The 139,133-nt window shown below is 37.9% G+C and overlaps 16 protein-coding genes, 4 long non-coding RNA genes and 1 other non-coding gene across 30 annotated transcripts in view; 11 read left to right on the top strand and 10 right to left on the bottom strand.

Annotated features, from left to right (window-relative positions):
* The window catches only part of LOC117638466, a 438-nt gene extending 93 nt beyond the window's left edge, over positions 1-345 (top strand). Inside the window, exon 1 of the mRNA XM_034373589.1 lies at positions 1-345. This exon is cut by the window's left edge and continues 93 nt beyond it. Coding sequence (XP_034229480.1) covers positions 1-345 — 345 coding nt within the window.
* A 7,730-nt stretch (positions 346-8,075) lies between these two features.
* On the top strand, positions 8,076-21,084 carry LOC117638043. The gene is made up of 3 exons (XR_004587258.1): positions 8,076-8,200; positions 9,313-9,315; positions 21,075-21,084. It is a non-coding gene; the product is annotated as an uncharacterized LOC117638043 (long non-coding RNA).
* Positions 9,614-10,639, top strand: LOC117638044. Its single transcript, XR_004587259.1, has 2 exons — positions 9,614-10,265; positions 10,385-10,639. It is a non-coding gene; the product is annotated as an uncharacterized LOC117638044 (long non-coding RNA).
* Positions 15,099-16,568, bottom strand: LOC117638042 (non-symbiotic hemoglobin). The gene is made up of 4 exons (XM_034373126.1): positions 16,300-16,568; positions 16,097-16,211; positions 15,543-15,659; positions 15,099-15,437 (listed from the first exon to the last, which is right to left on the bottom strand). The coding sequence occupies exons 1-4, from the start codon at positions 16,401-16,403 to the stop codon at positions 15,300-15,302; spliced, it is 474 nt and encodes a 157-aa protein (XP_034229017.1). The 5' UTR covers positions 16,404-16,568; the 3' UTR covers positions 15,099-15,299.
* LOC117638039 lies at positions 18,222-21,325 on the top strand. Of its 2 annotated transcripts, none has more exons than XM_034373123.1 (2): positions 18,222-18,526; positions 20,178-21,325. In XM_034373123.1, exons 1-2 carry the CDS (start codon positions 18,501-18,503, stop codon positions 20,908-20,910), a joined length of 759 nt encoding a protein of 252 aa, XP_034229014.1. In that variant the 5' UTR covers positions 18,222-18,500; the 3' UTR covers positions 20,911-21,325. The 2 variants fall into 2 exon arrangements, with proteins under 2 accessions (XP_034229014.1, XP_034229015.1); XM_034373124.1 differs by lacking the exon at positions 18,222-18,526 and adding an exon at positions 18,979-19,744.
* A 663-nt stretch (positions 21,326-21,988) lies between these two features.
* On the bottom strand, positions 21,989-23,314 carry LOC117638040 (60S ribosomal protein L10-like). Its single transcript, XM_034373125.1, has 3 exons — positions 22,654-23,314; positions 22,364-22,445; positions 21,989-22,257 (listed from the first exon to the last, which is right to left on the bottom strand). Exons 1-3 carry the CDS (start codon positions 23,163-23,165, stop codon positions 22,186-22,188), a joined length of 666 nt encoding a protein of 221 aa, XP_034229016.1. The 5' UTR covers positions 23,166-23,314; the 3' UTR covers positions 21,989-22,185.
* A 605-nt stretch (positions 23,315-23,919) lies between these two features.
* Positions 23,920-26,822, bottom strand: LOC117638038 (plastid division protein PDV2). Its single transcript, XM_034373122.1, has 2 exons — positions 26,344-26,822; positions 23,920-24,696 (listed from the first exon to the last, which is right to left on the bottom strand). Exons 1-2 carry the CDS (start codon positions 26,578-26,580, stop codon positions 24,052-24,054), a joined length of 882 nt encoding a protein of 293 aa, XP_034229013.1. The 5' UTR covers positions 26,581-26,822; the 3' UTR covers positions 23,920-24,051.
* Positions 26,823-27,624: 802 nt separating this feature from the next.
* LOC117637249 (probable U3 small nucleolar RNA-associated protein 11) lies at positions 27,625-31,401 on the top strand. 2 transcript variants are annotated; one of them, XM_034372092.1, is made up of 11 exons: positions 27,641-27,742; positions 27,888-28,112; positions 28,248-28,333; positions 28,436-28,526; positions 28,652-28,743; positions 28,826-28,919; positions 29,009-29,088; positions 29,349-29,429; positions 30,489-30,588; positions 30,676-30,772; positions 30,994-31,401. In XM_034372092.1, the coding sequence occupies exons 3-10, from the start codon at positions 28,278-28,280 to the stop codon at positions 30,766-30,768; spliced, it is 687 nt and encodes a 228-aa protein (XP_034227983.1). In that variant the 5' UTR covers positions 27,641-27,742; positions 27,888-28,112; positions 28,248-28,277; the 3' UTR covers positions 30,769-30,772; positions 30,994-31,401. The 2 variants fall into 2 exon arrangements, with proteins under 2 accessions (XP_034227982.1, XP_034227983.1); XM_034372091.1 differs by lacking the exon at positions 27,888-28,112 and having other exon boundaries at positions 27,625-27,742.
* Positions 31,402-46,254: 14,853 nt separating this feature from the next.
* On the bottom strand, positions 46,255-51,716 carry LOC117637451. 5 transcript variants are annotated; one of them, XM_034372338.1, is made up of 12 exons: positions 51,648-51,716; positions 50,962-51,029; positions 50,499-50,571; positions 50,207-50,296; positions 49,975-50,091; positions 49,251-49,637; positions 48,705-49,108; positions 48,102-48,201; positions 47,924-47,983; positions 47,757-47,843; positions 47,463-47,591; positions 46,255-46,972 (listed from the first exon to the last, which is right to left on the bottom strand). In XM_034372338.1, the coding sequence occupies exons 2-12, from the start codon at positions 51,009-51,011 to the stop codon at positions 46,670-46,672; spliced, it is 1,800 nt and encodes a 599-aa protein (XP_034228229.1). In that variant the 5' UTR covers positions 51,012-51,029; positions 51,648-51,716; the 3' UTR covers positions 46,255-46,669. The 5 variants fall into 5 exon arrangements, with proteins under 5 accessions (XP_034228229.1, XP_034228226.1, XP_034228228.1 ...); XM_034372335.1 differs by lacking the exon at positions 51,648-51,716 and adding an exon at positions 51,260-51,549 and having other exon boundaries at positions 50,962-51,136; XM_034372337.1 differs by lacking the exon at positions 51,648-51,716 and adding an exon at positions 51,260-51,549 and having other exon boundaries at positions 50,207-50,293; positions 50,962-51,136.
* Positions 51,717-58,085: 6,369 nt separating this feature from the next.
* Positions 58,086-60,297, bottom strand: LOC117637382 (DNA-directed RNA polymerases II, IV and V subunit 11). The gene is made up of 6 exons (XM_034372261.1): positions 60,171-60,297; positions 59,463-59,630; positions 59,291-59,380; positions 59,093-59,171; positions 58,850-58,945; positions 58,086-58,319 (listed from the first exon to the last, which is right to left on the bottom strand). The coding sequence occupies exons 2-6, from the start codon at positions 59,513-59,515 to the stop codon at positions 58,287-58,289; spliced, it is 351 nt and encodes a 116-aa protein (XP_034228152.1). The 5' UTR covers positions 59,516-59,630; positions 60,171-60,297; the 3' UTR covers positions 58,086-58,286.
* Positions 60,298-61,515: 1,218 nt separating this feature from the next.
* Positions 61,516-67,195, bottom strand: LOC117636847 (probable E3 ubiquitin-protein ligase ARI2). Of its 3 annotated transcripts, none has more exons than XM_034371550.1 (8): positions 66,627-67,167; positions 66,055-66,087; positions 65,665-65,944; positions 64,977-65,457; positions 64,193-64,741; positions 63,909-64,075; positions 62,652-62,844; positions 61,516-61,875 (listed from the first exon to the last, which is right to left on the bottom strand). In XM_034371550.1, the coding sequence occupies exons 1-7, from the start codon at positions 66,744-66,746 to the stop codon at positions 62,693-62,695; spliced, it is 1,782 nt and encodes a 593-aa protein (XP_034227441.1). In that variant the 5' UTR covers positions 66,747-67,167; the 3' UTR covers positions 61,516-61,875; positions 62,652-62,692. The 3 variants fall into 3 exon arrangements, with proteins under 3 accessions (XP_034227441.1, XP_034227442.1, XP_034227440.1); XM_034371551.1 differs by lacking the exon at positions 61,516-61,875 and adding an exon at positions 61,888-62,164; XM_034371549.1 differs by lacking the exon at positions 61,516-61,875 and having other exon boundaries at positions 62,361-62,844; positions 66,627-67,195.
* A 1,102-nt stretch (positions 67,196-68,297) lies between these two features.
* On the top strand, positions 68,298-68,371 carry TRNAN-GUU. The gene has a single exon. It is a non-coding gene; the product is annotated as a tRNA-Asn (tRNA).
* A 561-nt stretch (positions 68,372-68,932) lies between these two features.
* Positions 68,933-71,996, bottom strand: LOC117637748 (EEF1A lysine methyltransferase 4). Its single transcript, XM_034372738.1, has 7 exons — positions 71,843-71,996; positions 71,668-71,764; positions 70,607-70,745; positions 69,775-69,857; positions 69,490-69,624; positions 69,312-69,416; positions 68,933-69,209 (listed from the first exon to the last, which is right to left on the bottom strand). Exons 1-7 carry the CDS (start codon positions 71,926-71,928, stop codon positions 69,078-69,080), a joined length of 777 nt encoding a protein of 258 aa, XP_034228629.1. The 5' UTR covers positions 71,929-71,996; the 3' UTR covers positions 68,933-69,077.
* A 591-nt stretch (positions 71,997-72,587) lies between these two features.
* On the bottom strand, positions 72,588-79,527 carry LOC117612096 (protein TIC 62, chloroplastic). Of its 2 annotated transcripts, none has more exons than XM_034340830.1 (15): positions 79,205-79,527; positions 78,171-78,288; positions 78,002-78,074; positions 77,878-77,917; positions 77,526-77,702; positions 76,831-76,912; positions 76,611-76,683; positions 76,406-76,516; positions 75,276-75,428; positions 74,538-74,770; positions 74,053-74,247; positions 73,778-73,975; positions 73,100-73,324; positions 72,877-72,960; positions 72,588-72,788 (listed from the first exon to the last, which is right to left on the bottom strand). In XM_034340830.1, the coding sequence occupies exons 1-14, from the start codon at positions 79,374-79,376 to the stop codon at positions 72,906-72,908; spliced, it is 1,905 nt and encodes a 634-aa protein (XP_034196721.1). In that variant the 5' UTR covers positions 79,377-79,527; the 3' UTR covers positions 72,588-72,788; positions 72,877-72,905. The 2 variants fall into 2 exon arrangements, with proteins under 2 accessions (XP_034196721.1, XP_034196722.1); XM_034340831.1 differs by having other exon boundaries at positions 74,559-74,770.
* Positions 79,528-82,434: 2,907 nt separating this feature from the next.
* Positions 82,435-90,899, top strand: LOC117612171. The gene is made up of 9 exons (XM_034340926.1): positions 82,435-82,559; positions 82,729-82,872; positions 83,309-83,827; positions 83,936-84,291; positions 84,441-84,989; positions 85,291-86,494; positions 86,813-87,166; positions 87,357-87,594; positions 87,755-90,899. Exons 2-9 carry the CDS (start codon positions 82,786-82,788, stop codon positions 89,725-89,727), a joined length of 5,280 nt encoding a protein of 1,759 aa, XP_034196817.1. The 5' UTR covers positions 82,435-82,559; positions 82,729-82,785; the 3' UTR covers positions 89,728-90,899.
* Positions 90,900-91,200: 301 nt separating this feature from the next.
* LOC117638157 (E3 ubiquitin-protein ligase RNF8-like) lies at positions 91,201-92,359 on the bottom strand. The gene has a single exon (XM_034373274.1). It carries the CDS (start codon positions 92,336-92,338, stop codon positions 91,559-91,561), a length of 780 nt encoding a protein of 259 aa, XP_034229165.1. The 5' UTR covers positions 92,339-92,359; the 3' UTR covers positions 91,201-91,558.
* A 13,281-nt stretch (positions 92,360-105,640) lies between these two features.
* LOC117637419 lies at positions 105,641-106,740 on the top strand. The gene is made up of 3 exons (XR_004587179.1): positions 105,641-106,267; positions 106,353-106,495; positions 106,606-106,740. It is a non-coding gene; the product is annotated as an uncharacterized LOC117637419 (long non-coding RNA).
* Positions 106,741-106,905: 165 nt separating this feature from the next.
* On the top strand, positions 106,906-107,933 carry LOC117637420. The gene is made up of 2 exons (XR_004587180.1): positions 106,906-107,616; positions 107,694-107,933. It is a non-coding gene; the product is annotated as an uncharacterized LOC117637420 (long non-coding RNA).
* A 549-nt stretch (positions 107,934-108,482) lies between these two features.
* LOC117636951 (4-hydroxy-3-methylbut-2-enyl diphosphate reductase, chloroplastic) lies at positions 108,483-111,380 on the top strand. Its single transcript, XM_034371681.1, has 10 exons — positions 108,483-108,883; positions 109,015-109,211; positions 109,315-109,494; positions 109,586-109,717; positions 109,814-109,888; positions 109,989-110,094; positions 110,185-110,279; positions 110,574-110,759; positions 110,890-110,976; positions 111,111-111,380. Exons 1-10 carry the CDS (start codon positions 108,622-108,624, stop codon positions 111,174-111,176), a joined length of 1,386 nt encoding a protein of 461 aa, XP_034227572.1. The 5' UTR covers positions 108,483-108,621; the 3' UTR covers positions 111,177-111,380.
* Positions 111,381-111,656: 276 nt separating this feature from the next.
* LOC117636950 (cytochrome c biogenesis protein CCS1, chloroplastic) lies at positions 111,657-115,815 on the bottom strand. The gene is made up of 8 exons (XM_034371680.1): positions 115,313-115,815; positions 114,712-114,931; positions 114,509-114,620; positions 113,757-114,029; positions 113,221-113,486; positions 112,758-112,914; positions 112,581-112,664; positions 111,657-112,239 (listed from the first exon to the last, which is right to left on the bottom strand). The coding sequence occupies exons 1-8, from the start codon at positions 115,752-115,754 to the stop codon at positions 112,084-112,086; spliced, it is 1,710 nt and encodes a 569-aa protein (XP_034227571.1). The 5' UTR covers positions 115,755-115,815; the 3' UTR covers positions 111,657-112,083.
* A 5,320-nt stretch (positions 115,816-121,135) lies between these two features.
* On the top strand, positions 121,136-123,353 carry LOC117637737 (putative polyol transporter 2). Its single transcript, XM_034372724.1, has 3 exons — positions 121,136-121,316; positions 121,519-121,865; positions 122,229-123,353. Exons 1-3 carry the CDS (start codon positions 121,160-121,162, stop codon positions 123,309-123,311), a joined length of 1,587 nt encoding a protein of 528 aa, XP_034228615.1. The 5' UTR covers positions 121,136-121,159; the 3' UTR covers positions 123,312-123,353.
* Positions 123,354-139,133: the final 15,780 nt, after the last annotated feature.

Here is a 139,133-nt window from a genome sequence, read left to right as displayed (position 1 = left end):
CTGCAAGAGCTTAGGCGCCCAGTTGTATCAAGCCACATCCTCTCCCAAAACCCCAACTGCTTCCTCTGCGCCTCAGAGTCCATGTACGTAGGCTCGTGTGCTCCTCAAGTTCCTAAAGATGAAGAGCTCCAGCTGGGTCAAATCTACTTCCTCATGCCACTTTCTCAGTCACAGTCGCCATTGTCTCTCCAAGACTTGTGTTCTCTGGCCATCAAGGCCAGCGCAGCCCTAGCCAACCATTCAAAGGCAGCACATCTTGTTTCATCAAAAAGGTCACCGACTGGCATTGACATGGTTGGCATGAGCTCCAAGGAGGGGCGAGGCAACCAAAGAATTGAGCTCTGATTTTAATTTGCAGCCAATAGAAGTGCATATTGCCACATAGTAGATAGCTAGGCATGTATCTTTGGACTTTTAGCCGTTGTTTTTAGAGAATGATGAGAAAACAAGAGAGTCTATAAAGCCCAAGAATATCACAAGAGATTATTATATTTTGTAACAAAACAAAATGTAGAAAGCGAACTTCTTATTCTTGGCACTTTTCTTGTTCTGTTTATACTTTGACAGTGCTATATGTAGCTCCTTGCTATTACTTAGTTATGAAAGACCCCTTTCTCTAGATAACAACTATATTGTGATATTGCGCATTTGATTTCAATTATGAGTGTCGCATTTCTAGATGAGACTTGTAAAATACAATATGATGTACTATTGTCCAATTAAATAAGCCAACAATCTCAATATTTATGAGTTCACCAAACGCTGGCCAAGACATTTGTCCAATTTAATTGAAATATATCAGTCGTCCAATCCAAGTGACCAACTGTGAATGTCTGGAAGTTGACATTAACTGTTTTTGTTCTTCGTATTTATTGAAAGATATAAAGACCACCCTTTACATACTAGAATATGTAGTAATCCTATTAAGTGAATTACTTTTATGTATTCCCTAAACTAATGTACTTTGCGTCCTTTTTAAAAGTTTACAAAGTATGGGAAAATTTCAGTGCTAATTAAGGTATTACTATTGTCTTCACTCAATTTTTGTTCTGCTCATTCTTTGAACCAAAGAAAATACTTTATACAAAAATGTATGGAGGCCAAACAAGCAAATACTCAATTAAATTCAAGAAAAAATTTGGAGAAAAAAAAAAGCATCTACAATTTTGAGTAATGTGGAGGCCAAGTAACCAAGGGCGGAACTACGTTTGGGTTAGGATGGGCTCCAACCTAGTACTGTGTTTAGAGAACAGGCTTAAGGGGCTTCATTATACAAGCCAAATCTATTAAATAAAAAATCAGCACATCATCTATGTAGAAATGAGCTTACCTCCATGTATTAATCAAGAGTTATTCTATATAGTGAGGGCCTTATATATGGCTCTTAGGTGAAGCCTTGTCTCTTAACCGTTGGATAAAATTAGTTAGCCGTTTAATGAAATTGTTTAGCCTGATTCAACTGTTAAGAGATAGGATCTCACCTAAGGAACATATATAAGGCCCTCACTATAGAATTCTTGAATTAATCAAGCATACTCCCTTCCCAATCATTGGATTGACTTTGGAATCCCTGTTTCGAGAACCATCAAATGGACCGGACTCCAGTCTTTTGACACAATTACTCAAGTAATGCTTCTTTTTTTTTTTTTTTTTTTTTTTTTTGGTTTACCCCTGAAAAAATTCCTGATTCCACCATTACAAGTAACTATATATCTTTCTATGGTAAAGAGAAATTTTTTTTAACATGTATATATCATTTATAATATATGATATTTCAACATATAATATATTACTATTTGTATGACGAAATGTGATTTAGGTAAGGAACGTTCTCCAAAATCAAATAATATGGACGTGACAAGCCGCCCCCACATATGCTTTTTATAAAATGATAGAATATAAATTTTTTGTCTTTGACTTTGAAAAAAAAAAAGCCCTAATATTAATTTTGTGTTGTAAATAATTAGGTGTGGAGCCCACATGTTGGAAGGGGGCCCACACGTTGGAAGAAAACTTTGTCTACAAAAGGATTCCCTCTCATTGTAACAAGGAGATACTGAAACAGATCAATGAATGAGAAAATCAGCTTCCTCCATTTCTCTCTTCTAAATTCTCCAAATTTATAACACGTTATCAGCACGACTTCGCTCTCAAATATACAAGCTGAATTCTCTGATGAAACCCAGATATCTTATCTCTCTCCAGCCTCAGCTCCCATGCTTCTTCCTCTGTTTCTTTCACAAAGAAAAACATAACAGAGAGAGAGAGAGAGTCAACAGAGATGGAGAAAACACTAGTCACAGTACCTCTCAACAACACACTTGACTTGGGTTTTGGCAGAATCGGAGAAGATCAGATCATCAAGTCCTCTGCATAAAGAAACAGAGCACTCCATCATTGCCATGGGTCGGGTTTTCAGGTAGAGCTTGGATAGTCCAATGGCCTGCCCAGGTGGAGCCGTGCAAACGGGACCTGCTGTGCCTGCAAGGAAACCCGATATCATAGACTGCCATGGCAGCAGGACCTTCCCATCTCCTTCATGTTTTTTTTTCACAGAGAGCATGTGATAGTCTCTCTGCCAAAGTCCACCAAACCACTAAACCAGATAGCTCTTTCTTCCTGCGCTCTTCTTGAACCAAGGCCATGAACATCACCATCATCATGATCATAGCCATGGGAGTTCAGGAACAAATTCATGGGTAGCCCCAGATGGGAAGGTGTTGTTGTGCGGAAGCGTCAACCAACTGCGAGTGAAAAATAAATAACAACAGGCAGGAGAAAAATTGAACAAAATAATCAACAAGAACAACACCAAGATTTATACTGGTTCGGCAATTGCCTACATCCAGTTTGGAGACGACGGAGTATTCCACTATAATCAATGAGATATACAATAGTGTTTACCACTCAATTTCCCAAAGACCCAAATACACCCAACCTCACACACTCACAAAGGAAGAGAAAACAATGATACAAAGCAAAGAACAACTAGAGAGAATTTGTTTCTCTCTTTGGCAAAAATGCCTTTCTTGCTATTTTTCTCTTCTACTCCACACTTGGTTTGATCTCTTGGTTGAGATGCTTCAAATGAAACCATCTTCTTCCAATTTATAGCCAAAGATGCAAGAGTGTGAATGCAAACTCAAACTATTCATATGTTGGCTACCAACCATGGATGGCTACCAAACAATCCACCCTTTTTGACAAAGATAGCAAGCCAACATTGACTCACATGGGCAACTAACATTGACACACATGGGCAACTCCAAAATTCTTCTACATTTGAGCCAATTTTCAACAATCTCCACCTTGGCTCAAAACCTCGAAGCAACACTCTCAATGGTCGTCTCCCAATCCCCCATGGGGCAATCAACAAACTTTACAAATGCCAATTAAGTCTAAGCAATGCTTAAACTTGAGCAACGAAACTGGCTTTGTCAACATATCCGCAGGATTCTCAGCGGTCCCAATCTTCTGAAGAAGAATATCTCCCTCTTCAATAATCTCACGAACAAAATGGAACCTCACGTCAATGTGTTTTGTACGTGCATGATGAACTTGATTCTTTGCTAAATAAATAGCACTCTGACTGTCACAATGAACATCCACATGGTCTTGTTGGACCCCCAAGTCATCAAGCAACCCTTGAAGCCAGATGGCTTCCTTTATAGCTTCTGTTACTGCCATGTATTCTGCCTCAGTAGTCGACAAAGCAACTGTAGATTGCAGAATCGACCTCCAACTCACTGGACCTCCAGCAATAGTGAATACAAAACCTGTAGTGGACCTACGCTTGTCCAAATCACCTGCGTAATCAGAATCCACATATCCAACAACACATTGACCAGTAACTTTATCATGCTGAAACAATAAACCAACATCCACAGTACCCAGAATATACCGTAGAATCCATTTCACAGCTTGCCAATGCCCTTTTCCTGGATTATGCATATATCTACTGACAATACTAACAGCTTGTGAAATATCAGGCCTCGTACACACCATAGCATACATCAAACTACCAACAGCACTTGCATATGGAATTTGAGCCATGTAATGACTCTCTTCACCAGTTTTAGGAGACATAGAAGCACTAAGTTTGAAATGAGGGGCAAGAGGTGTACTAACCGGTTTTGAATTTTCATTCATCCCGAAACGCTGTAGTACCTTCTTCAAATACTGCTTTTGACACAGACTAATCTTGCCCTTCGCTCTATCTCTTTCAATTTCCATACCCAGTATCTTCCGAGCTTCTCCTAAGTCCTTCATCTCAAATTCATTACTCAGTTGAGTCTTCAACCTTTCAATCTCCACTTTGCTTTTACATGCTATAAGCATATCATCAACATATAAAAGCAGATAGATGAAGGTTCCATCTTGTAGCTTGCGAAAGTATACACAATGGTCATAATGACTTCTTGTGTACTTCTGCCCGATCATAAACCGATCAAATCGCTTATACCATTGTCTTGGAGACTGCTTCAAGCCGTACAATGATTTTTGCAATTTGCAAACCCAATTTTCTTTTCCAGCAACCTTAAAACCTTCTGGCTGAGACATATAAATTTCTTCCTCCAAATCACCATGTAAGAATGCAGTCTTGACATCAAGTTGAGCCAACTCAAGGTCAAACTGTGCAACCAAAGCCAACAAAATACGAATAGAGGAATGTTTTACTACAGGAGAAAATACCTCATTGTAGTCAATGCCTTCCTTCTGAGCATATCCTTTAGCTACTAATCTGGCTTTGAATCTCACATTGTCCTTTCCCAAAGATTCCATCTTCTTGGCATAAACCCATTTGCAACCAATTGCTTTCTTCCCCTTTGGTAACTGAACCAGCTCCCAAGTCTCATTTTTATGAAGAGACTTCATCTCCTCATCCATAGATTTCTTCCACTCCACGTCTCTGAACTTCTGACAGCTTCTTTGTAGGCGGATGGAATATCATCTTCAATAACGGGAAGTGCATATGCCACAATATCAGTAAATCGAACAGGCTTTCGAATCTCCCTTCTCGATCTTCTGATTGCAATAGAATCTTGTTGCTGTGGAGGCTCTTGGGTAGGTGCCTCCTCTTCATCATCCTCGTCCTCTTCATCAGAATCAACTGTAGGACTAGTGTCTGTAGTATCAGACCTTACTGGAACAACTGGAGTTTTCAGTAACTCCACCTGCTTTGAACTACTCATGGTCTTAGTTGCTTCAATTTCACCTTCATGCTTGTTCTGATTTACCATAGCAGCCTCATCAAAAGTCACATCTCTGCTTACAACAATTTTCTTCTCATCTGGACACCAAAGTCGGTATCCCTTCACGCCAGTGCTAAATCCCATAAATAGAGCCTTCTTTGCTCTTGGATCTAACTTGCTTTCCCTGACATGATAGTAAGCAGGACAACCAAATATGTGTAAATACTTGTAATCAGTACAAGGTTTACCAGACCATACCTCCATGGGCGTTTTGCCCTCATTCGCAGCAGCAGGCAACCGATTAATGAGATGGCTTGCATAAGTAATCGCCTCAGCCCAAAACGCCTTGCCTAAACCAGCATTAGACAACATACACCGAACTTTCTCAAGCAAAGTACGGTTCATGCGCTCCGCCACCCCATTCTGTTGCGGTGTCTCCCTAACCGTGAAGTGCCTCACAATACCCTCATCTTGACAAACTTTCAAGAAAGGATCAGACTTATATTCACCACCATTGTCTGATCTGAGAGTCTTGATCTTTCGACCGCTTTGCATTTCAATCATCTTTTTCCACTTCAGGAATATCTTCAAGACTTCATCTTTACGCTTCATGGTGTACACCCATATTCTTCTAGAGAAGTCATCAACAAAGGAGACAAAATAATGGCTACCTCCCCAAGATGCATTCTTGGAAGGTCCCCAAACATCAGTGTGAACATAATCTAGAATGCCTTTAGTGTGGTGAATAGCAGTGCCAAATTTCACTCTAGTTTGCTTACCCAGCACACAGTGTTCACAGAATTCCAATTTGCATGCCTTTGCACCTTTCAATAAGCCTTGCTTCACCAATCCTTGCAACGCTTTTTCACCAGCATGCCCAAGACGCATATGCCATAACCTTGTGGTGTCTGTGCTATCTGCGTCAGCAGCTTCGGTGACAGCTGCTCCACCAATAACTGTACTACCCTGCAAGAAATACAAGTTATTTCGTCTTGTACCTTTCATCACCACCAGTGCCCCATGCACAGCTTTAAGAACTCCACCCTCCATGGTGATCTTGAGACCCTTGGATTCCAAAGCGCCCAATGAGATGAGATTCTTCTTCATATCCGGAACATACCGAACATCACTCAATTCTCTGACTGTTCCATCATGCATCTTCAAACAGATTTTGCCTATCCCTTGTGTTTTGCAGGCATTATTGTTGCCCATCAAAACAACTCCACCATCCAGCTCCTCGAAGCTAGAAAACCATTCCCGAATAGGACACATATGATAGGTGCAACCTGAATCCAAAATCCACTCAGTTGAGTGACCATCAGCAGATGAACTAGCCAAAGCAAACTCGAAATCTTCATCTCCAGATTTTGCAACATTTGCTTCAGAACCCACTTTCTCCTTCTCCTTGTTCTTCAATTTGGGGCAGTCTTTCTTCCAATGACCCTTTTGGCGACAAAAGGCACATTCATCTTTAGCAGGAAACTTCCCTCGTGACTTTGAACGAGATTTTCCCCGCTTCCCAGATTTTCTTTCCTCTGTTCGACCCCTTGCAACGAGTGCCTCGGTTTGTGAATTTTGAGTCTTCTGTTCCTTTTTACGACACTCATGATTCACCAATGCCGCAGACACCTCATCCAATTTCACCTCGGATTTTCCATACAACAAAGTAGTTGTCAAATGATCATAATCATCAGGCAATGAATTTAACAAACATAGTGCCTTATCCTCGTCAGGAATTATCACATCAAGGTTTGCTAAATCAGCAAGTATTTTATTATAATCATTGAGGTGTTCATGCATAGAAATACCTGAACGATATTGAAATCGGAAGAGTCGTTTCTTCAAGAAGAGCCGATTTTCTGCGCTCTTGGTCATATACTTCTCCTCCAATTTCATCCATAACTTCTTAGCAGAAGTTTCCTTCATATACGGGTATTTCAACTCCTTATCAAGGAACGATCGAATAGTGGCACAAGCATGGAGATTAATTCGAGTCCATTGCTTGTCATCAATATCTTCTGGTTTATCCTCCAGAACCATATCCAACTCTTGTTGATACAACACATCCATAACTTCACATTGCCACATACCAAAATTATTAGAGCCATTAAATTTATCAACCTCTAACCTTGTACTGGCAATTGGATGTCTATTGGATGTAGGTGCCGACGAAGACGATGTCGATTCCTTCTCCTTCAAAATTTCAACTTTTTCTCCAGCCATCAAATCTGCCCGGCACTATTCACTGCTACTGTAGCACAGCACTATTCACGGGAGCACTGTAGCACCGACACTATTCACGTGCACTATTCACCCGTCACTGTAGCACCGACAGATTTTTCACTCCCACGAAACCCCAGTCGAAAAACTGGAGCTCTGATACCACTTGTTGTGCGGAAGCGTCAACCAACTGCGAGTGAAAAATAAATAACAACAGGCAGGAGAAAAATTGAACAAAATAATCAACAAGAACAACACCAAGATTTATACTGGTTCGGCAATTGCCTACATCCAGTTTGGAGACGATGGAGTATTCCACTATAATCAATGGAGATATACAATAGTGTTTACCACTCAATTTCCCAAAGACCCAAATACACCCAACCTCACACACTCACAAAGGAAGAGAAAACAATGATACAAAGCAAAGAACAACTAGAGAGAATTTGTTTCTCTCTTTGGCAAAATGCCTTTCTTGCTATTTTTCTCTTCTACTCCACACTTGGTTTGATCCTTGGTTGGATGCTTCAAATGAAACCATCTTCTTCCAATTTATAGCCAAAGATGCAAGAGTGTGAATGCAAACTCAAACTATTCATATGTTGGCTACCAACCATGGATGGCTACCAAACAATCCACCCATTTTGACAAAGACTGGCTTGTCTTGTGCAGCAGAGCTACTACGACGATTCCAGCACGCACCCAAAGCCGATGGATCTCTTAGCTTTTTGGTTCTTGGAGATTGGGGAAGAAGAGGAGCCTTCAATCAATCTCAAGTTGCTCTTCAGGTTCATGTTCATTAATCATGGAGCAGACAAACGCTTTCACGAGCACTATGCTTCCGCGACTTCTTCCGCGAGTTCTACAAAGAAACGAAGAAGCTGTGGTACCTTGCTGGCCCAGGCAATACCCAGAAGGCCAACTCCATCGCAAGGCCCGCTCTGGACCTTGTTGCCTATGACAGTGGATACGGTGATGTAGAGGAAGAGCAGGGTGGCTATGAACTCGGCTATGAGGGGTCTGTAGAAGGACCACCGCTTGAGCTCATTGCTGTCGATGAGAGGAGCTGGTGGTGGGTCCACATAGTTTGGTGGTGACCGAATTGATTGGGAAACCAAGCGCATCCTATATAAACCCTCTCCATCTCCACAGACAGTTGCTTTATTCAACCCATTCTCCATTTTCTCGTATCAATTTCTTACACTCGAGATACAATATAACTTCCATGGCCAGTGAGAGTTTGAAAGTGGTGGGCGAGACATATTGCAAGGCATGGCTGCAACAAGCTTTCGAACCCGAAAACGAGTCGTTGCCGTGCACCAAGTTCTCGATGGATGTCAAGGCCACGGTTCGGCGGTTCCTGCTGCAGCAGCCTATTGATTTCAATGAAGAATATGTCGTTTTTGGAAGCCGATAATTGGAGCATGGGGGTCAGAAGCGGGATAACCTTCGGTCTGAACCGGCCCTGGCTCGGCGGTTCAGACGACAGCATGATCCCGAGCGACTGAGGGGTGGAGACTTTGACATCCTTGATGCCCTTGCGGACCAGAGCGTTGTGGAAGGTCCTCATGGCGGGGACGAGGCTGTTTTTAAATTAATTATATCTCTTAGTGCTTCTTCTTTCTCTGTTGCTTCCTTCTCTACAAAAAAAAAAAAAAAAAAAAAAGGATGCAAAGAGATCACCGCGATACCTGCACGGATCAAAATGGTTCCAAGGGCGAATACTCGTCGTCCTCATCCTCAGTGCTGTATGGCAAGGCCAAAAATTTGGGAACAAGACCAAGATGGCTGCGGCGGCAGTGGCGGCTGCGGCGGCATGGATGAGTTGCTTGCCGTTTTGGGTTACAAAGTTCGGGCCTCAGACATGGCCGAGGTGGCGGAGAAGCTCGAACAACTGGAGATGGTCATGGGCTCTGCTCAGGAAGATGGGATATCTCAGCTTTCTGATACAGTCCACTACAACCTCAACATCTTTAAGTGGAGATCTTCGGAACATGGCTCTCCATTTGTTCTCTGGAGGTTTTCTTTCACTACTCATCCCACTGATACTTGCTTTTAGCATGCAGAACTCGCCCTTGCTTCATTTAGCTTCCTCTGCCAGGTTATACACTCTTGCCACTTGAGAGTCTGTTTCAAAAGAAATGCACACGCTAAGTTCCAAAATGTCCATTCTTGCCGCAACTGGATCACAATTTGGTTTGCTGAGCTAGAGGGAGAGAGCATGTAGGCAACATGGCTCGACTTTCGTGGCTGCTGCGAGTCTAACTTCCAAAAAGCAGCTCTTCTCAACCTCAGTTGACAGAGAAACGAGGCATGGCTGGAACGTTTCGCAGATGCTTGCTCTGTTGTACAACAGCAATGGTCACGTTAATTGCTATGGTGGATTTTGAGTGCCCCTCCTCCAAACCCAACTACCAGGACTGGGATTCTAAAGCTGAGAAGCTGTGTCTGTGGGGGAAAGGAAAACACCAGGCTGATTGATAGATGTGGATGGGTGGACCAACCAACTAAACAAGTGGCTTAGTAAGTGGAGCAGAAGACAAAATTCCCCTAGTGCACAACAGACTGGCACGCATGCATTTATCCAAAGAGCTAAGGGCCCAAGGTGGGGAAAGGTTTGTTTGCTTTGCTTGTCTCATTATTCCCACTAATGAGCATGAATACAGTACGTAATGGCTGATACTTGATTGCTTTGCTTCTCTTATGGCAAAATATCTTGATTGCTTGGAAAAAGGTTTGTTTGCTTTGCTTGTCTCATTATTCCCACTAATGAGCATGAATACAATACGTAATGGCTGATACTTGATTGCTTTGCTTCTCTTATGGCAAAATATCTTGATTGCTTGGAAAAAGGTTTGTTTGCTTTGCTTGTCTCATTATTCCCACTAATGAGCATGAATACAGTACGTAATGGCTGATACTTGATTGCTTTGCTTCTCTTATGGCAAAATATCTTGATTGCTTGGAAAAAGGTTTGTTTGCTTTACTTGTCTCATATGTGGAATATTATCTGGGGGACTATTTGTCTATTGGCTATGATCTTTCCACGATCAACATTTGGTAAAAGGGTGGCTCAAAATGGTCAAAGAAGTGTATGTGCATGTAAGCTGACGATTGGTTGGAATGGTTTGTGCTTTGCTAATGATTATCATTTTCTGTAAAGAAATTCTTAGCCATTGAAAGACTCATTTTGGTTATGATGATGACCAAATTTGATGCATGATTAATTTGTGCTGTATGATGATATTAATATGAGAGCTGGCAGTCTCTCAGGTACTGTATTTATAAACATGTGATCAGACTTAAGAGTCCTTGATCACTGACATGTGAATAAGGACCTGGGGTTCCTTAATGATGTAACAGTACCGTATTGGTGCACAGTGCCGTAAACATGGATGATAATTGTACTGGCAGATGTACTGTGCACATGAATAGTACCAGACATATGAATAGTGACGTATGCATAAACATTTTGGGTAAACCGTCACTATATACAAAAAGGGAACCTGTAGTTCCTTAAACTCATGGATGAGCAAAGTAAATGAGATGCCAGAAGTTCCTCAAAATATGGACATGTAAGGACTTGAGGTCCTGAAATATGTACATAAAATTGTAAAAATGTCCATACCATGAGAATATGTGATTTTGGCCCGAAGTTCAAAATATAACAGTGTTGAGAACCTGAAGTTCCAACAATTAAATGGACATCCCTTGAGGTATTATTGCAAATTGTGGTATGCCACATATTTCTTTGGCATAAGAATATGATAAATTTAATAAAGTTCGATTTTGTTATAATCGACACCTCAAGGAAGAAATATATTTTGTGAATCCGGTTGTTAAGAATACACCGTGAAATGGATAATATCAGTATAAACTTCAAATGATGTATTGAGACTTCCCACATATTTTATTATATCTGGGCCGGAAGCCCATGGATCCAAATATATGAGTGATCCTAAACTTGAAGTTGTGGGTATATAGTAGTTAATGCTCTTCACTACTATATTGCGATATTATCATGGCTTTTACTCAGTTTATACTTCATGTCCATTTGAAAGGGGCAAATAAATTCTGAGTTTGTGTTTAGCCCAGGCCAAAACTATACGTGGCCTCTGATAATGTCTGTCAGCACTTTCGGAGTTTTCAAGTATTATTTTCGTCAAAGCCGATCTTGCTTTATGGATTTCACGGGACTACTTTTACAAAAGTATCCCGAGAATCTCGCTATTTTTTGATTAATTTGAAATCAACCGGTTCTATCTATTCATTGTATTTGTGTATAAATGTGTTACTAACAAAATTTCCTTTGCAGAAGACATCCAGTTTACTCCATACCTAATGATGCGATATCTACATGTTTTTCTTATCAGTAAGCAATACTTGCGTTATTTTATGCTTATATACTTATTTGATATTTTATCTTGAAAGGTAACCAAATGGGGAGATAAGTCCATTCCAAAAGAATGGCTTGTATGTATCCATGAATTATTAATGCAAATTTTACAGATTGCAAGTTGGATACATTGATAATACACTGCACATATTAAAGTCCCATAAATTATAACATGGGTATAGCAGTGATCAATATGATGCACGCCTATTGCGTAGCAAAGTATGTGGATTGAAGTCCCGAAAGGACAATCCTTTAACATGTCCATATTAATATTGTGCACGCCTAATGCGTAGCAAATTGTATGGGTTAAAATCCCAGAAATTAATTGACATGTATGTATTAATCTGTGGCATGCCTGCAGCATGACAGATAAATGGGTTCTAAATGTTCCAACTCCCTAAATGGAGATTATCCACGCCCTAATATAAAATAACGCTCCATTGGAGGTTATAATCCACATTCTCACATAATCAAAGCCCCCTGCAGTGGCTTGGGTACCCAAAAGCAAAGAAATGCTTATAATTGATGTATGCGCATGCACATGAGAATGGTGGGATCATGAATTGATGAATGATAAATTTTAATTTTGGAGTAGCTACTCAAATCATCAATGGGCTGTGTTGATTGGAACCACGTTCAATTATAAAATGTCGACAATATCATTGGCCAAATGGACTGAGGCAATTCCATTATAGATGAGAATGAACGTGAAAGAACAAACCCACAGTACGAACCCCAAAAGATGTTAATATTAAAAGTTATACTTGGGTGTTCGGAATAAAAGGGAATATACCTAATTTGTATGACACAATGTTTCTGGCAGAAACAAGGAATGTTGGATTTTCTCCATATTTATAGATTCCATTGTGCCCCCCCTTTATTGCACATTTACGGAGACCAACATGTTGTCTTTAAGGGTTATTAAATGCACAGAGTATATCACCTGAAGTGATTCCCTAAAGATGTATAAATAGCTGGGTTAAAGCTATATAATGTGTCATAAAGTTTAATCCCTTTAAACAAAATCCTTGAAAGGATTGAAATTGCATGAAGCAAGTCCCTGAATGAGATGTGCCCCTCTGTACTCAATGTTAATAAATTGCCTCAGTGAGTATATTGATTATAATGTGATTGCAACACATTAAAACTTCTCAAGAGTTCCAGAAATATTTGTCTCGACTGAAAGATCGAGCATTATGCCAACGAGATTATAGCTTATACTAAGAAAGTATTGAAGCATTTTTTTTATCCGTTGGGCACTTTAAGGATTTTCCGGGAGTATATTAGACCGGACATCGTATTTGAGCTCAACTCCATCACCATCATTTTTGGGATGATGTGAGATATGCGGACTCTGGAAATCTATATGGTCGTTTACTGGAACAAAGTTAGTCATGAAGTTTTAAGGGGGAGATATTCATCAGGGGGAGCATGGTATTAATAAAGACTTTCATACGCTGTACTCTTTTTCCTTCATCAGGTTTTTATCCCACTGGGTTTTTCCTGATAAGGTTTTAACGAGGCAGTGTCGCTCAAGATTAACTCACAGAAGCAGTGTCCACTATGACATTCAGACAGATGATCAACAGTATGGCTTCAAGATATTCTATCAAGCATCAGGGGGAGCGTGCCATCAATAAAGACCTTTCCACACTGTACTCTTTTTCCTTCGTCCAGGTTTTTATCCCACTGGGTTTTTCCTGGTAAGGTTTTAACGAGGCAGTGTTGCACGCATGTCAATATACACAGAATTTATGTTACGCATGGTTATGTACTCTTTTTCCCTTCGACCAGTTTTTGTCCCACTGGGTTTTACTGGCAAGGTTTTTAACGAGATATATTCCATACCATTTGTGGTCTCCAAGGGGGAGTGTTGTAAATAATTAGGTGTGGAGCCCACATGTTGGAAGGGGGCCCACACGTTGGAAGAAAACTTTGTCTACAAAAGGATTCCCTCTCATTGTAACAAGGAGATACTGAAACAGATCAATGAATGAGAAAATCAGCTTCCTCCATTTCTCTCTTCTAAATTCTCCAAATTTATAACATTTTGATGTTATATATCATTTCAGATATGTTCTTTCTGATTAAATATAAGTTTATTTCTTCTGTAGGTGACACTGAATGAAGTGGCATACAATTGCATGTGCTCCATTATTGACTTTGATTTGATATCATACAAGCAGTGAGCATGTTATACTTTTGTAAAACATGTGCCAGTTCAAAATATTTTCATTCTTTTAGTTTTCATTCAAAATGTTTTGATTCTTTTGATTTTTTATTTTGATTTTTTCACTTTCCTCTAGAATTGCCGTCAGCAAACACACAAACAAAGCAGAAATGGGTAAGTTCCAGTCCTGTACTAATTTCTAAAACCAGGGTATGCCAACGTCAAATTAAAACCAGCACCTTAGAGCACAAGGAACTTGACAATTTGGTATGGTTTTTGTTTATACTATATCTAATCAAGCAATCTAGAGGCTATGTCAAAATTTTCACATTGAAATATTACAAAAAGTGAAGACTCCCCCTCACTTATAAAAAGAAATCATTCGCTACTTAGAAGGGGTTCTTACTCTCTCTCTCTCTCTCTCTCTCTCTCTCTCTCTCTCTCTCTCTCTCATTCTCTTTATCTTTGGGTCCTACCCCTTGTACAATGTAAACACATATTATTATTGTGAGAATATACTTCTCTGTAAACGTAGCCCATTTATTAAGGTGAATGTGAATGAAGGTCCTAGCCTTCACACACCTCGCATCTCTAAGTTGGACTCAATATTAACCGTTCATTTTTGCGCATCAAGAATTTTGATCCAAATTGAGTTTACAATTTGTATAGATGTGGAGCATATGTGATAAGATCACTGATGATGCTTTAGTCATCCATATCCTCAATGGCGTGGCCCCAAGTTTAAAGAACTTGTTCTAAAGTCACTAACCTATTGGATGCAGTCAAAATTTGCTTTAGGATGTTGTCAAAATTTGATAAGTAACTAACCCATTGAGATGGTTAAATTGAATTTTGCTAGTGTTGGGCAAGCGGCAAAGTTCATTCTTAGATTTACAAAGATTTTGGTCCAACCTTCCGCAGTCAAATTAGTGGGTTGAGAAAGCCTGGATTCAAATTATCTCGAGCCCAATCTAGCTCAAGTTAGCCCATCACAGATAAACTTAAAAAAATGCTTGGGTCATAGTCATAATCCGAATATTGTTGGGTTCATCCAGAAATAAAAAAAAATTATATTGGTCTGATATTAATTACAAATAATTTTTTATAGGGGATAAAAATATGAGCTTACAACCCAGTGAATCTTATTTAAAAAATCAAACTCACAAAAGTTCATTTAAAAGAAAAGGTTAAGAAAATAACAAACACTCAAACAAAATTAACAAAGGCACATTCCCTGATGCAAACCTTCTGTACATTATTTCCATCATGTAAAATTTCCAAATGAAGCAAGAGCTGAGATTGTATTGAAGAAGTGTTTAATTCAAGGGGAGGGCTTCATTTCTGCTTTTATAGCAGCAACCAACTGATCATAAGCTTCTCCCCATGCATTTTTCATCTCTGGTGACCACATTTCTGGCACTGCTTCTTTTATGGTTTCTAACAATGCGAACTTAGTGACCTGAAAATTGTTCAACGAGACGTTAGCCCAATTAGTTACTTACTAGTAATTTATTTGCATTTTCATAACAATTTTTTTCCAAACGAAAAAATAATATATGTATACCTCATAATGTTCATCGACCACTCCAGATTTGAAGTGTACTCCACCTAATCTTTTCAAGGTTGATTCTCTCACTGTGACTTTGCCTGATTTCCGGAGTTGAACGGCTGATTCACAAGTCTGCCACACAAATTGAAGAATATATTATTGAAAGTTGTCATTAGTGTAGGACTAATTTGGGACTGCTCTTAGAAGTGCTTCTACTATAAAAATATTTTTACTAAATATTGAATTTCTTTTTTAAAAAACACTTGAAAAATGATTCCTTAATAAGCACTTAAAAATAATTTAGGTTAAGAAAGCACTTTTATGAATCATAAATATTTTGAAGTTTTTCTACCAAACAAACACTATCAAAAGCACTTGTCATAAAAGCGTTTTTAGACTTTCTACAAGCTGAAGCAATACTAAACATACCCTTGCATTAGCTAGATTGTCATGAAAATTCATGGTTAACTACCTACCAACCGTTGGATCAAAATCTAATGATTGGCAACATATCATTCTACTTTATTGGGAATATTTGAATGAGGTGGACATGGGTGGCTTATACTTACCATAACAAAGACAGAAATAGCATGGGGCTTGAGCTTTGGGTTCTTCTCCAGAGGAATATCAGAGTCCTTCAAGAAAGAGAACAGCTTCTGAGCTGATGGTGCAATTTCAAATATCCTGCAATTGTTTCACACATATAGGATTTAACAACATTTAAAATGTAATTGGAAATAAAAAATAAAAAAATCCTGCAAGACTGACTTACTTCAGGAAGAATTTAAGACCCAATTCAGCAGAATTCTTCTTCATCACACCCCATGACTTGGCCACCAATGTTTCCTGCTCTTCTGTGAAAACTTTCCCTTCCATGTTATGAATTTTTTTTCACACAAACTCACTTAACTTGAAAATGGTATTGAGGCTGTTGAGTTCAGATCAATATTCTTCGAAAGAGATTATATATATAGTAAACCCAGTGAAGATTAGATTTAACCCTTCAGGGCACTGGAGAGCCATTCTTTGATCTTTCAAATTTTCTTTTGTTTTGCACAAAATTTGATAAGCAACTTAGCACCACACATGTCCCAAAACTAGGGGCTGTTTGAGGCCAAATTGGGGAACATGGTATTGGGATTTGAGGTTTTTGGCTGAAGTGACGCAAGCCATAACATCATATTTTTGCAAGAGCGGCCAAAGTTAAACATAAGATCGCTGATTTGTAGACAAATATTCTTACTCTTGAGCTATAAATTCATTGGCTTTGCCCAATACCTTTCAGGAGCCGAAGAAATTTGTCACCAATGACAAATAATATCATATTTTTAGACTTTACAAACATTGTATAAGGTAGTCTTATTGGCTTTTGCTTTGGCATAAGTGGGGTGGGTTTGAGGCATTATTTTTACACAAAAAGACAAGAATATAATATTGTAGCCCTTCAAATTATGGTAGAGCCAAAAACTTTCGATTAGCAAATACAACTTGGCCTCCTAGGTGAAGGTGCAATCCAGTGATCCACCGTAAAAAATGATCACCAGTTTCATGGGTCCATCTAGGGGAGGCCACAATTGTCCTAGCTTTGCAGGATGTCCATTTTCTGATAATTATTTGAGCTAGTTCTGCAGCAGGATGTCCATTTTAGGATATCTTGAAGAGGGGCGGAGGAAGAAAATTTGTTCAAGGGGCCAAAACTTTAGTAGAACCAAGAATTATGTACACCATTGTTGAAAGGTTTGCTTTGAAAGCCAACATTGGGACAATGGGGCACATGAACTTCCATCAGCCTTTTTGATAATGTAAAATGGAATATTCGAACTTAAGATATCTTTCAATTCCAACATTGAAAAGAGAAGTACCACTAAATTAGTAGCTAGTTGGTGGTCGTACATATACTAAGAACATCATCCATCAAAAATTTATAGTTTAATCTTACATATTAAAAAAAAAATTAAATTCCATAGTTTGTGAGATTTAAATCTCTCAACGAGGCTAGGGAAAATTTTGAAATGTAGAAATTACAGTCGTAGGGTGTTCTTATAAATGTGTAGTTGAATTAAAAATATATATAAACACATAAATGTTCAATAATGAAATAGAAAGAGAGAAAGTGTGAGGGATTGATGGAACTTTAGCTTTAGCCGGTCGTGACCAAGAAACCACTGGTTTCGCTTGGTGGGCCGGAAATGCCCGACTTATCAATTTATCAGGTAAACTACTGGGGGTTCATGTAGCCCATGCCGGATTAATCGTATTCTGGGCAGAAACAATGAACCTATTTGAAGTGGCTCATTTCGTATCAGAAAAGCCTATGTATGAACAAGGATTAATTTTACTTCCCAAATTAAAATTTTCAAACTTTTATGGGTTAAATATTTTAAATTTCCCCCCCCCCCCCCCAAAAAAAAAAAAAAAGGTTTGAAAAAACGTGAGCCACATTATGTGGTTTAAAATTAAGAAAATTGTAGTACGGAACGGAAGTGGTCTTCCTGTGCAGATGAGAAATTGAAAAGTCAACAATAGAAGGAGAGGGAATGTTACGGCAGCCCATCTTTTACGTATATATCCTTATGAAGTCTGCTTTCAATTCTCATATTTGTCTTAAGCGTGGGTATTTTAGGGTTAACATTAAATTTCAAGGTCTATATATACCTCAAAACAAACGTGCCTCTCCCGGTCTCTCTTTAAATTCTCCAGCCTCAAAAGTCATGCATATCTCAAAATTTTCCAGTTTAAATCTTCCTTCCTCCCTCCTCTCTTGCATGAGGGAGGGACATAGGAAAGGACTGAAATGATGTGCTGGTTATTGGCCATGTTCATGGCGACATCTTGTGAAGGAAGATATTAACCAAATGGAATATGGTGTAGTGGCATCTTCTGTTCCAAACTTCGGCCGTCAATATTTTCCGACCACGATGAGGATGTCGATGACTTAGTTTGCGCCACCGTTATTTTGCAACGACAACAACAATGAAAATCGTGGTTGGCCCAATAAAGTACCTTCTTTTGCCTTGTTCTCCTACCATGACCACGAATAGTTGCGAACATCAGGATATGCAATTATTTGTCTATTTCTCTTATTATGTGTTTACATAATATAAAAAATAGACATGATTGTATATCAGAGAAGAATATCTAAGAGTTACTCATACAAAAAAGGTGCACTATTTTAGCCTGTTAAAAAAAAATGTTTTAATTTTGTTTTTCTGTTAATTTTATTACTATTGTACTTTCTTTTATTGTTAGCATGCCATCATCCTAATTTAATGGTGTTTTTATGGTTGTTCGTTTTGATTGCTGTAGATAAATTTAAACTTATAAATTAAGAAATGAACTTGCAGCTCAAGAGCTCGAGAATGTTTACTTTGTATACGAGATCTCTATTTAATTATCATTGTCTCAATATCACTAGCAAACATACTTTAAAAGCTACTTGGGCTAGACGGTCTTTTCGGATAGAGAAACGACTGTAAACAAAGTACCCCAACCCAAAACAAAAATAGTGGAGTTTGTAAGCCCAATCCCACTAGCCAAAACTTAGCTAAGCATTCTCTTTGAAATGCCTCTGCCTCCTTCATGCATTTTCTAGGAAGAAAGCCAAGACTTGGCTTGGCTAATTCCTCCTCCTCTTTGAAATGCCTTTGCCTCTGTCATGCATTTTCTAGAAAGAAAGCCAGGACTTGGCTAAGCCCTCCTCCTCTTTGAAATGTCATTGCCTCCGTCATGCATTTTCTAGAAAGAAAGGGCAAGACTTGGCTAAGCTCTCTTTGCCATGCATCTTCTTGGAAGAAAGCCAATAGACTTAGCTAAGCCCTCCTCTTTGAAACTTCTTGGCCTCCAACGTGCATCTAGAAAGAAAGCCAAGACATGGCTAAGCCTCCCCTTTGAAATTTCTTTGCATCCGAGTCTCTGACGTCATGCATTTCTAGAAAACCACGACTTAGCTTAGGACCCTCCTCTTTGAAAATTTCTTTGCCTCCGCCATGCATCTTCTAGGAAGAAGGCCGTACGCGTTTGGAGCTGCGGAATTGTTGACAAGTTCTTTTGAAATTATAAGGGTGCGGTAACTTCTGCGCTAAGTTATCTGTGTCTATAAAAAAAAAACTGTTCATTTTTTAATTTTTTCCATTATGAGTTTTTCCATTATTTAATTTTTTCCATTGCATCTCTCTTTGCTCTTATTCTCTGCACTTACAATATTTCAAGGAGATCAGGTAAAGTTTTTCAAATATGAAATCTGTTTGGGCTCGCGTGGTGCTTATGATTGGATTGAATTGAATAACTTTTAGATTTAAGTTAAGTTAAAGGAGGAAATGGCTGTAGAAGTGAAATATTTTTCATTTTTAGGATTAGAAGGGATATAAGTTATAAGGTGTTAAGATCCTATCTTGTTGTAGGAATTAGATTAGATAAGTTTTCTTCGTAATCTTCTACCTTCAACTTGGACAAAATTTCTTCATTTTTTTTTCCTTCAACATGCCTTAATAAGTTATCCAATCTAGTCCAATATTAGGCATCAAACGAGTCCTTTGTGTTTCTATGCAATACTTAACTTAACTTGAAGTTAACGTTTGTGTTTGTGTTTTTTTTTCCCTTTTTCACATGATGAATTAACTTTTTTTTTTCAATCAAAATATACTTTTACAGACGTAGATCGACAGCAGCCGCCATGACGAAATTCGATGAGATACCGCACCCGAGCCACCCAGAACACAAGCTGGAGCAGAGATGGACAAGGAAGCTGTTCAAGTGCAACGGGTGCAATGAGCCAGGCATAGGTTCACACTACACGTGTCCCCAATCCTCATGCAGCTTTGATCTGCACATGTACTGTGCCATTCCCTTGGGCCTTTTCCACCACCCCTTCCAACGCGGTTGCAGCTTCCAACTCCTCCAAAGCCCACCGGAGAACACTCGCAGCTGCAATGCATGCGGGGAGAAAGGAACGGGGTTCGTGTACCATTGCAAAGGCTGCAAGTCCAACCTCCACCCCTGCTGTGCTAAGCTGCCCATGAAGCTCGAGGCTGGAGATGTCAACCTCTATTTGTATGAAAAAGTGAAAAAACCGTGCCAAGAATGTGGATATAAAGGGAAGGGCTGGAGTTATAGGTCCGTGGACAAGAAATGTTATCTGCATGTGGCATGTGCGAAGAAATTGATAGCAGAAAAATGGCTACATGGCTCGGGACATGGTGATGATTTGCAGACCACAATTCCAAACCTCAACAACATGATTCAAAAGTACCATCAACCTAAAGGGAAGCTGAAGAGGTTCGCTGAGATTGTCCGGTTGGTTTTGCAGACGGTGATATCAACTCTGCTAGGTGATCCAACGGCTTTGATTGCTGGAACTGTCAAGTTGCTATTGACAGATGATTGACTTGGTCAAACCTAGTTGAATGATTTTGTTTTGTTTTATTTATTTGTTTATTTTTGTAAGTGATTTGAAACTTTAGAACTAGGGGATAATTGTGTGTGATTTCGTAAGAAATCTCCTTCCCTTGTAATTCAACTATTAGCTTGTACTAGTGACTTTACAACTAGGGAATAATTGTGTGATATTGTGTAAGAAATCCCTTTTCCTCGTAATTCTACTATTAACTTGTACTAGCGACTTTAAAATTAGGGAATAATTGTGTGTGATTGTGTAAGAAATCCCCTTCCCTGGTAGTTTGATTATTAGCTTGTACTAAAAACTAGGGGATAATTTTTTTTGTAATTTTCTTATTTGTTAGGGGGGTTTGAATATAGACCCAGTTAATAAATAAAATATTGCGACAAATCCTTCTATTACAGTTACTGAATAAAAACCGTTTTCATTTATTACTTCGTTTTTCCGACTATTTGCCCTTGATGATAAATAATGGAAACAAATTAAAAGTGCTTTATTTGATGCATTTGTTAACACCCCCAATGAAGAAGAATGAAAATGCTCCTAAACAAATTAGATAGAAAGCTACAGAAAACAGAGTTCGTAACAGAGTTGAGAAGGTTGAGAATTCAAACATGAAGCAAGCACTGAGACAGACAGTAGAGTTGTTAAAAATGAAAAGGATTGTGTAAGCAGGAGACCTAGAAAAAAGTTGTAAAGGAAATGCTTTTCAGAAGGAGAACATAGCAGGAGACGGGTGCAACCAAGAAACTTGTTTGACATCCAAAAGTTCATGAAGCAAAGGGTTTTCGAAACAAATGGGACCTCAAATTCTGTGCGCAGTGTGCTTATTCCATTTCTTCAGGATTTTAACTCAAACATTTTGAAATAGCATGACATCCAAGGAGGAAATGTTATTTTAAGACAATTCATCACACAGTTCAGTCAAATTGTTCCATTTCAAACTCAAAATACAAGCACCATACATGATAGATTTACAGTTAACACCATTAAAACTATAACATTCCAAACTTTATCCAGCAAATGGTCTATGAAGAAGCATTAGAATTTAATGGAGATAGATATCAGGACCAGAAAAGAACATTAAAAGAGACTCATATAACATAACAAGCCAATTCATGCAAAGCAACAGCATTCTGATAACATTATCGATAACCAAAAACCTTAATAAAAATATCAAACATAAACTCCAACATAAACTCCAACAGAAGTTTGCCCAAAATTTAAAATCTTAATTCCTAATGGAAGTTGGATTACATGAAATCAGTTCACAGCAGCGTCTATGAATGCTCCTCCAGGACGGCGCAACGCCAAAGATCCATGGCATCCCAAAAGCTACAAGAACAACATATGGATCGTTAATTATTGGCATTGGCTCATGAAATCAAGCTTAAGGAACTAATAAAATAAATTAACACTAATTTGTTAGGGATAAACAAACCTTGGCATTGACACCATCAGGAACAATACGATTCTCTGCCTTCAACCTGACATAGTCAGCTCTGCTGAACTTGGTAAAGCCCCTGAAAAGTAACACAGAGACAAAGTTTCAGCATAATAATGATTAATTCTAATTATAGTTATGACAAAAATTAAACAATTAAAAGAGCCCATGATATACCCAAAAAAAAAAAAAAAAAAAAGAAGCAATCAAAATCAAAATTTGGATTTTGGGTTTTGAGTTACAGATTGCAAAATCCAAAACCCATAAACTCAAAAGAAAAAACATACCATTTCCTGCTCTCAATGATCTTTTGACGCCCAGGGAACTTGAACTTGGAGCGGCGCAGAGCCTCATGAGCGTGGTTCTTGTTGCTGTCTTTGCAGCGAACGGAGAGAAGCACCTGACCAATAGCAACCCTAGCACAAGTACCCAGGGGCTTCCCAAAAGCACCTCGCATACCAGTCTGAAGCCTATCGGCTCCGGCGCAAGAAAGCATCTTGTTGATCCTGAGAACATGGAAAGGATGAACCCTAACTCGCAAATGAAACGTGTCCTTTCCGGCGAACTTAGTCATGTACTTGTTGCAGGCAATACGGGCGGCCTCGAGGGCTTCGCTCGAAACGTTTTCTTTCTCCCAAGAAACGAGGTGGATGCAGAAAGGAAACTCATCCACGCCCTTCTTCTTCATGCCCACATCGTAGATTCGGATCTTCGGATCCGGAACACCACGGCAAAAACGCGATTTCGGGTAGGGTTTGTTCTTGATCTGGCGGTAGCACCTGGCTGGTCTTCGTCCCATGGCGATTGGTTTCGGCTGCTCAAACCCTAAATCTCGAAATGAATTGGGTTGAAGAAGATTGGTGTTTGTGGTTAGTATATATAGTATGATTTCTGAAGCCCATCAATATTTTGGGTTGTTTCTTGGGCCCGACACATGTTATCCAGTCCGTAAATTTAACCCGATAATAATGCATGGCTTTGGTTCGGGTCAAACTTTACCATCTTCTGTTTCTCCATGGTGGGCCATACCGTTTATGCACCAAACAAATATTATCACGGGCCTTTAAATTTGTTTTGATTGATTATTTTGTGTAATTATGGAAGAATTTTGAAACCCTCACAATAAAATTAAAGAAAAATATATATTTAAAAAATTTGAGCTACACCCCTCTGCCATGAAGAAAAATATTATGAGAGACTAATAGCAAGCTAATTCATATGAACTTTATGAATATCTTTATTTTATTTTTTATTTTTTAAAATACAAACCATAACTTAAGCTACAAAAGTGAATGATGATTCAAACATACACACTACCAAGGTGCCATTAGTTCGAATTTGAGACCACTGATATACAAGCTAAGGCCATTTTTCATTGGAGCAAGACTCCCATCGACTCGGGTGCCATTCTTTATCTTCAAGCAATGTTTAGCACAAGTTTTCATTAGCATGGGAATCATTATGTAGCAAATTTCCAAAACTAGGGGATTTTTAAGGCTAATGGGGGAACATGGTTTTAGGCTTTTAGCTATTGGCTCAAGCGACGCAAGCTAAAATAAATTTGTCACTTATAATCACTAATCATATCTCAAACCAGACAGCCCTTGGAGCATTAGAGATGCAATTTCCATAACAGCATATCACAACGAAGCAGAGATATACAAAACGATGGAAGGAAGAAACATTTAACCGCAACCATAGTTTACATCTGGTCTTGCAACAGCTGACGAGAAGGGAACTTCGACTCTCTCTTTCACAACGCATCGAGCTTTCCCGTCTTCCACAACAAGGACTCTCCCCGGGGGGCATTCAATTGTCGATCTCTTTTCTTTACTCGGTGGTTGCTGAGAGAGGCCTGATATTTTGAAAGTGGTATTACTTCTCACAAATCTAGGACCAAAACCAGACAAGCTTAACACAGATGCCACGCCAACAATAGTAAGCACGGTCTTGGCCGCTGTGCTTAGGACAAATCCCAACCCTCTTGAGTTTTTGGATCCAGTTTTCACCTCATCTCTGTCTGTCTCGCTCAATTTCTTCTTTTCTTCATTTGTTGGATCACTATTGATTATCCCATTTCGTAGAGACTTGTGTGTAGGTGGCAAATAGCCATTTTCTAGGCAAAAAGTGTGTGGAGACCGGCTTGGATATGGAGGAAGCAAGAGATCGTTGTTGTGCTCTACTGTTTCACCAGCAAAAGCAGAAGCTTCATGTATCACTTCCAAATCATTCCCTTTGTACTCCTTAAGCTTGTTGAGTAGCATCTTTCGGCTGCTTTCCATCTCAGAAAGGGCAACTTCCCTTTCATACCTTTGCTGCTGTTGCAAAGCCTGATCATTAAAAAAACAAAACAAAAAAGGGTTACAAATCTTATAAAGTTATCTTACGTATACATGTTAAATTTGTTCTTGATATATACCCAAATTAAAAATGATAGGTAAACCCCACGTCACTTTTCCAAGACATAAAACCGTTCCATTGTGACTATAACATACTTCTTACAATAAATCAAACACATGGCCACATTTAATGAACTTGTATGCTTTCCATGGAAAGTGCAACCGGTCACTAATTAATTATAATAAATATGCTAACACTTCGAGATCTAGCTAGTGCGTAAAAGAGAATGTTTCAATTTGAAGACATCAAGCATGGGTCAAACGAACAAAAGGGAGTTCATCCAACATCAAGAAAGTATGTATAATGCTCAACACAAGTCTAATGCCTCCCTCCATGGTTAAAATTGAGTACTCTGGAATTTCACGTGTGCAGGAAGCTGACTTGCATATAGTGCATTTGCATGTAGGTTCAATGAATTACAACTCCAGCCTTTCTAGCCAAGTGAAACACTTGTCCTCTTAAAGAGGAGGTCTTGGGTTCATCTCATGGAGGAGAAAGAACTCAGGAAGCGAAGCCAACTCCTATTTGTTGCCTGTGGTCACTATATGATGCAAAAATTTGCTTTCCAATTACTTTAGTAACTAAAAACTCTGTGAAAAGGAACTACTTCAAGCAGATGTGATATCTAAAATTTGTCTCTATTGCCTCTGAAAAGAACTATAAATGTAATATAAAATATTAAATACTTTGTAAACAACATATAATAGAATTTTCACTATGCGGCATTGGCTTGCGGTGACAAGTGTTATCGGGAATAGGAATCAAGATGTTGGAAGATATCAAACCACAGAATAACTAATTTTTGTTGATAGAACAAGTTTTTTCTTTCTTTCTACAAGTGAAAAGAAAAAGAACAGCACGTATGTCTTCCCTTAACATATAGCACTTTTATACGAAAAACTGAAACTTCAGTAGTTCCAACAAACACATCCACCAATCCTCAAATAGGAAGGGGAAGGCTGCACAATCAAAGGAGTTCTGAGAAATAAACATAATTCCAATTTGGGGGTTCCACTCATATATTACCTTTTTTTATATTTAAACATTAATCCGAGGTCTCCCCTTATTCCTCCCCACACAACCACCATCTAAAACAAATCCAAAATCAACACTTCTTCATCTTAAAAGCAGAAAGGGAAGCCTAATATTTCTTGATACTAAATTCTGTACCTTATCAGTCATTCTGATTGTATATGTGGTAATAACGTTGGTTCAACTCTGGATTTTAAAACACCTAGCAACAAATCCCTCCTTTTTATGTATTTTTTTGCTTAAGCAAAAAGAAAGCAGTGCAATTTGGCGTTCATAAAAAGAGGAAGACTAATCAAGAAGCTAAAAAACAATGCCAAAGTAATATAGTCCATGTATAAACCAACACGAAAGAAATTAAACCCGAAGTCAAGCATAAACCAACCCATTTAACACAGCACACTAGCATAAGCACATACACACTCACATACATCAAACTGCAAGTTTCAAACTTTAAGCACCCAATTGCAATAGACAAACTACTTCAGCGAAATTAGGGTTTTTAACAAAACCAACATAAACGAAATAGGGTTTTGGGGAAAACAAACCTGTAAGGAAGAGAGCTGGTTCTCAAGGGATTCAAGGGCATCGCAAATGTTGAAAAGCTTATGCGCCTCATCATCTTCTTCTTCTTCTTCTCTGTCTTCATCTCCTGCTTCACCATCAGCTTGGATTCCATTTTCCCTTTTGGGTGGTGGGTCATTAGCTTTGTGGATGCAGTTGCTGATCTTCAACCTCAGCTCTGTAGCTCTTGCCAAAACCAACCCTATACCTTCTTCTTCCATTTCTCTTCTTTTATTCTTTTCCTTTTCTAAGGAAAAAATAAAATAAAGAGAGAGAGAATGGGAAATTTATTAATAAAAGTAGGTTGTGAATAGTTTTGTTTTGAAGGGTTTTGAAATTGAAATTGAATAGATATTGCATTCAATTGGGGGAGAAGGAAGGTTTATGAGTAGCGCCAAAATAGAACTGCACTACAGCTAATGCTTTTGGGGTTTAAGTGACTCTGGTGGCTCTCTCTCTCTCTCTCTCTCTCTCTCTCTCATGCTAGTAGATAGACTCCTTTTGTTATTATTTGATGCCCTTCACTCTTTTTTATTGTTAGTTTTGCCAAATGCCAAAGCTCCCCACCAAAGAAAACAAAATGGTTTTTTTATTATATTTTTTTTTTATATATATTCCTTTTGTTTACCCAAAATCTAAAAACTACAATTTTTCATATTTAGAAAAAAAAAATTATAAATTAAGAATTAATGTTTATGGCTCAGTTCAGTTCAGGAGGAATCTATGGTTGCAATAGTGCACATGTGACCTGAACTTTATACATTTTGGTTTCATTATTGGTGTAATCTTTCTGGGATGGGGAAGTGCCAAAGACTTGGGAGTATTATGTCCGTATTATATGTCACATCAATTAAATCAATGAGATGTATTTTAATAAAAAAAAAGTTTAATTAACAATTTTTTTTAAGTGTTAATAAATTATAAATGAAAAGAAAATACTAAATAATTTTAATTAATGTGAATGTCTATTTCATCTACTACATAAGATGGTATGAGAATATGATATATAAATATAACAAAAGTAGCATTATTCAACAAATATTACATAACAATGATAACATGAGTATATATATGTAAAATTATAAATATAGTATAGTATTTTTAGGTTTTTTTCTCTGATTTCTTATATTTTTATAGGCCGTATTGACCCCCTCAAATAACCTACTCACTCTAAACTCTTCGTTATGGCTTCTCGAAATGACAAGTTTGAGTTACTGGCTTGAGCCCAAATGAATGTATGAGACAAAAAGAAGTATAAAACACTTAACATGCAACCAAAACGCTGCGTATTGTAATTAGGGAACCTAACATCATCTTCTTCACGAGTTAGCCACCTCTTGTTGGCTGATTGCAACTGGAGATTCGCAGAAGCTGCAAGCGCAAGTAAGTTATTTTCTTCCTTCTTCCTTCTTCCTTCTTCTTCTTTCTTCTCTGCCGCTGAAACCAGTAAAAACCTGGCCTTTGTCGAATCTAGAAGAAGAGGTTGTGTGTTGCGAAATAACCCCCGCTGTATCCTTGACCGTATCAGGATCGTATCGCTTGTGTGTCCATGGCGTATCGAAGACGTATCGGATGGTCAACATAACAGAAAATACACGATACGCCGTTTGCCGTATCCGATACATATCGGAGGCGTATCGTACTCGTGTCTTATCGGAGGAGTATCCGATACGAGCATACCCTTCATGACCGGCGTATCGGTGCAAATATAGGCTATATTTCATTCCATTCCTTTCCTCCATCCAAACGCATTGTAAATATAGAATTTGATGCAGTCTATCTGGAGATGGTTATATATATTTGTTGCACCTGCAATTCCATAGCTTAATAAATGGTGAACGTTTGCACACTGACAAACTAAAACTCCGTCTTTTTGCTACCTTGGCAGTATTGTGGTGATTGCTTCAAATCATTCAGCATGTCGTCCCTAAGGAATGCTATTAGCAGGCGGGCTCACAAGGAACGAGCTCAACCGTGAGCAACCACATTCCCTTTGCTGTTAGACTTTCAGATAATGTTGTTTTGCATCAATCAGATCATGGGAATTATGTAATTTGTTGTTCACATTTTTGTTAGGGAATCGAGGAAAAAATTTGGGCTTCTTGAAAAGCACAAGGACTATGTTGAGCGTGCAAAAGCATATCACAAGAAGGAGGAGACTTTACGGGTAAAATTGTGGTGACTTTGTTGCTTGTCTCCTTGGATTTCATCATTTGTCTATAATCGCGTAATATAACTTCCAATTATGGTACATGTCTTAGGCTATGTCTTATCTGTCTTTTCACTCAACAGAGACTGAAGGAGAAAGCGGCCTTTAGAAACCCAGATGAGTTCTACTTCAAGATGATCAAGACTCGAACTGTTGGTGGAGTCCATAAATTAGAGTAACATAGAACTCTTGTATAATGCTTCTTTATGATTTTTCTTTGGCACTTGCTTCTCAAATGACATAGCTTGTTGCTACAGGAGTCAGGCAAACAAGTACACTCCAGAAGAGCTCTTACTTATGAAGACCCAAGATATTGGATACATACTTCAGAAAGTTCAGAGTGAGAAAAAGGTTATTAATACTAGTACCAAGAAGCTATGGTTTATCAAGTGGTTTTTAGTTTACTCTGTTGGTTATAATTATGCTGTTATCCAACGCAGAAAATTGAAAAGTTGACTGCGACACTCCACTCTCTTGATAATCGGCCTTCAAGTAGACATGTTTACTTTGCTGAAGACAGGTTTGAGCTTCATCTGCTTTTTCTGTCTTTGGAAAATCAAAATTATATCCGATTAAGTGGATTGCTTTTTAATGCTTTAGATTTTCTTATTTTTGTTTTTATTCGTAACCAGACTTAGATATGTTGGAGAGACCATTTTCTGTTTCTTGTTATTTTTAGGGAGGCTTTCAATGACACCCCCTTGAGGTTTGGTCAGACTCCACATGTTTTTGAAAGTTTTTTCAAATATATCTTATCTTGTTTTTTCCTTTTGTTTGTAGGGAGGAGGCTAAAGAAATTCAATCACGTTCAAAAAGTGGAACTATGCCTGCTTCTGAGGACATTCCTGATCATATAAAAAGGTACAAACAAAGTTTTCAGTGTTAGGGGATAGATTGATGAGTTATGTTTATTATTGAAGGTGATCTGTTTATTTTTATCAGTTTAAGAATCTATTATGAATGTCTGTGCATTACAGTATCGTATAAACAAATGCCTTTTGATTTGGTTGATAAAATTTTGGCATATTTTTCTATCAAGGGGTAACTGTGCACTGATTGGTTCGTACTTTTTTTTGAAACGCCATAAGATTACTTTGTGAGACAAATCCATTAATCCCTCAGAATATGAATAGGACTTAGAAACTTCGTCATAATAGAAAGGTTTAAAGCAAAACTATTCTCTTAATATTTAGTTCAACGGATGCAATTTGGCTTTTTATAGTTGTTGTGATTTGTCAGTATGTTAATTGACCTGAAAGAGGATAAGCGAATCTTATTGGTCACAAGTATATTGCTGAAGTTTTCTGTATTTTTAACAAATGGGATGAACTGCCTTTTGCTGTTATGTCAACCACAATCCAATTCCTTTGCATCTCCGACTGCATTACGTGGAAAAGACCTGATTATAGGCTGGAGTCTGGCGTAGAGATTTTGCAAGTTTGATTTTAAAAAGTTAAACTACAAGTTGGTTCGAAGCCCTACTATCAGGTGCTAGTTGGAATTGAGAAATTTGGTAGTGTAATAATCTCTCTCTTAAATTTTTTTTGTTATCATGATATCTTAAGTTTTCTTTTCTTCTATGCCATTTTATCTCCTGAATTCTAGGTAGCTGACTCATGCTTTAAGAAATTCTTGTTATCCTTCAATTTCTTAAATATCATGGTAATCTACCTTTCAATGGTGAAGTGATGCATACTTCTTCCTTCCTGTTTCCATTTTCGTTCTGAATCCTAGGTAGCTCACTCATGCTTTAAGAAATTCTTATTATCCTTAAATTTCTACAATATCATGGTATGCTGCCTTTCAATTGGTGGAGTGATGCACACTTCTTCCTTCCTGTTTCCATTGTTGTACTGAATTCTTGTAGAACGATATTAGTCTTTTGGTTAAGTCTTATATTCTTTTGTCTTCAATGTGCAGGAAAACAACTGCTTCCTACAGAGAGCTAGAAGCAAGGAGGAATAGAGTCAATGAGTTGGAGAAAATCTATACGGATATGGCAATGCAGAAGGAATTACAGGTATTGACATCCAAATTTCTTTTCCGTAGATCTGGTTCTTTTGTTGTGCATGGAAAATATTGAAAAAAAGTCCATCTAAATTAACAGAAAAAGGGTAGAAAACGCAAACTACGGGAAGATGAGATTGTCTGCCCAACATCCAAACCTGTCTTCAAGTGGCGGGCTGAGCGTAAGCGCTGAATAGGTAGGTGTTGATCAATGATTAGCTTCTTTTTGTGTCTAGGTCTGTTTGCTTATTTTTCAGCTTAAAAGTGTGTACTTCTTGGTGCTATGACAATACTAACAAGCAGTCTACAGTCATTTTTGAGATTTTTCTGATTGACATAATCAGTCATAGTAACTGAATTTCAATTCAAAATAATCCATTTCAATATCATTTATTAATTTTTCAAATTGTGAATCCAGTTGGAGTAGGATATTAAACCGATATCATCAGATAAGCACGGCAACTCTATCTACTCTACCAGGCTTTGCTTAAGTGGAGTTTCAGCTCATTCAGCCCTTCAATACGTTCAATTTGGTAGACAAAATTCGGGCTTTCCATAGGTTTTATTTTTATTTTTGTCAAGGATACGGTAGCGTAACTGGAAGACGTAGGACCAAACAATATATTTGGGTCTACATCATAGCACCTTTAGTTGCCATATTCTCCCACAATTCAGTATTTTATTGTATTGAGTACAAGTGATGGGGGGAGGGAAGTTTACTCAAATATTCATTGGGTGTCAAGGGGGTTTTGAACCTCAGTCCACATGAGACAATGAACGACAGCAGCAATTCTTATAATTGGCACAACCTGAGTTTGATAGTGAAGTTTATTGTACTAATGTAATAGATGAAGCAATTATATTTCGTTTCTCAAAACAAATGAACTTAAAGGTGACGTCTGTGGATAAGGAATAAACATCAGATCAGGTATAGTTTTCTTGCACAAATAGATGTTACCGTAAAATGAAAACTTTTTTTTAAGCATGTATTGGGGAAAAAGGATCTGCCTCTTGCTCTTTGAACCTCTCACAATTAGCATAATGTCGTTTTGTTTCCTTCGATTCAGTAGTTTAAAAGCCACAAATTCCACATTTCTCCAACGCATGATGAAGGAGTGAAAGATCAGAAAACAATATACAGCAGAAGAATCATCTGCTGCTCAAATATTGAAGCACTGTCGTTAAGTATTTAAACTCACAAAGAGCACGTGCAAAAAATAAAGGCCCAAAAATAGAAAAAAGGAAGCAAAAGAAGTTCCCACAATCTCTTCTATTAAGAAGCTAGCAGAGAAGATGATTATGTTCACAAACACAGTACCTACAACCTTAACTGTTAACCCACGAACCTACTAGAGGTAACTAAATCTGAATCAAACATATTGACCCCATGAAGATTGGCATTTTCTCTTCGAATTTAAGAGTCATCATCACCGCCTACGTTCTTGGATGAGGTCCCGACCTTCTTTTGGAGCAGAAGGATTGGCATTTTCTCTTCGAATTTAAGAGTCATCATCACCGCCTACGTTCTTGGATGAGGTCCCGACCTTCTTTTGGAGCAGAAGGTTATGAATGTTGGGCATGACACCACCATTAGCAATTGTAACATCACCAAGAAGCTTGCTGAGCTCCTCAACATTATATATATCCAACTCCTTTGTTCATATAATCTCCATGGCAGCTACACTATCCTCAATTCTCTCTCAAAAGCCTCTTCCTTAATTCCAATTTTCTTGTGTTTCTTACTTAAGTGCATGTAGCACCATAGTGTTTGGTTAGCATTCACGCTCTAGAGGATGTGCCACACCCTTTTCCCTAGAGTGGCATTCAATTGAAAGTCAACCAAAGGAAAAAAAAAAAGTTAAACCAAAGAAGGGCTATTCCAGCCCAAACCCAAGCCCATTCTGACAGCACTCAATTTCGCTGTTTCCATTATTCACACAATTTTAGCGTTGACAAGATTATCATTTTAACATTGTGAAATGTATGTGGCATGTCAGTTTGATAGTCACACTCGCCTAGTGGTTGTAAATAAAAATGATATGTAATTACGCATTTTATATAAGGTAGTACAACATGCAAGTGTTTTTTTTAAAAAATGATTCGTTTGTTGTGATGGAGAAATTAAAAAAAAAATTTGTTTGTTGTAATGGCTTCTCCCTCGGTAATGGTTCTATATTGCTACGATGACAAGAAATGTTGGAGGACACCAAAAATTATGTTGAATATAATGGAGGTAAATAACTAGTCATAGGTGGACGATAAGAGCCAAAGCAAATAAACTACAAGAACTTTGTAGACCAACATTGTAGGCCAACTCATCTAATCAATTTGAACCAAATCATTGGTGCAAATGTGAACAAAGTTGTGCAGGATATGCATGTGGCTGCGAAAGCAGATATACATGTGGAGATGAAGCGTTAATACCTAGAATGAGGAAAGTATTTGATTCCAGAACTTGTTATAATGAAAATATGTTTTGGATGCTGAAATTTTTTTGGCCTTAAACTTGCTATGGCTCATAACTCTTCTCCTTTGATTGTGGAGATGGACTCTGCTCTTGTTATGCAGCTCATACAAATAAAGGAATCCATTAATTTGCACCCTTTAGCTGAACTGATCATTGAATAATATAGACATATGATGGATTGCAATGGTTAGTGCAGATTTGTGCATATCTACCATGAGAAGAATAATTTGCAGATTTATTGGCTAATGGAAGCATAAATGGAGATCTGGGTCTTTATCCCTTTTGATGTTACTCCTACTAGGGTGGCATCTTTGTTAGTTGATGATGTATGAGGAGTATTTCGGCCGTATTGTGTTGTCTCATTTCTTGAATATGTAATATTTGATTCCATAGTTTCATTATAAATGAAAACAATATGCATTCTTGGTAGCATATCCGTATCATAATTTTAATTTCTAATGTCTTGAATAGGGTGTACAGTCATTCTGTTATGCAAAGAAGAATATAAAAAATTTGAAAGAGTAAGCAAAGGCTATTAGGGATCAGATGCGACAACTTCTCATTATCCCTTACATGATTGATCTCTTAAAACCCTCTTACCAAACGTACTTATGTATTTGCATTGTACCCTATCCTAAAGTCAAACCCTTTCTCTAAATTTTCATTTTATTGAACTGTATTTCTATTCCTGATTTGTGGGAGCAAATATTTTCGTCTCTAATCATAGTACGTCACGTGGAAAAGAAGAATATCCCTTAACTTAATTAATTGAACCAATTTATTTGGTCAATTAATTAATAGGGATAATATCTTAATTATAGGATATTATCTTTATTTAATAAGATAATATCATTAATTTAGATATTATCCTAATATGGGGATATAATCATCATCAAATTAGAAGATTTGGATCCCAATCAAATCCCTAATGGACTCAATCTCTACAATTTGGGGAATAATAAACTCCTTCCCAATAAGAGTTATATTCTATACGACACCCTAGTCTCCGAGGCTCCTATAAATAGATGGCTTCATTCATCATTCAAGGTACATCTAAACCTACTTTGAAAACCCGAGAAAACTCTATCTCTCTCTCCCTAGCCACCGGAGATGCCACCACCCCTGCCGGCCACTCATCTATCCTTTCTCCATATATTACATAGATGGCTTCGGCCACCCAGTTCTCACCCTAAAGAAATCTCCGTACCCTCTTTTAGCTATTGTTTCACCTAGATTCAATCGAACTAACTTAGGCATCAGAGGGCATTTGGCAAACACCCACAAGATGTGGTCTATTTACTCCGGTATTTTTTACAGGAATCAAGGAAGAGAGAGAAGAAAGATCGAAGGTTGAAGAATCACAAAGTGAATATTCTCCCGCGAGATTATTTGCACACACATTTGGTGTTTTCATTGAGAGTACGAGTTATACTCAACGCGTGTTCAAGGAATCTGTTCCTTTAGTCCACCGAAGCCTTCCAAACAACCATGGTTGGCGCACTAGGAGCAAGACCGCCGAGATGGCTCTTTCTGCGATGGCCCAAAGCTACTATTCCCATAATCCTGTGGTTGACATGGTAGCTTGACCACCTCACGCCTCTATGAACCCGCAGCCAAACCCTGCTGCAACACTACAGCCCCCATGTGGCTGGAACAACTGTGCCACCTACCGGACTCACAGCCGATACCACTACACCAGCCCATGCCGCTGTTGTACTGCCTCACGGCCCCATGACAGGTTCTACCTCACAAGGCCCCATGGTCGACACAACCGTGCTCCTTCACGGATCCACCGTCGTGTCCTTGCCGCCACACACCAAGTGGTAGGGTCTAGCCACCACCATGGCACCGCCACACACAGCTGAACCACCTATCACGGTGGACTCACTGCCATCACCGACTTTGGCCCAATCTTGGAACAACTTCAATCATTCCCTCCATTCCCTCTATGCTCGACGTACGCTCCCTCATACACCTCTAACGAGACCCTGACCCATGTGCAATTGGGCTTCATACAATTCTCTCCTCCCGGTCCATGAAGTCAAGTATACCTCAATCTGAGAGTTGACCAACTACAAGTATACCTCAATCTGAGAGTTGACCAACTAACTCAGAGAATAGACGACCAAAACGACTTGGTGAAGCAACTCCTTAACCAAATAAACTTTTCTCAAAACCTTGGCCTTGGACAACAGGGTGAAGAGAGAATGATGGATGCGTTCGATAGGTCCCAAGTAGGTCTAGCAGGAGTAAGCAGACAAGGAGATAGATAACAACGTGGTCGGCTTGCCGACATGTCACAAGCATATGCAAGTCATACTCAGAGCAAACAAAGTCTCCCATTTTGATTGAGTTCAAGGACCAACACATTGCCTAGGCTAGACAACCAAGAAGGTCGACCCTTGCGAACTAACGAGGAAATCAGCGTCACCGAAATCAAGAAGCTTACCCACGTGACCCACGAGCCATTTGTGCAGAGGATGTCGAGGAGCTTTTGAGCAACCGGCTTCGAGATTTGAAGATCGGAGAAGGTTTCGAAGATGCTTTGCACATGGAGGTGGACCAACCAAACTCCTCACCTTTCACAGTCGAAATCGAGTAGGCTGTTCCCCTAAAGTGATTCTCAATGCCTTCGTTCATACACTTCAAAGGGGATTTCGATCCCGAGAGCCATATGAAACACTTCAAAAGTGTTATGATCCTCTACAAGGCCGACGACGCGTTAATGTGCAAAGTGTTTGGTTCCACACCCTACCATCCAGATCGATTACCAGTTTCAATGAGCTAGCTTACGTTTTCACCAAAGAATACAGTTCTTACCGGACGATTAAGAGGAATCCTGACCATCTGTTCAACCAGCCAAGAAGTTTTTGAACCTCTCTCCACCGAGACAATGAACGATGACAGCAATTCTTATAATTGGCACCTGAGTTTGATAGTGAAGTTGATTGTACTAATGTAATAGATGATGCAATCATGTTTCGTTTTTCACAGTAAATGAAGTTAAAGGTGACGCCTGTGGATAAGGAATAACATAACTAAATTACCTACCAATAAGCAACTTCGGACGAGATCACTTTCATTCCAAAATAAACAACATCAGATCAGGTATAGTTTTCTTACCCAAATAAAGGTTAACCTTAAAGTGAAAACATTTTTTTTAAGCATATATTGGGGGAAAAAGGATCTGCCTCTTGCTCTTTGAACCTCTCACAATTTGCATATGGTCATTTCGTTTCCTTCAATTCAATAGTTTAAAAGCAACAAATTCCCCATTTCTCCAACGCATGATGAAGGAGTGAAGGATCAGAAAGCAATATACAGCAGAAGAATCATCTGATGCTCAAATATTGAAGCACTGTCACTAAGTATTTAAACCCACAAATAACACGTTCAAAAAATAAAGGCGCAAAAATAGAAAAAAGGAAGCAAAAGAGGTTCCCACAATCTCTTCTATTAAGAAGCTAGTTCTCTACCCCCATGAACCTACTATAAGTAACTAAATCTGAATCAAACACATTGACCCCATGATGATTGGCATTTTCTCTTCGAATTTAAGAGTCATCATCACCGCCTACGTTCTTGGATGAGGTCCCGGCCTTCTTTGGGAGCAGAAGTTTATGAATGTTGGGCATGACACCACCATTAGCAATTGCAACATCACCAAGAAGCTTGCTGAGCTCCTCAACATTATATATATCCAACTCCTTTGTTCATATAATCCCCATGGCAGCTACACTACCCTCAATTCTCTCTCAAAAGCCTCTTCCTTAATGCCTATTTTCTTGTGTTTCTTACTTAAATGCATGTAGCACCATAGTGTTCCCTTTGGTTAGCATTTACGCTCTAGAGGATGTGCCACTCCCTTTTCCCTAGAGTGGCCTTCAGTTGAAAGTTAACCAAAGAAGGGCTATTCCAGCCCAAACCCAAGCCCATTCTGACAGCACTCAAATTCGTTGTTTCCATTATTCACGCAATTTTAGTGTTCACAAGCTCATCATTTTTAACATTGTGAAATGTAAATGGCATGTCAGTTTGATAGTCACACTCCTCCGGTGGTTGTAAATAAAAATGATACATAATTACGTACTTTATATAAGGTAGTACAACATGCCAGTAATTTTTTTAAATGATTCGTTTGTTGTGATGGAGAAATTTAAAAAAAAAAAAAAAAAAAAACTTGTTTGTTGTAATGGCTTCTCCCTTGGTAATGGTTCTATTGATGCGATGACAAGAAATGTTGGAGGACACCAAAATTTATGTTGAATATAATGGAGTTACATAACTAGTAATAGGTGGACGATAGGAGGGAAAGCAAAACATATGCAATAACAATTTTGTGATAGTGTAGTTCAGCTACCTGTCACTATGAGAGTTAGCCACGTGTTGTTTAGTGATAGACTAAGTCTGTAATGTTGTTAGAACAATAGTTTGAGAGCTGTTAAGAGTTTGTTAATACAGCTGGAAGTTGGTTAGGTTGATTCAGTACACAAAATCAGAAATCTTTAATATTCTTCTTGCTTGTTTTCTCTCAAATTCATAACTGCTGTCATGGTATCTAGAGCCCGTAGGCTAACCCATAACTCCATCTTCTCCGCTGCTGCTCATCGTCTTCTACCTTCGTCATTTCTCTGGTTCTAATTTCTGAAACCTTAACTCTCACTTTCTGAAATTTTCTCCAATATTTTGAGAATTTCTTCGATTCTTCTCTAATTCTTGCTCCCTTTCCCTTCTCAAAATGGTAACTGCTTCTCAATTAGCTCTTCCTCAATCTCTGATTATTTTTTTTTTCTCATGTTGACACTACTAGAAAAATGCTCTATAGGGACCTTTATTAGAGACCGATATAAAAAGAGTCTCCATAGAATGCTATTAGAGGCTGATAATAGAAACAGTCCCTATAAAATGTTATTGGATATGGATTAACAATTTTCATGACTAATTATTTGAATGAAGTAGAGAATAAAGCACGGAAAAACTGAAAATCGTGCCTAAAACCCTCCATCATTTCCAGTAAGGCACGAACCAACACAAAGACAGTGCCAACTAAAGACTTTATACATATACATTACATTGACTACACCATTCTTTCTTTTTGTACCCATCTTTTGCCATCTAAAATTTTGACAACTATATATCCTCACAGATTTTGGTCTTCAATTTTCTTTTCTTTCTTCAGACAAGCAAGTCATCGCTCTTGCGAGTGTTGAAAACACGGTTACTGTAAAGCTTGATGATTCGAACTACTGTAAAGCTTGACGATTCGAACTATGTTACATGGAATTTTCAAATTGAATTGTTGCTTAATGGTATTTTGGGTTTTGTTGATGGATTGTTGCCATGTCCTCCTCGATTCACTGGTGATGACTCTCTTCAACCTGTGTATGAGGCATATTAGATTTGGAAGATTCATGATCAAGCTCTCATGATCTTAATCACTGTTACTCTGTCTTCTTCTGCTATTCCTTGTGTGATTGGCAGTCAAACTTCTGGTGACATGTGGCTTCATCTCTTTGCATGTATTACACGAACCAGTATCTTTCAGATGAAAACATATCTTCAGAACATTAAGAAAAGGACCTGAAACAATTAATCAGTATTTACAAAAGATTAGAACTTCTCATGATCAACTTTCTATAGCTGGGGTTGATATTACAGATGATGATCCTATCATTCTTGCACTGAAAGGCTTACCATCTGAATGATAATAGTAGAGAATTTAGAGAAGAATGAAGAAGAAAGCAGAGAGCATAAAACTCCGAAGTGTGTATTGATTTTCTTGATTCATGATTACAACGTAACAGTACAGCTTATATATTTAATAAGAGTCTTATAAAGTAAGTAACCAAAGCTTTAACAAACTAACAGACTCTTCTAACAACTCTAACTAGAACATGTGCCATCCATGCTCTTCTAACAATCTCAAAAGCTAATCTGGACAATATGATTATCATTCTCCCTCAAACCCAGTTGAGCTGCTAAGTTGCAAATTTTTGCAATGTCTCAAAAAAATAGGACCATGCAATCCCTTTATGAAGATGTCTGCTACTTGTTCTTCAGTGGGAATATACTGCATAATCAAGTCTTTCTTCTGTACTCTTTCTCTTACAAAATGAAAGTCAATATCTAAATATTTGATCTGAGAATGATATACTGGATTGGAACTTAAAGTAAGGGCTGAAAGATTGTTACAATGTATTGTAGGAGGCTGTGGCAAGAATACCTTCAAATCAAGTAAAACCTGTTGAACCCAAGCTAAATCAGCTGCTGTATTAGCCAATGCCCTGTACTCAGCCTCAGTTGAACTTCTATAAACAGAATTTTGCTTCTTAGATTGCCAGGAAACTGGATTGTTACCAAGAAATACCATAAAACCAGTAGTTGACCTGCGAGTATTCACATCAGAGGCCTATTCTGCATCACTGTAAGCATGAAGATCCCAAGATCCACTTGTAAAAGTCAGACCATAATCCAAAGTACCATGAATATATCTCAAGATGCGCTTAACCAACTGAAAAGGTAAATATGAAGGCTGAGTCGTATACTGACATACGGTATTAACAGAACAACACAAATCAAGTCAAGTAAATGTAAAATACTGCAGTGCTCCAACAATACTTCTATAGATGGTTGGATCAGATAAGGAATCACCCTCAGAAGCCAAAAGCTGACAATGTGGCTTACATGGAGTAGTACAAGGTCGACATGTATCCATACGAACCTTTGCAAGTAAATCTGTAGCATATTTTGTTTGACAGACAAAGATATCTCCATTATCATTATAAGAAATTTGCAATCCTAAGAAGTAGGTTAACCGCCCCATGTCTTTCATTTCAAACACATCACTTAATTTATCAATAATCTCTTGTACTAAACTATCTTTATAACCAGTCAAGATGATATCATCAACATAGAGTAGAAGAATGACACTATTTGAACCAACATGCTTAACAAAGAGACTTGGATCAGAATGAGAAACAATAAAAGCTCGAAGATGACTTGTGAATTTTGCATTCCAAGCCCTGGGTGCTTGCTGTAGCCCATAGAGAGATTTTCTCAATCGACAAACATGGGTTGGATATGCAGAGTCTTCAAAACCTTGAAGTTGTCGCATAAACACTTCTTCTTCAAGGTCACCGTGAAGAAAAGCATTCTAAGAGACCACTTGTTCATTGCTGCAATACTCAAAATTAACTGTTATATGCTTTATAACAAGACTAAAAGTCTCACTAAAATCTACACCAGGAGCTTGACTGAAACCTTGTGCAACCAGGTGAGCCTTATGTCTTGCTACAGACCCATCCGAGTTCTTCTTGACTCTATAAACCCATCGGCTACCAACAATATTTTTATCCACAGGCAGAGGAACTAAATCCCATGTGCATTGTGTGTGCAAAGCCTCAATTTCTTCTCTCATAGCCTTTATCCAAACAGATTACTGAGAAGCAGCCTTATAAGTAGCTGGTTCAGCAGCTTCATAAAGTGGTGGAATAGTAGTAAGATAACAGTGATAATCCTCAAATGGCTTAGTATTGTCAATACCACTCTTAGACCTTGTCTGCACAGGGTGCATATAAGGGCTCATAGATGCTGAAGAAGAGTCATGAGGAGGCAAAATAACCTATAACTGTTGAGCACTAAGAACTTGTAAATTCTATGTAGAGTCTGCACTCGAAGCAACTAAAACTGGATCACCACTAAAAGATGCAGAAGCATGAGAAGGTACAGCAGAGGATTGTGAAGATGCTAGACTAGAATCTATATTAGAAGCCGAGAAAGGTATATGGTTTGAAACTGAAACTACAATTGGTGGAGCCTTGAAAGAAGATGGATCACAGGAAGACAGAATGCTAGATTAAACTGAAGGCTCGGAGTGCTTAAAAGGAAAGACGCTCTCATCATGAGCCACATGTCTGGAAAGAAGGAATTTTTGAGTAGTAGTGTTATAGCATATAACACCTTTATAGCCCTTAGAATATCCCATGAAAACACACTGTACAGTCCTAGGTTGAAGTTTATGTTAATTAAAGGGTCTAAGATATGGATAAACAGTTGTACCAAAGACTCTTAGATGTTGAAGAGGTGGAGGCTTGTCAAACAATTTCTGAAAAGGAGACTGATTCCCAAGAGCAACACTAGGCATGAAATTGATTAAGTAAGAAATATGATACCAGAATTGACCAGGAAGTTTGGCAGTAACTAACAGAGTTAATTTAGTTTCTATAACATGCCTATTCTTTCTCTAAGCTAAACCATTTTGCTGAGGAGTGGAAGGACAAAACAACTGGTGAATTATGCCTTTAGAGTCAAGAAAAGAGGCAAACTGTGAACTATTAAACTCACCACCTCCATTACTTTGAAAATATTAAAGATGGGCACCAAATTGAGTACTAATAAAGGCATAGAACTTAAGAAAGATCTCAAAAACTCCAGATTTATTGAACAGTGGACAAAGCCACATGAAACCAGTACATTCATCAACAAATGAAACATAGAGCGATATACATATGGATTTATTTCTAGAGGGACCCCACACATCACAATGGATCATCTGCAAAGCTATACTAGACTTAATATGCTCACTAGGAAAAGGCAACTTATGCATTTTGCCTTGCAAACAAGAAGAACACAGTTCAGAAACAGAATCAGCAAAATCAAACATAGCAGAGGCTTAAAGTATTATTTTCACAACGCCATTTGTTGGATGACCTAACCTTTGATGCCAAAGAAAGGACTTTATTTGCTGGCCAAGATAGGAAACTGGAGCAGAAGAAAAACAAGAGGCATGATTCAAGACAGAAGAAGCAACTAGATGAATTTGATAAAGGTCTTGATTACGCTTGCCCTGAAAAACAATTTGTTTGGTGAGCTTATCCTCTATGCAAAAACTAGAGGCATCAATGCTGATAAGACAATTGTTATCTTTACACAATTGATGAACCGATAATAGATTGGCTTTAAGTTTGGGAACATGAAACACATATGGCAGAGATAAAGATCTGGTATTGGCACAAGAAATAAAGGTAGTGCCAAGATTAAGAATTTCCAAACCTTCCCTATTGCCAACAATGAAATTCTCAGTCACATCATAAGAAGTGACATTACGCAGGTGAGAGGCATTGCCAACCATATGATGAGAAGCGCATGTGTCAGCAATCCAGACTTGCTCTGGAGAATAAGAAGATTGAGCCATCATAGCAGTTAGCAGTGCTTGCCCTTGAAATGAATAGTTAGAGTGGTGATTACAATCGAAAGCAGCATGCCCTCGTTTGCCACAGATTTGGCACTCAACAACAGGCGAAGAAGCATCCGAAGAGGAAGCATTGCGATAATAACAATTCGCTGTTGTACTGTAGATTTGACATTCTGGCACAACCTTGTATGAACCAGAACCACCATAATTGGAAGAGGGAACACCATGAAAACCAGACTAGCGAAACTGAGATTGCTGATTCTAACCGGCCATTAAACTTTCCATGGCCTGAAGAAAAGCCACAAGAAGAATGCATAGGAGGCAAAGATTGAAAGGGAGTCGGCAATAAGCCTTGACTAGAAGCGACAGAAGAGGGCTGAACACTAGAAGATGAATTTGCAGCATACATACTCGAGTGATGAACAATACAAGCCTTAGCAGTTTGCTCTGCAGCTAGGAGTTGAGCGCGAAAAATCTTTAAGAGTGATTAGAGAATCACGAGTAATCAAAACAATTTTGATTATGGCATATTCTGGTGGTAAACCATTCAACTCAGCAATAACAAAATCATCGTTGGAAATTAGCACATCAGCCACACGCAATTGGTCACGAATGTGTTTAAGACGAAGCAAGAATTGCTCAATGGAATCTCCACCTTTTTAAGCAGTCTGCAGTTCTGTATTCAGATGATTAATTCTTGCTCGAGAAACAGAGGCGTAGTTATCGCAAAGATGAATCCAGGCGTCTCTAGTTGTTTGACTCCCGATGACATACTCAAGCGCTTCATCTGACAAAGATGCAATAAGAAGGATCAATATTGCCTTGTTTGTGCGAATCCAGTCTCTATAGGCAGCAGTGAGTTCAGAAGTAAAACCTTCTTCACTGACAATGGTGAATTTAGGAGGAGAAATAGATGAACCATCGAAGTGGCCGAACAAATCGTGGCCCTAGAGTACCGACCCCAATTGATAACTCCACTTCAAGAAGCTGTCATCGTTAAGCCAAATGGTAAGCAAGCCCAGAAGGCCGTCAATTTTGGGAGAGGAAGCCATGAAAGCAAAACTAGGGTTTCACAGAAAGAAAATTTTGGAGAAAGTTGCAGAGAAATTGAGAGATCGAGATTTGAGATTGACAAAAAAAAGAAGCAGAGGAATAAGGGAGAATAGAATGCAGAAGCGAATAAAACTCAGAATCAAATCTAAGCTCGTGATACCATGATAACAGTAAAGAATTTAGAGAAGAATGAAGAAGAAAACAAAAGAATGAAGAAGCTGAAACTGAAAAAACCCTTATTCTCTAATGTTAAGGATTAGAACAAAGTAGGGCCCAAAGTACGCAACGGAACGTCTATAATACTGACGGAATGGGTAACGTGAGACTGTTTTTAAAATTGTATAAGGTATTTTGAGACGTTTCAAAGCCCAAGTGGTAATCTGAGATAAGTTTGAAAGCACATGGGGCATGTACATAAATAAGCCTATATCTAAAAACATACTTTTAGAGACTAAGCAACCAAAGCTTTAACAAACTAACAGATTCCTCTAACAACTCTAACTAGAACACATGCCATCCATGTGCTCTTCTAACAATCTCAAAAGCTGATCTGGACAATATGGTTATCATTGAATACAACACTATTAAGGCTGTTATTCAAGGCAGAGAAAATGGGATTTTCTTGAGAATTTCGTTCACAACTCAAAGCTGAGGAAGCAACTATCGAAGAATCTGCTATGTTGGCCTTTTCACTCTGCTTCTTACTCTCTGTCATCCTCCCAACCTCATACGTCATATTCCTCTCAACCCATGTTTCCCCTTGCTCATCAGTCTCAAGGGCTTCGAGGAAATAACTACAGGGATAAGAGCAAAGATAAGATGCATCATCATCAATATTCTAATTCTCGATTTCCTGGAAAAGCTGGTACTTACAACAATGCAAGTGGTATTTTTGGCAAACCACAGGCCTTCCACATGAGTTTATTAGAGCAACTCCACCCATTTGCCCTTAGTCATGGCAACGGAGGAGCTAGGGCAGCCACTATTCATATGAATAGTGGTTGCCCTTGCAAATAGTATTTTGTGTTTCCACCCATTGCCATGGCTAAAGGCAATTACTATTCATTTTTTTGTTTTTTCACAACTTTTTTTTACTTAAATAATTAATTTGGATAATATTTTCGAATAAGATTTTTGGGTTCCTACGTGTCAATACTATTCATATCGGATAAAATTTTATTTTATTAGTTTATTGGTTGGTATTTATAGAAAGAAAAAAAAAGCATGAGGATTTGGTGTTAAAAGTGAAGAGTATTGGTTGGTATTTATAGACAGGGGCGGACCCATAATTTTTTTAGCCGAGGTGCAATATTGGCTAAGTATGAAAAATAGTTTTTCGGAATAATCATTTTCTCAAGATAATTTTTGGCGGCTTTTATTCCTTACACATAAAATAAGAAAACTTGATTTTATGGGATTTTAATATGAAGTATATATTGACTTAATGAGCCATCATTTTTAGCCTAAATCGTATTTTGCACTAAAACCAATTTTTCATATTTTGATTTGGTGGGAATTTAATTTTCTAGTATTTTTATTTGAATCCAAATAGGGGGTACCTCCTTATTTACATTGTAAACTTAAGTAAATGGAGTAATATAAAAATAAATGAAAGTAAAATGACAAAGACATTTTATTGCAGAAAAATTGACTGCCGTTGAATTGAAGGAAAAAATCAGATCGGAGAGCCCAGACGCCAACACGTGGAAGCTAGTCGTTGGCGGCTACTGTAGCGCGAGCCTGACGTCAGCGTGACGCCAGTGCTGACGTCACAGCCCGCGGGCTTCACCTCGGGCTGAACTGGCCTTCGGGCTTGCCCGAATTGGTGGGACCCACTCCCCCCCCCGGGGGCTTGGGCTGACCGCCGAACAATTCCCCATCCTTGGGCTTAGCTGCTGGATGGAAAGGCTCTTAGTATCCTCCTAAGGAGGTGTTTCGGTGGGCCGATATTAGCATTTCCATTTAAGGTTAGGGTTAGATAAATCAAACATTGGACTAAATTACCAATCCTGTGTAACAAACAGCCCCCAAGTGTTCCTTTGGTCAGCATTCATGCTGTAAGTGTAAAACCGTGTTTAGTGGGAGCCAAATGGCCGAGGCCATGGCTTTTTTCAACCTCAAATTAGAAAAATGGGTTTCTAATGAGTCGCGTGGCTCTAGTCAGGTCACTTATATGCGGTCATTTCGTCCGGTCACTATTGGATTAATCCAACAGATGAAAAGAAATCCAATCTTACAGTAGAAACAAGTAAAATAAAGTATTTCTAATGAACGCCCGACTAACAAGCTCAAGCTCACAAGAACACTATAATAGTGCACATACCCATCTTGAAAACACATATTAGGGTTTTCTAACGTGCGAAAGGCTGGAGAGAGAAACTTATTTCCTCTACACTGATGGCTGGCCTAGGGATCGCTCAAGACAAATATCTTGATATTGTAGAAGACTAATTACCAAGGTATGTATGTAATTTAAGTCTAATTGAATTTTCGCCTAATGCTACTGTGAAAATCATGACGTTCAAGATCCCAGATCATGTATTGAGTCTTATAGTTTCACCCAATATTAAGTTTATACTGAGATCCTAGGTTTGATTCTCCAGTTTTCAACATCGCTTGTATAAAAAAGTATTAAAAAAAAGTATTACCACACTGGGTCATATTATGTATTTATCAATGATCTCCAAGGGCTTAATATACTTCACAAGTTTGATGCTTCTCACTTGGGAATTGAAACCCTGGGAGTTATGTGTCCTCCTTTAACTTCTAGCCATCTTCCAAGATGTCCAAGTATATCACTTTTATTTGTGTCATTTTCTGTGCATGGTTACTAATGCATATCCAAAACCAAGGAAGCAAATATCCCAAGGGCACACTTGTGGCTGCCTCTCTGAATGCTATTAAGATACTTAAACATTAGAAAATGCAGACGAATAAAGATCACACACATCACACTAACAGCTAGCTGCATGCAAACCTGTCTCTTGCTTCTTTTCTTTTTCTTTTTACATACAAGCCTACTGAAATATGCTGGATAGTACAACACCTAATGACAGCAGACCACCGCCATGACACTCAAACAAGACTGGTGATCAAACAAGCTCAAGCTCACAAGAGCACAAGACATCCTAGTTATGAAACCAGAGCACACCTAATGTTCTTCTCGATTAAAGCCCTTTCATGTCCGGCATTCTTTTGAATAACTCAAGCTCAACCTTGAGCGCATTTGATCATCATTCTGCTCAGAAAGAGCGCATTTCTTGAGGATGCATAGTTGTGATTCATTTTCGTTCTGAACTCTTCATGTTGTCCATGGCGAAACACATCAAAGGAACAAACTAGCCATAAAGTCAACTCATATGCTTTATCAGTGTAAAGAGATCACCAAGCTACTTCTTTGGATAGCAGATAACGGAAAGTAAAGTTGTGAGGAATCCACTCAATTCCTTTCCAGGTTCTTTTGTGTTGAAACGGTTGATTGCTTTTTCTTTGAAAATCAGGCATAAAGTGCTCAATCATCTCCATCAAATCAGCTGAGCACAATCCTGTATCCTTTGCAAATGACTCCACAATCTTTGGAAGAAGGATTTTCTGTTCCTTGTGCACAAGGAAGGTCGATTGGATGTATTCATGTTTTGCAGTTTCCAGCTCCTCAAACACTTTCTTGGATGTGTATACGCGAACCTGAACAGTAACAGTAAATGAGTTAGATCCTGGAGAACTACTTAAAACCTATAACTGACATGTTCTACTAGTTCAAAGAACATGTTACTCAAACTAATAGCAAAACTTTGATATGATTCTGTAATTCATTTAGTCACATGGAAATTTGTATCATGGCTGCAAACCTAATCTTATTCAGTATAAAATTATTTAGAGAAGCTTCAGTGAGTCAGACTTATGGCCAGAGCCCCAGGCTATTAGTGAGCATGATTTGCAAATCATGATCTTCAAAGAAGGTTGCATTTAAAACTTAAGTCAAAATTGTCATTTAATTAATATTCTCATCATGTTGGTACATTTCAGCTTGTTGGGATTTTGATGCGTGAGCAAAATTTTGCCAGAAAAAACAATTATATACTCTGGTTAACCCTCTATAACATTGTTTTGTATCTAGCAGAAGCTTATGCTTTAGTAAAGGGACAACAGATACGGTCAGGGCATAGGTGTGTACCGCAGGATCAGAATGACTTCCTGAACAGAGTGCAAAATGCAAAAGAGGTTCAGGATGCTCAATTGAATATGCTTTCCGTGCATCTCCAACCTTGAATTTTGTTTTCATGGAAAACAACAGCCGCAGCCACTGTAGGGAAATAAAGCTTATTGCTCAGTAAGTATAAATGAGTAGATTCTTCGAAATCATAAATTAGTAGAAAACATGTACTGACAAATTAACTTTTCTAAATGGTGTGTACCAGAAGGTAAATGGGTCCTAATATGAACTAGTTGTTACAGAAAGAGAGATTACTTGTCCAGGACGAGGCAATCTGCATCCGAGAATGGATCTTTGTATCATGTCTACGCTTATGGCGTGACCTCCCACATTATAAGCAGCCTGAAGAATGCAGAAGCTTGTAATGAAAATTGTGCACCATGCTTATTCCAAAAATTGTAAAAAAAAATAATTCTGATTACCTTGAGTAGCAGTGAAACTCTTTTTAGATTATTCTGTGGAACGCCATAGACCAAAAATGCCTGAAGACAACAGATAAGATAAATTGGAAATGCACAAAGACTAAAAGAAAACCGCAAAAGAAAAATAAGAATATCAAGCCATCAGGTTTTGTACTCTTTCTTGGCTGTAGAATCATACATGCATCACGAGTGCATTATGCACATTAATCCAAAAAGCCAACTTCTCCTCATGCTTCATCGTTCTGAGATCAACTTCTTCCAATCGATAGATAAGTGACCTACAATAAGAAAGTTTTAAGTTTTACAAATTTAGAAGAACATATTTATGAGGCCTAAAGTAATTTTCACTATCACAATTCATACATGTTCGAGCGGAAACCCTTCTCCAATTACCTTTAGCAAAAGGTTATCCATGGTGGAGGTCAAACTAAAAGCAATTATTCAAAACCATGCACAAAAATGAATTGCTATTTAATGTAGCATGTACAAGTTCATCACAAATCTCACAACAGAGGCACCAAAGTTGAAATTCCATCTCCCAAAAGCTTTTACTGCACTCCTAGATAATATATATGAACTAAAGATAGACATCTAACCGCAGTGGACTTTGTAATGTCATTCTGTTACTGAGGACAGCATTGGTTACCAGTTCTTTTTCTCGATATGTTGATCTCTCAGTCACCAGATACAGCAGACACGAAAGCAAATTTATAACATATTGACAAATAGCATGATGCAAAATAATTAAGGATTCGGCATCTTTATCTCAGAATTGACATACCTAAATTTCTTTAGTGCATGTTCAATATCTCCTAACTTCTCTGCGTCCCTACGGATCGAATGTACCTTTAGCATTCTGCAATAAGGTCCACTCATTTCATCTGGAACTTCAATGTGGAAAGGCTTATCGAAATGTGAATTGAAAAATGGAACTTTTGCGCGTTTTGAGCTCCACTTTTCACCTTGACTGTGAGAAGATAAGTTATACGTTGATGATGATGATGTGATTGGAGAGCTAGAGTAATCGTGACTGATAACAGGTGGATCTGCAAGTTCACAAAATATGGTTGCAATGCACTTAATCATCTCCTCTGAAATGCAGTTTGGTGTGTCTGGAACTTGATCAGAGAAATAGGTTTCAAGCTGTTCTGTCGGATATACATTTGTAGTTGCACTCTGAGCTTGCTGAAGAGGCAACATATAAACCACACATTAGAGAAACACATAATTTCCAAAGCAACGATAATATTAATAAGAGGAACACTGAAGAGACAAACAAAATGAAATAAATAACTGCTGTTTGTTAGATTTTCTCTTATTCAGTTACCTCTAGCATCGAGAAAGGTAAGGAGTGGTATGAATCTACAGCTTTAGCTCGAGATTTCGTTCGAGGAGAAGTTCTAGTTGAACAAGTTGAACGCTGAGACAGTGATGAGTAGGTACGATGAATGCTGGAATCTAACAGTTTTTGTTGTTCTACTATGTCATTGCATTCCTTTAGTGGTTTGACAATCGAATTCCGAGGTGACATAAGATCATCAGAGTAGGTGACTGTATTGCTATTCTCTGGTGTAACATCTTGTCCAGGAGCCACACTCAATTCAGATGATATTTGTTGATCAAAAGTTTTCCGATACAGGGAAAGAAGATAGCGCTCCAAATACACAACTTCTAGTTCCAACACAGCTATTTCCTTAATGACTTCCTTGGTAGACTGGAGTCAAGAAAAAGGAATATAAGATCTTGGAAAATGGAAAAACAATTAAGCTAATGATGTGTGAAGAAAAGAAGCATTGAACTACACTGAAAGTTCCAAACCAATAGTGTATGAGATCAATTATTTTTAAAATGGCACTCAAATTGTTTCTTTATCTTAATTTCTTGAAGATTTGCCTAGATGTCAGGTTAATGTACCTTTCAGCTTTACATTTCCATATCCTTTAAATAAAAGAAATAGAACTAATATGATAGTGGAATCCCATACAAAGGAGTGAAAACAGAGGAAACACATCTGAACTGATAAATTGCACCTAGAGCACATAACAGACTACCTTTGGTAGAGAGGTTTCAATTGTAGAATCCGGTGATAATGGACGATAACTTAATGCCTTCTGTAAAGCATGCCGTACCAAAAATTGGTCCTCCAGTTGTTTTTGAAGCTGTAGAATCTACAAAAGGAAGAAATTGTAAATCATCGGATGCATAGGTTCGAAGAACATCTGATTTGGATACGCTTAATTAACTAGTCCAGCAATAACTACTTGGATAAGCTGCGATTTGTACCTCCTGATTTAAAGAACTTTGAACATCGGAATCTGTAGATTGCCTCTTCATCATAGCTTCAACATAGCAGTTCAGTCTTCCCATTTCCTTCTACGAAACAAAACAAAGGCTACTTAAATAAAATTGGTCAAACAGTTGGACTGTACTGGACCAGAGCAATGAACAGGAATGCATGTGATTCCCAGAAATAAGAGAGCTTAAAATTGACCTATATATCTGACATTCTGACCTACTGGGCTAGTCTAGTAAAACTTGTCTAGATCATAGCAATTATGCACAGAACAACTCTTACCATTTTAAGACTGTAAGGAGCTTCGAGGATGCTATTCAGTTTATCTTTCTCAAATTTTCTGTTTACTGGTTCACTGTCAGTAAAGGAGAACAAAACTTGTTAAAATCTGAAATGAAGCATATGCCTCATAGAGTTTTCTGTATTGCAAAGGTGGTCAGTTCCTCACTCCTGGCTGGCAAAACCAGTTCAGCTGTTAAGACTAGTTAAATGGGTAATTGATAAAATTATCTAATAACTCATGGAATCTTCTGCCAATGAAAAATCAAATTAGAAGATTTCAGAAATTAAATACACCTGCCCTGTGTAGATCCAGTAAATGCATTAAATTATTTTTTCTGATTCTCAAAAATCTTTTTGTAGTTCAAGCTAAGCATCATTAGGGTTACAGAAGAAGCAAATGGAAAATTGAATGTGGAATTTTGATATATAAAAAAAGGGTATAAAATGAAGATCACAAAGCTACCTGTTGGAACGCTTGTGCTTTGAAATTCCCTCCATGAACTTGAATGGCATCAAACTATTACCCTGCCACTTGATTTCATGCATAATAAGATCAAAACTTGGCTTTGTCCGCTTCCAAAACTCACTGAAACAACATTAATTGCAGAATGAACCACCCTTCAGAAATGGACAAGTGCCTGAACAGAAAAAAACATCCAGCATGAAAGAAACATCCAAAAAACCCATTAAATGCAAACCGCACAAAAATCTGATTGAGGAAATTGAAAGCACACTGAGCTATATAGACTGAGACCACTCACAGAAATTAGCCTTATTTGAAAGCTGAACCAAAAACTAGTTTCAGGGATGACCAAAGATATGTCTCTAGCTATATTTATTTCATATCCCAGAAAATCTCATTTATTGGCTTTTTGCTATGAATTTGAACTATAAATAGTTCTGCAAGGATAAATGTGAAGTATCTGTGGTATTATATATACAACTATAGAAGATAGTGCTCTAAAGGGTCACTAGCTAGTCTCTTGTCTTAGAAAGCTATGTCACCTTTCAAGAGCTTTGGCAATGGTGAGCTTTTTGCATTGCATTAAAAGAAGTAAATCTGTGGCTTTTGATTTAAGATAATATTGATTTCCAAAAAGTTCAACAACTTCACCATTTGAAAAAGAACAAAGGGATAAAGAAATTTACAGTTGCTCTAGAATCTGTATATACATAGAAATGTAAATCAGAAAGTAACGGCTCCTCCTTTTTTGTTTTTTTTTTTCTTGCCACAAGCGATTGTTGAGTGTATTAAAAAATTTAGCATGCGCTTATAAAGAGTTGGATTACTCCCTATTATCAATTAATTTTGGGTGAAATTTTAACTTCCTTTAACGACATCAAAATATTGATGAATCAAATATACAACTACAAAGATAACTATTTTTAACCATTTGACCTTACAAGAGTAGTTCAATTTGACTGTCTAGGAACAGAAAATCTTATGCCGACTGTGAAAAGTTCTCGCTAAACTGAAAGAGAGTTAGAAACTACATGAAAGCGACTGGAGCCAAAATTTGGTGGGATACTGCTGCTCTATGTCAGTTGGAGGCACGTGTACTTGAAAAGATTAACCAATTTCTTTGACTGGACATACTGGTGCCCAGAAATTGCAACCATGTGACCTTGAGGTTTTGTGAAGATTAGATTACAACCAAAAATTGATTAGGCCATCCAAAGTCTCCATAAAACCTGTAACTCCATGCTCCATGTATAGAACTTATATTATAACTCCAGTTAGTTATTGGGCACTTACGTTTGTTCATGATAAAAGTTTGACTCTCGTTCCCGTGATCGATACTCTAGAATTTAGGCCTTCTTTACGCACAATAAAATAAATTCAAGTATACAAGTCTTAAGTCTTGATACAATGACATGAACATTTGTTATAAGCTTAAAGCTGTGCAAAAAGTCTTGAAATGCAGACATCAGACAGGTACAAATAAACATTTGTTAAAGCTGTGCCCCATACAAAACGTGAGCTGTCCAGCCAAATTGAAGAGGTCAGAGAGACTCAAAGTATATATGGTTGGTCCATAAAAGCTAAGCTAAAAGGGGGCAGCAGCATTTAGAAAAACAAAAACCAAAAGCCAGCAACCTCAAAAGGGCTGAAAGGTGAAGGTCAAAGCTAAAACAATTTGTATGATTGACATGAAATGACTTTTCTTGGGCTTTCGATTGTCTAATTCCTTGGAGGAATTACTGTACAACCAATTTGTCCAGTCAAAGGCTTTGCATGCTGCTAAAAGCTTCGTGCCTTTCTTTTCATTTTTTTTGGGAAGGGTGCTGGGGAAAAAATAGAGAAGAAAAATAAAATATGACAAATTAATTAACAATGCCTATTTGATAAATAAAAAAGAGATATTTAGTGATATACCCATTTCTAGCACTAATATTATAAATAAACCCTACACAATTAAATTCCTATAAACAAACCCAAAAAAAAACCCAAAAAATGATAGCTAGCCTTATTGAATTTAATATTGATTATTAAATTACTTTGATGCCCTATTTAGTGCTTTGGGTATTTTTATGAGATTTTGGGGTTGGGCTTGTTTTAAGAAATTGATGGCAGTTTTGTAATTTAAAAGAAGTTAAAAGCTTTTTTGTTATGTTGTAAATGGGCTTTGGGTGTGTTTCTAAAGTCCATTTTATATAGGGTATTTTTATAATTTGGGCCCCCATATTGGGTATAATAGTGAATCTCCCAATAAAAAATTAATTAACAATGCCCAAGTTTTGGCTTTTAATAATTGCCCTGAGCCTAAATTGAAGTTGGGGTGGAATGAAATGCAATGAAAAATATATTGCATTTGGATCTAAATTCAAGGCTATTATCAAAGAAATTTATTAAAGTAAGAGGTGATATATGTTTATTAGCTATTGGAGAAACTTAGATCTACAACCAAGACGTCCAACCAAGAAGATAATAATAACAAAATTTGTATGGGAAAGCGGTCTTTGAGACGTTAATCTCATTTGAGAATTTGGTAAAAGGGGGTTTAGGGGATTGAGCACATTGTCATTGTGTCTCTAGTTCTACATGTTCAAAAAGTGCTCCATCAATTTACATTATTTTATTTTAGTCTCTTTACGTCAAAATTTTTATTGTGGAGAATCGTAGTGGTATTTTTACTATGAATTTTGTCATTCACGTGCATGTAGTTATACATGAATACAGATCAAATCATTTCGAGAGAGAGCACAACCTATTAACTGTATCAAAGTTTCGAAAAACACTTCCTACGAAAACTCCCATCCATTTGTCATATGCAAATTTTATTCATAAGACTCACCTGCGCCATGTAGGTACTTTAATGCTAGAAATAGGACTTAGAATGTAGTCCAACCTTGTAATCTAATTCAAGAAGTTTCTAATATGTGAAGACCTAGAAATTAAACTATACTTTAATCATTGTATTAAGATCCAAACAAATTAGAAGTCTCACAACGATGCTTGGATTTCATATAACAATGAGGAAGCAAATTGTTAAATGAAAAAAAAAACATTTTCAATCTTGAGCAAACCAAATAGCCATTACCAAAGAAACTGACAGACATACTTACATTTCTCTTAAAATTAAAGCTTCGAATTCCGTTTATCACATTGTTTAATTGGAAGCTAAACAAAAATTCTACAAAAACCAAAGTCATATTGAAATTAGTGCAATAAAAAGCTAAAATTTTGAGAGATGCATTTGTCTTATGTATAGTCGTGAACTTGGAATAAAATATTTGTTGCCTTTCTTTAATATTTAGAAGGTCAAACAACAGAAAACTATAGAAAGTTGCTTCAATTTTTAATACTTGATATATAATTTATTTTACATTCAAAAGCAAAAACCATATTGATGCTTGTTTGTTACCAATAATTTTTTGTACAAAACAATAATACTAGTGAAAGCAAACATTTTGTCCTTACAATTTAGCTGTGTAAAACGAGGAAAAATAAACAATAACGACAAAAACTAGTTTTTTTAGTTTAGAGTGTTGTAAGTTTGGGTTTTTGACCGAAATGGTCCCTTAATTATTGCTATGAACTAAAATTTTCATTTCAATAGTCCTCCAACTCTCCATATCAAAACAGTCCTACCATTAAAGTCTGTCAATTGTTCCGTGAAATGAAAGGACAAAATTGTCTTTTTCAGGCAAAACCATCTAAAAAAAGGAAGAAATTAAAAAGAAACTGCACCCAGATATCTCCCCATCCCCATCCCCTCCCCCCACTTTTCTATTCTCTATGATTCCTTCGGTCTCATTTAAAATAAAATAAAAAGTTTTATGGTGGGAATGGGATTTGGTTGTTGGGGTGGGGTCTCTGCAGCCCACCTCTTTGTCCCCTCTTTCTTCGTCTTCTTGGAGTTAGTCGTGGAAGATTAATTCTAGTAATCCTAGCAATCCCAGTAATCTGAAGCTTTGGGGTACCCAGGCCTGGAACAGAGATTTTGTATGAGGCAAGGCCATTTAAAACTCTAAGCCATTTAAAACTCTAATGGATATCAAAATCAATTATGTGGATCCTTGTTGCTTTCTTAGCTACATTCATTACTGTCTCATTTGAAAAGAAATTTGATAGCTTCTTAAATGCACATGTGGCAAGATAAAGATGGTTAGCCTTCTCTCATTTTCAAAATCAAGATTTGCAGCCATGTGGTTTTGCTCCTCGATTTTACGGAACAATCGACATATTTCGATGGCAGGATCGTTTTGATACTAAATGGAGAGTTGGAGAAATATTGAAATGAAAAATTTAGTAGTGGACCAAAATGAAATTCGAGCAATAGTTAAGGGACCATTTCGGTCAATAACCCTATAAGTTTTCTTCCTATGAAAAATGAGCATATGCAGTAAAAATTAAAATAGTGTCATAACATTATCTTTTCAATCAAATATATCTGACCTTAGATATAAAATTAAAGACAAGATATATGTTGAGAGTTGAGACCTATACAAAATTTGGTGTCATCTCTAACACACACAAAGAGACACATGCGAGGTTAGGTTCCCAAAGGGACCAAGGCAAGTTACTCAAGCCAATGAAAGGAGTAAAGGCATCATCCACTTCTGGTTTAGGCTCTTCTTTCCTTCTAATCATGCCTGTTATTTACAGAAAATATATTAATAAACTAAATTAATCTCATTTTAAAATGTTGCGGCTACGTACAAAACAAATCCTAAACACAGAATTTACTATAGTAATGTAATAACAATAATCATTGAGCCGATATACATATTAGTCTTAATACAAAAAACTTCGTTCATTGATAATCATGATACATATAGCAACATGCCACCTGGGTTGTTATAGTACAATTTTGTCTATTTCATTTGCATTCTCCCTTGGAGATGCTAAGAACACTCATAAGTATTCATAAGTCGAACCAAACACATTTGCCTTATAATTGAAACACATAATTTATCGTCGATCGTGTGTATTTCCGAATATTTCTGAGGAAAACTCACACTTCAGATCCCTCACATTTATGCCTCAGTTTGTCTTGAAATGTTTTAATAAAACATTTGTAGACTATAATAGCATTTCCATGATCTTGGACCCTCAGATGTTTGATATCAAATACCATCCCTTGACCATAATTTAGTTGGACTAGCACTGAGTCGGAGTCTGAACTAAAGCAAAGGTAAAGAAGGAGAAGCATATCAAAAAACATTACCTCAAAACAAATATTTTTGTCCCTCTCACATGACACACCCTACTAAAGAGTAAACAAAATCAGGCTTAGGCTTTAGGCCTTAGAGAGGAGCAGAAAGTTTTCCACAGGGATTAAAATTACTTTTCTTTGCCTTTAGGGACATCAAATCGTTCGTATTGTTCTGGTGCATTCATGGTGCTGACTTGGCTTCTCTCTCTCTCTCTCTCTCTCTCTCTCTCTCTCTCTCTCTCTCGGACTGAGCATCATTTGGGTTATAGAAGAAGCAAATAGAAAATTGAATCTTAATTAATTAACTAGCACTAAACTTAATTAAACAAATGATTGATTGATTGATTTAATTAAACTATAAAATTAACAAAAACTCAAGAACCACAAACAAAGAACACGAAAATTAAAGGGGTTAAAAATCAATTTGTAAAAGTAGTAGGATACCGAATCCACCTCTAATAATTAATCAATTTGTAAAAGTAGTAGGCTCTTATTTAATCCAATTGATGTTGTTGATTAGTTTGCCTTTTGCATGAACTACCTGTTGTATTTAGACTAACTCATATATTTATGCAATTTGTCTATGATATTTAGTACAAATATGAACACATAAAAACTCTTTAAGCTTTATGAAAATCTTTAATAGCCATGTAAACTATAGGAATATGGTATTTACCCTAGATGAATACAATTCTTAACCACAAGAAGCAATAATGTATCAATCAAAAGATAGACAAAATAAGAAAACTAGATCATCATATTAGGGTTTCCTCATGCCTTAGAAAAAGTATTTAGTTACACATAGTCATAATAAAAAAATCCCAAGTCATTACAAAAGATAGAACCTCAAGAACAATGGGAATTGTAGCTCTATCTCTTAACTTTCTAGGGACATATCATACATCACTTGGAAAACTTGGGAAAGTCTCCAAATTTTCAATCTTCCACAGCAGCACAATTCTGACGGGGGTTACAACGTAGGCTGTTTTGATTGAAAATTTTGGAACAATTGGTTTCATGAAAAATTCTGAAAAATTCACACAATAATCTTCTGTACATAGTAGATAGTACATATACATGGACAAGGAAATATAAATCAGAAAATAAAACAACACTTCTCTTTTTTGGCCACAAGCGTTGTTGAAAGTATTGTCACATATTTAAAAGTTAAGAGTGACCTAGTGTGAGCTTATAAGAGTTGGTTGACTCCTCTTATTGTCAATTAATTTTGAAGTAAAACCTTCACTTTTTTCAGTTATATCAAAATATTAATAAATCAAATATACGAATATAAAGATAAATATTCTTAACCATTTGACCTCCTAAGATTAATTCAATTTGACTGTTTAGGAACAGAAAATCTTATGCATGCCAACTGTGAAAAGTACTCACTAAAACCAAAAAGAAGAGAGAAAAAAGTTAGAAACTATATGAAAAGGATTGGAGACAAAATTTGGTGGGATATACCACGTGAGTTGAATGCACGTGTTAACTCAATTTGAAAAGATTAACCAATTACTTTGACTGGACATACTGGTGCCTAGAAATTGCACCCGACCTTGAGGTTTTGGGAAAATTAGATTACAACCAAAAGTTCACTAGGACATCCAAAGTCTCCATAACTTCATAGAAGTTATAACTCACGGTAAGAATTTGACTCTCGTCCTCGCGTGATCGATAGTTCATTATCAAGCCTTCTTTATGAACAATAAAATAAATTCAAGTATACAAGTCTTGATACAAAGACAGAACATTTGTTATAAGCTTAAAGTTAAAGCCGTGCAAAAAGTCTTGAAATGCAGACATCAGACACGTACAAATAAACATATATATAGTTATTAGGTTAAAGTTGTGCCCCATACAAAACGTGAGCTGTCCAGCCAAATTGAAGAGGTCAGAGAGAATCAAAGCAGATATGGTTGATCGATAAGAGCGAAACTAAAAGGGGGCAGTAGCACTTAGAAAAACATTTCAGGAGACATCACATCATTAAAATTCACACAAGTACTTTGATTCCATGTTTACAAAAGGCAATAATCGATATCAGTACAAATTTGCATGGCAACAAACAACAATTATCTGACATCTCTTGTCAAAATATGCCTCCTTACAATTCTTTGAATGCCTATTAGTACTCCACTGAATGCTTTGCCACCTCAGCCTGCAAACAGGAATTTAAAGATGTAAGAACGCTCATCATAACATAAGTATTCTAAGTCAAGTCGTAACACATTTGCCTTACAAATTGAAACACATAATTTCTTGTCAATCGTTTGTATTTTCAAAATATTTCAAAAGAAAACCCACACTTCATAACACTCCTCACATTTACACCTCAGTTGGTATTCAAATGTTTTAAAACTTTTGTAGAATATGATAGCATTTCTATGATCTTGTACCCTCAGATGTTTGATATCAAACACCATCCCTCAGACCTATGATGTTTAGAAATACTACTTTGATATTATCATGTTATTTAAACCAAACTATAATTTGAGTTGAATTTTTCACTATTTATTACAAGAGGGTCATCGTAGCGCAACATTAAAAGTATTAAAATGCTTTAAATGAAAGTAAAGGTCATGTTGCAATCTGGAAAGCATTCCCAACACCTTAATTTACTTGGACTAACACTGAGTAAGAGACTTACTAAAGCAAGGGTTAAGAAGAAGAGGCATCAAACAGCATTACCTCAAAACAACTCTTTAAATGGTCAAGTTCCTTGTCAAGATCATTAATAGCCTGGTTATATGCCTGCATTGGCGAAGACTGGCTGGTGGTGTGAATCTACAAAAAGACCAATGTACCACCAAAACACCAGTTAAGGTAAAAACGACAATATCATAAGAGTACTTGTGCTTCTAACTTAAGGGTTTGCTCTTTGCTCTAGGTCATTTGAAAAATAGAATAGAAAATTAAATTTGAAGAACTAACCCTGACAATAATCTTGTACTGAAGGGGGTGAGGAAGCTTGTAACCGGCAAATAGAACATTCTCATCCCTGTGCAACTGCCTGATTGCCACAATATTTCAATCAATTATGGTTTGATTAGGCTTACACAAGCAATCTCGGAATGAAAAAAAGTTAAGACAGAACATAAAACTTGAATTAAAGGAGAATGACATGCATACATGCGGAGGATGTTTCCAATGGTGTGGTCCTCTCTCTCAATTGTAAAGGATGCTGCGTTTATAATCTTTGTGTCCCTCTCATATGACACCCTGCAAAAGAGTAAACAAAATCAGGCTTAGGCTTTATACCTTAGAGAGGAGCAGAAAGTCTTCCCACATGGATTAAAATTACTTTTTGGTGCCTTCAGGGACAACAAATCTTTCGTATCGATCTGGGGCATTCATGGTGCTGGCTTCCTTATCTCTCTCTCACGGACTGAGGAAAATCCTCCTTCTCTTTTGTGGGGCGTAAATCACTGAATACAGTACCCCAGCAATGTATATCCTCTTTCGTGGGGATCTGAAAGTGGACGCCAAACAAGAGTTAGTTGAGATAGTTGTATACGGTATAGACACCACACGAGATTACAGTGTTCTATATAACAAAGTGGGGGAAACATTATAGTCTGATAGTGAAAAAAAAAAATTGTATACAAAGGAAAGGACCAACACAGAAATCAACATACAAAAGACAAAAGCCAGATGCAAAAAGTGATAATCGCCGAGAAGCGAAACTTCTGCATACCCAGACCAAGGGCTTGAATGTATCAAGTATTGCAGATTTGCTTATAACCAGAAAGCCCCAATCAAATTCAGTTAAAAATGGGAAATTTGTTGAAATTACGCAGGAAAACCCACAGCTTGACTCGCAGACATCATAGAGAGAGAGAGAGAGAGAGAGAGAGAGAGAGAGAGAGAGAGAGTTCACTTATAACCAGAAAGCCCCAATCAAATTCAGTTAAAAATCGGAAATTTGTTGAAATTATGCAGGAAAACCCACAGCTTGACTCACAGAAATCAGACAGAGAGGGAGGGAGGGAGAGAGAGAGAGAGCACTTACAGGGACAACGGCGTATACGGACTTGTCCTGTGCTTGCTACGGTGACCACTGACGAAGAAGACGGGAGGGAGAGAGGGAAAGAGGAAGAGAGATATAATAGGTTTGTATATAGGATAAATGTCATTTTTGGCCCATGTTGATTGGCATTTCAATCATTTTTTACCGTAGTTTCAGTTTTGTCAATTTTTATCCTGTAGTTTTGTATTTGTAACAATTGAAGGACAAGTTATTATTTTTGTCAATTTCTTTGACAGTACAAGGGGCAATTTCGTCAACTCAAAATCCTTAAGCATAAAAACTCGTCTGAAACTCCCTTAATTTCATATAGATCACGTCGGCAGTCAATGACGACAGAACTCAGACTTTTGCTCATCGGGCCTTCAAAAAATATCCAACCGATATATAGCCAAACAAAAAATATTTTAAACTTAGAATATCAATCATCAGTACAAATTGAATGATAAGAATAAAATGAAATTAGTTTGTAAAAAATAACTTAGTACTAACATGTAAAATCAATTGAAGTAGCGAGTTTGATTTTTTTGGGTTGCAGACTTTTATGAAATAACGAGTTTGGCGGCTGAATTCTCTACAAAATTACAGAATTAGTGAACTTGGTGGGATCTCTATTCTTTTTTTAAAATATAAGTTTTGGGCTTAAAGTGTATGTATTGAATGGGCAATGTGGGGGCTCCTCCACCTAAGAAGAACCCTAAATTTTTTTAAAAAATATGAGTTTGGCTTGGATTTTACGGCTGCAACTTTTTGTAAGTGTGGGCACTTGCCCACAGTAGTCCTTCATTGGGTCTGCCAATATCGGCAGCTCTGATGAGTTTTGATTAGGATTTTATGGAAAAGTTAAAATGAGAAGTTTAAAGTGAGGAGGCTATTTGAGGAGCTCAATCTCACCATCAACAAATGTAAAGAAATCATGGGACTTAAACATATTAAATATTTTAATAGTGGGATTTTTGTAAATTGTTAAGATCATTTTTCTTTTAGTCTCATTCATAAAACTGGTTTATGACAACAACAACAACAAAAACCTATAGCGTTTGTACAATGTTTCTGAAAAACATAGATAATAATTTTTCGAATACAATCAAGAAAAACAAAAGATTTTGTACACAATCCATAAGCATTCGACCCAACCTCAAATTTGAACCCTTAGTCCAACCTGGACCCCTATATTAGACCCCAAGCCATAAGACATGCACCATAGATCACTCTAATCTATACATACAATTTGATAAGTGGGGATTGTAACTCTAGCGGTTAGGAGCATAAAGTCAAATGCCGAATGCCCTCTCTCTAATTATCATTTGACAAATAAAGAAAAAAAAAAAGTACACTCCAATTTTTAATGTGTCACGTCTTAGTAGTTTTCTAAATTCAAAAAGAATGCGTTGTGTTCCACTTGAGTGTAATCTGAAATGCTACTTGGGTTTGTAGATTTTCTGAGAACTCAAACTCTAGCTTCTTTTCCCCTTTACAATCCATTGATTTTCCTTTCGCTCTTATTTTGGAGCTTCTACACACAATTTTGGTGCCATTTGGGTACACACTAATTCTTGTCCACGTCATGCAGATATAAACGCCTGCGGTTTGTCAAATTTTCTACATATTTAACCTGTGAAGCCCGCATAAAACTCATCCATGCTTGTCTACATTAGTTCTTCAAGTTTCTCGGATTGCCCAATAGCATCTAAAATGGGAATGAGTTTAAAGAAGAATTGAGAATTAAAATCTGAAAACTTACTACACAACATATAAGCAAATCCAATATAAGCTTGAACTACACCCAAGTACTGGTTACACATTGGTAACTGAATCTTGTCCTGCGTTTGCCGGACCTAGTGCTTATCCAAGTTAATCCAAAGTGCAAATTGGGTTTGAGTTGGTTAGTTTGTCCAACACAAATGTCTCACCACTGGCACAAAGGATAGTAGAGCAACTCCAAGAGATTATGCCAAACCCAGCCTACCATAATAGGCCTGAAGTCCAACAACTTGAATTAGCAATTGGTTGCCACTAACTACAAATATGCGTGCGCTTTTAGTTCAGTTACATAATGTAGAATTCATTCCAGAAATAAAACTGATTGAATTGTGATTATTTGGACAGCACAAAAGGCAAACGAAGAAAAACAAGAAACCAACTTCCTAGGAGAGGCACAAAACGATAAAGTCAGCTTATTTCCAGTCTCCAAAATTTTTGAATATATCCCAATATACTATTTAAGAATAGCTCAAGTTTCAGTTGGACAATTTACAAATTTAGCTCCCCCAAAAAGACCCCAATAAACGTTTATCTACAAAGTAAGTATTTTCCAAGAGAGAACTCCAAATTTCTCTTCACATAGAGACCAATGGCAACAAAAAGGATAAGAATGGGGAAGACGCAAAATACTCAGGAGCTAGAAACGTTAAACACTTGGGAGTTTAATAATGACGATACCGTCATAGAAAAATAGAGTCTTACGTTAGAGACTGTACACCTTTTCTGCACGAAGCCTGCAGCTTTCATGAATCAGATTTGTCAATAACCTCTGCTGGCAAGTTCAGATCAAAAAAACCACCTCCAAGAGCCCCCTTCCTAGCACGCTTTCGAGAAGAGCATCCGCTCTCATCTGAACTTCCAGAACCTGAAGGTTGTTCTGGTTCCGTTGATCCTCCTACATTAGAAGCGTATTAGCAAAACCTTATACATGTTAGCCTGAGTTATCTTCTATCTTGCATCCATCATATTCTATACATGAGAGAATATACTAAGAAATTCTTTTTTCAACTTAAAAGTGGAAGAAAAAAGAACTTTGATGGTTTGCAACCCCAAGAAATTTCTTTCAGCAAGTAATTTGCACCCCAAGAAAACATAATATTAACTACATTACATTGCCTTTATTCATTTAAAGAAAAACTCACGGTGACTACTCTGGATCAAGGTTTTATAAGTAAAGAAGTTTTTTTGGGTCATAAAAGTGAAGAAGTTAATCCAAAAGAAAATTACCAAATTTCAATGTCAAGAAGAGGTGATGCAATGTTGGAAGTGCTACCAGAACAAGAACAAAGTCAAGGAGATACATGATGGGATGGATAAAAGACTGGAAAAATGTAATAACCACTGTGAGTGGGTCCTGCGGAGCCCATACGAATTAAAAGATCAAAAAGGTCCAATTATCTTATCTTTCTACTGGATTCCAATCAGATATCAGTTCCACGATAATCTATTCAACCAAAAGAAAAGGTGGAAGAAGCTGACCACAATAGAAGCAAAAAAGCCTTCAATTTTCGATATCAACTGGTCAGATTAAAACATTCCCTAAGCAGCAAAAATACTGAACATAAGCTAACATATAATCACTGTAAATAAGGGGAGACCATTATGTTTAAGCTATGGCTACATATACCAAAGCTTTTATTGGCTAACGGAGATGCATGCTAAACTTGAATTGTAATAACTATAAGCCAGAAGAGGCATATTCAAATATATAATATAAGATTGCTTGAAGACCACAAAAACTATAACAGAATTGAAGTGGGTATGCAATAGTGGGTATGCAATCAGGCTCCGTAGTATACCATCATAGTGACTTATAAAAAGTGAACTGGTTCAACTACTACTCTTAAGAATGCTTATACGTATATGGCCTATTTCTTTCACAATTGACGCCACACTTGAATTCTTTTCTGTTAATTCAGAGGATAAGGGAGGTAGAAGAATTCATGGAATCAACTTTACCACTTGTGCCACAATGCAATTGTAGATCTTTATCAGCATTATTAGCTTTATTGACCCAACAAACAGTAAGTTCTGATGCCTTCTCAATGCCCTTTGACTTGTAAGGAGCTATATTGTGGATACCAAGTTGTAGAGAACCCAATAGATCACTCTCAATGCAGTCATACCTGCATGCAGTTAAAAATAAAAAAATAAAATCATGTTTTGATGAGAATCACATATGTACACAGATACATTTATAACAGCAAGTTCAATTAAGATATTTTTCTGACTGCCATACTCACATTTTCTGACAGAGGGTATCAGTGATTGCTGAGAGATTGATCACTTGCATCCTTATGTCCATAACTTCATTCTCCTTATAATCATCAAAAGGTGCCTCTAAGAACTTGGATAATTTCTCAACATTTTCCTCAAGTTGCTGCTGCTGGTCCTCAAACAAATGCTGTTTTATTTCCCTTTCCTCCTTTGTCATCTCATCCTTAAACAGCTCTTCTCCAAACATGTAAAAAGCAAATGGGTATGAATATGAAAGAACTCTCCTTGACCTGAAAAGTCTGGAGAGTCCATTATTTACCCAGCTGAAATCTCTGAGCCTCGAGTCCTTCTCCTCTGAAACTGCCACCTTCTTTTGTATACTCTCCTTTAAGTTACTTTCAAGCTTAAAGGAATCAGTATGAGCTTTGTAACGGTTATGATAGTGCATATATCGGTAAAGATCCCGCTTTGCACGCTCAGCGTTTTGCTCCTTATCTTCTTTGTACCGACCACAACTATGACCTGCAATACTTGACCATGTATGGTCTCGACCAGTGGCTCCGCCACATAGCCAACTGCACCAAGACGAAAGAAAGTATAAATCAGTTTTGACCCCCAAAAAAGAAACAGTCAATAAATATCAAAACCATAATGCCAGTCTTCGTTTATTTTTTAAGTTTGTCAAGCACAGATGACAAGAACATACATGCATCAAGTTATAAAGAAAGTTAAAAACCAAGAAAAATAACATAATAAAATTGCAACAACAGTAGGGAGGAATGAGAGGAAAAAAGAAAGAAAGAACCTCACCAAAATGCTTGTCCACAGATACAGCTTACAAGGTTGCAGCCACCATTCTTCTCCACAGGTTTGTGACACTTGGGACAAGGTTTTGTATGGACAGTGATCCAATTAACTGTCTCCGATTCATCTCGGCACTTCTTGGCCCAAAGCTCCCACATCAAACATGAACAAGGTGAATGAGCTTGTGATAAACAACTGAAACAAAACTGCAGACCACAAGTACATTCTATCTCGCAAAACTCATCATCCTCCACGCGTATTGCATTCCCACAATGAGGAGTACTTGGGCACCACTTGACCCTTTTATTGTCCTCAATGTATGACTCAAGAAGAAAACGATCAAATTTCTCAGCAAGATGAGGATGCCTCTTACTGACTAGATTTCTGACCACAGATTCGTCACAAATGGCATTGCATTTGTGAGCCATGCACCTAATGCGCTTACTTTGACCCTCATTTATCTTTACAACAAAATGTTCTGTCCAACCTTTATATGATAGAGAATACACAGTAGTTACTAAACGATAGAAAAGATGGAACACAGACAAAAAGGGACTTCACATATATATGCATAAATACACAATGAAAGATAAATCTTAAAATACCATTTGATGAGATAAAAGCACATAGTAATAATCGTATGAGTCCACCAAATGAATAAAGAGAAAGTGCAAAAAATGGGTGGGGTACTTACAACTGTTGCAAAAGCAATGTCCACAGTCCATTTTTGTCGTGTCAACACTAGGTACATCTTCTATACAAATAGCACACATTACTGGAGAATTAGGCAGTGGTGGGTCAAGATCTTCATGCTCAACAAGAGTTACACCTGCTTCAGAAAACAAGCAAGGTTTTCCTTTCTCTACAAGGACTGCAAAAAGCTTCTCAACATCCCAGCGGTAATGAATAAGCAAAGTCCTGGCATGGTGCTCCCTCAGGAAAAGCAAGTCCATCACCCTACGCAAATCCTCCTTCTGCAACAAAAAAAAAAATATATATGCAATCCAATTGAAACATTAACCTTAATGTTTTGATGACAAATTGGTGAGGATTAAAACAGAGTAGTAAGGACAATTATTCCTACCTGTGCCGACAACAGAGATTCTTTGGTAATTACCTGGAAGGGTAAAAAAAAAAAACATAGTCAATTTCTAACTAAGTATTGAAGTGGGAAAATAATAAAGCACCTTAATCCAAATATACTCCAGCGATATACACATTTACATTATGTTAGGAAAAATACTACGATCATCTTTGCTTCTGATAGATTGTGCCCAAATACAACTCTGTGTTCTCTCTTACCACCCATTAAAGTTCATAACTTTACCATACACATACAGAGCTAGAACTTATATAAAAGAAATACCCAACAATAAAGATTATATTTGATAAAATGAAAGTAACCCTAATTCCAATGCACCACACATAAAATTTAGTCTATTCAAATTGAAACGAACAACTTAGAATGACCATCAACCCTTTCATGAAAATAAAATTATCCCAATATATTCATGGATGATGTACTCAAGTCAAACAAACAAAACATACACATATTGCCATGCAGACCCATCAAAACTTATGATAAAATAATTGAAATTCAACTCTTATTGATTGCTGGAAGAGCTGAAAATCCAGGAAAAATATAAAATCGAAGACCTTAGTTGTGGTGCCCTTCGGCGGAATCCACTGAGGATCAGAGTCTTCGTTCTCGATGCCATCAAGAGAGTCCTGATCGGAGTAGTAGTACTCATCGTCGCTGCCCAAACAATCCTCCATCGATTATCAACCCCCCAAAAAGATCGAAAATTTATTAAAAACTTCTCAGGAAAACGAAAACTTTTGATCAAAATAGAAACAAAAAGGTGCTATACGCATGCATGATATGTGTGTATAGGCGAATTGAGGATTATTCTCAATTGGGTTTTCAGCCGAAGAGAGAGAGAGAGAGAGAGAAAGAGAGAGATGAAAAGATTGAATTGGGTAGGTTTTGGAAGCCAAGGGCTTCCCGTGGATTATGTAGGAGGAGTTGGACGACGGCGTTTTAGCTGGCAGGGAAGCGGAGAGATCGATCTAGTTGTAGTTGTGGATTTGGGGTCTGAGTCTGGGGAGAGGTTGGGAAGAAACTGAACTGGAAAGTCTGAATGGGAGATTATGGGACGAGGCCTTTGCTTTATGCTACTCTCTCTCTCTCTCTCTCTCTCTCAGCTGAGTTTGTGTCACAAATTAAAAACCATTTGAAATACTACTAGCAAACAATTACCACACAAAAAAAAAAAACACTAAAAAGTTTATTTTATTTTATTTTATATTTTTATATTTTCATTAGTCTCTCTGCACGCGCTTTTGTGACTGCGAGATGCTTTTTTTTAAAAAAAAAAATTTATTTTATTTTAGAATTAAAAAAGATAATGGGTAATTGTATTCTATAAAAATATGATTCATTATCTAGTTTTTTTTTTAATTTTAATTTTTTAAATATAAAAAGTGTGAATTTACCATATTATCCTCATTTAATTAATTATTTTAATTCTTAATGTTTGGATTAATCAAGATCATTTTTTGATATTTTAAATGTTTTACTATTATCTATTTTTTTACTTTATATATATAGATAAAAAAAGATTTATTTACATAATTTTATTTTACCAAGTTTCCTTGAAGAAAAAATTTGTAATGTTAAGTGGGTATGGACCGTAATTACATGTGGTTATTATTATCCCCTTTACTTTTACTTTAACAGATTAAATTGGTCATCAATATGAGTATCAACGTATTATTAATTCATTTGTATAATATTTACAATACGTGGATTAGTAATACTTGGTCAAGATGTCATATTATTATGGCCCTATAGTTTAGGGTCACACAAAAAAATTTATTGTAATTGGCCCTATGTTTTTATTGTAAAAAAAAAAAATGATGCTGTTAAAGATTTTAAGCCTTGCTATAAATACATGAAGATAAACACAAGTAAATAGATTCTCACTGATCGTGTGTTCTAGTAAGACGAAATAAAACAAATAGCACCATTAAATTAAGGAAAAGAAAAATCAAACGTTTTTAAACCCAAAACTTTAAAATAAAGAATTATAATATACCTATTTAAATTTAAAAATTACATGGGTAAGGTAAAAAGGATATATGGAAGTAGGGAAAGTAGGTGTGTGACACTTGTTCGTTCCCGCCCTATTAGGGTCGGGGCTCCGAATTGGCGGTCAAACTTACCGTTTTATAATTATGGAAGAAGAAAAACAATTACAAATTAGGAATATGAGAGAGAGAAAATGTACATTGAATAAAAAACTATTATTTGTTTCTGACAATACAGCTGGAGTAGCTCAGTTGGTTAGAGCGTGTGGCTGTTAACCACAAGGTCGAAGGTTCGAACCCTTCTTCTAGCGTGCTCTTTCTTTTTCATCCAATTTTTGTTTTTGACTTTTTGTGAAAGTCAAGGAAACCCTCTTTGTTCTTCATTACTGAGTTTGCACGTTGACGGCTTCTGATTTAAAAAACAAGAACCTAACTTGGATGAAAGAAAAAATTTATTATATTCCTATAGCTTGAGACTTGATGCCTTTCTTACAATCCCAGACTCCGTCTTGTTTGGTTCTCAGGAAAATTCATCTTGCAAAAGCTTATTAGCAGATTTTCTCCTCTTCTGAGTTGATTAGCTTAAACATATCATATTGTAGCAGAATGTAAATAATCATTTAACTTGTTTCTTCCGCCGCCTCCCCGGGAGGGACTCCTCTGCTCTAGTTCTTCTTTTCGGTTGTTATCGACGCATCAGCACAATCCAAGAGTGAAGCAAGAGGAGGTGTTGCTTGGCACGCACTCTGTTGGGAGAATGCTTTAAATGGTCTTAAGAGTAGCGAGTCATACTAGTATTCCCCAAGCTACCAATTATGGAACCACGCCAATTTACAAAGAGCGTTTGTTTTTAGTCAATGCAATTTGCAACGAAAAGAAATACAACTTTCATTCAAATATTTCTGGGTATTACAGGTTTTAAATGTTAGATAAAAATGCTTGAACTCTACTTCAATACAACCAAATGAACATTACACCATGAAAATGATGAATACAAGGTACAATCAATTCTAAGTTCTAACAATTGAGCTCATCGATGTTGGTTCGAAAAAGATAATCCTCACCCTCTAATTCATCTTGAAAAAGACAAATAGATGGGATCTCTAACTTCTCTTTACTAGATCCCTTATCATCCAATGATCTTCTTCCCTGAAACATTAGTGATATCATTAATCACGCAACATAGGATTTGGCGGGGCAAATGTCGATATATAAGCCTCAACAAGTACGCCAACAATTATCTGGACTAACCTTCTTCAATGTATAGAAAAAATAGTGAAATCCATCACCGAAGGTACTCCACTCCACAGACCAGGTAAATTGTGGAGCTTCAAAGAAAGGGCGCCTGAAATGCGGCTGTGGGATAACAATCCAAGTTAGAATACTAGCTTTCGTAATTAAGAAAAGATTTTGAATTTATTTGTATAACCTGGCCAAAGGAAATTGAGATGTAAATGCCATCTGGTTTTAAAACCCTATGTACACCCTCAAGCATCTTCATGACCTTGGTTACGGATGCAGGCCGTGGATGCCATGGATCACCACTATCAACAAACAGTACCTCCTTCATAATGAAAAATAGATTATATATACCCTTCTCATTTAAGGTTTAGGTGGTGAGAAAGTTACAACAATATTGACGATAGTAATAACTGATAACAAGACTTGAAACTAGACCACATATAAGGAAAGCCATCTTAAATAGTATGTTTACCATGGTTCCTTTCTCAACAACAACATCAAAACACTCGTTGCTAAAAGGCAGGTCTAGCATGTCAGCTTCCAGAACTTTTATTTCTGATAATAAAGAATATTGGAAAACATAAATAAGATTTTCTATCTGTTGCAAATCAACTATGTTTCGACAATTTCGACCCAAAAAAAAGAAGCTATGTTCAGACAATCAGTTCATACAGAAGAAAAAAAGAGTAAGGAAATTCCAGGGGCACAAGAAAAACTGTGATGGGATCCTAAAGAAGTCCATTGCTCATTTTGCTCTAGAATATAAAAGGTTTCTAATTTAGGAACAGGAACACCAAAACAATAAGCAGACGGCCTAGGTAGGTCCCAATAAGTCAAGTCCCTCCCAAGATTAGGCAGTTCAAAGTTAGCAGTGAACAACCCTGGATTCTACTCTCTTCAGTTTCTCAAAAAACAAAACACACATAATTGATAGATTTCCACTTTTCTTTATAAGAAATGACTAGTGATTATTCTTATTATTCACCCCTTATCAATTGCATATTATCAGAAATCTGACTATGAATACATAATTCATAAACATCATATATATCTATATGCAAGGCAGATATACATTCACTAATTTCACTACCAGTTTTTAAGTTTGGTGCTCCATATACAAAGGCAAAATTACACTTATCATTAACTACTTACTTAGACCAAAGAAATTTCAAGTTGTCATAAAAATTAAAACCCAAATCGCTTTAAGCACAAAGAACATGAAGGGAAAAGAAATAGGATCTTAGAATAAGTAGATAAGCAAACACTCCTAGTGTAGACATTTTGCAGAATATCAAACAGCACACCTTTAAAACCTTTAGACAGTAACTTCTTCTGCATGTTCTCCACTGCAACAGCGGACAGATCAATGCATGTTATTTCAGTAACCCCATCTTTATACAACTCTTCACACAGCTGTGAATTTCCACACCCCAGCTCCAAGATCTGTATCATAATCATTACTCATCACTACTGCGTTATCCAACCCTTCTAATTATTTCGTTAATGCAAAATCAATAAACTCGACACTAATTCTTATAAAAGCAAATAATAAATAAATTCGATGTGAATGAACCAACATCTCAGCATGTTGTTGCAGATAACAGAGTTGAAATTTTGCAAAGCAGGAGCTCAGGACGATCAAGGCAACAAAAAGAGCGATAATTTGCTAGACATAGGAGTCTTTGCAATTCTACATAAAGTGTTGAATTTCATTTATATCATGATTTTTACTCAACCAGTTTGCATAATTAATCAATCAATCAATCAATCAAACCCATTGCAAAGCAGGAGCTCAGGACGATCAAGGCAACAAAAAGAGCGATAATTTGCTAGACATAGGAGTCTTTGCAATTCTACATAAAGTGTTGAATTTCATTTATATCATGATTTTTACTCAACCAGTTTGCATAATTAATCAATCAATCAATCAATCAAACCCATTGCAAAGCAGGAGCTCAGGACGATCAAGGCAACAAAAAGAGCGATAATTTGCTAGACATAGGAGTCTTTGCAATTCTACATAACTTGTTGAATTTCATTTATATCATGATTTTTACTCAACCAGTTTGCATAATTAATCAATCAATCAATCAAACCCATTAGTAAAATACCATTCTCTTTATGCATCTTCCTAGCACTGACTAATATACCCCAAACCCAGATATAATTTCTGGTTAGAAAGCTAGAAAACATACATTTCCTGTACATCACATACACACAACACAATATGCGTGTGATTGATGAAACCCAGAATAAATATATATAACCTGAAACTACATGATGTTCTGTAAGAATTATTACTAACAACTGAGAGAGAGAGAGAGAGAGAGAGAGAGAGAGAGAGTAGAGAGTAAAAATATTTTACAGAAGAATTGGGAGTGATATGGGATTGAATGAGGTGCCGGAAATGAGAGTAGTCCTTGAGCCACTCGTAATGCTCCTCAGTAGAAAATCGTTCATCCCTGAAACAACAAGAGCAACATTAATGGAATTATCCAATAAAGATAGGGGTAAATGTGGGAAGAGAAAAATACAATTACCAGTATTTAGGGTCGAGGTAAGCTAGAGCAGTGGATGGGCCACCGCCATTTTTGTGAGTTCCGTTCGGGTCCTGTCTTGTACCCATTTCACTGTTTTCGGGTTTTCTTCTTCTCCTCTACTCTTGTCGTCAGCTTCACCAGCCAAAATCCTAAAACCCCTTTTCTTTCTTAACTTTTTTCTCTCTCTTTTCTGTTGTTTCCAATTTTGGGCCGACACCTAAACCCAACTGAACACTCAGCTACAGAGGGGTCAAGTTGAAAGGCCATAGTGTTTTTTGTTTTGTTTTGTTTTGTTTTTTTTTTTGGGACGATTTTTTTTTTTACTACAAGCCATAATGGGGGAGGGGAAAACGAATGTAGGACCTTGAGTGAGAGGTAAATACTCTTAATCACTTGACTTACAAGTCACTTGCTTGTAAGAAAAAATTTTAAACCTAAAATCTTTACCCTCTTCTTCTGTCTAAGGATGATAATAATCCCTGGGAAATGTTTGTGTGTAAAACCCCCTTCTCAATCGCTTGTACTAAAAAGAAGAAGTATAAGCATGGATACAGATTGTCTTATAAGATTTTGATTATTTTGCCTCTTAAACGCGCAAATACAACTAAAAATTGGCTAACATTCGGGACATTTGGCAAATACAACTAAAAACAGCTAAGTCGCCCGGAGAGGGTGGTAACATATTAACATAAAATTTAACTTTTGATCCCCTCTCCTTTTGATCAATTTTTTTCTTTATATAACATGCACAGAAGCTTAAATTTTTATATTGCAAGATAAAAACTGTAACATACACAACGTTGGTATTACATTAGAACATCCATGAATAATACTCCCGCAATTTCAGTTGCTTCCTCTTCATGAATATGTAAACTTGCCAACCCATGCATGCAAAGTCCAAATGTACTCCAACGGCTCTGGTGCAGTGAAGAGCTTATGGTTTTTCCTGCACAGAAAAAGGTTTAGGCTCAATGTAAAGAGAGAGACTGATTTGCATTCGGAGTTGAAAAGTACGAAGAACTTCGAATCACTACCTTGTAAAAATTGATGGGCATCGATACTTCTAGGATTTCTTTGGGGATGGTATTGGTGATGCTGGAGGCTTCAACTCCTCATACCTGTTCATTTATAATCCTCATATGTTCAATAGGTTTTCATAAACACAAAAACTGTCCTAATGTATCCGAGTGGAAAGTTAATTTACTTCATTAAATAAACTTCTTTGTGATGTGCATAATATAGTAAAAAGGATCTTACATGAAAAAAGGTGATAGTGGTCTTGGCTTCGGTTTGGTATGTTGCTCGCTGTTGCTTTGTGCGTCTTCTGTTGGAGGTTGCACCTTGCTGTTCAAGGTATCAATCGGAGACCCATTATTTGCAACAGGTTCTGAGAGGACTGATAAGATTGCAGGAGTAGGAGTAGGAGATGATAGGATTGGAGGAGTAGGAGATGGTGATGAAGGGGGCTTGAAGTTGTCATATCTGAAAACATGCATGCCCACAATAATTTTGATACCTCTAATGTCAGAACAACATAACTATAGCAAAAGGCATGTAATATTGTAGTAAGCTAAGGGGCAAGGACAAATAACACTTATATTATGATAGAAGTGCTCACGCAAGGGACTTAAGTTGAGGGACAAGGGAGGGAGGACACATGTAATCGTTCGATTTGAGACAATTGTTGAAATCAATAATTCATTGAAGTGAACCCAGCCCTTGCCCTCAATTTAAGTCCCTTAGGTAAGCACTTCTCTATATTATGAAGGAAAACATCTGTATTACTAACACTCTTGTAGTTATTTCCTAGAAAAAACCATTGCATTACTGGTTGATTGTACATTTACCGAATTTAAGAGCACAAGTGAACAAAGTAACAAGAAGGAAACTATACTTTGTTTGAAGACACTCTACATTAGATCACAAAAAACTTACACATAGTAGGGTGAATGATAATGAATTGAATTTTGTGGAGAAACCTCTTCAGCAACACTGCTTATCACAGCCTCTGTGGAATCGTTACCTCCACTTGATTGTGAGACAGCTTCTACCGGAGTTGAGGCCTCCAAGGGTGTTTGCTTGGGACCACTTGGTATTGGGCTTGGAGAGCTTGGTGGCTTCAAATCCTCATAACTATCAAAATCATATCAGCTCATATAGAGATTGTCCCATATCTATGATGTGACAGGAAAACACTAGAAAAAGCTTACGCAACATAAGGCGAAAGAGGCCTTGTTATTAGCACTTCTTGTGAGGTTGGTTTTATCTCATCCACGGCAGTTGTTGTATCCACTGTGCTGGTTTGAGCATCTGAAATGGTCAGTGACACTGCATCAACAACATTATCTTTTTGAACACTAGGTGGACTGGGTGAAGGGGATGAAGGTGGTTTAAAATCCTCATATCTGCAAAATAGCAAGAACAATAAGAATCAAACATGATTGACATAAACAGAAGTAATGATATTTGAAGAAAAGTTCTTTTTGAATTTTGGCCCATTTTTCGTAGGCATTGCAATTTGTAACATGACTCATGACCTGACTCGACAGAACCAAACACAAATTACCACTCCTAAATTCTTTGGATTCTAGACCCTTAGGCTCATTATATACCTAAGTTTAACACCAGTGTCAATGATGTTCTTAATAAAAGAAAGTTAGATAATGTAATTTTCAATATCTAGTATACAACTTACAAAGCATAAGGCGAGAGCGACCTTGTATCTTTCGCTTTTGTCTCAATGTCTTCTTTCTCTACAATGGTTTCTGAAGCTTCTTGAAGAGTGGTGGCTGCGGGTGCTGCAGGCCTAGCATCTGCATCACTTGCTTTGGTGGCAATATCAGTAGTGCTTGGGGATAGAGTAGGAGATGTTGGTGGTTTGGCACTCCTAGAAGGTTCTGGACTAGTAGCAGGTGCAGTACCTAATCCCTGATGACACCAAAAAGAAATTCAATTTGGCTCTGACAGTCTTTTCAATTTGCTTTAGTCATATTTCCTGACACCAACATTTCCCTTGCCACCAATCATTGGTTAGAGGATGAAAGCCAGAACACAAACCCACCTATCCATATAGATGCCTGCCCACCCTCATGTATAGAATTAATTATTTTCTTATGAGGATAAGGGCTGCACAGAGGGAATCAATTTCTGCTTCAATACACCACATACTTTCCCTTGTCAAATTGAATAAGAAAAGTTTCATAAACAGGAAAGTTCAATAAAAGAACAGAGAAATATCTTCAGGCTCAATGGTAATTGATTTTAGAGAACTCATGAAGTGATAACAAGAAAGGTGAAAGCTAGATAACACAAGAAGTAATAAGGGAGCTCCAGGATTCACTCAGCAGCTAAGGATCGCATATCAAATTTTCTTAAAGAGCTTGAACTCTTTTCTGCCCTATTAGGAAAAAAGGGACCAAAAGAACAAGCAAACCTTTGGTGGGTAAGTGTCAGCACGTTGAGATGGTATCTTTGCAAGAAGGTCCTCCAAGGGAGTCAATGGAGCAGTTGTTTCTGCAATTACTTCCACTACTTTGAAGTAAGAAACAGCACGATTTTTGGCTGCGGATGCCAGGAGCTCTGCCACCTGAATTGATTAATAAAACTTACTTTTACTGTTGACCGATAAATTCCAAGTTACTCTAACCAAATTCATATATAGAAGGCTATATATAGTTCCAAAGAACTTAAAGAGGAACAAAAAGTGGACAAGTCAGAGTGATCAAACAAAGTAGAAAGGTATTGAAATGAACTTCCAGCAGAAACTATTGTTTTGCATAAAAATAATGAGGTGTCATTGTGAGGAAAAACCATACTATATACAAGTCATCCAGACTAGACTAATGCCGGAAAATTTTATGACTCTAGCATTTGATCTTTTCGTGTTTTATCATCTTCTTTCCCATGTGTTGATACATTATATATGACATAAGTCAATATTTCCATTTCCGAAAAGAGGAAAAACAGAAGCAACATGATCAGAACAATCTTTGATTTATCTCCACTAATGTAATAATTCAATAACAGAAAGACTGAGTTTTAACAGAATAACACAAAACACAATGCCTGTTCTACATAGGAATATGGTAATAAAATCACAAAGACACAACAGAATTGCAAGATAGATGTGCATTTTTGTCATTTCTAATGAATTAATCAAGTGATGTTTTTTCATTGGTACAAAAAAATTATATTTATGATGCAAATTTACTATTGTTAACGTTTACTAAGTCTCTCATAAAAAACTGTTGCATTTGACCTCAATTCTGGAAATTTTATATAGGTTGCCAAATTATTATTCTCATAGCCCTAGAGAAGAAAGAAAAAGCAGGAGTTATCAAAAAATAAATATGCTCTGTAATATGTTGGATTCAGATAGAGGTGAAAAATAATACTGTTGTTAGCTAACAATCACAAGGGGTTTCATTTTGCATAAGCAGACTATATGTTTGAAAATTTTATGTGCTACTTGTGGTTTCTGAAAAAAAAAAAAATGTTTTAACAGGTTAGTGCTGAAAACAGAAACATCACTGCATACTTAAGTAAACTTTACAGAAAGAATACCTGGAGGTTTGAAACTTGACCACCAAATAAAGTATCTTCCTTTGAGAGGGTAGTATTATGAGTTTCCTTGTAAGCGTCAGTGGGCCGTTCCATTCCACCAGGTCTCATTATCTGAAGAAAACCACACATAAGTACTGAAAGCACCTACAAGTTACAACCTCTCTGCTTCATTAATTTATCTGCAGCTAACACCATGAATACTCACAGTGTAGGGAAGTCCACTGGCTATCAGTGCTTCTTCTGCCTTTCTTTTCCAAATCAGGACTCCCCAAAATAAACTTTGTAAAAGAAAAGAAAACACAGTAAATTCAGTAAAATAAGAAACAAAGGAAGCTTAATTCTCTCAAGTTCTTAGGTCAGCTATAGCTGATTTATCTGAAATGTTTACCAAAAGTGTAAGTAGAGATAAAAGCTTGAAGACTTACTTTAGAATAGCTGCAGGAAATCCAATCTTGTTTGTTCCCAGAGAGGTAAGCAATATGAAGTGGTTAACTTTTGCAACCGTTGCTGTACATCATTGAATACTCAAGATTTTCACATTTTTCAGCATACAAAAAAATAGATAATGGTTAGATTGAGTAAAATATTAATAAAATTATTATCAATAGGAATATCAGTTGCCATCAATGCATTACACTCCCTCCTGTCTTCCCTAAGCAGAAAAAGAATATTGGGTTCTTGGTAGGTCACAACTTGAGGAATACTTTCCAAGTATAAGTACAAGGCAAACCAGAGCATGTGTGTGTTTATGATTGAACGGCAAAGTACACCAGAATATGGTTTCAGTGAAATTTAAAGTTTATACCAAAATGCTTCAGGAGCTTGGCTAGTCCCCCCAAAATGGTATTTTTTTTCTAGGTCTTGGGTGTAAGAAGAGTTCTACCTAGAGCTAAGGAAACTAATAATATCAACAAAACTATCAAAAAGGGGGTTGACTGGAGGGTAGTGAAGTTAGTCATATTGTTTGCATTTAAACTTCTTCTAGGACTGCAAAGAAAAGCACCATGGATAAGACCAAAGCCCCAATATGGTGACATCATGTAAAACTATCATTAGCATAGTACAGGACGATTTTACAAAATGAAAAATAGTATAGGCCGCCAGCGAAAACCTTGCTTACCTGCCTCAATAAGGTTTTTGGTAGCCAGATAGTCAATTCGATATGGTCCAGTAACATCAAAAACTTCCTTCTCGCTCGCACCAATGCAGCACAACACAACTGATGCATTGCCCAATGCTGGTCCAATCTGATCTGGTTTCTCTAAGTCACACTCCACAATTTTAAGCTTCTCTACAGCTGGGCTAAAGATCAAAAGCTACCTGTTATTTGCTATAAGCATATACTGTTAAAGATAACATCTCTTCTCCAAAACTACAGCACTTCTATTTTTCACTTTTCTTGTCTATTTTCCTTAAAGCTTTACAAAAACCAAATGCAAAGAAATTGACAGTTCTAAAGTTTTTAATCTTACGTTGAGTTCCTTCACCGTCAAGCTTCATTTGTTTAACACTCTGCAGATGAGTTAATTTCTCATTATAAATCTGATTTAAGGAAAAGTAGTACAAAACTAATAACTTCACCAATCAAATTCGTACTTGCACAAGAGTTTCTGCTCTCTGAGCATTTCTGACACCAGCTCTGACCTGGAACCCAAGTTTCAAAAGCTCCCTGAATAGGACTATGAATGCTTAGCAATTCTAATAAATCAAGTCTCGTGTTGAAGAAGTATTTTCACCTAAAAGGGAATGAGAAGTAAAGTATAACCTTACTGTTCGTGAGCCAACTTTACCAGTAGCACCAGCAACAAATGCAAGATTCTCATCCTTTAGATCTACTTCTTTTGAAGTTGGCTCAACTATCTCTGAGCTGAACTTTGCGGTGCCTTGTAAAAACAACAAACGTCGGTTACATATAGGTGAGGAAAGAAATATACTGATTACCAATTTACTGTTTTCAGCACAGCACAAACAGAACAAAAGCTCCTTAACTTTCTTTCACGTAATGGTAAGAAAATATTGTGACATGAAGTAGGAAGACTACATTTTAAGTCACTTCCTTATGCTTCCTACAAATTCTTTACACCAAATCATTCCGGATAACGAGGCATTGCTCCATCAGGCTTGTAGTCAGGTTATGCAGCTATAGCATATTTACTTACAAGCACTAATTCATAATTCACATCTTCAAGAGTACCTAATTTAACTAGGTCTCACTTCCTAAATGGGAAGCTTGTCTAATAGAGAAACTAGTTGACATCGGTGCCCAAAAGAGTTCGAGGCCTGTGCAAAATCTCTAAAGGTTAAAGATCTTGGTATAATTGCGGAGTTTCTAGACCATGAATCTGGAGAGTTAGTTTTGCAGCTCCCAAAATGATCATGTTACCTGAAGTATCTCTGGTAAATATTCCAAATTTTAGAGCAAACAGATCATAACTATGTGAGGGTTCCTACATTGCAATCCATTCCAACCATTAACGAACGCAAACTAAATTGCCTTTATCCATTCTTTTAATTTAGCCTGATTATTCGTTCTAGAATGTTGTCTGGAGAACTTGGAAACAAGATGCACCTGCTGAAGTAGGTAAAATCCTAGTACATTTTGAGGGTTGGATCATATCATCGCTACATTTTTACAAATGCATAGGGAAATACAAATAAAAACATAATGAAATCAGAAAGTCCAGAAAGAAAGAGCATCATATGGTAGAAAGAGGAAAAAAAAACCCATCATATTATGCATTAATCTTCAAACCATAAAAAACCCATTTCAGGAAAAGATTAAAAAGAGTAATTACATACCTGAAGCTTGAGCTTTGATATGAAGAAATCCAAGCTTCCTGGCATGTGGGTACCTCTTGGAATTGGAAAATTTGAGGACCTGACCGCGCAGAAGAGGTTTTTCTGTAAACCCACTTTGGGATAAAGAGGGTATTGTGGTTACAGTTGGTGAGTGCAAGGAGCAAGCCTCCATAGCAATGGAATTCAAGTGCTCAGTTCAGTGGTCTCCAAAAGTCTAGAGCTTTAAACAATTGGAGACAAATAAACGGTTTTATTATCTTCTGATACTATTTTGAGTTTGGCAGATGTGGCACCCTCCACAGTACATGGATATGATGGACCCCGCGCCAAATTTCGTCTATCAGATTGTGGCTTGGCGGCTGTAAATTGGCTACACTTCTCCTTTTTCTTTTTCTTTTTTAAATAAATTTTTTCCACAACAAAAGGTGCGGAAAGACAAAAAAATTGAACCAAGCCGGTATTGAAAATAGGTGGCTTAAAAAAGATATTTTTTAGTAATGGACCAAAATAAATCTATTTTTTATTTATGGTGAATTACAATTTTGATTTTTGTAATTTGGCATTTTCAGTGTTAATTTTTTATACCTAAAAAAGTTTAGGGGAAGCATCAAGGCATACTAAGGCCTTTTTGATGACTTACAAAGGGGGTCTTAGCCCTTATTTTTGGTTTTTACATATTACTCACCAAGAATGATTGTCGGGTACGACTCGAACTTAGGCCTGGATAGCAAAGAGAACGATCCTTACCAACTCAACCAACTCTCGTTGGTTTGACATTTTCAAGTTAATTCTTGTAGTACTTGTTCTAACAAGTGAACTTGTCTTTCAATTTCACCAATGCATATCCCAGCTAGCTCGTCTTTCAATTTCACCATAACAGTTAAGAAGAGAACGAAGTGTGAGGACATGATGGAAGGCTTTTCATGACAGTCAATCCCGAACTCTGTTTTGCTGTCAAGTAACATGTTTCACAGTTGAAAAGGTGAGCGGATTATTCGAATAAAGATTTTTGCTCCCTTTTTTATTTCTTTAAAACTAGTTCGTTTTCTTCTGAAATATTTTCATTTGACAGGAAACTTCCTTCTTACTTTTTCTGCTGAAAGGCTCTGTTATAAAGTAATGGCCTTCTTCTGGGAAGGGTGCTCTGACTTGTAAAGCCCAAATCCTCTTCTGAAATAACGCCACCCCAGGCGTTACTTTGAAATTTTCTCAACGCTCGAACCGAACCATGACCAACAGAAAAATCAATAGGGATTAGTAGAAATTAAGGTTCAGCAGTACCAAGAATAAAAACGACATTGACTTCAATAAGGAATAGAGAAGAAGGGGGTTTACGGACCTCTATGTTTTCTTTGATGTATCTAACAACGGTCTCCTCAGAATATTAAAATGAACCTGCAATTTCTAATGGTAAATCCACTATTTTTCTTATTGTGATTACATCTGAAAAATTAAGCGTTGAGTTTAAATCAAGAGCTGAAGAAGATAACTAGTAAGAATTAAAGTGAAGGTTAAATGACACGTGATCTTGATTTTCATCTGCAACGGCGGAGTCAATGGTAGCTTTGAGCAACTTGATGGCGCAAGAACCTGTTCTTGGCTTGAACCCATGAAAAGCTAGGTGGAGGCTATTCTCTTTACCACTACATTAGTGGGCCACTCACAAGCATAACATATATATTGAAAAAGTAAATGTTGATGTGAAAAATAGTTGCTATGTGGTTGAGATTTGGAAGTATCATATGCTTCTTCCACTTCTACTTATCCACGTATAAAGCAGATATGTTTTTTATTTGTGCATTTATTTCACATCAAAGAATGAAAATGTAAGTGGAGTCTGTATGAAATCAGGAATTGAACTTCTGATTTTGGAGGAATGAAACACTTGGGTTGGAGGATTGAAAATGTGCTCAACACTGAAGTTGAACAAAAACTTGAGCAAGAAGTAGTGTCACAAGTAAAGAACAAAAGAACAAAAGAAAAAAAAAAAGAAGGAAACTCCATAGCGTCGATCCATGTGATGCTCTTTACCACTACGCTAGTGAGCCATTAACAAGCATAACATTTATATTGAAAAAGTAAATGTTGATGTGAAAAAAGGTTATACATGCTAGTGAACAAATAAATGCTATGTGGTTGAAATTTGGAAAATATCACATGCTTCTTCCACTTCTTCTCCACGTATAAAGTATAAAGCATAAAGCATAAAGCATACTAATCCATAATCGAAATCCAACTCTTTATTTTAATTCCGATTACGGATTACTCATGCATTTACTTCACATAAAGTAATGAAATGTAAGTGGGTCCACACAAAATCAGGAATTGAACTCCTGCTTTTGGATGAATGAGACTCTTGGATGTGAGGTGATATTCTAATTCCTAGAGAATTAAGAGTATCTCAAGGGAGATGTCAAATGCAAAATGTTAAATTTGAATTTCATGGCTTATGTGGCAATTTGACACTTCGGAAAAAATTTACCTCCACCCGAAATGTCAAATATCATATTATTTTATTATATTTTAAAAAGCAAATGAGGCCCATATGATGCATAAAGTTTTAAAAGATCTTATCAAAAAAAAAAAAAAAAGTTTTAAAAAAGAGTAATGATAGTGGGGTCCATAACTAAAATAATATTTGACGTCAAGCTTTTTGATATGTTATTTTTGACATATCTCTTCCAACTTTCAAACCCATGTAGAATTTGACTACTCAGTTGGAGCAATTTTAACATTCAATTTTTGCCATTTCATGTTCATGTTGCAATTTGACACATCAGTTGGAGATGCTCTAACTCATCAGGAATTTATCTTTTTTACCCATTATATCCCCACATAATTTTTACAATTCTAAATTTCTCATCCACTTTAACCCAACAAAAATTTGCATATAAAATAATTTATTTAGAACAAAGCCATTTTAATAATTAAACTGATTTCAATTCTGATTCAAGGGAATTTAGTAAACAATATAGGGAATCAATACCATTGCTACCCTGATTTGTGAGAGTTTAGTAAACAACTTTAATGGGAATCCAAATGCTAATTTCTCATCAATTCAATTTCTCCTTACTCAATTATGGATTAGTAAATATGCCAATAAAGCATAAAGCATAAAGCATACAAAGCAGAAAGCAAAGCAGGGAACATCAAGCAGAAATATTTGGGGACAGCAGTCGCATGACATGGCTAAGTAATCTCGTACCAAAACCCAACCCTTCACCTTCTCCACGTATATTTGCCTTTCCCACTTCTTCAAGTACTCAACACTCAAGTTGAACAAAAACCCGAGCAAGAAGTAGTGTCACAGGTAAAGAACAAAAGAAAAAAAAGAAGCTCCATAGCGTCGATCCATGTAAGAACATTTCTTTGATTTTTATCAGTACTCTTTCGGAACAAGTTTAAAAAGAGGTCCTTTTAAAAAAAAAATAAATAAATAAATTGGTTAAGGTCTCTGTTTAATTACCAGTTTGATTAGTGAAAATGGAATTGCCTTCTTAATCTTCTTAGATTAATGCATGCAGATATAATTGTGTTTCAACTTCACCATATCAATTAAGAAGAGAACAAAGTGTGAGGACATGATGGAAGGCTCTGAGAACTTGACGGACATTCTGTTTTCTTGGTCTCTCCAAGACATTCTTAATGAAAATCTTTACCAGCACAAGGTATTTAATTAGTTCCCATGTTTATCTTCCATTGTCATCTTTCTCTTTGTTTTTTTTTTTTGTTTTTTTTTTTCCCGTTGCAATGGAAGCAAATCGAACTTTCGCCCTATCCTTATTGTAACCTGTTCTCTGTCTTGTTTCTTAAAATTTGATGAGATTTTTATGCTTCGTATTATGCATGCGCGTCTTTAAAAATGAAGTCTGAAACCAATTATTTGATTGATTATATTTAATTGGTGAATTAATATATTTGACAGAAAATCATGTTGTGTCACTATACTAGCTAGCTAGCCTTCTCAATTCCATTGTTCTGGCCATTAGTTTGTACCAAGATAAGCACAATTTTGTGAACTCCATTGATCAAACAAGTGATGCTGATTGCCTTTTTTATCTTAAAAAAAGTAATGTTCATGGTTGATGACCTTGTAATCTTTAGGTGGAAAAGATTCCCGAATCATTTCAGTCGGTTCAAGATCATTTCGGGTCTTATTCATATCCTTTGTTGGACGACACTCGGACTCAACTGCGTTCGAGTATGGAAGCTATGGACAGAGCGCCATATAGTAAGGTAATTTCTGTTGAAGAGTTGAATCCATATGGAACAAAGCTATATGATATCAAGGTTGATTGCTGGAGAAACCTGTCCACCGATTGCAGCAAAGGACCATACAAAATTCTGCCTGGAGATGTTTTTGTTTTAGCAGATACTAGACCCGAAACTGTTTCTGATTTACAGAAGTTAGGGAGCTCTTGGGCCTTTCTAGTAGTCACTGAGGTCTCCAAAAATAAGAACGAGGAAGATAGAACTGCTCTTCATTTTAAAGTCAAAGCGTCCAAAGAGTTTGAAGTCAACCATAGCATTCATACATCACTCTTTATGGTTTTCTTATTAAACATAGCTCCTTACATACGAATATGGAAGGCGATGCACATGTCTGGAAGTGCAACATGGAAGGTACAATTTTTGCTTTATCAGCTTGATAGTTTTTTCTTTCCTCCCCTCTATTTCACTAAAAAATTTCAGCTGTTACACTTGTCAATATTTTTTCCCAAATTTTCTTAGGTGGTATTCAGTGATAACTTTTTGAAATCGTTCAAAGAACTGAAGTCATTCCAATTGAAGATGTCAGTACTGAGTCTTCTACTTAGGATTTCGAGTGGCTGGAGACCCAGGAGACAAAATGTGGAGATAGTTTGTAGAAGCTCTTCCATGATTTTACGGAAGTTTAAGGTTGAAGGGCTATACATTCTCAGCACAACAGACATAGTAAAAAATTCAAGATACGTTCAAGTGTTAAAAATCTGGGACATATTGCCTGATCTACAGGGTATTGAAAAATTGGTGGACCGATTAGACTCTATATTTAAAAGATATACAGATGGTTTTATCAATCTCTGCAGGGAGAGATGTCTTGAGGGGTATGCTGTTTTGCCTCTACTATATATTTTTATGAATTGATGTTGCCAGAGCTTTACACTATGCTACCTTGGACTCATGTAACAAATATGTTCGATCAGTTTTTTTAAATAAAAGAGTGCTGACTTTTACTGGTTTGTATTGTGACCAGTGATGTGGAAGTTCCAGCAAGCTGGCCACCCTCTTTGGATGTTCCCCGATATAAAGATGTTAGCATCACGGAAATCCCGAATGATTTTGTTGATTACTCTTCTGGAAATACAAGTTATGTTGAGCGTTGCGAGGTCCGCGACAGTCTGTTGCTGATGAAATTCTATTCCTTGTCATCTTCTGGGGTAATGAATGTCTTGCTTTCCGACCATGAGGGCAGAGAATTGGATCTCCCGTTTGAAGTTACTGACCAAGAAATGGAGACCATCCTTTACAATAGAAGTACATTTATTCAAGGACGGTCAGGCACTGGGAAGACGACAGTATTGACCATGAAGTTATATCAGAAAGAACAGAAGCACCGTAGGGCAGCAGAAGAGGGATTCTACGGTGTTGGGAGCAATACATTCAGACATGTTAGTCCGAATAATGAGGCTGAGCAGATTTCTTCTTCTTCATCTACTAATGTGACTGCTTTGCGCCAGCTTTTTGTGACTGTCAGTCCTAAACTCTGTTTTTCTGTCAAGCAACATATTTCACGATTGAAAAGGTGAGCGGATTATTCGAATAATGATGTTTGCTACCTTTTTATTTCTTTAAAAATAGTTTTTATTTCTTCAGAAATCTACCTTTAGTCAGAATGCACCATATTTATGTTCTTGATTGACTTGCTAGTTGTTTGAATACTTGCATAGTACCTGGGGACATGTTCTTGAAATCGTAAATTTATGTGTAGAAATCTAATTGTTAATTTATTGGTTCAAGTTCTGGTACATATGATTAAGAATGAATTTGATATATATTCGTTTCAATTGTAAATGTCAACTTCATCAACTTTTTTATGTTCACAGTTTCGCTTGTGGTGGAAGCCCTTCAGGTCAATGCAGTTTGATTGATATGGATGATTTTGATGATGAGGAAGCACAATTCAGGGGTATCCCTGATTCTTTTCTTAATATTCCGCCCAAATGCTATCCTCTTTGCTTAACATTTCGTAAATTCTTGATGATGCTTGATGGAAGTTTGGGTAATTCTTACTTTGAAAGATTCCTTGACATCACTGAACTTCCTCACAACAGACTGCAAAGTTCAAGATCAGTTTTGCTGCAGAACTTTCTAAGCACAAAGGAGGTCAATTATGAGAGATTTAGTTCATCATATTGGCCTCGTTTTAATATCCAGTTAACAAAGAAGCTTGATGCTTCAAGAGTCTTTATTGAGATTATTTCTCAAATAAAAGGTGGTCTGGGTGCTATGGAAGCATGTGATGGAAAACTCAGCCGGCAGGATTATGGGCAAATGTCAGAGGGAAAGGCTTCCGACCTAGACAAAGAGAAGAGAGATAAAATATATGATATATTTGAGATTTATGAAAAAATGAAGAGAAGGAATGGTGAATTCGATATTGCTGATTTTGTGAATGATATTCACCGCCGTTTTAAACGTGAAAAATATGAGGGTGATGAGATTGACTTTGTGTACATTGATGAGGTTCAGGATCTTGCCATGAGCCAAATTGCACTGTTCAAATATATCTGCAGTAATGTTGAAGAGGGCTTTGTTTTTTCTGGTGATACAGCGCAAACCATTGCAAGGGGGATTCATTTTAGATTCCAAGATATACGACATCTGTTCTACAACAAGTTTGTATTGGATTCAAGAAGAAAGAAGCATAAAGAACAAAGGGACAATGAGAAAATCTCAGAAATTTTTCATTTGACAGAAAACTTCCGAAGCCATGATGGTATACTGAAGCTATTGCAGAGCATTGTTGAACTACTTTATCATTTTTTTCCCCACTCAATTGATAAGTTGAAACCAGAAACAATTCCAGTATATGGGGAAGCTCCAACTTTAATTTACTCTGGAGAAAATGAAAATGTATTTGAAACAATTTTTGGAAATACTGTATTTGTTACTGGGAACACAATTGGTTTTGGGGCAGAGCAGGTTATTTTGGTACGTGACGCTAGTGCACGGAAGGAAATCTCCAACTCCATACGGACGCAAGCACTTGTTCTTACTATAATGGACTGCAAGGGCCTAGAGTTTCAGGTCACTACAGTGTTTGTTTCTTTGATTTGTTTAATAATCTTACATAAGTTATTATCACTGAAAATTTTCATTTAATATATTTTGATGTGTTTGATCCTCAGTTACTTCTGCCAGGTAAACGTTCTTCTGTTTTTGTTTTTTTCATTCAAATTTTTTGTCTTGCTACATCTACCACCAGCTATATCTTCATATAAGACAGTGGTTGATATTTGAATTCTATAATAAATTTGCTGCAAATTTAATATTTTTATTCCAGTTGAAATTGTCATGTTTGAAATCAATGTTCGGTACATTCTTAGCATTTGCCCTTTTTGGCAGGATGTACTCTTGTACAATTTTTTTGGATCATCACCCCTGAAAAATCAATGGAGAGTGATGTATGATTTCATGAAGGAACAAGATTCACTCAATTCCGCATTACCTGAGCGTTTTCCAACCTTTGATGATGCAAAACACAGCACGTTATGCTACGAATTAAAGCAGTTATATGTTGCAGTCTCTCGTACGAGACAGAGGTTGTGGATTTATGAGAATGTTGAAGAGCTCTCCAATCCCATGTTTGACTACTGGAAAAAGAAATGTCTTGTACAAGTTAGACAACTTGATGATTCATTTGCACTTTCTATGCAAGTTGCAAGCAGTCCACAAGAGTGGAAAGCACGTGGAATTAAGGTTTGCTTAATCATGACAAGAGTAATAGCACTGTCAATTGATATTCTTATCATTGTTAGAATAGTAATCATGATCATTATGATTATATAGTAACTTTTCTTACGATCATAATAACTATTGTCATGATCATGATCATAACCAGTAGTTTCAATAATATTAATGTATCCCCTTTTTATTTTGTTTCTTGCAGCTATATCAAGATCATAACTACAAAATGGCCAGAATGTGCTTTGAAAAAGCTGGTGATACATTCTGGAAAAGGCTTTCTGAAGCTGCTGAACTTAAAGCTAAGGCTCACCATATGCGCACTTCAAATCCTGAAATGGCTAATACCATGCTTCGGAGGGCTGCTTTCATATTTGAAGCTATCGGCCAGTCTGTTTCTGCTGCCAGATGCTTTTACAATTTGGGAGAGTATAAACGAGCCGGTATGATCTTAACATCTATTGTCTTTGTCTTTCCAGAATTCATGTTACAGTGAAAAGGCTATTGTGTTGTGTGACTTGTGACAGCTTTCAGGGTATCCTTTGTTGCCCTTAAAATCTTAAAATTGTTGCTTTTATCACTTAAAACCTTTTGGTGGTGCAGGCTATATTTATTTGGATAAATGCAATGAACCTGAACTGGAAAGAGCTGGGGAATGCTTTTCTCTAGCTGGATGCTATGCGCTTGCAGCAGATGCATATGCAAGGGGGAACTATTTCTCTGAGTGTATTTCTATGTGTTCCAAAGGAAAACTATTTGACAGAGGTCTGGAATACATCAAAGATTGGAAACAACATGCAACGGCAGAGTATGGTAAACGAGGAAATTGGACTACTAAAACTGAATTGGATTTTCTAGAGATTTGTGCATTTCATTATTCTGTTGTGAAAGATGAGAGATCCAGGATGGAAACTGTCAGAGATGAAATGTTTTCAGCTCAGAAAACTTTGAATGGTCTTCTTTCTTCAAGCACCTCTAAGTTTTTGTGGGAAGACAAATTGATGGATAATCGTAAACAGCAGTCAGAAGGCAAAAAATATAAGACACAGATTTCTGCTGATTCACTGCAGTACTTTTGGAATTCTTGGAAGGATAAAAGTATTTACTTGATTGAATATCTAGGGAACTTCGAATCGATAGACGCCAATGAATACAGAAATTATGAAGACTTCTTTCTAAATTACTTAGGAGTATGGAGGCTGTTTCATGAAGATCTCAATCCGATTTATCTTTCAGTCATCTCTGATGTGGATTGGATTAGAGGTGTGGAGAAAAGATTTTTTCGAAGTAACGGGGAGTTAGTCTCAATTGATGTTCACAAGTATGTTTCAGCTGCTCAGAATTATTGGAGTTCTGAAATGCTATATCTTGGCATTAAGGTTTTGGGCAAACTTGAAGCTCTTTACAGGTTCCTAAGCACTCAATCTCATTCAAAATTCTTCAGAAGCAAGTCTCTTATCCAGATACATGAGGTTGTGACATATCTTCTTAACTCTAAATTTCTGAAGCGGAGCCTGATAGATCGTGACACACTGCAGAAATTTGTTAAGTTGTCGGGTGATAATTTTGTTTCCTACATATTTCCTTTAGATTGGAAGAAATCATCAAGAAAGAATATGATATCTCTTCGACGGTCTGATGCTTGTAAGAATTTACTGGAACAAGTGATAGTTGAATACATGAACTCATCCAAAGAGCTGTCTTCAGGGAAAATTGGATACCTTGTTTCAATAATTCTTGCGTCTGGTAAGCTGAATGATGAACTGTGTGCGACGCTTGTGAAAAATATTGAGTACAATCCACTATGGAAGGCGTTCATTGAAAATCTATGTGGCAACATCCAAGAACCAAGAGTGGAGTCTCTTTTGTTGACGTTTGGTGATGCGTTGTTCAAAACTTATAACGAAACTAGGAGTGCACATTACTACATATCACCTAGTTGCTTCTTGTATCTTCTTGATCGCCTTCTGATTTGGGTATCTCTGTGTAAAGGTTATGTGATCACTGAAAGATCTTGCTTTATTGAATGGCTGATATACCATGAGAAAGATACCAGATTTAATTCCTGTAAAGTTTTTGATGTGCGAATGTCTTTTGAAGTCATCCTTCAGTTTTTGACTGATGTTATTCGGGAGTGTCTCTTTGATGAGGCGACCATGATTGAGTGGATTGGAAATTTTACCACATATTCGAAGAAGTATTATTTGCTACTAATGCAAAGATTGGTTATGACATTGTGTTTGCTTTATTTGAATTTTGGGATAGGTTTTGATATACTCTTAGATCTGATGAATTGGGAATATGTCACTGAGAATGTACTACCAATGGAGATCTCTGCTGCCCTTAGAAGAATTATTTCTGTGCACAAGTCTCTTGGTATAAATGTCAATGTGCTTCCACTCAAAGAAAATGTCAATGTGCTAGCTAAAGCATTTAAGAAGACCGGCAGTGCTTTGGTAATTGCAACTTCTGGCATTGATTGTTCAAGGTTCGTCTGTTCAGACGCCCTTTTTGTCGACATGAAGGGCAACCTGGGCATGGTTGATATACTGAGACATTTGTTTCCAGAACAATAGATGGTTGAAGCTTCACAATGTCAAACTGGATCCATGGAAGGCACTCACATTGTGACAGAAGTAACCTCCCAAAGGATTCTCATTGCTTCTTGGAAATCTTTGAGGGTTTCGTTTTGGTTAGAAAAGAATTTGAAGGTTTAAAATTAGTAATTACCGTCTGTTTTAGTTTTCTATTCATAAAAATTATGGTTTCAGTACCTAATATGAACAACTGTATTGAATTTTTATTGTTTCTTGACATTAATTTCAGTTGGACGTGGAGAAAATTATGACTGATGTATGGTCTACGCTTTCTGAACTCCATTGGTCGAGAAGGAAAAAAAATATCATATAGACAATTGCCGGGCATGCTTGATCAATCGATGAACTTAAATTTATGCTGCATTTGATGGGACGTAGGTCTTAACTGTAACATACACTGCATTATTTTCTGTATCTAACAGATTAGCTTTAGAATAGCTTTACTTACTCCTGATTAGACATCAGTGTTAGACTACCTTTGTCCAAAAGCTTAAGCTGTGAAGGAATAGGCCAACAATCTCATGTGCCGGCACATCATGCACGTGGAGAGGCTGATAAACAGCGGTAGAGAGGCAAACATATACGTGCCCCCCCACCGTGCGTGCACCCTGCAAACCAACAAAAAAGGGGGAAACGAGGATCGAACTCAAGACCACTTACAAAGAAGGATCTAAGACCATGTTAGCCAACAACATTAACTCCAAAGGCTTAACAAATGAGACAATAATGCATAGCAACTTATTACAATCATGGTGAACGATTGAGAATCTATATTTTACCAACTGTCTGAAATTTTTGCTGGTACTTGGCAACAAAGTTTCTACAATTAAAGAACTTTCCAGGAGGTTTCAATTGAGGATAACGAGAATGCAGGACATCTTGGATAAGCTATTTTGGAGCACTGCAAGACCAAACATTTTGGGAAAGCATTTGAGACTATAGTCAAAACTGGAAACAAGCATGACGCAGAAGATGGTGGTGGTAAAGCTGAGGAAAATAGCACATCCAGTGATGTCCAATTCAGTTTCTCCGGAAGCTGCTGATCCTCTGCTTCTCGAGTCAAGTCCAAAGAAATCAGTTATAAGCCAAATAAACTTGCTCTTATTTGGGATTGGTCTGAGTTTTAAATATGAATCGAACAGCTTATATTTAAGTAATGGTCTACCAAGTAAGCTTTTGTAAACGTATATAGTAGAAGGGAGAAGGATGAACCTTAAACTTTCACCCTGCTTCTTTTTTCAATATTTTTTATTTTATTTCACCCACTTATTATTTAAAGTAACCACAAAAGTTGAGAAAATTTTAATGATTTCCAACACTAATTTGTTAATGATTTTGTTTAGGGTTTAACAAATTTGAAATACTCTGATTTTCTCTTTTCCCCATTTCCTTAACCCAAGTAAAGAATTTCTTTAATTATTATTAGTTAGGTTAATGAAAAATGCAAAATCATGCCCAGCAAGTTCCATTCTCAATTTAGAAGAAAGCAACAAGTACAACATACAACTAAAGAAAATTAGAACAGCTAGGTAGCTTAGATCCCAATGACCGGCACACATCGGTTGTGGTTTTTACTCCTCACTTAGTATTACAGGGGAATTGCCGGGGGAGTTGATCCTGTGGATGGGAGGAGGTGGGATTTGGCAGGGGTACCGCATGTGATATCCCAGGAAGGGGAGTCTGAGGGACTGAAAATCGATCCAATTTTCATTTTATTTTTTATAAAATTGATATGAAACATATGTTGCCTTGTGAAACATAACCATTACAAATAGCAAATTAAAACAACTAATTTGAGTAGCTTAAGACCCTAATATTGCCTTGTGATCCAAGGCATCTTAAAACGGCAAATAGGGCAACTATGGTGACTCCCTTTCAGCCATCGTCCTATGCAGTTGCCATGAAACACATGTGAGCAAGGCATGGAAGCAACATCTTCTGATCCCACAACAAACTCTTCCAAACAAATAGGGCAAACCTCACTTTCTTGCACTACACGTCTTCTTTTTCTTTTCCCACCCTCCTCCTCCTCCTCCTCCTCCTCCTCGTCTTCATCTTCATCTTCATCAGCAGCCACCACTCTTACCCTCTTTAGGGTTTTCTTGATCAACGCTTCCATCTCAAGTTCTCTTTCTTTCGGAACCCTCTCGGAGCGAATCCAGTTATGCTCTTTTTTTATATGAGCACTGAATCGCAGTACTTTAGCCCCCTTGTTCGAATCCAAGTCGCGAATTTTGCAACCGAATTCTACAATCATTTCCACCAATTGATCCTGCGGGTCCTCGTCGACTCCAAGCAAGGACAAATTCTCTGAAAGAAAACCCTTGAGGTCGTTTCGGGTTTCTAAACCGCACACATCTTCTATCGTGGCTTTTGCTACTGTCACTTGAGGTTCATATTGGTGTATAAGGATTAGGCCGGTTATGGTTCCGTCTTCGGATAGATCGCCGTCAAAAACCTTGTGGTTTATGGAGTATTTGAAATCAATCTCAATTGGAACGCTGGGTGAAGATTGCTCATGACGATCAGGGTGCTCTAATTTTGTGTCACGCAACTCCGCCAAACGCAGCTCGTGATAGGCGGCTTCCATTGCGTGTCGCTCTGAAATAGAAAAGAAAGTTGTGGTGAATTGTAAGACTCAAGAGTGACGCTAATATATATATATAAATATATAGGTTTCCACACCGACTCGGGTTTCCCAATTGAAAAAGGAAATGTTTTCCTTATTGTCATGGGAGTCCAACTTTATTATTATCTTTTTCTATCAAAAATAAAAAGGATAAAATGTGAAAAAACAAATGTGGAAAACTTGAGGGGGAGCACATATACAGCTAAACTAAAAAAAAATATTTATGATGGTTCATCAATTATATGGTACCTCTCTCATTGAATTCGAGAAATTTTTTCTTCCAATTATAACAATATCGCGTGGTGTTATCAAATCACCTATACCATAATATGTACATGTGCTTATTTATTAATACTATATCCTAAAGTTTAAGCACGTTGTCCATTCATGTGTACATATGCAAAAGTGGAGTTGTTGGGCCAAATGAACTACGTAATGGTCTTACGTTCACACAAAGTTTTGTCCATTCTATTGGGCCAAATGAACCAAGTCCGTATTGACAAAAGGTTTAAATAGTTTTTCTAGCGAGGATTAAAATTTTGATTTCTATGGTTTTCTTTGGTTATAACAGTCATGTTGACGTAACTATTAGGATATATAATACATTAGAAAATAAGGCTTTCTAGTTTGGTTATTTATTTATTTATTTAAATAAAATAAAATAAAATTTTGTTTAACTTTTTCCCTTTTTTTTGTGTGGCTAAAGTTAAAAATGAGACAGATACCAGGAGAGTTTGAACCCAAAACCACTTTAGAACACACCAAAAGCCGAAGCCACTACACCTCATTGGTGTTTAATTTTTTTCACTAGCTAATTCATTACACCCAAGATCTCGAGATCCCTGATATTGTTGTAAATCAATATGATTATTATGGATGTCCACCATATCTCTTTTACTCACAATTCCTATCACTATATTTGTACCCCCCATGATATGATTGTAACCTACCTTATGACTCACTAATGATGTATATGACCACTCCACCTAATATGTGACTTGTGGGAACCTAATTAAATCAAACCCTAGGTCAAATAATTCCTACCATTTGGGGATTATTTGACCAAATTGGGAATCAATCAACCTAATTAGGAGTTACTCAATTTAATTGGAATTATCCAATTAAATTGAACGTTACCTAATTAGGTTGAGATTTGATTTGGTTAATTACCACGATCCCCAATTAAATGAGAAGTTACCTAATTGAATCGGGATTTGATTTGATACCTACCACAATTAGGGATTTGATTTACCCTAATAAATCAAATCCCTAATTAATCAAATCAATCCCAAAAAGGGGAGGAATAATTCCCTTCCATCTACGGAATTATTCCTCAGAAACCCTAGCCTCCGAGACCTACTATAAAAGCATAGCCACACACAAGGGTTGAGGTACGCCTAAATTCCTACTAAACTCTACAGAAGTTATTTCTCAAAAACCCTAGCCACCCCCTCTCTTTCTCTCTCTCACACAAGGCTCCGGCCACCACACACGGCTCCGGCCACCCGGTTTTCCTTGAATTACCCTACCTAACTTAGGCATCGGAGGGCCTTTGGCCAACACCCCCCCGGTGTGGTCCTTTTACTCCGATCTGTTTTGCAGGGAGAAAGAGAGGCGGAGAAGACGAAGGAATATTGGGCGAATATTCTCGTGGGGAAATTTGCTCCCACAAATTGGTGCTTTCATTGAGAGCACGAGTTATACTCAACGCGTGCTCAAGGAATCCGTTCCTCTTATTTTCCAATCCACCGAAGCCTTCCAAACAACCATGGTTGGAAGCATGAACACGAGAGGCAAAGCCGCCGCGATGGCTAGATCCGCGACGGCCCAAAGCCACTCCACCCACGATCCCGCGATCGACATGGTGGCGCCGCCACCTCTCACCACCGCACCGGCCACCGCCGCCGAACATGGTGGAACTTTCCATCAAGGAGGACTTGTTACCACCGCCGACCCGGGGCCGGTCTTGGAGCAACTCCAAGCATTCCCTTCATTGCCTCCACGCGCGACGCACGCTCCTGCATACACCTCCAATGAAAACCTAGCCCGTGTGCAGTTGGGCTCCACGCACTTCTCTCCTCCCGATCCACGAAGTCAAGCAGACCTTAATCTAAGAGTTGACCAGCTAGCTCAGAGAATGGACGACCAAAGCAATCTAATGAGGCAGCTCATCAACCAAATAGGCGTTGCTCAAAACCTTGGCCTTGGACAACCGGGCCAGGAGAGAAGGCTGGACGAACGCGCTAGTGGACGACTCGACGTCCGTGCCCGCTTGGGCCCGCAGGGAAATGTACATCAAAGGCTAGGCCCCCAAGGAAGTCAGCCAAACAACCATCGCAACGAGGATCGCGAAGAAAGGCGTTCAGCTGTCAACTCACAGAGAAGAGTTCTCGAAAGGCTAGGCCCCCAGGGAGGCCAGTTGGATAACCCTCACATTGAAGACCATGAGGAAAGACGCTCCGTTACTCATTCTCGAAGAACCAATTCTCGTAGACAAGCTACAGAGAATCTTTCGCAGGCGCAGTCCACCAACACTTCAACTAGGCAGCGCAGGCGAGAAGGTCGACCCTCGGAGGACAATGAGGAAGTCAGTCAATCCCGTGGAGGTCGCCAACGTAACAAACTAGCAATGTGTGCAGAGGACGTTGAGAAGCTCGTGAATGACCGACTTCGAGACTTAAAGACCGGAGGAAACTTCGAGGATTCACTGCGTAAGGAGATGGACCAGGTGAACTCTACGCCTTTCACCCTCGATATCGAGCAGGCCGTTCACCCGAAGCGATTCTCGACACCCTCGTTCATACACTTCAAAGGGGATTCCGATCCCGAGAGCCACTTAAAACACTTCAAAAGTGTTATGATCCTCCACCAGGCTGATGACGCGCTAATGTGCAAGGTGTTTGCAATGACTTTGCTAGGAGCAGCCCAAGACTGGTTCCACACCCTGCCATCTGGGTCGATCAGCAGCTTCAAGGAGCTAGCTTACGTCTTCACCAAAGAATACACTTCTTACCGGATGATCAAGAAGAATCCTGACCACCTGTTCAACCTGCAAAAGAAGTACGAAGAATCCCTTCGAGATTACATCAAGAGGTTCAAAGGAGAAAGGGCGAACATCATTGGATGTGACGACCGAATTGCTTCATCGGCCTTCAAGAGGGGCTTGCCAATTGAGTGTGAGCTGTATCGCGAGTTGACCATCTCTCCCTGCCAAACACTAGTAGAAGTCTTCGCGACAGCAGAGCGCTATGCGCTTTGGGACGATGACCGAACCGCCGCAAAGAAAGCTGCCAAGCAAGCCGATCAACCGGTTGAGCCGACAAGCCAAAGAAACGACATGATAAAAGACAAGGATGGGGGCAAGCGCGAATTACAGCCTCAGGGAGGTGCTCCAACAACTGAGACCTACACCAAGTTTACTATTCCGATACAGCAGATCCTAGCCCAAGTAAAGAACATGCCTTGGTTGAAGAAACCATCGCCTTTGAAGGGAAACCCAGCCAAGAAGGATACCAGTAGATACTGCGAATTCCATGAAGGGCACGGTCATTACACAAATGACTGCTTCGCCTGGAAAAAGCACCTCGAAGAACTGGTCGGAGACGGCCATTGCACGGAATTCATCGCAAGGGGGGCTATCCAGCAAATCAAAGATCGTGACGCGGCTGCCAATGAACCTCCACGAAAAAAGTCATACGGATCAGCACGATCTTAGCCGACTTTAAGAGCCCGAGCTGACCACCGAGGAGCAAAAGAGAAAGATCATGTAAGCGACAAAGCGAAGGTCTCCCAAGCTGTCACTTGCTACCCAGTCATGGAAGACGATCCCGACATCACCTTTTAAGGGAAGGAAGTTCCAAGACAACGGAATGCCCATCACCTCCGAATGTGCTATCCACAAGCTCCTCGCCTATCAGCTCGCTCCAAGCAGGCAGCCAGGCCTCCCTCACCTCCATTGAAGACAAGTTACTTTGATGTTACCTCTGCAACTCATCTCTTTTGTTCAATAAAGCAATGTGGTCACGTAGACATCAATACATGTTCAAGCATTTCTTTCCAAATGGAGTGTTCACAAATGCAATCGACACGTTTCCGGACGTAGGCCAAACGGGCCCGACTCATCGACACGTCTCCGGAAGTAGGCCAAATGGGCTGCTCTCATCGACACGTCTCCAGAAGTAGCCAAACGGGCCACACTCATCGGCACGTCTCCGGACGTAGGCCAAACGGGCCGCACTCATCGACACGTCTCCGAACGTAGGCCAAACGAGCATCGACACGTCTTCGAACGTAGGCCAAACGGGCCGCTCTCATCGACACGTCTCCGGACGTAAGCCAAACGGGCCCCTCTCATCGACACGTCTCCGGACGTAGGCCAAACGGGCCGCTTCTCATCGACACGTCTCCGGACGTAGGCCAAACGGGCCCACTCATCGACACGTCTCCAGACGTAGGCCAAACGGGCCCCTCTCATCAACACGTTTCCTGACGTAGGCCAAACGGGCGGCACTCATCGACACGTCTCCGGACGTAGGCCAAACGGGCCCGACTTATCGACACGTCTCCGGACGTAGGCCAAACGGGCTACTCTCATCGACACGTCTCCTGACGTAGGCCAAACGGGCCGCACTCATCGACACGTCTCCGGACGTAGGCCAAACAGGCCGGACTCATCGACACGTCTCCGGACGTAGGCCAAACGGGCCACACTCATCGACACGTCTCTGGACGTAGGCCAAACGGGCCCTATCATCGACACGTCTCCGGACGTAGGCCAAACGGCCGCTCTCATCGACACGTCTCCGGACGTAGGCCAAACGGGCCGCTACTCATCGACACGTCTCCGGACGTAGGCCAAACGGGCCCTCTCATCGACACGTCTCCGGATGTAGGCCAAACGGACACGCGTAGGCCAAACGGGGACACGTCTCCGGACATCGACACGTCTCCGGACCAGGCATCGACAACGGGACGTCAGGCCGTCTCCGCCGACATAGGTCTCATCGGACGTAGGCCAAACGAGCCGCTCTCATCGACACGTCTCCGAACGTAGGCCAAACGGGCCCGTCTCATCGACACGTCTCCGGACGTAGGCCAAACGGGCTGCTCTCATCGACATGTCTCCGGACGTAGGTCAAACGGGCCGCTCTCATCGACGAGTCTCTGGACATAGGCTAAACATGCTGTGACCTGAGAAAAACTTCTTATGGGATGTGCAGAACACACCCGGAGTCTCTCAAGGGGGACCCTGGTGCTCGCCAACTTCCTAAGGCAAATCATCCTACGGGATGTGCAGAACACACCCGGAGTCTCTCAAGGGGGACCCTGGTGCTCGCCAACTTCCTAAGGGGAACCATCCTACAGGATGTGCAGAACACACCCGGAGTCCCTCAAGGGGGACCCTGGTGCTCGCCAACTTCCTAAGGGGAATCATCCTACGGGATGTGCAGAACACACCCGGAGTCCCTCAAGGGGGACCCTGGTGCTCGCCAACTTCCTAAGGGAAATCATCCTACGGAATGTGCAGAACACACCCGGAGTCTCTCAAGTGGGACCCTGGTGCTCGCCAACTTCCTAAGAGGAATCATGCTACAGGATATGCAGTGCATGCCCGGAGTACTTCATGGGGGACCCTGGTACTCACAAATCTCTAAAGGAGGACGTGCAATCAAAACATAGGCTGGTTACTCAAGCAATTGGCAAGTCAAACACCTCCTCTACGCAGGAGCCCAAGTCCACGAAGGAAGCCCAGATACAGCTGGACAGCCCAACGGATAATTTACATCTCCTACATGCCACCACGCGCCATGCAGAAGCTGGGGGGCATTTGTGGGAACCTAATTAAATCAAACCCTAGGTCAAATAATTCCTACCATTTGGGGATTATTTGACCAAATTGGGAATCAATCAACCTAATTAGGAGTTACTCAATTTAATTGAGAATTATCCAATTAAATTGAACGTTACCTAATTAGGTTGAGATTTGATTTGGTTAATTACCACGATCCCCAATTAAATGAGAAGTTACCTAATTGAATCGGGATTTGATTTGATACCTACCACAATTAGGGATTTGATTTACCCTAATAAATCAAATCCCTAATTAGTCAAATCAATCCCAAAAAGGGGAGGAATAATTCCCTTCCATCTACGGAATTATTCCTCAGAAACCCTAGCCTCCGAGACTACTATAAAAGCATAGCCATACACAAGGGTTGAGGTACGCCTAAATTCCTACTAAACTCTACAGAAGTTATTTCTCAAAAACCCTAGCCACCCCCTCTCTTTCTCTCTCTCACACAAGGCTCCGGCCACCACACACGGCTCCGGCCACCCGGTTTTCCTTGAATTACCCTACCTAACTTAGGCATCGGAGGGCCTTTGGCCAACACCCCCCCGGGTGTGGTCCTTTTACTCCGATCTGTTTTGCAGGGAGAAAGAGAGGCGGAGAAGACGAAGGAATATTGGGCGAATATTCTCGTGGGGAAATTTGCTCCCACATGACTCACCAATGATATATATGACCACTTATGGTAGTAAACTATATATTTCTTATGCCTATAAATAGGCACCAAAGATGAAAGAAAAACACACAAGAATAGAAGAGAAGAAGCTTAAGGCTGAGCTCTTGATAATTATTGTTTCTCTTCCTCTAAATTCTCTCCACAATTTCCTGTTTTATAACAGATATAATAATATGTAATGACCAAGGGGACTGTTATTATTGGAGTCTAAAAAACTAATATAGGATTCAAATCACGTGGATAAAAAATTTATTTCGTCCTTAATTATATTTGAACCCAGCAAACAACCAAATTCACATCACAAATTTCATGGTCGCATCCCAAAAATTATTCCTAATAACATATTATTATATATATGATATTTCCCAACATCTCTAGGGCTCATCACGAACGTCCTTAGGAGTCAGGTGGATCTATCAACATTCTTCCCAGCATTTCTTCCAACTGATCTGTTAGAAGAACTCCCCGCAGCACCCTCAGCCACAGCAGGAACTACATCATCAGATTCATCATCCTAGATAACAATTGGAAAAAGGCAACACAATCAGTCAGCAAATTCAGAAGTAGGGATATATATAAAAGAGAAGGGAGAAGGGCAAGTGCTTAAAATCAGTTATCCCTGCACCTGAGGTCATCCCCCAATATCTCTTGTTAAAGAAAATAAAATAAAAACCTCATTTCTGCCATGATGTTATTTTAAATAAAAAAGGGGTAATTCCACTTACTCCTGTATCAGAAACTATTTGATTTTGATGAGTAGAACCAGTGGAGCTGGAATAAGATGAAGAAAATGATGTCAGTCTGATATGTATAATGTAACCTAACCTGAACATGTCTACGAAACTAAATGTTTATTTGGTTATTGTTATTTGACAGTAAACTTTTCAGAATAACCTCCTTCACCTTCTTCTTATTCTTATGTACACAACCCTTTTCTTATTCTCTCATCGAGACATCCACATCTTATTATTGTGCGGACCCCATCATAAACAGAGAGGAAATGAAAGAGGGGTAATAGAAAATACATTGCGTCCGGATGGTAATAATGTTCGGATGTCTGCATAGGAGAATTTCTGTATATATATATACAAAGTCAATAAATTGACTTTGAAATGAGATGAGGTTTACCTGGATGGTTTTGAGGAGTTACTTGTTTCTTCAATAGATATAGCCATAGCTAGCAGCATGTCAAAATCCTCCTCAGAATAATCACCCTCTAATTAAAAAGTAATACATTTGGCAAATATTAATTTTTTGAAGTACTAAAAAAGCAATTAACTAAAAATCATTGTATCAGTAGAGGGATATATTTTGTTTTAGGGTATAAAGGGATATTAGCCAGCCTCACCGTTTACAATATCTTTGCCTTTTCTTTGTGAATCTAACAGAGAAAGTTGAGCGGCAAACTCCTTATCAATTTGTTCTTGTGACAATGGAGCCTGTATTTGGAAGGATAAATAAATAAACTCGAAATTTAGACAAAACTCGAAATTTTCAAAATGGATCAAATGACAAGAAGAAAATGGGGAAAACGGATTACCATTCTCTAAGACAAACAAATACTTCGGCTAAGCCAATTGGTAAATGAAAAAATCTTGGTACGATTTGAGTCTCACCTCTTTGTATTGAACAAATCGAACACTTGCCCAAGGCATATATATAGGTTTGATCACGGGAAGGAAGCATGTTGTTGGATTGTATTCATGGAGAGTTAAGAGACCAGAGAAAGCAAATCTTTATGGGCAAAATCTGTTTGCATGCTCATTATTTAAACACTAGTTATTTGCACATAATGCTTTGAATTTTTTTCTTTTTTTTAGTTATAAATGGGAATGAAAATGAACTAATTGTTGTGATTGTGAAGGTAAAAATATGAGATCTCTTGCAAATCGAAATCCTAATTGAAGTTAAACTCCACAATGTTATTTTCTTGTGAGATCCATATGTTCAATATGCATCTCTCAATTAATGTGACAAGCCATGCTCGTATGCAATTTCAATGAAACACATGAGTAAGGCATGCTCCTATATATGCTTCTAATTATTTGGAAGGATGTTCTTTGAATGAACTGTGAATAGACTTGAAAATTAAACGGTTTGGGTCGTTAAAGTAAAATTCATAGTATATCTGTGTCCATAAAATTAGATTATTTGAGCATTCTCTCAATAGAAAAGGATTATGTACATAATCAGGTCATTGCATGGAGCCTATGTGAAACTCCTCTCTTAGGAATATGCTCATAATCAAAAGAATAAATATTATGCACCGCATATAAAAACAAGTTGAAATGACATCGAAACTTATTTACAGGATACTTAAAATTGTCCCGAAGATTATTCATTTTCATTCTCATGATCAGAAGAAATCAACCAATTAGGACATTCATCAACCACAACTTTTCCTTGTGATCCATGTTCAATAGGTAACTTGAAGCGGCAAACAGGGCAATTGTGTTGATTCTCTCTAAGCCATCCTCCTATGCATTTCTCATGAAACGGATGCGAGCAAGGCATGCAAGTTACCTCATCCCATCCTGCAATAAACTCTTCCATGCAAATAGGGCAAAGCTCATTTTCACGCACAAAACGGAGTCGTTTTCTTTCTCGACCCGCCTCCTCCTCCTCCTCATTCTCGTCATGTTGTTCATCATTAGCCACCACTCTTGTCCTCTTTAGCATCTTCTTGAGCAATGCATCCCTCTCGAGCACTGTTTTATCCGAACATATATCACACAGCTCCAAGATATGGGTTATACTCATGTCAACCCTCAAACGCAGTATTTTGGGCCCAATTTTTGAATCCGACTTGCCAATTTCACGACCACGCTTTATAATATCCTCCACGACTGAATCGTGCCACTCGTCGTCCTTGATTTTCAGTTGGTACAGTTGCTCGGAGAGAAAAAGCTTGACCACGTCGAGTTCAGTGTCTAACGAGCGCACATCATCAATTGTATGTGTTGCTGTTATGGCGGGCTCTTCATACTGGCAGATAGCGATGCTTTGGGTTTCGTCTTCTTCGGAGAGGTTGACGTAGTACTTGTTGTATACGAAGAGGGTGAAGTTGATTTCAAGTTTAGTCCTGTCATGTGGAGATGAAGATTTCTCATTTTGATGATCATGATCATGATCAGGGTGGTGGTCTACTAATTGTGTGGCGATTAGGGGCTTGATATCACAGAAGAATCCTTGATCGCTCTCGTGATAGATTTCCATTCAGAAATATATATTGAAGCATAGAGAACCAAGAGTAGTGGCATTATTATATATATATATAGGTTTTAAATCCATGTAAAATGTGGAAATTGACTTCTTCTCGAAACAGTGTTTTCCTTTTGTTAAACGGAGTTTGAATTCTTTCAAGTCAAGGACTGGGAAATTGTTGCTTTTCTTTTCTTGTTTGAACGGGAAAACCAAAAGTCCAAAACATGTGAAACCCTAATGTAGCTGAATCCTAGAAAGAACGGGGAAAAAAAAAAAAAAAAACAGACATACACAAAGGCAGACGCCACAAACAGAGCGACACCTGCAATCCCACAAACTATGCTGGCCAGCAACAACACATCCCTCACGTGATATCTACCCCCGCCGCCACGTGCCCCGACGAAGAACGACTTCACTTCCGTCCGCGACTTCGCGCTCGCCGCAGGAGACCGTGATCCGACTGCTTCAGCTCTCGACCGTCCGATTCCATCTCCACCGCCATAAAAAAACACCGCGATTGCTACGCTGATTTCCATGGGAAGCGCCATTCTATCTCTCTCTGTGCCTCTGTCTTCGTCTCTGTCTCTAGAGAATTGAGGTTCAACACGGCGTCGTTTTATAATAGTATGAGCACCAAACACTCTACACTCTGTGTGTCTCTCCCTCTCTCCTCCCTCCCTCGTCTCTCTATCTGATGAGATAGAGCAGAGCAATCGTTTTGATTTGATTTGATTCATTCATTCATTCAGTTGAAGTGGGGATCCGACTCCGACTGCGTTCAAGCAAAGCAAACGGGTCCACTCCAAGAAACAACTGGACGTTGCCATACTACGGAATCAAAGAGGAGGGGAATTAGGGGCGTGACGCTTCTTCCTCCTATCCTTCCTCTGGGACTCACGCAGGAATAAAGGGCTAGGGTTTTATGCAAAGGATTAAACAAACGATCTAAACTAAACTACGTGAAGGGGGATTCGAACTCAGATGCTAAATGGAGAGCACATCCGTTATAGCTAATTTGGAGGAAATGAAGGCACTGGCAATTATCTACTTCAGTCATGACTCATGAGGTTCTCAATTTCTGAAATTGTTAAGTTTATGTATCTTCTTCTTCTTTAATTCCTTAAAGAACCTATTAGCTACACTACTGAATCTATCTCTTAAGCCGGTCATCAAGGACCACGTAATCATGTACTAAAAATAGAAACATGAAATAAATAGAAAATTTAATTCATTAAAACAACTCATTACAGAAAATTAATAAAACCACAATTTTTCATCCTGATCCATTCAACAAGAGGCATCTCAAAGCGACAAACAGGGCAATTAGGTTTATCCTCATCTAGCCATACTCTTATGCATGTTTCATGAAACACGTGTGAGGAAGGCATGCAAGTAACATCTTATGATCCCACAACAAACCTTTCCATACAAATAGGTCAAACCTCACTCTCTCTCTCTCTCTCTCTCTCTCTCTCTCTCTAGGTGTATCTCTCTAGGTGTAGTCTCTTTGGTATATTTCTAACTAATAATTAGGTACAATTATGAGGTGTTTTTAGTTAGGTACTATAATTTATATTCGATTAGGCATTATGATTGAGGTATATTATACTTATTTATTTTCGTTTTTGTAATTGAGATCTCCGCTTTCCATTAGCTGCATTCGATTAGGTACTTGGATTGGATTGAAGTATATTTATATTTATTTAGCCACCTTCCATTAGTTTCTGTGGTTATCTCGATTGCTTTCTGTTTTGGTGTATTCTCCTTTTTAGATGAAATTATCTTGCATCATTAGAAGAGGTCGCACATAATCTACCCAAAATATGTCCCTAAACAAAAATTAGTATTTTAGTAGATGTGGGTTGGGCCAGCTGGTCATGACATTGTGTTAAAATATGAATATGGTTTGAATATTTTAGGTTGAGTTTTATTTTTCTCCATAAAGAGGTATATATAGGAGTTTACATGAGTACTTTACAAGAAAATAGATGCAGTAATCAATTAGGATAATGTAAGAACCCAAAACAAAATATCTAAAAAGAAAGAAAATATCTAAAAAGTAAAGAAAATATCTTTTAGCGAAAGGACCAAATTGCCCTCGCATATTTTAATAGGGGAAAATTTGACTTTTTAATCGAGAAAGAATTTGGGAATTTCGCCTACGCCATTGCGTAGAGCGCGGCGAAAGGAGTTCGTAGACACGGAGTAGACCCGAATCGGAGCCGTAACGAAGAAGATATGGTCTAAAAACCGCGAGGGGCAAAATGGTAATTTGGTCAAAAAGTCAGCTTTTTATAGTGCTCTCTCTCTTCTCCCCCGTCAGCTCCTTCTCTCTCCTCCCGCAGCAACCCTCCCGCGACCTTCCTCCCTTCCCGACGTCGCACCGGCCGCCTCGCTTGGAGCTGATCTCCGAGACCGGTGCCAAACGAACCAGCACACGACGGCCGACATTTCCCGACCCACCTCCGCCGCTGCTGTGGTCAGAATCGGCCGGAATCTGCCATGGAAGCCGACGGTTCGTCCGAATGCCACCCGAACTTCCAGTTCGAATATCTCCCTCATTTCTTCACCAAATCTTTCGAGTGAGGCACCAGGAGCCCGACAGGATTTTAAAAGGAGACCTCTGAGGGATCGAAGTAGCTCGGACCATCTGTTGTAGAAGTGCATAGGATCCACCACCGGGCCACTCTTAACCTCCACGCTTCAAAGTCAGGTAAAGTTGTAGAAATTTTTCCTGAAAACCCGTGAACTTTAGAAAATTGCTCTGATATCGAGTTTATTGGAAAATTTGAATCTGGAAATTTTGGTTTATCCTATTCTGGCAGTTGGGTGGAATATTTGAGATTGTTTACATGTGAAATTTTGGGACTGGTCAAAATACAGGGGAGACTCTGCCGAATTTTCGGCAGAAGTCTAAGGGAAATTTAAAGAGAAATTGAAGTAAGAGGGCAAAAAGGTCATTTGTGCCCGACATTCGCCAGGTGTCGGACACGCACAGGACTTGACTCGAATTTCAAAGTGGAAATTGGGTCGGGTCCTGTCAGATAATATATCCTAATTATACATTGATTTGTCCACTATATAGAATAGAAAAGTAAATCCCTTAATTAATCAAGGAAATAAATCTCTTTGATTAATTAGGAGACTCACGTCAACACATTGTGCCCGTTTCTTTACATTCAAGTTTGATCTCCCTCTCCATACATTAAAATAATTTAAAATAACGCTTCATAAGAAAAACAAAAGAGCATTTTGGGAAGAAAAAAAAACGGAGAAAAACATATTAAAACCAAAATAGAGAACCAAAATAAACCTTATTCAACTTGGAAAGAAAAAAAAAAAAAAAAAGAAGTGTGCCGGTAAAAGTTCCATGGCGAACAAAACCCACCTAAAAGTTTGGTAAGTGATTTTGGCCTATCGAACCAGAATAACAGTATTTTCTTATTATCGACCAATTACGTTTTGACACACAAGATGCCAAACTTTCCACAAATTTGATTCTCTACATTTTAGGCCAAACTTCCCAGAAAATGTTAAACAAATAAAAGGACCAATTACTATTCACGGATAAAAATAAACACCACCACAGCCAAGCCCGCACCAGTACCTCTCCACGCGCTCCGCCATAACACACGCGCCTCTCCCTCTCTCTTGCTCTGAAATGGCGATCGCTCTCCACCTCTGCCACCGCAAAACCCGACCCGATCTCTTCTTCTCCGATAGCGTCGCCGGAAAAGCCTCTCTAAATCGCCGGAAACTTCTCTCCGTCCGATGCTCCTGCGACTCCTCCTCTACGGCCGCCGTCGAACCCGAATTCGACGCCAAGGTGTTTCGCAAGAACTACAATTGCAGAGGCTTCGGCCACAAAGAAGCGACCCTCGAGCTCATGAACCGCGATTATACTGGTAAACTCCTTAGAATTAGGAACTAATCACTTAATTTAATTAATTATTATTTTTTTAGGTGATATTTTCAAGACGTTGAAAGCGAACGGGTTGGAATACACGTTGGGAAACGTGACGGTGAAACTCGCAGAGGCGCACGGGTTCTGCTGGGGCGTCGAGAGAGCAGTACAGATTGCTTACGAGGCAAGAAAGCAGTTTCGTGATGAAAAAGGTTTTGGATCACCAACGAGATCATCCATAATCCAACGGTCAATAAGGTCCTTGTTATTATTATTATTTTTCATTTATTAGGTAATTAATTAGTTATTTAGTTAATTAAAATATTTATTTGAATATGGGCAGCGATTGGAGGAAAGGTAGAGAGAATTCCGAGAGAGGGAGGGCGGCAGAGGCAATTTGAGATGGTGCACAAGGGCGATGTGGTCATTTTGCCTGCATTTGGAGCTGGAGGAGTGGATGAGATGCTCACGTCGACTAACAAAGGTGTTCAAATTGTTGACACTACTTGCCCCTGGGTTTCCAGGGTTGGTTTTTATTTATTTATTTTTATTTCATTCAATAGAAAAAATTAAAATATGTGTCTGTTTGTGTGAAGGTCTGGAACACTGTGGGGAAGCACAAGAAAGGAGACTACACTTCAATCATGGCAGACTTGTCATTTGGCTTGTCCAAATCTTTTGTAAACTTAATACAATTTTATGAGTCTTATACGGTTACAAACTTTCTTTAAGTATCATATAATTAATTTTAAAAACAATTAAAATTGTTTGGTAATTCAAATTTCGTAAAGAAAACAAAATTCCGAGGAACAATTTAAAATAAATCTTGGTATATATAGTTAATAAATTAGAAGTGCATCCATGACCATGAGTGTATTTTTTATTATTATAATCATAACATTTATTTTTATTCAAAATTATATTAAGATCATGAAACAATATTACCTTCTATTTTGATATGTGATTAATGATATAATCATGCTATAGTTACTGTTATGACCAACTGACCTAACTACGTCTGCTGTTAATAATGTTTTTATTTAAAAAAAAAAAGTGCACACATCCTTGGTTGGACCTACTCACAATACAAGTCAACAATCAAAACAATATGTAGTCATTTTCATCCTTAAAATGTGAAAAACAAACAAAAAAACAATGTATAGTTTGTTGGATTGATCAAAACGAAAATAGGAATAATGGATCAAATTGCTAAACAATTTATGATTTAAGATACCTTTTACATCCTTAGAAGAAAACCCAAAAGTAAACCCTTATGATCATTAGATTATATATATATCTCTTATCTTTCTTAAATAAGGACATCCTTAAATCGTGGAAAGCCATAAATTTTTTGAGACTGAAAGGTGTGATTTGTCTCTCTTCCTTTTACAAGAGCGACAAGATGCAATGTACAAGCTGGTGAAGGAAAAGATATTAGATCTTTTCTTAGTGGTTGGTGGATGGAACTCAAGAAACACGTCTCACCTACAACAGATTGCAGAAAGTCGTGGAATTCCCTCCTATTATGTTGGCATTGAGAAGAGAACTTTCTGCCTCAAGGTCCTCTTACTATAGGTGTCACAGCTGATGCCTCTACTCCAGATAAGGTAATTTCCATCTGCCTAAATTGTTTGTCGTCTCAATTAGCTTCATCTTTCATATTTTCCATTTGGGTTTTGGCCAGGTCATTGAAGACTTTCTTATTAGGGTGTTCCACATCAAGAGTCAAGAATGCCTGCAACTAGCATAGAAGCTGAACTGAAGCCGGAATTTCAAATGAATGCAATGTATAAAGTGTAAAATATTAATGTTATTAAATATTATGAATAACAGATTATTATGTGCTTATCGATAGTTTGTTGATATTTCTAGGTTTTTGAACTATTGATATTTCTGAAATCAACAATATTTAAGATCTTGGTTACATCTATAGCTACTCGAAGCTCTTTCATCTGTAACATGATTTAACATGTTCACGTGTGTTGAGTTGATGACATGGATGATATTTCCCACTACAATTACTTCTAAAAAAGCGACCCGAGCTCATGGTACACCATGTGGTCATACTTACTTCAATAACACTACAATTACTCTATAAAAAATTACTTAATTCGTCTGAAAATTGTAATTGTCTTCCTTTATAAAATAAAATAAAATAAAATTTATATCGTTTCTTCCATAAAAGACCTAACCAAATACTTCTGCATCTTTCCTTTCTGTCTTGGAGCGAACGAATTGTTAGATAAATTTCTAAATCCACAAAATTTTTGTGTCCCATTTTGTTTAAATGGTAAGAGCCATTAATTGTGTTTACAAATTTGATGGTACATTCCAAAAGCAAGGTGCTTATCACCTGGCCTTTTCAGTAATTTGACATGTATGCAAATGCCGTTCAGAATCGAAACGACGACCCACAAATCCGATCCTCTCCGTAAAACGACAAGCTTCCAAAATAGAAAAAAACACATAATAAACAAATAATTATATAAAAACACGAAATATTCATGGAGCACAAGCACATTGTTGGTCTGTAGATAAAACGAACACCACGAGTGCCAATCCCACCAGTCTCTCTCTCTCCACGCGCCTTTCCTTCTCTCTCCCTCTCTGCCATGGCGATCACTCTCCACCTCTGCCGCCTTCCATATCGCACCGATCTATTCTTCTCCGAAAGCATCGCCGGAAAGGTCTCTCTGAGTCGCCGGAAACTCATCTCCGTCCGATGCTCCGGCGACTCCTCCTCTTCGGCTGCCGTCGAGTCCGATTTCGACGCCAAGGTCTTCAGGAAGAACCTCACTCGAAGCAAGAACTACAATCGCAGAGGCTTCGGCCACAAAGAAGCGACCCTCGAGCTCATGAATCGCGAGTACACCAGTAAGCTATAGTTAGCTTTTAGCTATATCTCCTCAGAATCTGTAATTAATTAATTAATTAATTTTTTTTTTTTTTTTTTGTGTGTCTGAATTAATTGAGTTTTTGAAAATTTTTATTTTATTTTATTTCAGGTGATATTATAAAGACGTTGAAGGAGAACGGGTTCGAGTACACGTGGGGAAATGTGACGGTGAAGCTCGCCGAGGCGTACGGCTTCTGTTGGGGCGTTGAGAGAGCCGTCCAGATTGCTTACGAGGCCAGAAAGCAGTTTCCTGATGAAAGGATTTGGATTACAAACGAGATCATCCACAATCCAACCGTCAATAAGGTCCTCCTTTTATTTTTAATTTTTTTCATGTTCAGTTTGTTTACTTTGTTTACAGTAGCTAATTTAGTTAATTAATTAATTAAGTTAAGATGAATATGAGCAGCGATTGGAAGAGATGAAGGTGGAGAACATCCCAATAGAGGAAGGGGAGAAGCAATTTGAGGTGGTGAACAAGGGTGATGTGGTCATTTTGCCTGCTTTTGGAGCTGGAGTGGATGAGATGCTCAACTTGAGTAACAGAAATGTTCAAATTGTTGACACTACTTGCCCATGGGTTTCCAAGGTTTGGTGTTTTATTTTATTTGAAGTTTTCCCAGAAATTGAAAAAAATAAAAATTGGGTATGATACGTAGTGTGGGTCTTTTGGTGTGAAGGTTTGGAATACTGTGGAGAAGCACAAGAAAGGAGACTACACATCAATAATTCATGGTAAATATGCTCATGAGGAAACTGTAGCCACTGCTTCTTTTGCTGGGAAGTACGTTATAGTGAAAAACATGGATGAGGTATACAAGTTTTGTACTTTGTCATTTGTTGGCATTCTTCAAGTTTTCAGCTTCAAGTTTTGTGTGGTGATGCTATTGGTTTAAATATTTTTTCAGGCAACATATGTGTGTGACTATATTCTTGGTGGTGAACTGAATGGATCTAGCTCAACTAGAGAGGCGTTTCTAGAGGTGAATTTTTCTTTTTGTTGCTTATATGAATTCAAATGGGTCTGTTAATATTTTGTGCATCATGCAGTGTTAAAGTGTTTTTGATTTGCTTTGAATGCAGAAATTTAAAAAGGCACTTTCTCCGGGGTTTGATCCGGACAGAGACCTAGTAAAAGTTGGCATTGCGAATCAGACTACGATGCTTAAGGGGGAGACAGAAGAGATTGGTTAGTTTTTTCTGTTATGCTATGTTGGTCCATCGTTTGGCAAATAGATTAGTAGGTGTAGATTATTGACCGCATAGATCAATCTAACAGGAAAATTAGTTGAGAAGACCATGATGCGTAGGCATGGAGTGGAAAATATCAATGACCACTTTGTCAGCTTCAACACAATATGTGATGCGACTCAAGTAAGTTGTTTCCTCCGTTCAAGGTTTTTCTTGCTAGAGTTGTAGAGCATTGTGTACCATATCTTGCCTTTCATCCTTTTGTAAGATTGTGTTTATAAAAATAACCAAGAAAGAAAAAGAAATGCTTATTCTAATACTCTATAGCAGCAGCCATGTGCACACCCTTGTGAAGCTATTGTGCCAATGAGCATGAACGCAGAGTTACTTTATTACACTTGCTGACCGGTATAGTCATGTGTACATTTTTTGAATATTTAGTGAGACTTAAAGGTGATCTGTCTGTTCCTTTTACAGGAGCGACAAGATGCAATGTACAAGCTTGTTGAGGAAAAGCTAGATCTTTTGTTAGTCATTGGTGGGTGGAACTCGAGTAACACCTCTCACCTACAAGAGATTGCAGAAGAGCGTGGAATTCCCTCATATTGGGTTGACAGCGAGAAGAGAATAGGCCCTGGAAACAGAATAGCTTATAAACTCAATGTGAGTCAGTAAAGACAGAATTCCAATTTAGATTGTTGTGCTTTACAAGATTATTTTACATTCAGTTGTTGTTTTTATTTTGGTATGGCCTTTGTACCTACCGTAACTGTCTATCATGTATTTTGTATAGCACGGCGAGTTGGTTGAGAAAGAGAACTGGCTTCCTCAAGGTCCTATCACTATTGGTGTGACATCTGGTGCCTCTACTCCAGATAAGGTAATTCTCATCTCTCTGAATGTTATTTGAACCATTGAACAGCGTTTGTTGCAAGCTATGTGAATTCATATTATCTGCCCAAGTTTTTACTTCTTAGCTTGATAGTTGATCAATTCTGTTTGGGTTTTTCCCAGGTCGTTGAAGACACTCTTATCAGGGTTTTCGACCTCAAGCGTGAAGAAGCCCTTCAACTAGCGTAATCTAAGTTAGGCATCATCACTACACAGTAGCCCAGTTCATCACAGCTTTATAATTGTATAATCAAGATGAAAGTCCTTACTGTATCTTTATGTTGTAAGGCTCCAAGACCCTAGAAATGTAATTGCTGTATCTTATAGAGGTCAAGGTTTTATTTCTGGAACGTCTTCCTGATATGCGGAGCAACTATTTGTCATTGGTGAGAAGTTCGTGTGGAGCATATTAAGTCCCTACCAATAATATGTCCGAGAAAACCTGAATTCGATTAGTGACGCATGTCATCTTGGTAAGAAAAGTAAAAAAAAGTAAACCAACCAACCTCCTCTTCGAAATTAGGCCTAATTTGCAACTAAAAAGCGAATTCTGTGGGAGGAAATGTACAATCATCTTGACAAACGAAAGCTATATATTTGCAACACTTGGTCTCCCTTATGAAAGGATGAAAGAGCTGAAAAACAAAATGAAAGAATGAAAACCAAATCTGTGTAAAGAATGGTACCCTTTTCGAATCCAATAAATGCGGAACTGTTACAATATGTATACTAAGCTCAATACTTGTAGGAGAAGCAACTATACAAATATAAATACATACAATTTTAAAGCTTGGACTTTGCCTGGAAACCACAATACGAATCATGTATAGTGCTGGTATGTATACATTCAAAAGCAAAATCAACTGGTCACTATCTGTTGAATTGTGCCTCGAAAAATAATTTTTGGATGAAGAAAGTATATGAACTGCTCCACCGATCTGTCAAATTGTGCTTCATAAATGAGTAATGAATTCTCTCTCTTTTCGTTTGAACTGGAAAATCATTTTAGATGGGGGCAATATCTGGCTTTTTACTTCAGTAGCCAGAAGAGCAGCATCTAATCCTGCTCTTCCATTCCATCGAGATGCCCCAGAAACTAGCCAACAATGCTATCTGATTGCCTGGAAAGAGACGAGTTAACTAATTCTGGAACCCGATCGAGTAAGCGGTTCATCTCCTCTGGAAATTCACCCTTTGCTCGGTTAGTTTTTCCTCCTACGATCACTGCTGTTCCATCTTGTATGGCCCATATCTTTTGTTTGAGCAGAGGAGAAAACAAAGAACATAGCATATAAGAATAATCTTGGGGAACACTTTCAATAATGGCAACAATAAGCAATATCAATGTAACATATAGGCACCCAAACCAACTATGATAGGTCTTCACCAATCATAGTAGGTATCGACCACCATGTAAAGTCCATAAGATTCTATAAGATCGAACAATAAAAAAATTCCACTATAATAGAGAGAGTGCACACTTGATGACACCAAATTACATGTAACCTGCTTGATGAAGACAAATATAAAGCATTTGAATCGTCATGAAAAGAGGGCTACATGTTTTCTGGTTTATAAACACACAACACTGACCTGTGAATGAGACAGAAAACTGATGCAAGTAGTGAGCATTAGAGCACCAAATCCAGCATATACCACCGGCACTCCCGGGTCAGTCTGATAAGAACAAGGTTTAGTTTCAACGCTGAATGGATGCAGGTGAAGAAATTTGCACATGTCTTTTCATATTTAAAAATGTTCAGTTGTCACCTTTAAGTCAAGACCGCTACTCCCAATTGCATCTACAATAACAACTTTGGTGCCATCAATTTCAATTGGAAGCTTGGAACTTGGCCGTCGAATTCCAGCAAATTTCCCTTCTTGATCATACAGGACAATTGATTGTAGATCACGGGCAAGCATTGATCTGAAATTACAGAAAAGAGTGTAGATAAGCAACAGCCAGAAACAATAATCTGCCGGAATGAAGGGGCACTATTCCTTCTCCCCTCACCCAACAAACCCCCCCCCCCCCCCCCCCCCCCCCCCCCCCCCCCCCCCCCCCCCCCCCCTCCCTTCTATAAGATTGAAGGGGGATCTGTAAAAAGAGTTTTAATGGCTTTCCATCCCAATTCAGCCTTGGGTAATTGTTCAAAACACCAATAAGAAAACAATTCGGAGTTAAGCTATCTACTTTGGTACAAGAAGATATAGCTGTAAGACAATCACATACATTCCCTTAACATCAGGAGAATTAACATCTCCAACGGGTAAGAAGGTTCCATAAAGCTTCTTGTCTCCATTGATCTTAAGAGGTGCCACCGCCAAATTAAAAGGTCCTTCATTATCCTTAAGTACTTGTAGCGCTGAAATACTCCAATCTGTCTGGTATATGGTGATCCCTCCATACCTTAAAGGGTTATTTACACTGATTGTTTTCCTTAGCACCTCCTTACCCTCAAGGTCCAGTAGCGAAAGATCAGTGTAAAATTGTGATACCTGTGGCATAAACAAGGGCGTGAGAAGGTAAACCACCTAAGCATTTAGCAGTTCCGAGCAACCACAGCTGGGAGGTGATTATGTCATTATAAAGATCATCATAAGAACATGCCAGAGTTAAGATGGCACAAAGGAAATAAAATGGAGCACATCTTCAGGAAGCCTCTTGATCAATTTCCAAAACAGAAAATACATTTGTAGCAAAAGGTTTCCACTCTTTATATATATATATTTCCGCTAACAAACACAGACATAAACATAAACATTCACCTCGCCACTGTCGTAGTAGGTCATGTAGAATCTGTTGACGTGAACCTCTGTATTGAAAGCCTCAGTTGGCTTAGAGAGAAACCCGATTGGGCCCATCACATCTCCTATAACAAAATTTAAACCCTGTGGAACTGTGACTGTTCCTTTGAAGCTCCCAGTTGCGCTAAGAGTTCCACCTACCATTATTAGCAGCATTGCTAAATGTACTCCAATAGGGGCAAACCGACCAGCCAACCCCCTGAAAGCATATAAAGAAGGCCCCTTCAAGAATACCTGAAAGGATGAAGCCATCCACAATGAACAGGTAGCAATAAATAATAAATATAAGGAACTAAAATTCAGAAGGGAGTATTAACATATGCAAGGTGATATCTAATGCCAATTTAGATTAAACTATTATCAGTAAATGAGAAACACAAAACACATAGGGATACACTTATAATCCATTTTGCTTAGAATAGACAGAAAAGAGTCAATTTGTCCAGCTACCAGTAAAGTTAAAAAGAACATCTTCAAGAGATGTTACTTCATTCATACAGGACGATATTGCCTGTAACCTTGTCTGTCACATTGTTTTCAGATTATAATATTTCCTAGTTAAGTATGTGTAAACTAATCGTAGAAACTAGAAAGTTAAAGATGTTAAAAATCCATAAGAATAAAAAGAAAAATAAAAGGAACTTAAAAAAAGAGAAAGAAAGAAAGAGAAAAGAAAAAGGAAGAAATAGATGAAGAATATGAAAGTATATAACCTCATATCCAGCTCCCATAAGGACAACACCCAAATCTTGAATTGATGCTCTTGGCAAAGACTCTGAAAATTCTTGCTTATTGATGGCCTCAGAAGATTGCAAAAAGTTCCATCTGTTTTTACCAATTAAATCATTGGTTAATAGGGTGGTGCACCTCATTTTCACTTTGGGGTTATGAAGTAAACTGAAAAAAGAAATCAAACCTTCTTGCAACCTTGACAAGGGGTATTTGTGTAGTGTAAGTGCAGGCCATTAGTGATGCTCCGAGGAGAGCCAATAGTGCAAGGAAAATGGGGGATGTGAACATGTGGTCAAACCCAAGGGTGAGAACCCATCTCCAAGTGAAAATTCCCAACACCGGATTACTTTCAGGGTACTTATCGAAATAGAAATCCGGGGCCTCACCTTGGTCAATGAAAGTTCCTGCAGAAGCATTGCATTGCCAGAACGCCTACTTACAATTTTGTCCCAAGATAAAAAAAAATCTATCTTTATAACAACTCATCAACAGGACATAATGTCATGAAAACATGATAAATTATTCTCTTGAACATAAGTATCATTAGGCGCATTAAGAAACAAAAGCATTTGTTTAAGCTATATTTGTTAAGAAAATATAAAGTAATGAGCCTAGGAAACAAGCTACCTTGAAGAAACTCTTAACTATCATTTACTTAAGCAAATTAAAAGCAACTACTAACAAGCATTAAGCATCAGCAAGTAATCCCGATTAACAAAACAATAACAAAAAATAATTAAATGCTTACGTAAATAAAGATAGCAAACCCAAAACTCAAAACATACCCAGAGCCATAAGACCAGCAATGGCGAACATTTCTCCAATAGCCAAAGGCAGATAAGACAAAACTGACAAAATCCTTCTAGGCAACCTCTTCACCAAACCCATTACTCCACTCCCACTTCCTAACTTGGCCGGAGCTTCCTGGCTTCCGCCGGCGCCGCCACTCTCCTCCGCCAACGGAGGCGGCTCTCCTTCAGAGAGTATAATCTGCTTGGCAATTTTGTTGCTTTTGGTGTTGTTCTTCTTGTTATCTTGAGGGGTCTTCAGCTTACAAGCGGTGGTGAGTGAGAAAGGTGTCTTCTTGAATGAACGTCTGTGAATTTGACAATTGTGGGGAGAAAATGTGGGTTTGAAGGTGCAGGGGAGGAGAGTGGCTTTGAGGAAATAGGTTTTGGGTAGACATGATTTGGGGGTTGTGGTGGGGTTTAGATTTAGAGCCTCCATTGTTGGAGACTTGTGAGAGCTGGAGTGTGTTATCAGCTCCAAAGCAACTGTGTCAGTTGAGGGACTGTGAGGCGTAACGACCCGTAGTTTTGTTAGTTTATCCGGAAAGGAGATATTTTTATTATTTCATTGTAACATTATTCCAAATCCCCTGTACTCAATTTTTTGGCGTCATAATCCCCTATACTCAATTGATTTATTTAATAACGAAAAAACAATATTTTTTAAAAAAGAAAAAGAAAACAGTGCCTACTTTGCCAAAAATGAAAAATAAAATAGGAGCATGGAGCACTTCTTATGTGTACTACTACGTACATTATTGCATTCAAAACACAATTATATTATTATAATAAAGATTTTTGGGTATGATGGTCACACTATTACATAACGTCTTATGAATTCAAGTACAATGATATAGGTGGACGTCTCGGTTGTATATCATGAACCTAATGTAGAGTATTAATTAACACGTACACGTGTTAATTATAATATGACTAAATTAGTAACACTATATGGATGTGCAATTATCACACAAAAATATTAAAAATTCAATAGTGAATCTGGAGCAACTGTGTCTTTACCTAATTTCATTTAACACCATTAGAAAAACAAATGTCTTTACTATGTATCCAAGTCATCTTGGAGATAAGGCTCCAACAAAAGAGGAATATCCTCCATCCATACAATAAGATCTCATACAGCTCGCTACGAATTGTGCAAGCGAATAATCAACTCCATCACATAATGATCTAAGAACATACTTGAGATAATAGATATATCATTCAAATCTCCGGTAATACTAGGTTTACTACATTTTTATATCACATTGTGTATCACCTCTCTAGTAAAAATGGAGACCACCAATATTAGAGAGGTGATACATAATATAATACAAAAATGCGATAAGCCAAATATTTTTCTTGATATAGTATCAAGAGGCAGACACATGATGTACGAATGCAAATCCCAATTCCAAGCTAGGGTTTAATGTACCAGTTTTTGATGTCGTTTAATGTTCCCATTTAGGACATCCCAAATGACCAGAGTGACCCAAGAGCACAAACTGAAAACCAAAACCTTCTCCACCAAGTCATTTTTTCTCTCCCTTGGCAAAGAGGGATGTAATATCACAAGAATTGCAATAACTGGCAAAACCCTTGTCATGAAAATCTCCATGGTTCGTCTACCAAACCAAAACAAAGCTCCAATGGAGGCAAACGCAAGCTGAACAAAACGGCTCACTCTGAGACTAAAAGCAGTGCCGGAAATACCCGCCGGTACTGACCAAGATCCGGGACCCGAAACATTGTGTGATTTGGTCCCTTTTCCATAAAGAGGCACCACCTTGTTCTCCTCTATAACATCCTTGCAAACCCAACATGTGGAGTTTGAGTTCCATTTGTGAAGCCATTTGTTCAAACAAGTCCAGCAGTAAAGGTGGCCACAAAGAGTGACAATTGGGTCTTGAGCTAGCTGAGAGCAAATGTTGCATTCAAACCCAGATCTTGAATCTGAAGGTGATTTGAGTTTTGCATTGGAGAAGATCAATTGGCTGAGCTCTATTTCAGCTCTGCAAACTGGGCACTCATTATTGGAATGTGACTTGAAAAGCCATTTCATCAAACAAGACCAGCAGTATAGGTGGCCACAGGGTGTTATGACTGGGTCTTGAGCTAAGGCCAGGCAGATGTTGCATTCAAAACCGCAAGTATCATCACCTCCATCCATGAGAGCTTCAAAATAATCCTAAAACATTATAAATCAACAAAATTAAAAAGCTTATAATACCAATCTTATACATAGAAAATGAAGTGTGTTCAAGGCAGCCATAAAACATGCAATGATTAGAGTAGAACGAATTAAACTGTGTAATATAGCAAGAGAGACATATAAATGCAACTACACCAAATTAATTTATAGGAAAAGGAGAAAAGAAAAGTGCAACAGATTATCGGAGAAGAACCATGTTAGAGTTTTAAACCAAGGCCAAACAATTGACTTCTTAACCCCATTTGAGAGAGAACAGCATTATTGAAAGGAATTAATTAGGATTTTCTATAGGATAATAAGAGTGTTAAACTCACCTCAATTTTCAAGGGCTAGAACTGGTTCTGATTCCTGAGATATCCCGACTCGTGTCCCTCGACTATTCTGGTGGTGCTGGCAATGAGAGAGAGAGAGAGAGAGAGGTAGGATGTTCAGGTGTTGCAGGAGATTCATGTTCTTAAGACCCCTTCGGTAACATTTTCAGGTTTCAACAAAAAACAAAAACAGTTTATAGTTTTTGTTTAAAAAACAGAAGTCTAGTTTGGTATACCATCCTTTTTCCTGATGATCAGAGAAACTAAAAAACAGCAACCATTTAGTAACTGTTTTTAACAGAAACCGTTTTTTTTTAAGGAAAAAAACACTTATAAACCTTTTTGCTTCTTTTAAACACATAAGCCTTTTAAGTGTTATAATAAATTTTTATTTTTTTTTGGGTAAATAACCGTTTTTGTTTCTTTTATAAAAGGCAAGTATGATAAAACCTAAACCCTATGTCCTCCATCTTTCTTGGCTGGGATTCGGTGTAACTCTAGATGAGAATGGTGGCTAGGGTTGTGAGGGGGTTGACTGACGGTTGGCGGTAGAGAATATAGGGCCTCATGGTGTGGGTTGGGAAGGGGCAAGAGAAGGAGGGAGAGTTTTTTTTTAATGTTATTTTATTATCATTTTACTTTATTTGTTCGTTTTAAATATTTTAAAAGAATTCAAAACAAAGAGTTAAGTGACATGTGTTAAATTTTTAAATAGGCGGTGAGGATACACATTGGGTTAAAGTTGTGAGCAAAATTGTTCCCACTTTAATGCAAAGTGTATCATCACCACCATTCTCAACACTTGACACGTGTCCATGAACATAATCATAGTTCCACAAATACAAAATAAATAGTTAACTATGATTAGGCTCATAAACACGTGTCAAGTGTTAAGAAGGGTGTACGCCTTGGGTTAAAGTGGTGCGCAAAAATATTTCTTTATTAGCTGTTGTCACTTCTTTTTATGGTAAATAATTATTTTTGCTTCTTACATAATAAGCAATGTATAGCATTCCTTAACATAGGAAGGAAGAAATTGCTAAAATATGAATATGGTTTGAATACTTTAGGTTAATTGTATTCTTCTCTATAAGGAGATATATTAGGAGTTTAGAAGGGTGTTTTGCAAGGAAATAGATACAGTAATTAATTAGGAGAATATCTCTTAATTATACAAGGATTGTGAACTATATGAAAACAAGGAAGTTAATCACCTAATTAACTTAAGAAATAAATCTCCTTGATTTGTTAGGTTAACTCACGTCAACAAAAATTGTTTGATAAATTGCATCAAGGAATCAAAGCTTAAGGTGAGGGGAAAAAGAAAAGGACTCACTAATGTAGTGGTTTGAAATAATTACTCTTTCAGACAAAGTTTTGGGTTCGAGTCTTAGTATCTGTATAGTATGTGTGAGTTTAGTATACTATCGCCCCTCTCAATAAGAAATGTCCTAAAAAAAGGATAAGGGGAAGAAATTCGTAACCAACTAAAGTTAATCAAAATATAAATAAGATGTTTGATTTTATCAAGAAAATAGAGTTTTATACAAACACAGCTATATAAATTAGTATTGATCATTTTGTGTGTGGCCAAAGTAAGGAAATGAGGGGTCGTTTGGCATAGTGGACTGTTATGAACTAGATTAAATCCTGAGACTATCTTGGATTAGCTCGGATTGGCCTAAGCTGGATTAAGTACTGACCTACGTTTGGTGCTGCGTCGGACTAAGAAGCTGGATTGTAAAAATAGCGAAGACCTATATTTGGTGCTGTGTCGGACTAAAAAATAATTCTTATAATATTTAAATTAAATTGGAATTTTTGATCTAAAAGATAAATAAATGTTACAAAGAAACCCAATTCAAAGATTTATAACAATATCGAGCAAAAATATTTGGTCAATAATTATTACATCTACTGGGGAGACTGGCAACACTTGGCTCCTGAAGCATTTGGTCAATAATAAAACCTCCCCTACTCAATTGTTATTAGAAGACTCCCGTCACAATTAAATACAAACTAATTCTGACATATTTCACCGCTTGAATTGAGTTGAGTGAATTACATAAATATTTGTGTTTTTTATGTGATAGAATGTCATACAATTTTACTATTCTGGTTAAATAAATTGATTCGCAAAGCTATAAATCGACCCCATAATTCTTCCTTTTTTGTTTTATTGTTTTATTGTTCTCTTTTCTTATTTTTATGTTTGCTCATTTTCATTCTGCTCATTTTCATTCTGGAATATCTTCACGACTTTAGACCGTATTGTTTTGTTCACCAAGAAATATTTCTTTGTTACATATTTATCGCGAGGACTATATTTTTTATAAGTAAATAAAGTCAAGAGTGAGTCATGCGCAAGTATGTGAAACATGAGATTTGTTAGACATACAATGGCTTTGCGGATAATTCAATATCCCTAATATTTTGGGTTTCGGTTGACTTCTCAACAATCTCGCTCAAGTTGAAGGGTGAATGTCAAAAAATTCCCAACTTTCATACCATAACCACAAAATCTTATTTTCCCAAGCATGGACAGAACTAGGTTAAGGGCTACAGTGGGTTGTATCTTAGGGAGGTTTTTGGGGATAAAAAGAAAATTCAAACATATATATTTGACTTGTTTTAAATATAATTAAGTATGTATTAAGCTGTTAATTAAAGTCCCAAAAAGTCTAATTCTTTATGAAAATACACATTATGTACACTTTCAATTATGTTGTTGAACATATTTTTATTTTGATAATATAGGTTTTTATTTAGTACAAGCGATTGGAAAAGGGGAGAGTTTACAAAAATATTTATTGGGTGGAAGGCAGTTAGTTATGCTGCAACTTATCCTGAAGGCCACAGATCAAGCTGAATGGATCGGTCCACGAGGACCAACCAACAGCTCCCAAAATGAGATTATATATCCAAGTGAAATTTTGTTTTTGGATCAAGAATTAATATATCCATGTCTAACGAAGGAACATTTGGCCCTTTCTGTTATTTTCTTCCATTTTTGGGTCATTATTGTTTTTCTCACTAAAAGAAACCTGTCATGACCTTTAATCCATTTGTGTCTTCATGCTTCTCTGTTGATCAGATTTCAAGCAGTACATGCCATCCCATTTGATTGGCGCCACTAATAGAAACCGGAATTTGTTTCCAAAAAACAAAACCAACAGCAGCTCCAGCAAACGGATAGAAACCACACAACTTCTATAGGTTAGAGTTAGCTTATATATTCTCTTCCTCTCTCTCTCTCTCTCCCTCATCGCTTATTGATAAGTGATCACTCCCACTCTCTCTCTCTCTCTCCCTCCAAATATCAAAATGGCTGACCGAAGAGTAGAAGACAATGCTGTCTCCGGCCAACTCCAGAACGACCATCGTATTGCAGACTTTGATCCCCCGCAGAAACCCAAGACAAACAAGTTCGCTATAGCCTGCGCCATTTTGGCTTGCACGACTTCAATCTTATTGGGTTATGGTAAGTATCCTTTACACCCTCAGTTCTTCAAAATTCATGAGCCAAATAAAATTTATTTTTTCTTTCTTAATTGTTGTTAGCCCCCGAAAATAGTCAGCATGAAGTTGGCGCTTGTTCTATTATTTTTAATCACAATCCTTGAGGGAAAAGTGCATGAATTGTACTGGAGTGTGGGTTAATTATATTAATTTTGTGTACACAGATATTGGTGTAATGAGTGGGGCGAATATCTTCATCCAAAATGACCTCAAACTCAGCGACACCGAAATCGCAGTCCTTGCTGGCACTCTAAATATCTACTCCCTCATCGGCTCCGCCTTGGCCGGCCGAACCTCTGATCGGATCGGCCGCCGGTACACCGTTGTCCTCTCTGGAGTCATCTTCTTTGTCGGAGCTCTCCTCATGGGTCTTGCTCCCGGCTACGCCTTCCTCATGTTTGGCCGATTTGTCGCTGGAATCGGCGTCGGCTACGGTCTCATGATCGCCCCGGTCTACACTGTCGAGATCTCTCCCACGTTGGATCGTGGCTTCCTCACATCTTTTCCAGAGGTTTGTTTTGTTACATTATTTGTCTCTTTACTTTATTTATTTTTTTTCTTTTTCGGTAATTAGATTCCACAAGTACCTCATGCTTTATATTTTGCTTCAATTTTTTTCCCTTTGATTTATACAAGTAATAATGATGAGGGGGATATGGACACAAGAACTCAACTGCAGTTGTAACTACTTTAACCACTTGAGCTACAAAGGCTTATGTATATTTTGTTTCAAATTAATCAAACCAAAAAACAAGATTAATTAAGGAAAAAGAGTTGTGATTAATTGTGTATGTATATTTATTTTCGGACAGTAGGTGTGGAATTTTTACTAATTGATTAATTTGTTTACTTGAAAATATATACATATGTCTAGGTGTTTGTCAATGTTGGCATATTATTGGGGTACGTATCCAATTATGCCTTCTCCAAGCTCCCAACCAACTTGGGCTGGAGGTACATGCTCGGCCTCGGCGCACTTCCAGCGGTGGTTCTTGCCGTCGGCGTTTTAGCCATGCCCGAGTCACCTCGTTGGCTCGTCATGCAGGGACGGCTCGGGGATGCCAAGCGAGTTCTCGACAAAACCTCAACTTCCAAGGAAGAGGCTCAACTCAGGCTAGAAGACATCAAAGAAGCTGCAGGCATCCCCATGCACTTAAACGACGACGTTGTTCCGGTCACGAAACAAAGCCACGGCGAAGGTGTATGGAAACAACTGATCCTTCATCCCACACCGGCCGTTCGTCACATTTTAATCGCAGCCCTTGGTATCCATTTCTTTCAACAAATCACGGGCATAGACTCTGTCGTTTTGTACAGCCCAAGGATCTTTGCGAAGGCCGGGATCACCTCTTACGAGCACACGCTACTGGCAACCGTGGCCGTTGGATTCGTCAAGACCATATTCATCTTTATCGCCGCGTTTCTCCTTGATCGGGTCGGACGACGCCCATTGCTTTTGACCAGCATGGGTGGAATGATATTTTCCCTTGTGTGTCTCGGTGCGGCGCTTACGATCATCGATAATCACAACAGCACAATCCCGTGGGCCGTCGCATTGTGCATCACCATGGTGCTATTCAACGTTGCATTTTTCTCTATCGGTCTGGGGCCCATCACATGGGTCTATAGCCCTGAGATCTTCCCGCTGAAGCTGCGTGCGCAAGGAGTCAGTTTGGGAGTGGCCGTTAACAGGGTGATAAGTGGCATCGTCTCCATGACTTTTCTTTCCTTGTACAAGGCCATCACGATTGGCGGGGCCTTCTTTCTTTACGCGGGAATTGGAGTGTTGGCTTGGGTCTTCTTCTATACAATGCTTCCGGAAACACAGGGCAGAACCCTCGAAGAAATGGAGGTCTTGTTTGGTAAATACCATAAGTGGAGACAAGCCAACGCCATGCTCAAGACCAAGAAAGTTGATCATGGTGATGGCGATGAAAACAAGGGTCAAGTCAACTAAGAATAAAAATCAAGTCTACTGTAGGTATTGTATTGAAGTCTCACAGCTATCACAAGTGAATCGACATTTGCATTTCTTTGGAGTAATTTTACAGTGTCCGCTATGAATTCAACTACAATAATAAAATTGACAAAATTAAAATTACGAACAAAAAATTGACAAAATTGAAATTATAAAAACCTAAAAAGGAGTTAAGATCCCCTCTGTAAAGGCCCTTCCAGCGGTGCCCCTTGCCCAGGCAACAAGGGGCCCAAGTCCCAATTTGTAGTTCCAGTGGGCTTCTACAACCCTGGTTGCACATGGATCCTACTAAACCAGGGCAGCCCACAGGCAAGAACAGCTTGGGGTTGCTGATGTTGGTGATGACGTCAGCAATGAAAAAAATTTAAAAATCTAAAAAAATAGTAAAAATTAAAGAATTTTTTTAGTAAATACTTAGTCATATTCTTCACTTTCCACACCAAAACTCGATACAAATTCCTCTCCTCATATCTCATGTGAATAGTGATTGTCTATAGGTTGTCATGGCAATGGGTGGAAACACCACAAGCCTTTTACAAGGGCTGCCACTATTCATGTAAATAGTAACAACCCTTGCGTTGCCCTTACCTTTTGCCATGGCAAATAGGTGGAAGTGCTCTAAGTCCTCAAAGAGGCCTTAGTATGCTCTGACTCGGAAATGGTGTAGCCTCCACTGGCCGAAAAAGAGAAAAAAAAAAAAAGTGGACCTTTAGGACTCTGAAACAGTGCTTGATAATGATATATTATTTCAAAATTGGTATAGGTTGCCCATTACTGTCAAAGACAATATACAAGATACAAAGACATGAATAACACAACTCCGAAAATCAGCGTACTTACAAGCAATAGATCTAGAAAATTTATTTATATATTAAAGCAAAAAGTAGAGAATGGTAAAACATTTAAAATATCATAAAATGTCATTAGTTAAGGCAAACATTAATAATTGAAATTATTAATTAGATGATGATAATATAGTAAATTCACACTTTTTCATATTTAAAAAAATTAAAATTAAAAGAAAAATCAGATAATGGATCATATTTTTATGAAACACAACTACCCATTATCTTTTTTAATTCTAAAATTTTTTTAAATTTTTTTTTAGGCTCGCTAGCACGGAAGCGCGTATAGAGAAGCTAGTATATATAAAACAATAGACAGAGAATGGTAACATTCAAAATACCAGAAAATGCCCTTAGTTAATGCAAACATTAAGAATTGAAATTATTAATTAAATGTAGAATGAAAAATTAAAAACAAAATCATATCATGTGTCCTATTTTTATGAAACACAATTACTTGTTATATTTTTTTTAATTTTAAAATAAAATATTAAATTTGAAAAAAACTAATTGCCTATATTAATAAAGCAGAATCCTTGCGAGGCAGTGAGCAAAATTAATTGTACATTCTGAAAAGCCAACTCACTAGTTACCAACAGATGAGGACAACAGATGAAAGAGTAAAAGAAGTACAATTATTGAAATATTTGCCAAAATTATCAAACAGGTGGACGTGCAAATTACAACTCAAAAATTGACAATTTGCTTAAGAATTGCCTGCGAGTTGTAGCTCCAGTAGTATTGAGGTGGGTTGTAAACAGAAAAATGAATAAATCTCAAAAATTGGATGGCTGTAAGAAAGCTCAAGATTTGAAGCAAGTTAGAGAGTTGAACCTCAGATTTTGGTTTTTCATCATCCTCATTCCAGTTGGTGGGGCCGTAGGATCCCAGAAATTCCATTACAGAAATTTATCCCAAACCATTGGGAACCTAACAAAATGGTTCAAAGAAAAGGGATATTCACTCTTCTTTTTGAAAAAAAAAAATATATATTTTTAATGTGTACTTGAAACAACAGCAAAAAATGTTTAGAGAATTACCAGAATGTAGGGATCAAATTTAATGAGTGCATAGATGAGCCAGACAATTCCATTACAGAAGTTAGCAAGAGAAAGGGCAAATGTTCGGCTGCAATGTTTTCATAATTCATAATGTAACATAAGATCTTTTTAAAGGTATAGATTAGAGATTGTTGGAAATGAGTTAATTATAATATTAATTGAATATTATAATATTTAAATTTATGGTTGAGTTAAAAAATACAAGAGTCAATTTTGCTTGAACAATTGCATTGTTTCAAATGCAATTGATATTATTTGTTAGCATTCAAAAGCAATTGCTTTGTTGAATACGGTTATCAAATATAGAAGCATCTTTTGCTTTCAAAAGTTGCGTCTATTGGTGGATATCTGATGGTTCTATATAAAGTTTATAAACCCATCACCCTCTTTTTTACAAAATAAGGAGTGTTCCCCACTCGTGCTATGTTAGAGTATTAATCTTCAAGTTTCCTTCCTAAGTATCTTGAGAGTATAAATATATACTTCGTTCACCAAAGTCTTACATTGAAGTGCTTCAATTTAGGATTATTGATTGTTGAATCATGAGAGATAGACGCCAATAGAACTGCGAGCACAAAGGAAGGAGCGAAATCTGTCTTTAGGACATTGCAATTCTTGCAGGCCTCAATCGCTAAAGTTGTCAATATTTCTATTTGTGTTTGTTGATTTACATTAAGTTCATGTAAATTTGTTATTGTATTTGATGATTACAATTTTTGTAAGAACCCAAATCAAAATATCTAAAAATTAAGATTTCTTTATTCTAACCAAAAGACGATTTTGCCCTCGCATATTTTAATGGGGAAAATTTTGACTTTTTGATCGGAAAAGAATTTGAGAATTCCGCTTGCGCCGTTGCATAGAGCACGGTGAAACGAGTCCGTAGACACGGAGTAGGCCCGAATCGGAGTTCTAACGAAGAAAATACGATCAAAATACCGCGAAGGGCAAAACGGTAATTTGAAAAAGTCAGATTTTTATCTCTCTTTCTCCCTTCTCTCTCCTCATTTCTCTCTCTTCCCTATCTCTCTCCCGCGCGCGACGCAGCCCAGCCCCTCTCCCTTCCAGCCGCTCCTGTCGCCACCACAGGGCGGCTCGATCTCCGACAAGGGCACCGTCAACTCCGTCTCGGTCTCGCCGATCTTCCCCGACCAGTCGCCGACCGTGGGACGCCTGGAACTGGTCGGAAACTGGAAATTTTCGACCGGAGTTACCCGAACTTCTCTCTTCTCGATCTCCTCCGTTTCTTAACCAAATCAGTCAAGTGAGGTATGGATTTTCACCTATTTCTCGTGCTCTAACTGATGGTTGGCTGGGTTTAGATCGATTTCTCCTCTAGGTTGCTTAAGTTTCGAGTTGAAAATCGGCCGAACTTCGGCCGCCGTGATCGGCCATTTTCGGCCACTTTTTGGGGGTTGTCCAAGAACAAAAGTGACTCCAAATGAGGTGTTTTACCTAGGATAGGAGTTTGGAGTCTCGGTTCCAAGATTTTTCGACGCACCCTAATCGCTTTGGACACCCGATCTGCCCGCGCGTGTGGCGGCGCGTGGGCGAGGGTGGTGGCTTGTTTCTTGGAAGTTTTGAGGTCCTCATGCCATCACGAGCGCGTAGGATTTCACGGATCTCGATTTGGAGTCCGTTTGAGCCCCGAACGGATTTTTCATATATCGCGATCCGTTGGAGCAGTGTCGTTAAATCGTTGGATCGCGTTGAATTTTGGATATGTCGGTCTACGTGATTTCAGGACTACGTAGGATTCGACGGATTGCGTATCGGAGTCCCGGATACTCCGGAATCGCGAACCCTGGGGCTAGGGTTGGGTTTTAAGCGGTAACGCGATTTTAGCTAATATGACCGTCCGTTTCGGACCAAATTCGCAGAACATGGTTCCCGCTCTATGAGAAACCTTCAGGGAATCTCAGATTGGCCATCGGAGGTCGTGGACCCCACGGGTCCCGGGTCGGCCGATCTGGCAGTTTATTGCTTAGCTGAGCGTCGGACCTTCCGAAACTGGTCCAAGTGTCTGAAAGGGCTAATGTGGGCATAGGAGTAATTTGGGATGAATTGCACGTATTTCTAGGAGCCGGGGGCAGGGTGTTTAATTCAAATTCTTTTTTATCCAGCAGTTTATTAATTTATTATTCTTGGATAATCAGGCACCAGGAGTCCAGCTAACCCTACAGGAGGGACCTTCGAAGGGTCCAGCTAGCTCGGACCAGCAGTGAGTGGACTTTTCTTTCTTAAAAAGATTTTATAATTTTATGTTATATTTGATCTTGAATAAGTGTTATAGTATGAACTTTATTGTGAAATACCTTTATTTTTATGAAAATTAGCCAAGCAGCAGATTTGAGGTTTTTGAGCCAAAATAGTAGTTTAGCTCAGATTTACCAGAGTTCAGAGGATATTAGATTTTATCAGAGATAGTTATTTTAGACCACCATGTACCCATTCTCTATTTGGTGATTACCCAGAGTTGGACCGATGTCGACGGACATCCGGTCCGATTTCAGTTAGTCAGTGCACTTGACTTGCCTCACGAGTTTCAGGGACGCTCGAACCGTGAGTGCCAGGATTTGCAGCTCGGCAGACTTGGTGTCCCGTGACCTACCAGGATTGCGGCTCGGCTGACTCTGTGTCCCTGAGACCTGCCAGGATAGCGGATCAGGCTGACTACGGTCTCCTGTATTCTGCCTGAGCGACTCGAGCTGACTTGGTGTCATCGAGGACCTGCCGGCGGATCAGGCTGATCATAGTCCCCTAATTTCGCCAGTTTGCGGCTCGGGGAGCCTGTGTGACGCCCGAGACCTGCCAGGGAATTGACGGTTATCACAGGGGTACAATTAGGTGGCAGTTTTAAAGGATTCTTTTTAAAACTTTTTATTTCAGTTATTGTTTCACTCATTTTTATTAGTATATTTGATACTCAAACATGTGTTATACTGTTATATCTTTGTTTAGTATGTGAACATTTCTATAGTTGCGTTTATCTATGTTTAAATGATTATCTCGAGTTTGATTATGATCAAATAGTAGCTTTTATGTCCCTATGTTTTTCAAACGGGGGTTACTATGTTCTCAAATGTTTTCACGAACATTATTTTTGGTCCACTCACAATTTTAACTTGTTTTTCGCCCCCAGGCCGTAGAAGAAGGAAGGAAACCACCCGGGCCATCATCCTAGCTCCCGCCCCACCACCGAAGCGTAGGACCCCGTTTTAACTTTTCTTAGTTCTGTAATTTGTATAAACATGCTCTGATATCTTGTTGAACTCGAGAAACTGGAGTTAAGATCTGTTTGTTGAATTAGTCTGGCCGTTGGTAGGATTTTTGAGATTGTTTGACAGGTGGAAAACTTTGGGTATGGTCAAAGTACAGGGGAGACTCTGCCGAATTTTCGGCAGAAGTCGGAGGAAAATTTAAAAAAAAAAAAGAAATTGAAAAAGGAAAGGGTAAAAAGGTCTTTCGTGCCCGACATTCGCCAAGTGTCGGACACGCACAGAATTCGGCTCGGATTCCAAAGCGAAAATTGGGTCGGGTCCTGTCAATTTTATTGAGAATTATTATAATCTAAATTTATATTTTCTATTGTTCCGCCAATCAAGATAAATAAAAAAACAAAGAGATATATATATATATATATATATATATATATATATTACATTGGGGAGGTAAACAAAAAGAAAGAAATGACATTATTACCTGTGAGAAAAAGGAACATGAAAAAATTAGTCTATGTAATCCTATGTTTCTCACTAGTGCAATATGTCACCAAAATAATAATGCCCAAATAGCTAGACTATTGAAGATAGAGGAAAATAAAAGTACTAAATAGGAAATGGAAGTGTCATATTAAATAACCCCATCACTCTATCCACAAGTCACCATAGGTACACACTAAACCACATAAGTAAAGGGATTAAAACCAGTTACACGTACAAATAAATTGCCACCATTAAAGTGTCAAGTATAAAAGCATAATGATAAGTAGAAGAAAGATTACCAAAAATATAAAAAAAGTTCATATAGGAGTTATACAAAGTTCGAAAACGTCGCAAAGTTTGAACCCCCTCTTCTTAATCATATAAAAAAGTATACAAGAGGATGAACTAACAATTGTGCAATAGGAGTACGCAAAGAAAACATTGCGAGTTCCAATCCCCGAACCCCAAATTAAAATACTAAAGTACACAAAACGATGAAATCAAAAATGCATATGCACATAACCCAATGAAAAATCCTGGGTAGGCCTGGGATGACTCAAAGTAACCATCAAACCGATCTAGTCATATGTAAACCGAAATACACAAGTAAAATTGAACAAACAAGACCCTCTGATAAGATTCGATAAATAGGGCATGGTGGTTTGGGTTGGGTTGACCGGCTCTTTAGTTATATCTTTACAGGGTAAAGTGCTGTTTTATTCTCCAAACATAGAAATTATAGAATGGTACGGTATCACCACATCAACAAATGATATTTCCATTCAAAATTTATCACATGTATTATTTTTTGACAAATGTATTCAACACTCATATTTACTTTAAAAATAAAAATAAAATGATTTTAAAAAAACTTTAGAAATAAAAAAACCCAAAAACCACCAGCTTCATCGACAATGACCACCCACCACTATCTTCCATGACTACTGCCTCATACTCTGTGTGAATTTGATGACACCCCAACACATTATTCCACTTTCACAATCATTAGAAGAAAAAAAAAAAATTTGATTCGGCTATTGATACATGGAAAGCTATGCAACCAAGATTGGATTCCTATTCACCTACTGTAAATTTTGATTTTCTTGTCAATAATCTCAATGGCCATATACCTTGTAGGACTTTGGAAGCTTATCAAGTTCCTCAAAAAATTTTAGACTTGTTGACCTTCACGTATGAAATTAAATAATTTCTCAAAGACCATAAACCCATTCCCACAAATCTTCAATCTAAATTCCTTGAACCCTAAAGCCATCATAGAGAGAAAATTCCATGAACCCTAAAGCCATCATAGAGAGAAAATTCCATGAACCCTAAATCCATAATAGAGAGGAGGGATGGAGAGGGAGAAGGGGAGAGAGATTGGAAAAATGAAAGAACGAACGGAAGCCATGGCAGAAAGGGGCAGGCGGAGGCTTTGTCGCGAGCTCAGGAAAGTGGTTGTTGGCGATTTTAAAGTGGTTATTGGCGATTTTTATTATTAATGAGTTTTATATATATATATTTTTTATGGTTTTAAATTATAAAATTAGATTTTTAAATCCAGCTGTATAAATAGTTAATTTTTCTTTTAAAAATAGTACACACGGCGCATTTTGAATGGAAGTATACAAAATGACGTGGTGATACTGTATCATTCTATAATTTCTCAAAACTATGACCCTAATCGAACTTAACCCCCCGAACTAAAAAAATAAATCAATTTAACTTGAATTTATGAAACTAGTCAATTTAGCCCTTGACATAAATTTTTCTAACTTCATCCATTTTTTCGTCTAAAAAATCATGTGACTTGCTATTTGAATTATTTTTTTTATTATTAGAAACTAAAATATTTAGAAAAGAAAAAAAGAAAAAAAATCAGGGAAACCCAGCCACCCCCACCAACCATCCTCACCTCCCCTTGCCACCATGGCACCATCCCCACCCCAACCCCAACCTCAACCACCACCCCTCTCTTCCCTTCTTCCTCCCTAAAATTCCATTTAAGGAACACAATAACCATCACTCAAACCAATCCCAGACAACACCCAATCCTTCCTAACAGTCAAATTCCAGACAACACCCACCCATCCCATCCCCATCCCCCCTGCCACAATCTCGTTGGCAGCCACCTCATTGGGAGACACCTCCTCAAGGTGGAGGAGGTAAGGGAAATGGCTTCCTGGGCACTGTGCTCTGCCAAACCATTTCCCTTTTCCTTTTTCTTTTTTTCTATTTTCAAAATATTTTAGTTTTAATAATAATAATAATAAATCAACTAGCAAGTTACGTGAAGGACACATAACTCTATAGACGGAAAAATAAATGAAACTACAAAAATTTAACGGCAATGACCAAATTGGTTGTTTTCATAAATTGAAATTATAAAAAACTAAGATAACTTATACTTCTCTTGCCTATTTTGATTGGATTTATATTCAGACAAATTAAATTTCTATCACAATCTTTCATAAATAGGTGTGATTGTTTTTTAAATTGTGATAGTGAATTAATTCCAGATGATGTTCCCCGAAATCTGTTCAGGGACATGCATGTTGGTTCTAAAAACTCATTCATATCCTTTTAAAATATATTAATATTTACAGAGTATAGCCGCGCGGCTTAGCCCTTTTTTCCATCTAAAAACTTAATACTCTCATCCATGGAAAGCTTTTAAGCTTAAATCAAGTAATATATACAAATATTTTAAAAGTGCAGCCGCACAACTATACTTTAAAAATATATTACTATTTAAAGAGTATAGCCGCGTGGCTATACTCTTTAAATAAATACAAACATTTTAATAGTATAGCCGTGAGGCTATACGCTTTAAATTTAGGCTTAAGTGCTGGAGTGCCCCAAAAACATTGGTCAAATCTCACTTTACCTCCTTAAAGTCAAAGTGTATCCACTTTGTCCCCTTGGGCAAAGTTTGATGTTCCATATTGCCCCCTACCTTCAACGCCATCCAAAAATCCATTAAAATTGATGACGTGGTAGGGGTGTTTTAGTAATTTTGTGCACCTAGGTCATTTACTCACCAATTTCAGTGGGTTATGTGGCAAAGTGGAGGCCACCTGCAGCATGGATTAAAAAATAATAAACTATTAGGCTTAATTGCACCAATGCCTCCTGAAACTTTGGTCAAATCTCAATTTGCCCCCAAAAACTCAAAATGACCCACTTTCATCTCTTGCCCCTTGCCGTTAAGTTCATCCAAAACTCTGAAAAATTCACTAATGTGGCATGGGGTTTTTGGTAATTTCTACCACGTCATTAGATTGTCAGCTGATGTGGCATAGTGGACCCCGCCTAGCCCTAACCTATTCGCCCAACCCATTTTCACATCAAATTGAAATTAAAAAAAGGAGTGAAATGGGGATTAGGGTTTTTGAATTCAAACGAAAAACGAGGCATTTTGTTGCAAAGATGAAGACTGAGCGCATAATGCTTGTCAAAACGTGCGAATCTTGCAAAGGTGTATGGGATAATGACGGTTCTTAGGCCATCTCCAACCTAAGGACATAAACCCAAAATATCTCAAATTATTGCCCAAAACCTCTCCCAACTCAAGAAAGTGAAAGGACTAAAATTTGAAAAAACCCAAATTTGGACCCAAATACTAGTCCAAGTATTACCTGGACCCAAAACTATTTAGTGGAGCCTACCAACAAAAAGGCATAGCCTATGTGCAGCGTAAAAACAGTGGGGCCTGCGCTGGGCCCAGTGCTGGTGGCTTTGTCTGCTGGCCCATCCCACGTGTCTACTTCTAGTCAATTGGCCGTTGCAATTCAAATGCCTTATATATATGTATATCATGCAAGAAACTTAAAAAAGGAGTCTGTTTACTTTTTAAATCATGCAATTCAATCCTCCTTTTGTGTTTTTCTTATGTTGTGTGTTTACTTTTGGAATAAAATTAAATATATGGAATTATATTTTTTTTAAAGGTCAAATTAATCAAAAAATTAAATTATGATGTTATTTAAGAAGATAAATGAAGAAAAGTTTTTCATTAAAAAAAAGAAAAAGACTTAAACCATTCTTAAACAATTTAATAAAGCTGCAGACTTAAAATTTGAGAAAAAATAATTTGAGTCAGGACAAAACTCAAATAATTACTTTTTAAAAAGAAGAAATTTGAATTTAGCCCCTTATGAGTTGGAGAAGGCATTAGAGAACCAGGCGATGTTCAACCCCTTTATAGTAAGTGTGGCCCCTCTCTTCTTCTTTTCCATCTATGATTCCTTTAGGAGGTGCTTGTCTTTATTTAAGCGCGAATCTTGTCTTTATGCTTTGTTGTGTCGGGTTTAGCATGTGTTTGGAATTAAAAATTGGTAGGTTTGTCTTTTTGTTTTGTTGTATCCAGTGAGCTGCCATTGGTGAAATTAAATAAATTGGTTTGAAGCCTTCAACCTATGGTCCCCTTCTTTTTCCTTTTTGTTTGTTGACTCGTTGTTAACATAGCTTTATAATGACTGTGAGAAATTGATAAAGTATGTTTACACCATAATGAACCGAGCAGTCCCAGCCACAAAGCGACTAGCACCAAGGCAACCATGCCTTCTCCCATGCCGAAGGAAGACACACTTCCGAGGTCAAGCAAACCCAGCATCAAAGTAACTAGCACCAAGGCAACCACGCCTTCTCCCATGCCGAAGGAAGACACACTTCCGAGGTGCCAAACACCTGCCGAAGCTCCCAAATGCCAAACCTAATCCCCAGGACACGTGTCGCCACCACAACGGCTTGCACAAAGTCCCACATTGGAACTTTGTGCAAAGCTCCCACTTTCACTTCCCTATAAATAGGGAACAGTACCCAGGTAAAACGGAGAGACCATTCCCCTACTTTCACTGTTACTCTGCCAGAATTACTACCTATAACTGACTTAGGCATCGGAGAGCCTTCGGCCGGCACCACACCGGTGTCCGAAGCTTAACGGTTGCTTCTCCTCTTTTTACCTTCTGCAGGTCTTACCAATCCATTTCACCCAAGGGCTTCAGCCCTCTTCCCTGCTGAAGACCTAGTACCTCTAATCACTAAGTTGGACTCAAATAGTGGCCGAGCCATTTTGAGCATCAACAAAGTATACTGTTAATTATATTGGGTTGTGCAGATGACAAAGGGGTTGTCACATTTGAAGTGCATCATGAAGGCTCCCTAGTATGGTCTGAACAAAAGAAGTGGACTTACGTGGGGGGCTATTGGATACTTGAATTGGTGTGTAGAGGAATACATGTCTATGTTAGAGATGTGGGGGGTGGCTGACATGCTTGGATATAATGACACAGTCTATGGGTTTGGGATAAAGAAGGGTGAAGTAGCTGATAATAAACACATATAATAAGCTAATGGTGTGCTTCGGTGCCACTCAGTTATGCAAGAGTGGTGGTGCTGTACTTGGAACAATCTAATATAACTCCATTGGCAGTACTATCAAGGGAACATGTGTGAGAAACATTGTCGAGGAATTTCATAAGGAAGAGGCGAGTGTAAATGAGCAATGTGAGGAAGGGGTAACTGCTTGAAGACTCAATTGATGTGGAAAGTGTTGAGGAACTTGTTGAGGAAAGTGATAAGGAAGAAGCATCTGACCCTGAATTTATAAACAGTGCTTATGAACATAGTGATGTGGATGAAATATTGTTAGAGAAGGATGATAAGGCTTTTGACAACTCTGATCTCATGCCCAACAAAACGCTTCACTTTGAGAGTCAGAGCCAAACTTTTGGTTTGCAAATAACTTCTTGCATCCGAATAATCACTTAATGGGTGTACGTATTGCAAACTACCCATGTTTTGTTTGCTTGCAGTCAAATGTTGGAAAACAAGAAGAAAATCAATTATGGAGAACACCTAACAATAACAATTTAAATTAAGGAAAAAATCATAGCCGCACCCCTGGTCCCCATTCTCCTTGTCGATAACTAACCGCAAGGAAGCTAGAGGAGAGGTGGCCACTGCCCCTCCTCCCCTCCACCCATCCTCTCCCTTCCTCTCCTTATCTCCCCTTCTTTTTCTCCCATGTTTTCCCTTTCTTTTTGTCAAACAATACTCACCAATACTTTTATCCCATCTTCTCCTCCCCAGATAGTCTATATCCGTTTGGAACTAAGTCTGTTTGTCTATTTTTGGTAGTGTTTTAGGTAGTTGGTGCTGTCTTTGTCACAAAGGCGGCAGTAGTGACATTGGATTGTATCTCTTCTCTCGAGAGTTATGATACATGGTGGCTGATGTTTTGTTTCTGTTTCAACAGTGGTAGCAGCAGTGACGCTAATGGTAGTTGTTGAGATGTGGTGCTCTTCTCTACTCTGTGCTGATTGAAAAACTATGCTTAGTCATAGTAGGTTTTCTTTGTTTGGTTTTGTGTTGAAGTGGAGTGCTTCTCAAGGGTCATTTTACTGTTATTTTTGTGTTCCTTGGTTTCTACTATGGTATGCCTTGCAGTTTGTGTGGGTGATTATGATTTTGCTCGTAGAAGGCTTCTTTTGACAGTTGAGATGTTCTACGATCCTCTCATGTGGGTTTACTATTTGGGGTTTTTGCGGTCCTCTCATGTCGGTCTACTATGTCGGTCTCTAGTTGCAGTTCTCATCGAAAGTCTTTGTGTTAGTTTTCGTTTTTGATTTGTTCTTTTATTGTAATGGTCCAATGACCTATGTTGGACTCTCTTATTAGTCCATGACATGTGTGGTACTCTTTTCTCTCCTGGGGTTTGTCCCATGAGGTTGTCCTAGGAATGTTTTAACGAGGTCCCTGTATCAATGTCGTTCTTTGTACATCTTTAGTTCTATGAATAAATTCTCATTCTAAAAAAAAACAATTGAAATTAAGCATTTCTTATTTCAACTCTTCATAGACGGCCTTGTAGAGGCATGAGTTACAACTAGTATGAAACTCTTTATAAATAATAAAAAACAATTGAAATTAAGCATTTCTTATTTCAACTCTTCATAGCCGGCCTTGTAGAGGCATGAATAACAACTAGTATGAAACATAGGAGTCCACCGCTTACTTAACTGATGAAGATGACCTAGGTTGTTATATCAGACCCACCTCTTCAAACAACTACAAAATAAGACTTAGTTCAAATCAGACGATAGAAAACGCGTAACCCTAATAAACACATTGCTTTTACTTTTTTCCAACCACCACACACAAGTCTTTTACCATCACATGTTTCCCAAGAATCACACACTTGTTCAACAGAATCCAACACTTGTTTGGTACTAGCCAACGGTTTCGAAAGCCACCAAAAATATCCCCCACTGAGAACAACAACTCCGATTCCACCTAGCACCATTGGCATGAATTCGAACACCTTCGAAAAATGATCCGTATTGAGAGCTGAAGCAACGGCTTCTAGGGTTTGAGGAACTGCTCGTCCAATTGAAGATGAAGAAAACGAAGCATTGAAAGCTGAAGCAATGGCGTTTAGGGTTTGACAAACTGCTCGTCCAATTAAAGATGAAGAAAATGGAGATGGCCTATTTGGAAATTTAATACCGCGCCGTACAGAAGGAGATCTTCGATCTGATTTTATTCCATAGATAGGGATCATCTTCTTCTCCTCAATGACAGCCTTACAAGCCGCGCAGCGGGGCTTATTTGATTGGGATAAGCAAACACGAAGCCATCTATGTAGACAGGGCCAGCAGTAAAGGTGGCCACAAGGTGTTACAATTGGGTCTTGATAAGCTACTTCAAGGCATATGTTGCATTTAAAACCACAAGCATGATCATCTCGGGCATCAATGGATGAACAAGAGTTTTGATCAATCTCCATATCCAATTGCAGGGCCTTCAAACTGACAAAAATTAGATGCATCGATTATCAATCGTAAATGTTTTATAATATCACGGATTTATGAATTCCAGAATGCAAGAAAAAAAATGATATGCATAAAAATAACTACATGCACCAAATTTGATGTAAAGAAAAAACAACTACAAAGAGAGTAATATGAAGAGAAACCATATAATTTTGAATCAGTTTACATTGACTGAACCCCATTTAAGAACAAGAATATGCAAAAGAAGAATCCAAAACCAAATTAATAAGGATTTCTCATGGGACAATATGTACGGTTACAACTTCAAAATTAATCCTCGAAACGAAGGGTAAAAGAAATCTGCATTCAATATTTATATTCACCTCTGTTTGCTTGCCCAGAAAATAGTATTTGCAACCCTAAAAATATCAACCAGCGCAGTCAATACCTTTGCTAGGTTTAGGGGCAGCTAGCCAAGATAACAAGACTTGGAGAAAGAAAGCTCTCCATCCAATACACCCGTTTGTTAAAGTAAAGATACTAAATATACGTATCAGAATTTCCAAGTCTTCTTGTTTCTTTTTGGTCAAGAAATGTTTCTTGATTCTATATAATCATATCCACTAATAAAATCAGGAAACCCAACATTAATTTTCCGATTCTTTCCGCTTGCTGAAGATTCACTATGAGGTCAGCGTAAAAAAGAATTGTCTAAAGGAATCGATTATCAAATCATGAAAGTTTGTTTTCAGTTCATTAAAAATAAAAAAAATACAAAATACAAAATAAAAGATTTTATTATCAGCGACTTCTTTTCTTTTTCTTTTTTTAATTTTATGAAAGACAGTTTAGGGGGAGGGAAGACTACTCCATTCCAGGGCCAGAGCATACCAAGGTCTCTTTGAGGACTTACAGAGAGGAGTCTAAGCCCCTTTTTTGGTTTTTACAAATGACCCACCAAAAGAGATTGTCAGCAATTAGACTCTAACCTAGACCTTGTGAGCCACTCTTTAGCAATATGTTTATCCAAAGTTGGCAGTAAAGGTGGCCACACGCTACCAAAAAAAAGTGGCAACAGTCACCATTATTTGGTGACATTTGTATCTTTTTTGGTGACTAAAGTCTTTAACAAATGTCACCAAATAATGGTGACCGTTGCCTTTTTTTTTTTTTTTTTCCTCTGTATTGACGATGTGTTAATTAATAGGGTATATATGTCGGTAAATGAAAGCAAATATTGCAATCAAAATCCCAATCATCATCACTTAATAAACGGGAGGGACTGGATGGTTTCCTTACAGATTCAGAATCTTAAAAATAAAATAAAATTTTGAAAAAAGTAAAAAAGTGAAAGTTCGAGTAAACTACAGAGACGCTACAATTTAGCCTAAATATTTTACAACTTGGAACTTTTATCTTATTTTCTGTTTTATTCCTTTCTGCCGGCGGTAATGGGCGTACGTATTGCAAACTACCCATCTTTTGTTTGGTTGCAGTGAAACGTTGGAAAACAAGAAGAACGTCAATTATGGAGAACGCCTAACTGATAACAATTGAGATTAAGACTTCGTTCAAATCAGACAATAGACAACACGTAACCCTAATGAACACATTGCTTTTACTTTTTTCCAACCATTATGTGTTGCTTCAATACAATCACACAGAGGTTTCACAGCCTCACATATTCTTTCCACAGAATCACACAGTTGTTGGACAGAATCCAACACTTGTTTGACAGAATCCAACACTTCTTTGACAGAATCCAACGCTTGATTGGTACGATCACACAGTTCCCAAATACACCAAATGTATCCCCCAACGAGAACAACAACTCCGATTCCACCTAGCACCATTGGCATGAATTCGAATACCTTCGAAAAATGGTTTGCATTGAGAGCTGAAGCAATGGCATTTAGGGTTTGACGAACTGCTTGTCCAATTGAAGATGAAGAAAATGGAGCACTAAAAGCTGAAGCAACGGCGTTTCTGATTTGACGAACCGATCGTCTATTTGAAGATGAAGAAGATGGAGATGGCCTATTTGGAATTTTAAAACCGGGGGGTACAAAAGGAGATCTTCGATCTGATTCTATTCCATAGATAGGGATGAGCTTCTTCTCCTTAATGACAGTCGTACAAGCAGGGCACTGGAGCTTATTTGACTCTGATGAGCAAACACGAAGCCATCTATATAGACAGGGCCAGCAGTAAAGGTGGCCGCAAGGTGTTACAATTGGGTCCTGATCAGCTAATTCAAGGCATATGTTGCATTTAAAACCACAAGCATGATCATCTCGGGCATCATCACTTGATGAAAAAGAGTTTTCACCAACCGTATTGATCTCCATATCCACATCCATGGCCTTTGCTAGGTTTAGGGGCACCTAGCTAAGATAACAAGACTTGTAGAAAGAAA

This window comes from Prunus dulcis, chromosome 8, assembly GCF_902201215.1.
Source record: "Prunus dulcis chromosome 8, ALMONDv2, whole genome shotgun sequence".
Classification (NCBI taxonomy): Eukaryota; Viridiplantae; Streptophyta; class Magnoliopsida; order Rosales; family Rosaceae; genus Prunus; species Prunus dulcis.
Note: the sequence above shows the minus strand (reverse complement) of the source record. Positions and strands in the feature narration are given on the sequence as shown.

Excerpts from the sequence above, each read along its gene's own strand:
- LOC117638042 (XM_034373126.1), bottom strand. The coding sequence starts at position 16,403 with ATGGAAGGGAAAGTTTTCACAGAAGAGCAGGAAACATTGGTGGCCAAG. Across the intron at positions 16,212-16,299 it reads GGTCTTAAATTCTTCCTGAA|GATATTTGAAATTGCACCAT; the intron begins GTAAGTCAGTCT and ends AAACAATTGCAG. Across the intron at positions 15,438-15,542 it reads TGGTCGATGAACATTATGAG|GTCACTAAGTTCGCATTGTT; the intron begins GTATACATATAT and ends AACAATTTTCAG.
- LOC117638039 (XM_034373123.1), top strand. The coding sequence starts at position 18,501 with ATGAAAATCGTGGTTGGCCCAATAAA. Across the intron at positions 18,527-20,177 it reads ATCGTGGTTGGCCCAATAAA|ACGTAGATCGACAGCAGCCG; the intron begins GTACCTTCTTTT and ends ATACTTTTACAG.
- LOC117638040 (XM_034373125.1), bottom strand. The coding sequence starts at position 23,165 with ATGGGACGAAGACCAGCCAGGTGCTACCGCCAGATCAAGAACAAACCC. Across the intron at positions 22,446-22,653 it reads ATCATTGAGAGCAGGAAATG|GGGCTTTACCAAGTTCAGCA; the intron begins GTATGTTTTTTC and ends GTTACTTTTCAG. Across the intron at positions 22,258-22,363 it reads CTGATGGTGTCAATGCCAAG|CTTTTGGGATGCCATGGATC; the intron begins GTTTGTTTATCC and ends TTGTTCTTGTAG.
- LOC117638038 (XM_034373122.1), bottom strand. The coding sequence starts at position 26,580 with ATGGAAGAAGAAGGTATAGGGTTGGTTTTGGCAAGAGCTACAGAGCTG. Across the intron at positions 24,697-26,343 it reads ACCAGCTCTCTTCCTTACAG|GCTTTGCAACAGCAGCAAAG; the intron begins GTTTGTTTTCCC and ends TTTAATGATCAG.
- LOC117637249 (XM_034372091.1), top strand. The coding sequence starts at position 28,278 with ATGTCGTCCCTAAGGAATGCTATTAGCAGGCGGGCTCACAAGGAACGA. Across the intron at positions 28,920-29,008 it reads AAGTTCAGAGTGAGAAAAAG|AAAATTGAAAAGTTGACTGC; the intron begins GTTATTAATACT and ends TATCCAACGCAG. Across the intron at positions 30,589-30,675 it reads CAATGCAGAAGGAATTACAG|AAAAAGGGTAGAAAACGCAA; the intron begins GTATTGACATCC and ends CTAAATTAACAG.
- LOC117637451 (XM_034372335.1), bottom strand. The coding sequence starts at position 51,044 with ATGCATGAAATCAAGTGGCAGGGTAATAGTTTGATGCCATTCAAGTTC. Across the intron at positions 50,572-50,961 it reads AAGCACAAGCGTTCCAACAG|TGAACCAGTAAACAGAAAAT; the intron begins GTAGCTTTGTGA and ends CTTTACTGACAG. Across the intron at positions 47,984-48,101 it reads ATAATGCACTCGTGATGCAT|GCATTTTTGGTCTATGGCGT; the intron begins GTATGATTCTAC and ends TGTTGTCTTCAG.
- LOC117637382 (XM_034372261.1), bottom strand. The coding sequence starts at position 59,515 with ATGAATGCCCCAGATCGATACGAAAGATTTGTTGTCCCTGAAGGCACC. Across the intron at positions 59,172-59,290 it reads ATTGGAAACATCCTCCGCAT|GCAGTTGCACAGGGATGAGA; the intron begins GTATGCATGTCA and ends TGTGGCAATCAG. Across the intron at positions 58,946-59,092 it reads AGTACAAGATTATTGTCAGG|ATTCACACCACCAGCCAGTC; the intron begins GTTAGTTCTTCA and ends GTCTTTTTGTAG.
- LOC117636847 (XM_034371549.1), bottom strand. The coding sequence starts at position 66,746 with ATGGAGGATTGTTTGGGCAGCGACGATGAGTACTACTACTCCGATCAG. Across the intron at positions 65,945-66,054 it reads AATCTCTGTTGTCGGCACAG|AAGGAGGATTTGCGTAGGGT; the intron begins GTAGGAATAATT and ends TTTTTGTTGCAG. Across the intron at positions 64,742-64,976 it reads ATCTGTGGACAAGCATTTTG|TTGGCTATGTGGCGGAGCCA; the intron begins GTGAGGTTCTTT and ends GTCTTGGTGCAG.
- LOC117637748 (XM_034372738.1), bottom strand. The coding sequence starts at position 71,928 with ATGGGTACAAGACAGGACCCGAACGGAACTCACAAAAATGGCGGTGGC. Across the intron at positions 69,417-69,489 it reads TCTCAATTTCCTTTGGCCAG|CCGCATTTCAGGCGCCCTTT; the intron begins GTTATACAAATA and ends GTTATCCCACAG. Across the intron at positions 69,210-69,311 it reads TTTTCTATACATTGAAGAAG|GGAAGAAGATCATTGGATGA; the intron begins GTTAGTCCAGAT and ends CTAATGTTTCAG.
- LOC117612096 (XM_034340830.1), bottom strand. The coding sequence starts at position 79,376 with ATGGAGGCTTGCTCCTTGCACTCACCAACTGTAACCACAATACCCTCT. Across the intron at positions 76,517-76,610 it reads CCAGTGGACTTCCCTACACT|ATAATGAGACCTGGTGGAAT; the intron begins GTGAGTATTCAT and ends GGTTTTCTTCAG. Across the intron at positions 72,961-73,099 it reads CCACTATCACCTTTTTTCAT|GTATGAGGAGTTGAAGCCTC; the intron begins GTAAGATCCTTT and ends ATAAATGAACAG.
- LOC117612171 (XM_034340926.1), top strand. The coding sequence starts at position 82,786 with ATGATGGAAGGCTCTGAGAACTTGACGGACATTCTGTTTTCTTGGTCT. Across the intron at positions 83,828-83,935 it reads CTGGAAGTGCAACATGGAAG|GTGGTATTCAGTGATAACTT; the intron begins GTACAATTTTTG and ends AAATTTTCTTAG. Across the intron at positions 87,167-87,356 it reads GGAAAGCACGTGGAATTAAG|CTATATCAAGATCATAACTA; the intron begins GTTTGCTTAATC and ends TGTTTCTTGCAG.
- LOC117638157 (XM_034373274.1), bottom strand. The coding sequence starts at position 92,338 with ATGGAAGCCGCCTATCACGAGCTGCGTTTGGCGGAGTTGCGTGACACA.
- LOC117636951 (XM_034371681.1), top strand. The coding sequence starts at position 108,622 with ATGGCGATCACTCTCCACCTCTGCCGCCTTCCATATCGCACCGATCTA. Across the intron at positions 109,212-109,314 it reads ACAATCCAACCGTCAATAAG|CGATTGGAAGAGATGAAGGT; the intron begins GTCCTCCTTTTA and ends GAATATGAGCAG. Across the intron at positions 110,977-111,110 it reads GTGCCTCTACTCCAGATAAG|GTCGTTGAAGACACTCTTAT; the intron begins GTAATTCTCATC and ends GGTTTTTCCCAG.
- LOC117636950 (XM_034371680.1), bottom strand. The coding sequence starts at position 115,754 with ATGGAGGCTCTAAATCTAAACCCCACCACAACCCCCAAATCATGTCTA. Across the intron at positions 114,932-115,312 it reads TGCTGGTCTTATGGCTCTGG|GAACTTTCATTGACCAAGGT; the intron begins GTATGTTTTGAG and ends ATGCTTCTGCAG. Across the intron at positions 113,487-113,756 it reads CCTACTACGACAGTGGCGAG|GTATCACAATTTTACACTGA; the intron begins GTGAATGTTTAT and ends TTTATGCCACAG.
- LOC117637737 (XM_034372724.1), top strand. The coding sequence starts at position 121,160 with ATGGCTGACCGAAGAGTAGAAGACAATGCTGTCTCCGGCCAACTCCAG. Across the intron at positions 121,317-121,518 it reads TTCAATCTTATTGGGTTATG|ATATTGGTGTAATGAGTGGG; the intron begins GTAAGTATCCTT and ends TTGTGTACACAG. Across the intron at positions 121,866-122,228 it reads TCCTCACATCTTTTCCAGAG|GTGTTTGTCAATGTTGGCAT; the intron begins GTTTGTTTTGTT and ends ACATATGTCTAG.